The sequence below is a fragment of the Chelonia mydas genome, chromosome 4 (assembly GCF_015237465.2).
Source record: "Chelonia mydas isolate rCheMyd1 chromosome 4, rCheMyd1.pri.v2, whole genome shotgun sequence".
NCBI lineage: Eukaryota > Metazoa > Chordata > Testudines > Cheloniidae > Chelonia > Chelonia mydas.
In genome coordinates, this window is record NC_057852.1 from 69,267,487 (window position 1) to 69,411,665 (window position 144,179).

A 144,179-nucleotide genomic window follows, 5' to 3' on the forward strand; every position below is an offset into this window, starting at 1 on the left:
CGGGTGTCTTGATACACTAAGGGATATTCTAATGTTGGTCTCTCTTGCTGAAGCTTTTCAACTGTATATAAATGATTTATATGCATTGGGCCAGACAGAGAATGACTCTCACTGTATATGTGAGAGACAAATATTTAAATCCCTTTGCCGCATCAGGCAGAGGGGGGAAATTGAACTGGGGTCATCCCCTGAGTTCCCTAATAAGTGGGCTAAAAGTAGGCCTCCTCTTCCTTGTCCCATTCATTTTGTGTGGAGTTAGGTATCCTCTGAGAATGCCTACTGGATTTGGCCCCCCAGGTGAGATAGGCAGGGGGGAACATCTAGTTTTACCACGTTTGAGCATCCTGCTGGGGCTTAGGCATGAGTCAGTCTCTCTGGTGCCTTGACTGAGGCACTGTGTGCATGCCTAAGGCAGGAATTTAAGTGCCATGGGGATTTTAATAGCAAAAATGTAGATACAAAGTGAGTTTAGGCACCTCCAGTTTAGGCAGCAGATTAGCAGGAGGGTTGAGGATATCAATGGTGCCTAAATTTTGGCTTTAGGTGCCTAAATCCATTTGTGGATCTGAGTCCTGGAGCACAAAATGTGGAGATATATTAATTTGGGGGTTCTTTTCATTTGCCTTCTGGTGTTGGAATGTTTAGGGTACATGTTTTCAAGCTTTTCTGCACAGTTACAAGGACAGGAAATTTACTTGTTTTTAAAACAAAAGCTCAGATTGGCAATAACCTTATTCCAGCTGCTGCTGATGGAAATAAAACACCAAATATTGCAAGACTCGCATAAATATAATGAGAGTTGGCAAAAAATGAAAATGTTTCTCTCTGTTTATGAGTGGGTGGTGACTACTGCCATCAGCCAATATATTCCAAAAACAGTGCCTAAAGTTAGGCTATTAAGTCTATTTGCACCAGAAACTCTACATCCGCTCCTGAGGTACACAGAATTTTTCATGACAATCTACCTAAGTCTATGCATTTAAGAGAACTTAGAAAAATTGCTCTTAAACAAAAAGCTCTGTATAACCATGACTATGAAGTCATTATCTCTCCTGCACCATTTTAGGCACCTAAATAAATGGCTTTTTTTTTCCAACAGTGCTAAGCACCCAGTAGTTCCCACTGAACTAAATGAATGTATATTGGTGTGAAACTGGTACAACAGAATAGACCCATAGTATTCAAAGTGTTTGGGAGAATCTAGAATGAGAAGCATAGTCTCATTTACAGGAGCAGTCAAATAAATGAAACAATAGCATTCAACCTTCATTTTGCTCCATAATGAAAGCTACATCATAGCACCATATCAAACATTTATTAAACTCAACATCTTGTGAAAACAAACCTCACAGTAGTTGATTCACTATATCAATAATAATTTAGTCACAGCCGTTAGAACTCTGCTTTAAAGAACCCATTAATTGTTTTTCTAAATCTTTTTTAGTGGAAGAAGGTCCAATAGATTTAAGCAAGTCATTACAAGAGAGAGGTTCTTCAGAAGAAAAGGTTGTTTGAAGCTGTAAAATAACTTTGTTTTCCAGTTGTATAGTAATTTTCTCATAAACAAGACAACAGCAAACCTCCGTGGTTCCTGTGAGGTACTGAATGCAGTCCATTCTCACCGAAGTCAATGGATTTGAGAGGTGCTCAATCTTCTTGTAAGATCAAGGTCCATATCTTGCACTTTGATAGCTTGGCATTACAAGAAATCTTACGCAAATTCATGCAGAAAATATGAGCAGTGTAAGTCATTGACCTACAACCACTGATCCATTTTGAGTGTTCTTTTGGTATAATTTACAGGACAACCTTAGAATATATTTAAACCCAGGTCTGAAGGTAAAAAGTTACCTTTGCCATCTTCTGAATACTCTTAAATGGTTGTAATCAATTTTTCTTCACTTAAGTACATTCATGTCTTGATATCTCAGACAAAGTACTGTGATGTTCATGGCAGGTTAGTGACCTTCTCATGATATAAATAATAAAATGACAATCTTTAACTTCTTACACTCCCTAAAGGCTATTAATTGAATCCTTTTAAGAGCTTGCAGTAAATTTTATACACATAATTATCTGATTTACTTTTAGTGTTATCATATAAATTATGTCCATAAAATTTCCACTTGCCAATAAAACATAGTAATAATATTGTATTAATCAGAAATGAGTCCATCCATAATTATTAAATTCTGTAAATATAATTAGACACATTAAATTGCTTCACTATTTTTGGACTGGTGCATTGTCCTAACAAGAGGTGTATGATACGTAAATTGTCACCTACACAGTAGTTGGAAGTTTAGAAATTTGGTGACTGTTTCTATTTAATTCTCCTGAAATAATGTATGAACTGTAATAGTAGTTTTCAAAACACAACTGCAATTTTAAAAGACACCATCTCCCTCCAGTCTCCACCCTTTCTTAAAGGAATTCCTTTTTACCTGAAATTTTGCATTTGTATTCTCTAGCAAAAGGAGGGTTTTTTAAACATAAAGCTAAGCAAACAAGGCATTTTTGAAACCTGAGTTTGCAAACTAAGAGGTTTTTCACCTTTTTTCACATTTTTCTGGAATGTCATAACTTCAGACAACTTGGGTCTGAAGTTATCATGGACCTGATTCACCATTATTTTTTTCCTGTTTCACACTGATATAGCTCTGTTGATTTAAACACCATTACACTGGTGTAAAACTGGAGTAATGGTGTGAACAATCAGGTTCCACATTTGTTTTATCTATTTGTTAACTATGAGAACTAGTATCTTTGAATGTATTTTGAAAGCCATGTGGTTCATTTGTGAGTTATATTCATAATGAATAGTTGAATATTGCAAGCCAGACCTTCAGCAGGTATAAATTTTCCACCTAACCCTCCATGATCAGTCCAGAGGAAAACTCTATATCTGAATCTCCACTTATCAACACTGTAAATCAGAAGTAATGTCACTGAAATTATTTGAGTTATACTGTTGTAAGTTAAAGGAGAATCAGCACCAAAGGAGGATACAACATCACATTTGTAGCACCTTAAATATCAATTTCCTGACTTTGAATTTCCATGGCTTCAGAAGATTTGGTTTTCTTTAATAACTACAAGAATCAATTTAACTGATATAGATTTGTAACTTAACTGATTTTTGTCTGGGATATTGAAAAAGAATTATAATACTACTTGTGTGTATCATTTTAAAGAGGGTTCCCCTTTTATATTTATATATAAAAATAATCATATTTTCAAAAGAAGACTCTCTCAGATACCTTATACTTAGTTTTATTATGGGGGTTGGGAGAAAGGCAAGAAATAGACTATAAATATATTCTATTCCATTTATGCTTAAGACAAACGCCTGGCCCAGCATGTAAATATCCAGAAAACAGGTGTAAGATACCACAACAGCAAGGGATATTTTTATATCTGGATAACAGCCATTCTTTAGATTACCTCTGATCAGAGGAGGAATTACCTGCTAAAGAGTGAATGGATAAGGATTATTGCTGGAAAAGTGATTTTAGAAGCAAAACCACACGGATCAGGACCTACCTAACACAACCCTCCACAGTTCCTGTTGTGGGCCTCACAGTAACAGCCGTGTTAGTCTGTATTCGCAAAAAGAAAAGGTACTCCTTTTCTTGTTGTGGGCCTGTGGAGCATCTGTGGAGCAGATGTTCCATGAGTTTAGTGATGAACTAGGATTGGTGCAGAAATTTTCTACTATATACTCCTCCTGCTGGTTGTAGTTTTTCTGGCATGTGCCTGTGCAAAACACCATACAGAATTTGCCCAACGGTGTATAGGACAATCTTTCATTAATTCAAGTAAATGGTCCTTGAGGACTCTTTCCATACATCATAGGTTCTTAACTGGGTGGAAGGTGCACATCAAACTTTCCAGAAAGGGGTGCAGTAAGCCAGGCCAAATTTGAGTGAGTGGCGTTGTGACCCTGTGCACAAGATTGTTACATCACTTTCTACACTTTGAGTTTCTAGGAGGGTTTTGCACCAGGGCAGGTCAGTATCCTCCTCACTATTGTAAGGGGAAAGGAATTCTAAGAAATAGATGCTAAAGCAGGGGCATGATTCAAAAAAGGTTGAGGACCCCTGTGGTACATCATTCTTTCTGCTAACTGGTTACTCTGTGAGCTGACAAATACATCATAGATCTGGTATACTGCATTTATAAAGTCACAGTTTCCTCAGGTATAAACTAACCTTTTTCTCCTACCAAGCACCATTATTTTCTCTTTTCCACAAGCTATCTATATAACAACCTAGCATCCATAAAGCAAACATGTCAAAGGAAACAAATAGTTCACACAGTGTTTGAGGTACAGCCCAGCTTTTCCAGGTCAGTATGGCTCCATTTTAGTTGCTGCAAAACATTTTCTTAATAAATATATTTCAAGCCTCCCCTCTCTTGTAAAGTGCAAATTACTTTAGCCTTCTGAAAAAAATCAAGGAGCAAGGACTAGGAAAAAGTTGCTAGAGAATGACTCCTCGGGCAGAACTGAAGGAAACCATTTTCATACGCTCTCAGGAAGAAAGAGGTATGTGAGATACCACTTTTAATGTGTGCCCTTAGAACAGCTTTTCGGGCCTCACAGCATAGCACTCCACTCATATTTCTTACTGGAGTCTTTTCATCTATTCTGTCAACATAAAGTTCATTTCAATTTCCATGACAATAGCATTTTTTATATTTAACATGCACTGTGTGTGGATACACAAGTGGGACATTATGTACAGCCCAGAGAGTTTCAATATCACACAGATGATAACATATACATGTTTACCTCTTGCCCCCACATACACACACACACACACACACACAAAATGGAAAAGATTTGCAGCACCAGAGACAAATCAACAGTCAGCCAGGTAAAAAGACAGGCAGCTGCGAAGCTCTAAGGAGATCAAATCTTAAATAAGGGTCCTGCAGTCCTTCCCCGCACATTTGGAATACTAGATGCAGTTTTTTGTACTTTATGTGATTTTAAAACAAGCAGATGAAATTAAAAAACCCACCCTTTGCCCCTCTGAAGTGCTTGCAGCACCCCAGTACCTGCTATTTTATGTACAGGAATACCTTGGACAGCCATTTAAAACTCATCATGAACTATGAGAGGGGACCGTTAAGTGGACTATTTTATTTTAGTGCTAATGGAAAATGTTATTGAAACAGACAATGGCTCCAAGGAGATCTCTGAGGAAAACTTGGACCTAGAAAAGTTCCTCCCCCAACCCCAGGAAGGTAAAAGGAGCAACTGAATCCTATCAACAGCTGAATCACTTAAAACAACTGCATCTTATTTATAATCAGGAGTCTGGTAAAGAAAAGGCAATCTTCCTCTGCAGGAAGGAGCATTAGGTGAAGTCTGAGGGAGTAATGCAGGCTGCTAAGGAACCACAACTTGAACTCACTAGGAACTTGGGATGCACACCCAGGAAAGGCATCCAGAAAGTTAAATTTTGTAAACTGTACTTGGGTCAGTTTGTTTTGATTAGCCATCTTAAAATCTCTGCACAGCTTCAGCATTCAGGACTTTCTAAGTTTTTCTTTTTGTGAACTTTTACAAAATAAGGCCATGATCCTGCAAACACATTTGTCAGTAACTTTATGCACATGAGTAATTCTGCGGTGTTCATGTGGTCTATTCATGTACATAAAGTTTCTTACATATGTATTTGTAGAATCAGGACCTTAATGTGAAAACACCAATTAGGAGGCGTGTTCTCCTTTTTCTTTGGAGAAGATTGGTGTGATTTGAAGGGGGACCGGAATCAAGCTCCAGCCACACATTCCACTCTAGTTGGTGTTTATCTTGTACTAGAATAATTTCAAAATCCCAGTATTAGTATAATAAAAATTTAGTCATGAACTTTGACAGGTTATCCTTTCCCCATCATGTAGAAATATTAAGGTCTCATAGCCACCTCCAGTTCACAGCCAGCTCTCCCAAAATTCCTACATCCTAAAGAATCATGCTCCCTGTTTTATGAAATCAAGGCTGTGTAAACTTTAACATTTTGGCATCAAACTGTAACCTTTTGGTATTTCTTGTTTTTCACTTTACTTTTTTTCCATCTTTCTCTCTTCCCTTACTCTTTCAGTGTCAGTTTTATCACTGATTAACTTTTCTTTCCCAGCTCTTTCCCCTCTCTAAATCTTTTCCTTCATCTGCTCCCTTCCTTCTTTCCTTTCTTCCTTCATTCTCCCCTTCCTTGCCCAGTGCTTTCCCCTGATTCTTTCCCGCCTGCTTCTCTTTCCTTCATGGTTCTTTTAGTCTCCTCCCTTCTAAGTAACAGCTACCTCTCTCCCGTATTGACTCACCTTAGGCTGAGGCCCCCTCTTACTGGTGTTCCCTGGCCTTCCTGGTTACACCTATTTAGTCCCCTTTTTGTCTCCCCTTACATGCCAGGACTAGTCCACATGGGTATGTCTACTCAGCCCACAGAAGTGAGCCTCCCAAACTAAACTGACAGACTAGGGCTAGCGGGGCTCACCCTAGAACTCTAAAAATGTCAGTGTAGACAGTGCTTTGAGGTTGTAGCTCAGGCTGGAGCTTAGGCTCTGAAACTCACACCCCTCTCTAGACTTCAGAGCCTGAGCTGCAACTTCAAAGTCCTGTCTACAGCCACTAACCCTAGTCTGTCAACCTGGAATAGGAGGCTTGCTTCCACAGGCTGTGTACACATAGCCAAAATATCCAGTGTTCCTGTATGGCTAAGGCACCTAGTTATTTCAATATATATCTGCCCTCTCAACAGCTGAGCAGGGCTATACTCTGCCAAAGGATAGTGCAGCCTATGTAAGCCACTCCCCCCACCTCTTCCCCACCATTGTAGTCAACAGCAAAACTTCCATTGATTTTAGTGGATCCAGGATTTCACAATGCATCTAGAAGCTCCTGCAAAAATGGTGCATCTCTGCATTTTCCTGTACTATGGGCTATGCGTCAAGAGCACAACTGAGTCTATAAGCATCTTAAAATATGGCAAAAGATTAAAACTTAATTGTGAATATTTTCTTTTTCTGATCAACTAGTTATAACAGGATGGTGAGTATATATCACTATTAATACAAATTATATTTAAGAGTTTGAAATCAAATTAAAAGTGGTGGCCAGGAATTACTCATGGTATATCTTTAAAGAAGCAAAAATATTCATTTGTAAACATCTGATTATTGAACTATTTCAGTCATATAACTGAAGAACATGAAAATATATGTTTCTTTGAGATGCCGAATTCTTGTTCCAAATGTTCCTATCAATAAAGACAAGCTGTTATGTCACAAGGGTGGCTCCCCTGCCCTTTAACCACCTCTGCTGATAGCCATCCAAATGCCATCATGCAATTTAAGTCGCATATGATAACCTCTGAGAGGAATCAATATTTATCATCCAGAAAAATAGAACAGGATATCATTGTGAGAATCTCCCAGCTATCACGGATTTGAACTGAAATCCATTGACAGTAGTTGAAGTATAGGTCCCGTATTTTTCAGTGACAGAAGGATATACTTGAAGATTTGAGCACAGAATAATCTTACATCTTGAACAAAGAATTTTCATCATTATCTGTATGATTAAATGATTTATGCTGAAAAAAAAGCCACAAACATTTTGCTAGAAAGCTATTATGCATGCTATTTTCACTGAAATGCTTGCAATGAGTGCTATGGTGGTCTAGGTCAATTTGTAAGCTTAATAAGCTAACACACCACAGTTTATTTAGCTCTTCAGGAGCACAGCATGTAGTCTCTTTTATCTTCCTTGCATCATATTTGATCGCTGATTAGAAACAGAGAAGCGATAACAACATTCAAGCCGTAGGGTTAAAAAAAAAAAAAAAAAAAACTCAAATGTTAGACTAGCAACCACAGCTGCAAAATGAATGGCTAGCACCAGCTCAAGAAAATATCAGGGTCTTAAATGAATAACAATTCAGACAAAAGGTTAATATTTTAAATTCTGCAAGCAGAATGAGCAATAGAGAATGAAGGGAATTGAAAAAAGACTTATGACTGCATTTAAATGTAATAAAGGATTTGAAGCTTAATTGCTTATGTTACAACTAATTTCATGGCTAGATGGTGTCTTGAGCAGCCAGTCGTAAATAATCATTGTTCTGGAATCTGTCCATCCATATTTCATTGTCTATTTCCTTTATTTTAACACTTTAATTATGAACTGTATCTACTCAAAGTTATCATTAAAAGACAGATACTAATTAGCTCAAGTGCCACAGAGAAATGCTACCAGTCAGTACAAGTGGTTTCAGCAAAGCCTAAAGGAGAAAAAAAAATCTCTTCCTTGAGTTGCTGAAATCAATTTAATTGTGCCTACTGTATCTATTCAGTATGTTCCGCTATTAACACCCCCCACTGTGTCTATTCAGTATATTCTGCTACTAACACCCCCACTGTGTATTAACATTTTAAAGGTAACTATAAATTTTTTTCCCCTGAAGTTAGGGCTAATACATCAGATACACTGAATAAAGATAATAAAATATTTAAACTGTGCAATTAGTTATTTGCTGAAGCAACAACTTTCCTGCATTTTTATTTGAATGGTAAAGAACTTCCTGACAAAACAAAACAAAAAACACTCAATTTCTGGTTCAGTAATAGACAAGTAGAAATGATGTAAGTATTTCTCAAGGTTTTCCTCCTAACAACTCTCTTTGTAGTTGTTGAGGGTGGTTTTATGTCTGAGGCTTTTATACCTCACAGACAAGCAGTGAGTAGAAAAAATTAGAGAAGAAATGTTATCAGGATTAAATCAAACCACCTAGATTACAAGAAGTAATCTATTTCTTAACAATTATCTAAGGATAGTGCACAAAACTGCTGATCTTTTCCTCCTATATGCCAGAAATTTGTTCTTTGTAAACAAAAAAAAACATGGTCAAATTATCTTGGGGTTATTTCCCTTATAGACAGATTATAGCTTCACAAATATTTCATCTTTTCTATCAAAGGAATTAATTAAAATGTTGTCTTTCAGTGACTGTAGTCAGCTTCAGTAGGAAACAGAAACCATGATGCAATTAGAACAGAAAAATAGCACAGTACATCTAAGGACTTATTTTATTCCTGGAACTTCTAACCAAAAACAAGGATAATTCTGTAACCAGCAGAGTCACATGACAAGTCACATGTAAACATGCACTGCATGTTCAAACAAATGCATATATGAGTCTGTGTCTAGATCTGAGTTAGACATTCTAATACTTCCAGGGGAGGATGAGTACAGTCTATATTAATCATCCCCCAGCTCTGCACAGAAGGACAGAAAAGGAAAAATACATGATTCTTCCAGATGATCATCTAGCCATCAAAAGCAGCGGCCCTGAAAAAACACTCCTGGCATCATCCTTTTATGTTTTGAGAACAAAACACAGCAGAAAAAGGGGAAAACATAACAAAAAAGTACAAAGGTCTAGATCCATAGAGGTACTTGGGCATTTTAATGCTCAGAATCAGATGCTAAAAGGCTTCCATAGTGTGTTTAAACTCAGGGAGAAAAATAGGACAAAATAGTAACATACCATAGTTCTCGAAGGTGTTTCCACCTTCCTTATTTGTGAACTTGGAGTTTCTTATATTATATGATTTAAACTGGCTCACATATAGTACAATCTATTTATTGAACAGGAAATAAAGCCATTTTGTATGTTACCTATGGATATTCATCTAGGGTGAAATTCACCCATGGGCCTAATGCACCCCTTTAATAAGGTTGCCAACTTTCTAACCACACAAAACTGAACACCCTAGCCCTGCCCCTTCCCTGGGGCCACGCCCCCTTCTCCAAGGCCCCATCCCACTCACTACATTCCCCCTCCCTTGGTGGCTCGCTCTCCCCCACCATCACTCAACTTTAACTGGGCTGAGACAGGGGGCTGGGGTGTGGGAGGGGGTGAGGAGTTTGGGGTGCAGGAGGGGACTCCAGGCTGGTAGGGCAGGGCTGAGGGATTCAGAGTGTGGGAGGGGGTTGTGGGTTGAGGCAGGCGTTAGGGGTGCAGGAGGGGGTGAGGGCTCTGGCTGGGGGTGAAGGTTCTGGGGTAGGGCTGGGGATGAAGGGTTTGGGGCACAGGAGGGGACTCCAGGTTTGGGGGGGCTCAGGGCTGGGGCCGGGGGTTAGGGCTCAGGGTTGGGGCGCACTTTCCTTGGGCAGCTCCTGGTCAGCGGTGCAGTGAGGCTAAGGCAGGCTCCCTGTCTGTCCTGGCTCCACGCTGCACCCTGGAAGCAGCCAGCAGGTCTGTCTCCTAGGTGGAAGAAGGGGCCAGGAGGCTCCGTGCACTGCTCTCACCCACCGGTACCACCTTCACAGCTCCCATTAGCCACAGTTCCCAGCCAATAGGAGTGCTGAGCCAGTGCTCGGGGTGGTGGCAGCGTGTGGAGCCCCATGGCTCTCCTGCCTAGGAGCCAGACCTGCTGGCTACTTCCGGGGCGCAGCACAGAGCCAAGACAGTTAGGGACTAGCCTGCCTTAGCCCCGCAGCACCACCGACCGGACCTTTCACGACCCAGTCGGCAGTGCTGACCGGAGCCACCAGGGCCCCTTTTCGACCAGGCATTTGAAAACAAGACACCTGGCAACCCTACCCTTTAAGTCTCACTTAAACCCTGTTTTCAGGATTTAAGTTGCAAGTAGGCTGTTTGCTGGCCTTCTGCACAGGTGTGAATTGCACCACTAGCCCTTTAAATGAGATTAGGTGATGAGAACTGAAGTTCACACCTAAAAGAATTTAAGAGTAACTGGTAAATATGGCTCATCTACTCCTCTTCAGCTTTTTTTCAACTGATGCCTGTGATGGCTGGCTGCATAGAGGATTCTCTCCTTCCCCTCTTCCCCCGCCATTGAAGCAGCATGCAGGCTCTATCCATGACTCTTATGACCACAAGTTGGAAAAGCGGGCAGGGAAGCAACAGTATTGCTGTTCCTATTGCTGGAATCCTTGCCCTGTTTACTGGATGCAGTGCTGTAAAGAAGCTTTACCACTTGAAAATGTAGCAGTTTAACAAAATGCACAATAATTGAATTTGTTTATTATATTCCAAAAGCCACTTCCAAATACATTAGAAATTAGAGGCAAACTCAGAACAAACTATATGAAAGCAGAAAACAAGGAGAAAGAGGATGCTCATGGTCATTCTTTCATACAGTCACCTTTCCTTGTTGTCAACCAAGAAAGAATACTACAAGCAGACCTGGGGATTGGTACCTTTGTTTTTTCCTTTTGTTAGAAATTCACCCAGGAAAATGGATGGTTTTCCTACAAAAGCTGGGAGATCTAGAGCCCGAATTCTAATCCCAGCTCTGGCACAGATCTCCTGTGTGACCTTGTATAAACCACTTAATTTCTACTCCCTTCATTTGGAAGATGAAGAAAATACCTCCTCTAGACTGTTATTGCAAGGATAAATTCACTTGTGCTTCTTAAAAAGCGTTGAGATCTGCAGATGAAAGAGGCCATGAGCACAAATCATCGTCATCCTGGTGTAGTATATTGCCAGGAAAGGTGGATTCACACTGTTCTGGAGCTCTCAGAACATGAATTTGGCCTTGTAGTACTTACTCAGGCCAGGGGCGGCTCTACCAATTTTTCCACCCCAAGCAGTCGCTGCCGAATTGCCGCCGCACCCAGAAGAGCAGCGGAGCTGTAGCCCAAAAGCCACTGCGGCGGGAACAGCGGCAGAGCTGCCACTGAATTGCCACCGTGGGACACGGACTGCCGTACCATTCTGAATGCCGCCCCAAGCACCTCCTTGGAAAGCTGGTGCCTGGAGCTGGCCCTGACTCAGGCAAAATTCCCTGTAAGTTTGATAGTCAAAACAGACCAAATACAGTGGTAAATGTTTCTTGAACGAAGACTGAAGGATTGAGTTTTATCAAGACAAATCACTATCCAATGGTACATCTTGTACAACATTAGGCACATAAACTGAAAATAACAGTTTTCTAAGATGATTTTGCCTTTAATTTGTTCATTTTAATTTCTTCCCATTCTACTCTCCTAATCATTTGTACAGTTTTCTTGTAATCTTTAGAAATATACAGTTCAGAAATAAACAGCTGATGCAAAATTAGACAAGCAATCAAATACAAAATAAATAAATTAATAATAATAATAACGAAATGATAAGTTAGACAAAGCAGAATGTTTTTATCATGTTCTCAATCTTTGAGGAAATTTAAGTGCTATGCATTTGTTTGACAAATGTGTATTGTACTTGAAGTAATAAAACCAATTACAGTGACATTTGCAGCCATCTGGATTACATATCTTGCTGTGCTAGCCATGGTTAAACATTTTAAATTGTAACTTCTGTAAACAAAGCATGTTCCATGGGGAAAAAAATGAGTTCAGTTTACAAATGAAATAATTCTTAATACCAATTATCTGTTGTCATGGCAAAAACTGAGCTTCAAGAGGCATGTGTTTTGCTTGTTTGGCATCCAGAAGCTGTTTCCCAGATGGGGGCACAGCAGAAAAAGTTAAATGTCTATAAAAGACAACTAAGGTCAGATATCCATCCCACTGGCATTTACACATTGCCATTAAAGTTACGTTTTAACACCATTAATTATGCTTGACTGCCTCCTTTTCCCTTTTTTAAGCAAATAATTGGAAAGTATTTTTGCAGTGAAAAATTCCCTCCAAGCTAGTTAGAGGGATGTTCTTTGTACTAATGTGATTTTCCTTGCAGTGTTAGGTTAGTCATGGTAAATTGTAAAGTATTTTATTGTATCCATAGTAATTTTACATTTAAAGTGTGAAAAATTAAAAGCAGCATCCACAACAATTCAAATATGCCATTCCAGTATTACTGAAGGTTCTCTTGAAACATTTTAATGTGGTTTTTAATAGGTTTGTCATGAAAAGATTTTCTTGGCTGCAAATTCAAGGATTTTTTTTACTCATTTAGTTACAAACCTTTGATTAAATAATTGCTGAGTCCTTCATTATCATTGGCATTACAAATATCATATGTGGGCAATACACATTGATTCCAAAGTTCTTTCCATGAAGCAGGAAAATATTTCTAGGAATTTTAGAAACAAGTGTAACTCTTCTGCCAGTTACTGGAGCAGCAATAAGGGCCACTTTCCAATAGGTAAGGATCACTCTTAAAAACTAATACCACCTCCCTCCACTCAGAATTTTTTGGGGGGATCACGAAATACCTTCCCCAGGCACCCATAATAGGCAATACTTCCCCGTTCACAAGCACGGAGTCTGTGTATGAAGCAGGGAAAGGGAATACATCCGCAGCTTGGGAAAACACAGCAACAATATATCTATATGAACAATAAATAAAACATTCCCCCCCCACAACTTTGGCAGTAGTCCCTTAACTCAGTTCCCACCCACCAGCATGAATGTTCAATAAGTAAACATCCCTTTACCACATCATTTCACCCTTCCCCATCCACTAAACCTCAGTCATGGTTTGGTGTCTGTGGGTAGCTGGGAGCATAGTCACAGAATTCTGAGATGTACTCAGACAAGCCTGTCTCCAGTCCCTTGGGAAATGCTGCCTAGTCCTATCCTGAGGCTCTGCCACATAAGCCAGTTGTAGTGATTTCAGCTTTATTTACTGATTGGGTCAGAGGACCTTCACTAGAATTTTTTCAGCTCTGCTGTTGTCCTCTGTGGCTTCAATAAAGAGTCTTCTCTGCGATTTGCCCCATAAAAGAATTGCCTCTGCATCATCTCCTATCACAAAGACCTCTGCAACAGCACAGTCCCATGACCAGAGAGAAACTAGTAGCATATAGAACTCTTGAGCACAGTCTTTGCCACAAACTAAGAACCCCTTTTTCCTATCTCAGTTCAGTTCCACAACCCAACCACCAATTCTAATTTGAACACAGTTATGGTAGGCCCCAAAGTATTGCTGGAAGTATTCCGGGTAGAATGCTCATGAAATGAAGCTCTTTCTGTAGCTCTATTTCCCCCAGGTCACCAATAGATGGTGGCAGAAAGTTCCTTCCCCATTGGAATGTCTGTCCCTCTGGAGTTCTGGGTAAATAGCTTACGCAGATGAAGCAGCTCTGTGACCATTCTTTCCCATTCATCAACAGATGGGAGCAGAGAGCTCCTTACCCAGTAGAGCAGCGTTTCTCAAATGCAGCCACCAGGGACTTTTCTTGCGACCACAGCCTCCTGGGTGATTATGGGGGTGAAGGGAAGCAGTGGCCACTCCCCGCAGGGTCTGGTTCCTACCCCCTTCTGGAGTCCCAAACACTGTAAGAGCAGGCAACCAGTAGGAGTGGAGGCCAGTGGAGACCTTCCCGGGGCGGTGGGGCTCGGGCTTCAGCCCTGGGGTGGTGGGCAGCAGGCTCTAGCCGTGCAGTGGTGGGCTCCATCCCCCATCCTCCGGGCTTCGGGCTCTGGCCCTGGGCTCACCCTCCTATGTTGCCCCTGATCCAACTGCCTCCTCCAGTCCACAGCCGTGCAGTGGTATCCCAGGCTCCAGTCCTGGGCTCACCCCCTCCACCCAATCCCCCATCACCTTCCTATCCATCTCCCCGTCCAGGGCTTAATTTTTCCTCCAGCTTGCTGGGGCTGAGTAAGTCTGCTGTGAAAAGCGATATTAACAAGTATACAACTATCAGTTTTCACAGTAGCAGGCTTACTAGCTAGCAAGTCTGAAAAAAATCAACTAAAAAAGCAAAACATGCAAAGCACATTATTTGTGTTTCTGTTCTAAGTCCAGTAAAGAATAGAGACAACTGTACATTATTTTTATTATTGAATCTGCAAAACCTTACATAAATAAATTAAAATGATTTGGACCTTATATGTGCATATTTATTTGTTTTTCCTCAAGTTAATTAAGTATTTTAGGAAAAATTGTCAGAGTGGCCACCAGCAAGAGTTGGTGGCTGCAATCTGAGGCCACCAAAATTTTTGTTGTGAGAACCCCTGCTCTAGAGCATCAGGCCACAGAGCTTATATAAATTTGACACATAGTTCAATAAAAGAACTGCATATTGGAAAACTTACTGGTAGTGCATCAGTAGGATTCCTCTGAGGATAGTTATGATGGGAATTTAATTATGCTGGGAATTCTTCTCTTTCCTCATATGATGAGGGTGTATCATTTTCCCCAACTGTCAAAGTACTTTTGATCAGTACCAATGAAAGTCAAATCTCCGTTGTATGTGTCTCCTTCCAAGGAGAGCATCCAAAGCACTCTGGGTGAAATGCATAGTAAATATTTAGTATGAAAATTTGAAGATTAAAGCTCCATACAACCAAAAGTTAAATAATAAAGTGAAGCACTGAATGGGAGCATTCCACTACCATGTTTATCAGAATAACATATCATCAAGGCTAATTCGATCATCCACTGACTCCAGCATGGAGGTCAGACTGTACCAGAATGACAGATACAACCCAAAGAAGGATGAAGCAGGTCACAATGCCAGTAAAGCTACAGAAAATGCAGAAATTTTCATTCACAATTTTAAGATAGCAAAAAGGAAGGATTTATCATTTAAAAAAAAAACCACAAAAGCGAAGTCATACTCAACTCATAAAAATTCAGCAGTCAGAAAAAAATTAAAATACACAATGCCCATCACACACACGAACACGCTTTCTCAAACCCAGAAGAAAATTAAATGAGGCTTGCAGATGTAATAGGTGCAGACACAGAAATATTTGAGGGAGCAATGGCTTGTTTTGCAAGGCTGTTGAGCTAGTGGGGTGTCCTGTATTATCCTTCAGAGCTGCAATTCAATGCACAAGAACCGCCAGCCACCAACGCTGTTGCCCTCATTCTCAAAAAAAGTTTATTTTAAAAAACAGTAAGAACAACAGATCGTGGCGTTTCTTAATATTGAATGCAATAAGCCATTCCAAGCTTTGACTCCAAGATGTATTTATCTTTACATTGCCTTTGACAGTCATAAATGACTTTTTGAAGAAATAGTGTGTGCAGTGTTGTTGTAGCCATCTTGGCCCCAGGATATTAGAGGGACAAGGTGGGTGAGGTAATATCTTCTATTGGCCCTACTTCTATTGGTGAGAGAGATAAGCTTTTGAGCTACACAGAGCTCTTCCTCAGGTCCGGGAAAGGTACTCCGAGTGTCACAGCTAAATACAAGACTGAGTAGTTAGTTTAGCATAAGTAGTCAGCACATATTCAAAGGGACCATTCAAGGTGAAGTGGCCTGTTAACACTTCTGTAGTCATAGGACAAAAAGCGGATTAGTGGGGGTTACAGATTGTTATACTAAGCCATAAATCCAGTGTCTTTATTAAAACCATGATTTTCAGTGACTTGCAGAGTTATGAATTTAAGCTTCCAAACTCATCTTTCAAAAGTGTTGTGCAGGTTTGCTTTGAGGATGAGGACTGAGAGGTCAGATATAGAGTGATCGCTTTGTGAAGAGTGTTCACCCACAGGTGATGTGATGTTTTTGTCTTTTATCATTTTTCTGTGTGAGTTCATTGGAGAGCATGGCGATTGTCTAGTTTCACCCACATAGTTGTGGGTAAAACACTGGATTGATGACTTATTACAATAATCTGTAACCTATTAACCCCTCTCCCCTTTTTGTTCTATGACTATAGGGGTATTAATAGGCCACTTCACCTTGAATGGTCCCTTCAAATATGTGCTAACTACTTATGCTAAACTATCTACCCAATCTTGTATTTAGCTGTGACACTCTGAATACCTTTCCCAGACCTGAGGAAGAGCTCTGTGTAGCTTGAAAACTTGTCTCTCTCACCAGCAAAAGTTGGTCCAATAAAAGATATTACCTCACACACATTGTCTTTTTTGAAGAATGTGATGTGAAATCTCTTTACTGATAATTTTAGTTCTGCTCTTAAATCTGCGACATGTGCTTTTGATATGGTAGAACAGTTTTCTTATCCTTGCAGAGCAACTGTGTTTGTCCCATGAGAAACCACCTGCATCCCCTTTTGTTTTACAGGTCATGAAGCTTTGAAGTCCCTTGTGAGATCATTAATTCTTTCTGTTTTACATGGGTAGTCTTATGATAAATACCTGGAATAATTGCAAAAGATTTGTCAAAGATGAAAATGGCTATTTAAAAAAAAAATCATGAAACCTTCTGAAATCTAACCTATAGCTGGATCATAGACTCTAGATCATTAAGGGCCTGATTGTGCAGCCCTTATTTACTTCAGGGGGAAATTCACCCCAGTGTGGAAGGCCTGCAAAAGGCTCCTCACACTACTTATGTGTCAAGTAGGAGCTGTGTCATGGGGTAGTGGGTGCTGCAGACAGGCATATATAGGCTGACATTGTGGGGGAGGGTTTGGAAAGGGCTAAGGGATCTGTATTCATGTGGCCCCAATAACCCACCTAACTGTGGAGGAGAAGCTGCAGCCACCTGGGCGGGCTAGATTTCACCTCTCAGATATCCACTTCTGTGCATCTAGCTTTCACCTATTGGTGAGGACTGTATAAGGATTTGTATAAGGAGTCCCACTGATGTCAACACTACAACTCATGTGAGCAAGTGCTCAGCTCACCAACATGAATAAGGGGCCCAAAAATCTGAGTTTTCAAAGCAAGTGGCTTGACTTTCATTGTGTTCTGCAACTCCATCTTCATTCAGTAACCCAAATGCCAAATGTTTGTGCAAACCTTCCGAGTGAAACTATCAAGTCTCGGCCAGATTCAGAAGTATGCTCTAGCAGCTTTGCAGCTTTCCAGTAATGCAAGGCAACTATAAATCCAGCTTAACTTGCTGGCTATGCTGAGTTTATGACTGCTTTGCAGTGCCAGCGTAGCACAAAGCAGCCAGAGTGTACTGAAAATTTGGCCATTTACTTGGTAGAAATGGCATCAGCATGTTATATTGCACATAGTCTTATCAAAAATTAGAATCTGTTTCATTATTTGATGTAACACATTCTAACCCGTTCGATTTCCAAATGGCCACAGATATCAATTTGTTGTGTTATTTAGCACAAGAAATAAAACCTCATATTGATTAGGATTGGATGCAGAAAACATGGGTTTTTTTGGTCTAACCTTTGAAATAGTAAATGAGTAGCTGCTCAGATGAAATAATGGAAATAATTCTACATCTGCAAGGTGCACTAGCTATCTAGAAGAATAAGAATGTTCAGAATTGCCAAGCACTCCCAACTTCCACTGAAGCCAGTGCCTTTGAAAATAAGCAAAAAGAAAAGGAGGACTTGTGGCACCTTAGAGACTAACCAATTTATTTGAGCATAAGCTTTCGTGAGCTACAGCTCACTTCATCGGATGCAACATAGCTCACGAAAGCTTATGCTCAAATAAATTGGTTAGTCTCTAAGGTGCCACAAGTCTTCCTTTTCTTTTTGCGGATACAGACTAACACGGCTGCTATTCTGAAACCTTTGAAAATAAGGTCATTTTTATTTAGATGCTGAAATACAGATTTAGGAGCCTACCTTTAGGCACTGAGAATTGGAAATTTTGGCAAATTTGCTTTATACTTGTTGCAAAGAGACTCTCCTACATTAGCTATTAGCCAATTACTACTTAAGGGTGAGAGCATTACAACACATAGCATTAGGCTTTGAGACGTCCAGGTCATTTCTAAAAACCACTTGATTGTTAGCTCAAATCTGGTCCAATTCAATGGTGCCCAGAGTCATTGCTAGCTATTGCTAGACTGGAAAGAGGCTTAAATTGAACCTGCATAAGGTTCACACACCTCTAGAAATGGCACTTCAGAAGGGTGCAAGGCAGAGGCATACAGGTAGGGTGAAGTGGAGAAGTTTCACTGCATAAGTTAACACTCGCTAAAGAATTCTTTTCTCTTCATGACTAAAAATGATGCCCAATATGTTACAGAATTTCAGGAGCTTTGAAAGAAATGGCTGAGGGTGACTTGATTTGACACACAGCAAAAATGATAAATCTAAACATTGGTCCAAATGTCTGTGCTCGGAGGTAATTTAATACATTAGCATCAGGGGCCTCATTTTAAAGGATATATATTTGACTCTAAAAATAAATTTGTAGGCTCAATAAAAAAAAAGATTATACTAGGTAGGGTAATAAACCTGGATATTTTAAGTGAGTCTGTTAGCAGCAGGGGATATTGTATAATGAACTACAAGACAAGAATTAATGATAATTTTGAGTAGGTTTTTGCAAACACATAGGTCTTTCTTTCTCTTTATAAACTTAATATCTTGTAGTGTAACTAGCCTCAGAGATCAGTTAAGAACAATCTCTCTTTGCTGACAGGTAGCTTTTCTGTACTGCATGCTTGGACTAACCAGTAGAGCTCAAGCCAAACTAAACTACGGGTGCTGACCAAATTAAGCTTCACGAGTTTCTGCCGGTGAAGGAATAATTGCCTGGTTTTTTCCTCTATTTTAGCCAGAGTTTATCAGGAGAGAAGTTCAAAGTGCAGTATATTATTTTAAAGGTTATGCAGCAAAGCTCCTTTATTAACACAGCTATAGAATAATGTAACAGTGTTTTCATGCCATTGTTGTGTTTCTGTACATACGGATTTCTTATGCAGCTCCCTATGCCCAGAATACCTTTCATGATCGAGTGTGCCATGCAACTTCATTGTCCTCCTTCAAATCCCTCCTCCAGACTCATTTCCTCTGGTTAACCTTCCAACACCGACCTTTATTCTACCACTCTCTTAAGAGACTTTAATCCTCATACTGTTCATATATTACATTAGCATATTTTAAAAGGTTCTTAAAATGGTACTAAACAAGAAGTGCACATAACAGACTTGACTTAGACACATAACAGACATAATATCCTCTGATTTGTTTTAATGGAGTAACCCTCAGCCATCCTATACCATTACTCAGCACCCTTTGTTTGTTCTTTTGTGCTGTTCTGCCTTTAACTTAGTTGGAAAGCCCTTTAAACCAAGTACCTATATTTTTATTTTGACTGTAAGGTGCCAGGCCCACCACTCCATTTACACACAAACGGGGCTAGATTCAGGGTTCCTGGGTATGCCCTCCCCACCATGGGGGAATCTGCTAACCAGAGATCAACAGAGCATCCTGGCCACACCCCTTCCTCTTCACCTTGTACACAGTGTTTTCCTGTAGATAAAACACAGACCTGGGAGTTATGAAACCTGGCTTTGATTCCTGGTTTCTCTACTGATTCACAGTTCCTTATCTATGTGTACGTCACTTTCCCAAGCTATGAAAGGAGGATATTACTCACCCTCTCTTGTAAAGCTGATAGAGATCTATGGATGAAAAGCACAGTACTTATTAATCTTGTACACATGTCTATGTGCTCATTTGATGAGTGTAATGCATTCTGAATGCATACAATGTACATTATTAAGTTCTTCAAATGTCACAGGTGGTGGAAGTAGAGTTAAGCTCTTCTCTGACCATCTTTTATTTTCCCCATGTCACATTCTCACACTCTCCCTACTCCTGTGATAGTTGTAATAGTACAGTTTCACCAGTGCAGGCTGTGTATTAGATTTGATCCCCCCCCCCCCCAAACTATGAGTGTATGTTTAGAGACACAAAGAGAAAAAGTCCCATGCCTGCAACACATTACTGTTTGTCATTAGTATTTGCTGTAGACCGGACAAAGTTAGTAGTACACGTGTGTTCCTCAGCCACCACATTTCAGTTCTCCATGGAATCCCTAAAGCAATACCTTAAGCTTATTACTCCTACAATGTGCACTTGGTTTTTAATTATTCATTGATATTCATTTCCCTGAAAGTTAGATTCTACCATAGGATTATTTTTTACTTCTCATTTTAATAAAATCATTCTTTTATAAGTTTATGACTATCTAATTAGAAATTAATTACACTGGGCTAATTTTAGTCAGTGTTCCCATTAGCACCAACAAGACAAGGTCAATCTGAATTCCTAACCCTAAACACCTCAATGATCAACCACACCAGAAAGCGGCACAGAGGAGGAGCCTAAGTGGAAGAGCCTTCGGCATAGCTGAGTAGCTCCAAAGGGGGCAGAGGAAGAGGGTATCTAGCCTCCTTCACTGTCACAGAAAAGGCAAAAGGAAGCAGCAGTCTAACAGGAGAGAGGAGGCAACCTGGGGCTGGGGGAAGAAAACCTAGATTCCTCAATCAGCTGCAACATGTATGGATCTTTGGAAGGAAGAGGAAGGGGGAACTCCAGAGTGGAAGAAAGAGAGGAGGCACCACAGAAGCCAAAATAGTTACCAGATCTCCCAAATGGGAGGAAATGAAAAGAGAACTCAGATCCTCTGGTGCAGGGGTGGGGATTGCAGGTGTAAGAGAGAGAGAGAAAAAAAAACAGAAAGAGCATGGAACATGGGGCAGAGCAAAGGCCTCATGACAAGGGAGAATTCAGGGTGCAAAGTGGATATAGAGAACAGGAAGAGAGGATGGGGATATGGGGATATGGCAGAGAAAGAATGAGAGGGAAAAGTATGTTGCTTTTTATGAAGAGAAAAGGAGAGAGAAAAAAAAACAAAAAAAGAAAATAAGAAAATGATCTGGAGAGGGACAGAAAGTTTCTGGGTTAGATGGACAGAAAAATAAGGAGAAAACCAATATAACATTTTGGTTGTTAGTTAATTGTATTTAAAATATTTATGTTCCTTCATGTAACTCTGTTTTGCTTGCACTCAGCCCACGTTTGGGCAAAAGGGATCATTTTAACTGCAGAACTCAAAATAATCAAATGATGCCATGGCTACATTGGATTCTATAATAATTAAAGAAAATAACTGAGCAGAATATGCAAACTCCCCTCCAGCTGAGGAGAGTGGACCTGTCCCTACACCTCCTTCTGTTTTGCATAACTGTTACTTGGGAATGCCAACTATGCCAAACCCCAGCACTAGTAGCAGGGCTTCACTTCTTTTGCATGAGAAATGCATGAGGCTGGCATGTTGGAATTTCTCTCCCGATCATGTAATTTGGAGAGAAAAGATGCTTAAACAATAATTACACTGGCCCGCCCAAAACTCCTGGGACTAGTTTCCATCTCTGAAACACCTCCTGCTCTAAATCCATCTCCATTTGGGGTTTGTGAAAGTGTAGTGACTTATGTTAAAGTGGACAGAGCTGGAGACCGTAAATGAACATGGGAAACTAGGTTTGATTGTGTTCAGTTCTATAAAAAAACAAACCAAAAAAAACCAACCAAACAAACATTGGGCCAGATTCACTAAACATCACATAGAGGTGTAAGTCACATCTCCTTGTGCCAGCCTGGCCTTGCCTCACAGAATGAGGAATGCAGAAGGCAGACAAAGAAAGGACAGATACAACCCCTTCTCTTGGTGTACTTTCCATCACTCAGTGAATCTTCCAGGGTCCCCGCCCAGAGGAGTCAGTATAAACCCTGGGCAGATACAGTCCATTGATTTACTGATGCCCTTTTCATATGGGTCTGGCCTCCACATTATGTGCCATGCATTCCACAGGCCCTAGAGTTTGGTTACTTCTTTAAGCCCTGAGGTCCCTGACCATGGCAGGTTTTGACAGTGGTGAATTAAAATATTGTAAACAGTCCATTTTGTATTGTACTGAAAATTAATCATTAATCACACTGCATTTTAATTACTCGTAACAGGAAAAGAAGAAAAAAAAAGAGCCTGCAAAGAGAAGCTAATATTTTGTTTCAAAATGTGGGCAGCAAGGAAACCTCGCTTCTGTTCTGGGTTCTACCTCATTGTGTGACACTGGGCAAGTCACTGAACTTCTCTGTGGTTCAGTTTTCTTATCCATAAAATGGGGATTAGAACGTGTAAGTAATTTTTATAAAGCACTGAGGTACAAGGATGTAAAGTGCTATAACTGATCAGTTTTATTATAAGTACAAAGGAAACATTCGTGAATTAACAGGCATCAGGTTTAAAACAAACAAAAGGAAGTACTTTGTCACACAATGCACAGTCCATCTCTGGAATTCATTGCCAGGGGATCTTGTGAAGGCCAAAACTATAACTTGGTTCAAAAAGGAACTAGATAAGTTCATGGAGGATAGGTCCATCAGTGGCTATTAGCCAAGATGGTCAAGAATGAAACCCCATGCCCCGGGTGTCCCTAAACATCTGACCACCAGAAGCTGGGAGTGGACAACAAGGGATGGATCATTCAATGATTGCCTGTTCTGTTCATTTCCTCTGAAGCACTTGGCATTGGCCACGGTCGGAAGACAGGATGCTGGCTAAATGGACCATGTAGCAAGGCCAAGACTCACCGGTACGGCACCTCCCGCTGGTCATCGTGGGGAATTAGCTCTCCAGCCTCTGGAGCATCCTTTGCAGGCTGGTGTCCCGCTTGCCTCAGGCCCCTGTATCCCTCCCAGACCCCAGTGCCCCTTTATCTTGGGTGCTGCCCCCTGGCAGTACACCCTCTCTCTGGATCTCCCCACCCAGGGGAACCTCCAACCCTCTATCCCCACCTCGCCTCAGTCTATGGCTACTGCCAGTCACCATCTAGCCCCCGCTCACTGGGGCCAACTGCAGTGTACAAGCCACTCATCATTGGCAAAAGGGGGGAGGGGTTTGGACCTGCTGCCTTTGCCTACTCTCTGGGCTGCAGCCTCTGCAACCCCAATACCTGGTTTGGCCTTGCACAAGGCCTGCAGCCTGGGGAGTTGCGAGGCAGGAGGTCCTCTCACCTTTCCCCTGCTCTGCTGCCTAGCTCCTGGCTCATAGCCTTTTTATCAGGGCCAGCTGTAGCCTGATTGGGGCATGGCCCAGATGTAGCTGTTTCCCCAATCAGCCTAGGCTTGCTGCTTTCCCCAGCAGCAGACCTCTCCCAGGGCTGGTTTAACCCTTTCAGGGCTGGAGCAGGGTGACTACCCTGCTACAGACCAGTATGGCTGTTCTTATGAATCTATCCTGCCCTTCTATACTATAGGTCAAGACTATAACAGGGTGCAAGAAAGAACTATATAAGTTCTTGGAGGATAGGTCCATCAATGGCTATTAGCCAGGATGGACAGGAATGGTGTCCCTAGCCTCTGTTTGCCAGAAGCTAGGAATGGGTGATGGGGGATGGATCACTTGTTGATTACCTGTTCTGTTCATTCCCTCTGGGGCACCTGGCATTGGCCACTGTTGGAAGACAGGATACTGGGCTAGTTGGACCTTTGGTCTGACCCAGTATGTCCGTTCTTATTTTCTTATGTACTGAAAGATAACATGCCGTCCCAAACCCATTAAGCCTTGCATATGTCACAGGCATGCAAAAAACCCATAGATATTAGGAAGGTTTTTGTTAGGACTGACATTCACAGCCACTCACATCCTACACACCATTGGATGAGCCTTCCCAAGCCAGAGAAGTTCCCTAGTAATACACTGGGGACTTGAATACCTGGACCCGCCTCGAGAATTAAAAATAAAAGAATAGTTCCCAAGTCAGTTTATAGGTAACAATAATGACACCAGCTCAGTAGATCCCAAAGTTCTTTACAAAAGGAGGTCAGTATCATTATCCTCATTTTACATACAGGGATATTAAGGTACAGAAAGGTGAAGTGCCCAAGCTCACTCAGATCAGTAGAAGAGCCAGGAATAGCATTCGGTCTTCTGAATCCCAATCCAGTGCTCTATCCACTAGGTCATAACGTGCCTCCTAAATAAATTAGTAAACCAGCTCTTCCAAAAGTGGATTATAAATAATATGATTCATATATATATATATTTTAAAAACAGCACAACTAAGACTCTTGGTTAATTTCTCAGCTCAAAGTAATATGCAACTCTTTGAGTCTCTTGGCAGGTATTTAGCTAGAATGGTGGTAACCCAGAGTATCTTTTCGAGTAATACCATGGGATGTACACTCTGTTTTCTCACCTGTATTTTGAACTCTTAAGTAGGCATGAGAGAAACTGTTTCAGGAAATGTCACATTTCCTGATACTACAAATAACTTTATTATAATAATATTTACTAGCAAACAGAATAAATAAAAAGGTGGTGGCTGCTGAAAAATGTCATTTTTAAGCATATAAGTACATACTCAGTCAGACAATGATCCATCTAGTCCAGTACCTTGTCTTCCCACAGTGACCAATTTCAGGTGCTTCAGCGGAATTAACAGAACAGGGTAATTATTAAGTGATCCATCCCACATTGCCCACTCCCAGCTTCTGGCCGTTGGAGGCTTAGGTACACCCACATCATGGGGTTGTATCCCTGACCATCTTGACTATCCAAGATCATTCATGATTTTATAGACCTTTCTCATATCCCCTCTTAGTTCTCTCTTTTCCAAGCTTAGAAGTCCCAGTCTTTTTTAATCTCTTCTCGCATGGAAGCTGTTCCATACCTTTAATCATTTTTGTTGCCCTTCTCTGTACCTTTTCCAATTCTAATATATCTTTTTTACTTAGATGGGGCAACCAGAACTGTGCACTGTATTCAAGATGTGGGCATACCATGGATTTATATCATGGCATTATATTTCTGTCTTATTATCTACCCCTTTCCTACCGGTTCCTAACATTGTTAGCTTTTCTGACTGCCACTACACATTGTGCAGATGTTGTCAGAGAACTATCCACAACGACTCCAAGATCTCTTTCTTGAGTGGCAATAGCTAATTTAGATCCCATCATTTCTATGTATAGTTGGGATTATGGTTTTCCTATGTGTATTATTTTGCATTAATCAACACTGAATTTCATCGACCATTTTGTTGCCCAGTCACCCAGTTTTGAGAGATCTCTTTGTAACTCTTTGCACTGTGTTTTGGACTTAACTATCTTCAGTAACTTTGTAACATCTGCATATTTTGCCACCTCACTGTTTACCCCTTTTTCCAGATCATTTCTCATTTTTGGTGACAATCTCAAGGGCTCTGCAACTTCTGCAATTTTTTCTGCATGTTGCAGCATCTCACAAACTGATCACTTGTATATATCGGCAAAGGGCAATTGGCTATGCCAATTTAAACCATATGAGGATCTGGCCCAGTGACTGCACAGACACCATGTAGAGTCAGTACAGCATCCATAATGTCACAGCAGTTGCAAATAGTCAATATAATATGTACTGAGCTAAGTGACTCAGCCATAGGAAAAAATGAACTAGAGCCAGTTTAATGCTGGAAGTCAATCATTAACACAGGTATATTCTGTAGATTAATACTTCATTCCATGATTGGCTACATTCTGTTTCTTAAATCAACACATTAGAGCAATAAGGTATTGTGCTAATGGTTCTATTTGTTTTACATAATAATCCTGCTTAGTCACATATGAATAATGGCTAAGTATACACAGTGAATCTGTAAAATCTGGGGACATGCAGTGCCAAGAGCTGCTCCTACTTCATTGTTCCTTGGGAGTCAAAGGAGATTGGTAGAAGAGTATATCAGTTTGATTGGATGGTTCCAGTCAGTCCTCTTCAACACAATAAGAGTTAGTTAGAGCAATTTTAAGTTTTTATTCTGAATCCTACTTTGACCTCGACTGAACTTGAAGGCTTACATCAGAATGTATTGTGGAGATTATGTAAGTACAATGATCAGTTCTGCCAAATCTTTCAAAATTTTCTGTTTGAGTTGCCAACCTTAACAGAATGTTAGAAGCCCAGATCCTCAGCTGGTGTAAATAAGCGCACCTCCATTGTAGTCAATCTACTGCCAATTTATGCCAGCTACAGATCTGGCCCAAGGTTTATATGTGGTATCTAAAATGTGGACAACATGGAGAATGTTGTTTGTGCGCTTTATATGCAGTGGCAGGATTAAAAGTTTATATCTAAGACAAAATGTGTATTTTACCATTTACTTCTGAGATCGAGGTCAATGTCTAATTTTGTACCATCACTAAACAATAATGATTTATATTGAACTATAGCATTTTGATTAACCCATTTTTTTAAAAAAGCAGATTTAAGTAACCTTACAAAATAAGTACAACCTGCAAGAAACTTGGTTAGGACTAATTTGTTAGACAAAAAACTTGTCAAGACCCTAACAAGAAATGGAAGTTTTATTTGCAGAATCAAATAGCTGACTGGTACATTGGTTTAGCAAAAGTTTTGCTTTTCTGAAGTATGTTTCTTTCCTTTGAACGAGTCAACATGAATACATAGAAATTTGGCATGATTTGGCCTGAGAACAATTTAAGACGGAATATAAGATTTTACATTGTATAGGCTTTTAACTATTGTAAAGTGCTATTGCTATTGTACTCATACATTGTCACGCAGTTCATTAAAAATAAACAAAACTTTTGAATCTTCTGATGGAATTGACAAATATTGCCTTTTGTTTTGTTTCATACATATATATATTTACATTTCAGATCTTTTTCTTTAGAAGATGAATGTATATTTTGTGTTACAATGTAATGTACATATGTTTTTTGTCATTTATAAGCATTTACTTTTGTCGGGGATGTATTAAGTCATATTCAATTTGTTTATATTTTGAAAATGAAAAATATTCAAAAATGAAAAACTGACTCTCCATTAAGTGACAAATCATGGGAAGTGGTGTTGATTAAATGTGCCAGATTAATATATTGAAACCAAGGTGCATGCACTCAATACTTTTTGAGAGCAAAATATGAAATGGCTTCATATACCTGGCATATGGGTAATTGTGCCATTTAAGGAATTTCATAACCTTTTAATAATTAATGCTAGTGTAATAGTGTATTTTTTCCAAAATGCTTTGCGTGTGCATCCCCAATTGCTTTACAAATCAATACAGAAAACATTTGCAATTTTTTCTTTAATTATGTATCTGAAGGCAAATTATTCCAGTCTCACTGACAAAGCATTTCTTTCTAGAAAACTATATTGCTCTTATTTGTTTCTCTAGACAAATAATTATTGAATAGGGTTCCATAATGTGTTTGTCTTTGATCTGCGATTTGGGATCTCGAGTCCATTATTAGACCTAAGGTCCCACTTAAGAGCTGAAGGTTCGTTCTTTCTTTCTACTGCTTTATTAATGTATTTCATTTTACTAGAGTGAAGGAGGAAGAATTAGGCAGTCTGACACAACTAGAGGATTAATTTAATCTGGAGGAGTCACTAACTTCAGTTTCTTTTCTTCTTCTGATTAAACAAGTCCAATTATATTTGAGTAATTAATATCATGTACTGATAGTATTACTGGGCATTAATATTAGTATATTACATTACTGCATAAGGGAATAGTTTATAGTTTATATCATTAAAGATTGTTAAATATAATATTAGTAAGAGTTAATGATATTGCAGCTATTTGATCTTATTATAATTTGAAAACACAGTCCAGTATTATCAAATAGATAGTCTAAAATTCCTGTATATTTTGTCTGTTTGTTCACTGTGATTAACTGTAACTTGCCCTTATTATGTCAAGCAGGGGAATAGAGGGAATGCTCAAGAGTGAGGTACTACTCAGAGTGAAAGAGAGTGTCAAAATCTGACCATATACTTTCCCTGAACAAAATACTGTCAAATTCTCTCGTGGTATAAATTGGCATGTCTGCATTGAAGTGTACACACTTACTCCCTGGGGTGGGGTGGGAAGAGAGGGAAATAAGTGGATCCTTGATTAGTAGATGTCAGTAGAACATTACTCTCCTTCGCCTCAGAACAAAAAGCAGGGTTGGTATTCGTAAAAAGAACAGGAGTACTAATGGCACCTTAGAGACTAACACATTTATTTGAGCATAAGCTTTCGTAGGCTACAGCCCACTTCATCGTATGCATAGAATGGAACATATAGTAAGAAAATATATTTACACACATACAGAGAACATGAAAAGGTGGAGTAAGAGGCTAATTAATTAAGATAAGCTATTATCAGCAGGAGAAAAAAACTTTTTTAGTGATAATCAAGATGGCCCATTTAGAAAATAGATTCAATATGTGTAATGACCCAGCCACTCCCAGTCTCTATTCAAACCCAAGTGAATGGTATCTAGTTTGCATATTAATTCAAGCTCAGCAGTTTCTCCTTGGAGTCTGTTTTTGAAGCTTTTCTGTTGCAAAATTGCCACCTTTAAGTCTGTTACTGAGTGGCCAGAGAGGTTGAAGTGTTCTCCTACCGGTTTTTGAATGTTATGATTTCTGATGTCAGATTTGTGTCCATTTATTCTTTTGCGGAGAGACTATCCAGTTTGACCAATGTACATGGCAGAGGGGCATTGCTGGCACATGATGGCATATATCACATTGGTAGATGTGCAGGTGAACAAGCCCCTGATGGCGTGGCTAATGTGATTAGGTCCTATGGTGGTGTCACTTGAATAAATATGTGGACAGAGTTGGCATCAGGCTTTGTTGCAAGGATAGATTCCTGGGTTAGTGTTTTTGTTGTGTGGTTGCTGGTGAGTATTTGCTTCAGGTTGGGGGGGCTGTCTGTAAGCGAGGACTGGTCTGTCTCCCAAGATCTGTGAGAGTGAGGGATCATTTTTCAAGATACGTTGTAGATCTTTGACAATGTGCTGGAGAGGTTTTAGTTGGGGGCTGAAGGTGACAGCTAGTGGCGTTCTGTTATTTTCTTTGTTGGGCCTGTCCTTTAGTAGGTGACTTCTGGGTACTCTTCTGGCTCTGTCAATCTGTTTTTTCACTTCAGCAGGTGGGTATTGTAGTTTTAAGAATGCTTGATAGAGATCTTGTAGGTGTTTGTCTCTGTCTGAGGGATTGGAGCAAATGTGGTTGTATCTTAGAGCTTGGCTGAAGACAGCGGATCATGTGGTGCATTCTGGATGGAAGCTGGAGGCATGTAGATAAGTATAGCAGTCAGTAGGTTTCCGGTATAGGGTGGTGCTTATGTGAGCATTGCTTATTAGCACAGTAATGTCCAGGAAATGGACCACTTGTATGGATTGGTCTAGGCTGAAGGTTGATAGTGGGATGGAAATTGTTGAAATCATGGTGGAATTCCTCAAGGGCTTCTTTTCCATGGGTCCAGATGATGAAGATGTCATCCATGTAGCGCAAGTAGAGTAGTGGCATTAGGGGACGAGAGCTAAGGAAGCGTTGTTCTAAGTCAGCCATAAAAATGTTGGCATACTGTGGGGCCATGCGGATACCCATAAGAGTGCCGCTGACTTGAAGGTATATATTGTCCCCAAATGTGAAATAGTTATGGGTGAGGACAAAGTCACAAAGGTCAGCCACCAGGTTTGCCAAGACATTATTGGGGATACTGTTCCTGATAGCTTGTAGTCCATCTTTGTGTGGAATGTTGGTGTAGAGGGCTTATACATCCATAGTGGCCAGGATGGTGTTTTCTGGAAGATCACCGATGGATTGTAGTTTCCTCAGGAAGTCAGTGGTGTCTCGAAGATAGCTGGGAGCGCTGGTAGTGTAGGGCCTGAAGAGAGAGTCCACATAGCCAGACAATCCTGCTGTCAGGGTGCCAATGCCTAAGATGATGGGGCCTCCAGGATTTCCAGGTTTATGGATCTTGGGTAGGAAATAGAATACCCCTGGTCGGGATTCTAGGCATGTGTCTGCACAGAGGTGGTATTGCGACTCAGAGGTATGTCTGAGTCACAGTGCCTCCCAGGGCTAGTTCCGGCATGGTGCAGTTTACACACAACCTTTTACTGAGGGCTAACAGCACAATCTAGCCCTAACTATTTCCTAGAGGAATCCCACTGCAATATTAATTTAGGAACACAACAAAAAGCAAAATCATAATTAGCATTACTTTTAGAATTATTAATTAATGTTTTAAAACAATCATCATTATTTTTTGTATATGCCTGGGTGGAAGGTTACATTGATTGGAATACATCAAGGCTTAAGAATGCAAACCAGAAAGTGCTCACAACAGCAATCCTGCCAGGCAAAGAAACATTATCTGACTTCATTATTGTGATTGCATACTGGAAATGGCTTCCCATAGAACACAAACAGAAAAACTACCAGAAATTAGATAAGAAGGCAGCCACTGTCTTTTATAAAATACATTTATCAGAAAAAGACAGGAGGATTTTGAGGATGACTGAATTAGCTATGTTGAAAAGTTTCCATTCCATTATTGCATCATATAATTTTCAAATGATGTGAAATACATTTAATAAATTCACATAAATCAATACTACACTTAGCAATTTTTATCTAATAATAAAACTGTACTACAGAGGATCTCTTTGAGGAAGCATAGCTAGTTCATAAAGGACTAGAGCACATAGCTTGCTTTTAAAGCATGTATTTTCTTTTAGAAGGTATTCACATTCTTCAACATTCAGTCCAAGGAAATCTGACTTAGATTGTTTGTTATCAGTGGTATGACTTAGTGAACAAATATTATCAGAAGGTTGTTCACACTTCAGATTACTTTTTTCGTCATAAGACTGCATTGTCTGAACTTTACACACCATAATTTGATAAAAACTGTGAAAGCAGATAGCTACAGCCTCAGCCTTTACTGAGGCTTGTGTTGAACTGCTCAAAGCTTTGATTGATGGAAGAAAATGTAACTTTCTTACTCTTACTTAGACCTGGGAGAACAGTGCAAACAAGTTTTGCTTACTTTTCGCGAATTCTGAATCACTTTTCAGGCTCCATCCCTTATTTCTTCATTCCCCTCCTACTTCATCCAAGCAAACTAGTTTTATGTTTTCACAACTGTTTGGGAAGGATCTTTTATTCAAATAGTTACAGGCATTTACATGCAAGCGAGCACGTTCACATATAAAATGATCAGCCAGGCCACAATTATGATAACTGGCCGTGAGTTTTTTCACAGGCAGGTATTTGGAGGCAACAAGAAACTATAAGAGAGTTTTAAAATCATTGGGTCTCTCAGGTAAAACAAACAAATACAACATCAGCATGAGGGGCAGTGAGAAGCAGCACGGAGGGGAGGACAGAAGGGTAGGTACGATGAGGATGCTCAAACAGCAGAAAGTTCCTTTGCTTGTGGGCACTTTGCATATGTTCCAGCCTCAGAAAATGGAGGGATGTTTCTGGAGTGGGTCTAGCCACTAACGTGGGGGATAAGAGCACAGAGAGAGAACTCCCCCATAGAATCACCTAGATGTGGAATTATATAGAGCAAGGGTCAGATCTGCAGATAGCCATCTACTGACTAGTTACACAAATTCAATGGTAAATTATTCCCTTACCCAGCCCTAAAACACTCCACAGGATGACCCTCATGTTCCTCCTTGACTCAGGAGTAACTGATTCTCTGCTAATTTGGCCCCTGTTACATCTTCTCTCTGACTTGAAAAACCATGATAAATGCTACCTTTGCAAACAGTGTTACAGCAAAACCAATACATAAGTAGACCAAAATGTTGTGACCAATATGTCAAAGTGAAAACAATATCTTTAAAATTAGCATACAATGTACTCTTTATTAAGCCCTTGCAGATGTGTTTTGTGTTTTTCCTTCACTGAACCTTATCTAGTATTTTTAGTCTGTTGGCATAACCACATTTCCAAAATTGGCACCTAAAGTTATACCCTCAAAAATGCACTTAGATGCAGCTGCAGGTACAAAAGCCACATTTGAGTAATTGCATATGCAATGTTCTGGTTTATGCATGTAAATGTGAAGTATATGCATGCATGAGTATTTCTGAGGGCAGAGGATTTGAAAATATGGCCCATAGTCATGTATATAGTAGTATAAATGTACTCAGTGCTGTACAGTAGTAAGACAGAACATGCATAAATCAGGGAGTGTCCACTACATCTTGAATGTGAGATTTTAGAATTTTCATGAAGACAATCATAGAATCATAGAATCATAGAATATCAGGGTTGGAAGGGACCCCAGAAGGTCATCTAGTCCAACCCCCTGCTCAAAGCAGGACCAAGTCCCAGTTAAATCATCCCAGCCAGGGCTTTGTCAAGCCTGACCTTAAAAACCTGTAAGGAAGGAGATTCTACCACCTCCCTAGGTAACGCATTCCAGTGTTTCACCACCCTCTTAGTGAAAAAGTTTTTCCTAATATCCAATCTAAACCTCCCCCATTGCAACAATGGCGGGAGCTTGAAGTATATTTAGTAGAGAAGATAGTGGCAGCATGTAGGGATGTGTGGAAGAGGAGTCAGGAGCTGGTAAACAAGCTGAGACAAGAGGGCAGATCATCAGTTGAGGTAAATCATTGTAGCTCCATTGACACCAGCTGAGGTTCTGGCCCATCTTTTCTGAATACACTCTATAGAACACTATTTCCGTAAGGCCAAATTTTGATGTGATTTTATTTGAATGGATATAGTTATCATGAAATAAATCAGGTTCCAGATGATAATAAAAAGGTTCACAGTCATGAATTCAGTTTCTTTATATACTAGAGTCCCCTTGGGAAATTGAAAGTACATTTAGATATTGGAGAAATCATCTAAAACCGCTTATTTATCTTGAGGTCCTTCCCAGAATAGTATCAATACAAGCTATTTAGGGGAGGAATCTACTTACCAGGACTGATTTATAAACAGTCAAGATAAATCGCCCTTTCATAGCTCTCATGTGTAAACTATAGTTAGAAGCCCATTTAATGTCCATATATAAGAAGTGTCTGATACCTATCCAAGAATCACAATCATGACTACGAGTCTAAATTCAGTGTGCATGGGTTTTATACCTTTGTTAATCTACCAAAATGAAAAGGCATAAATGAATTACTCAGCACAATATTCATAGTATCATAACTCTGGACAACATATAAAGTGAATTACTTCAGTGCAACAGCGCTAATAATCAAAATGCATATATAGGTGTCATAAATATAAAGGGAAGGGTAAACCCCTTTAAAATCCCTCCTGGCCAGAGGAAAAATCCTCTCACCTGTAAAGGGTTAAGAAGCTAAAGGTAACCTCGCTGGCACCTGACCAAAATGACCAATGAGGAGACAAGATACTTTCAAAAGCTGGGAGGAGGGAAAGAAACAAAGGGTCTGTGTCTGTCGGTATGCTGTTTTTGTCGGGGATAGAACAGGAATGGAGTCTTAGAACTTTTAGTAAGTAATCTAGCTAGGTATGTGTTAGATTATGATTTCTTTAAATGGCTGAGAAAAGAATTGTGCTGAATAGAATGACTATTTCTGTCTGTGTGTCTTTTTTGTAACTTAAGGTTTTGCCTAGAGGGATTCTCTATGTTTTGAATCTAATTACCCTGTAAGGTATCTACCATCCTGATTTTACAGAGGTAATTCCTTTACTTCTATTTACTTCTATTTCTATTAAAAGTCTTCTTGTAAGAAAACTGAATGCTTTTTCATTGTTCTCAGATCCAAGCGTTTGGGTCTGTGGTCACCTATGCAAATTGGTGAGGATTTTTACCAAACCTTTCCCAGGAAGTGGGGTGCAACAGTTGGGAGGATTTTGGGGGGAAAGACATGTCCAAACTACGTTTCCCAGTAAACCCAGTTAGAGTTTGGTGGTGGCAGTGGATATTCCAAGGACAAAGGATAAAATTCATTTGTACCTTGGGGAGGTTTTAACCTAAGCTGGTAAAAGTAAGCTTAGGAGGTTTTCATGCAGGTCCCCACATCTGTACCCTAGAGTTCAGAGTGGGGGAGGAACCTTGACAATAGGGCATTAGCAACTCAGGCCAGAGCAGCACAAATGTCAAGTTTGGGCCTGGTCCTACAAGGTGTCTAGCACTCTCAGCTACCCATCTCACAGAATTTGCGCAGAACCTTGCAGAACTGGACTCCTAATACATACTATACTTCCCTTTCAACTCAGTCCTACCACTGAAGTCAACAGGAGCTTGGCTTGCTTATTTGTTTCTCTACATTGAATTTATTACTGGAGTCATCTCTGTCACTTATTTTGTCTGAAGAAGAATTTATACCAACTTCTCCTTTCCTTCCTCAGTAGAGCTTCAAACGATCAATTTTGAAATCACTGGCTTACATTTTTGCTCCCTTAAGGCCTCATCCAAAGCTCAATGAAATCAACAGAAAGGCATTCATTGACTTTAATCATAGGCTTTGGGTCAGACCCTAATGCCAGAAAAGTTAAATGATTCAAAAGTGTTTCTGTTCTTTTTAACATTCAGCCAGGAATCCTGTCATTTGAAAAACATTTTGTTTTGCTCATGGGCTGGGTTGGATAATGGTCTATTTAGAGAAATTAAATAAAGTGACAACACCCCTAAAATTTACACTGGCGTCACCTTTCTTGCAGAAACCTGCAAGACCATTTTTACTGCAGTAGAGTTAATATCATCATGAAATGTAATTTTTGCACACAGCAAATGGCAACATGTGTCTTGTAAGTGTGAAATTCAGCCCCACAAGGTTGCCATGAACATGAACATCACTTAGATCTTTGTAGATTAGTCTCCTGTTCTGCCATTTCTCTGATTTTAGCAGTTTCATATTTCTGCACCACTGTCAATTATTTCCCATGTATACTGCTGCCTAATTATTTTTATATGTGGAAATCCGCAAAAGCATAGTCAATTTAGTGAGGTCAGATAATGTTGCATTTAACACTGGGGATAAAATACTGTGGATGTACTATTGGCCTGATCTCAATAATTAAAGTCTGAAGGAAAATTTCAATTATGTGAGACTAAAAGTAGTCTATAGGGTCATGAAGAGTCACTAAGGGTCTGATCTAACTTCTACTGAGGGGAATGGGAATGTGCCTGTTGACTTCAATGAAAATTGGATTGGGCCCTAAAATAGGCAGACCTTAATGCAGCAATGGCCTACAAGATTATTCAAGTATTTTAGTAGACACCTTCCTATTCTGAATGCCACAAATATCAACACAAAGCCAATTTCAGCAATCTAAAACTGAACTCATATTACTGTAATTACAGGGAAAGTTTGGGTGTAAGTAAACCTATTCTTCCATAGATCAAAGAAATTTAGTCAGTCCGGAGATCAAAGGTTTAGGTTTAACTTTTTAAGGTTTAAGTATAAGAGTACTGAATTACAATAAAGGAACAACAACTTTAATTGTCAAACTTTCACAAGCTTATTTTGAACTTCATTTCTTTCTCTGAAGTAAGGGCAAGATGTTATTAGTGCAACTCTGGCCTAGTTTTTGTTCTTAATCCAGTGTTTTGACTATTGCTACTCTCTTTCCTGGCTCTTTTAAAGATTCCTTTTCTGTAGCAGCAAAAACAACGAGGAGTCCTTGTGGCACCTTAGAGACTAACAAATGTATTTGGGCATAAGCTTTCATGGGCTAGAATCCACTTCATCAGATGCATGGAGTAAAAAAATACAGTAGTCAGGTATAAATATACAGCACATGAAAAGATGGGAGTTGCCTTACCAAGCGGGGAGTCAGTGCTATCGAGGCCAATTCAATCAGGGTGGATGTCGCCCATTCCTAACAGTTGACAAGAAGATGTGAATATCAGCTAAGGGAAAATTACTTTTTGTAGTGACCCAGCCACTCCCAGTCTTTATTCAGATGTAATTTGATGGTGTCAAGTTTCCAGTTGGTGTCAATATTGTTTAAGGTAAATTGTCCTATGCCATTGTTTCTTTAGGACTAGTAGTTCTCCTAGTAGTCATATAATAATTCTTTACCTTTCTTCTATTTAGGGTGGCTTTAATTAGGAACAGTGTTTTCTCTTATTTTTCTTAGCTGATCATCCACAGCTGATGACCTGTCTCAAGGCATTGGCCACCACCTGTTTCCTATTTTGAGAAGGAAGCTGTAGTAACTCTATAGGTTCTTATTCACTGTTATTTATGATGTGCTCTGTGGTCCTGAAAAATATTTTACACTAATCTTCAGAAAAAGTTATTGTAATGTGATTGCTGTCTTAGAGCTGTTGGAATTTGATGTACCAGTGTTATACCTTATCTAATAATTCATTCTGATTGATGGGGAGTTGTTACTTGAATTATTCAGAACCCTGTTGGATATTTCACTCACTGGAGTGTGTTTAAAGGCTTATTTCACCTATAGCTTGGGAGATATTTCTTTCAGATAAATGTCACTGCTATGGCCAGGATTTTCTGATGATGGGTTAGACAAAGTGTATTTTGAAAATTAAAGTAAAGTAGGAAAATGACAAAGGGGAAAGAATAAGCACTCCTGCCCGGGCCATTCTAAAGCCCAAGCAGATGGAGGAGCAGTCATAAGGTGTGCAGTATGTTGTTGTTTTCCTTCTGCTTCTCCTCAACAAAATAGATCAAAAGACCCATATGATGTACTAACAAAACACAGGTAGCCACAAACTCAAAACTGAGTATGCTAGTTGCAGACATAGCAGAACTCAGTCAGACTGAACAAAGGAAAACAGTAATATTTATAACTGCTTTTTGGTGTTCAAATAGCTCTCAAAACCTACCTCAAAATAAAGCTGATTGTTCTGCTCCATTTGCCTTGGTTAGAGAATTACAAACTGGCCCAGCCCTGCTCTCTGGGCTGACACCAGTCTATTGTAATTGGATTTTATTATTCAGTACCAGGGCTTCTCAGCCCTGTGTGTCTGGGTAATAACTGACCACTGTTTCTTTCTCTGGGTCTTGCAGATGCATCCCTGCAATCTGACACTCTCATTGGTTAGTGGAACTCTGCAGTCCAACTATCAAGACCCCAGAACCAATGCTCAGCCCTCCCCAGCCCCCAGTTTCCCACCTCCCCATTTTCCTTGTTACATTCCTCATGGACAAAATGGCTGTAAAGCAAGGAACAAAGGCTTAGCAAAAGAATTTAAGGCACAATTATTTCCTCTTTAAAGAAAAAAAACAAACGAGTTACAGATCTATGGAAAATAACAAATAGCCCTGAACAAGACTTCCCCAGATGGATCTCATGCTACCTATAAATCCTGAGTTCTGGGTAGTATTCTTAAACTAGGCAGAGTATCTTCTGCTTTCACTCTTCCTAGAAAGGTCTGCTTACAGATAGCGACAGAATAGCTTCTTACTTAGAGAAGCAGCCTTCTTAAATAATGACTCTCATATTTAGTCAGGTGGCAGCTTTCCCAACCATGTGCTTAGTGTCAGGAACTATGGACAGAAGCTTCTTCAGCTGAGCTTGGGGCTAACTAGCACATCCCTCAGGCTGGTTAATGAGCCCAGCTGGGCTGCAGCAGATTCACCTGATTGGCCAACCCTCCCACTTGGCTGTAAGGTGTCAACATGTCTGCATTTAATCTCAGCAACGGCAACAGTTTACTAACTATTCAATATTTGTGGCCTGCAACTTCATTCTCTTCTATGCCTTGTTCCTAGCCTTACTCTACACCTACTCCTACCTTGTGCTTGTCCTATTCCTATCTACCTCAGCCCTTGTTCCTTGCCTGGTTCTTGACTCTGACTCCCAGTTCCTGTTCCCAGCTCTGACCACTAGGTAAGACCACCCATATCATGACACTTAGACCAGGAAACTCCAGCCCTCTTTTCCCAGAAAGGTTTCTGTGTAGAGAGTCCAGTCAAAGGCCCTGTTAGTAGAAAACCCCTTAGTCTAGTAGGGAATAATCATTCAACATTGATGGCTCTCTCATCGATAGTCGTCTCCAAGGTGTCCCACTGCCTAATGTGAGCACACACTGTCTAGAATAGATTGCCCTTCTCAAGATTAGTCTGGTTTTCCTAAGATGCTTACAATGCAAACTGTGGGTTACAATCACACATTTGCATTCTTATAACAAAATGGAGTTAACTTAACTCAGCCATACCCCCAATCTGTCTCTCAAATGACCATGCAACAGATTGTGGCTGGCCTCTGCCTCAGTGCGTAAGGAAAATGAAGTGCACAAAGGATAGGGGTGTGTCCTCTACTTCTCTTCTGGGTGGCTTGCTCCCCTGGCATTAATTGGGAGTAGTCTCTGCACTTTCCCAAGAACAAGTGCTGCAATTGTGCCACAAGCAGAAGTGAAAGCTCCTTCCACAATCTTCCTTCTTTCCCCACCAAATGCACTGGCACAAGGGCCAGGCATGACCTAGCACTAACATACAGTGACTCATGGAGATCTGAATTCCTTTCCAAATACCTTTTTCCCCAGTTTCTCTCCATGCACCATCATGTCTCCACAAGATGGTGCAGTATGAAGCTGCCACATGCCACAGAATACAGAGAGTCAGATCCTCAGCTGGTATAAATCAGCATAGCTCCATTGACTTCCGAGGCAGGATTTAGTTCAGAGTTATTCATTTACACCAGTTGGGGGTCAGGTCCTTTGAAATCACCAGTGTCCAGCACAATGTGGCTGTCATCCCTCTCCTTTGCCTAACTTTCAGTGAATATTGTAAAGCTCTTTGGAATCCTTTGGTCCTGTCTAAAAGGTTTGTAAATGTAACATACAGAAGACAATGAGGAATTACTATATAGTTACTACATTGGAGTCAGGCCTCAACTTGTCCAAAGTTCAGATACAGCGTTTGGCTCAGACCTATATCTGAATTTTATGAAGATTTGGGAAAAAAACAGATGCAATGAAGTTTAGTACATGCTGGATCCCCAAAGATTTCAAACTAGATGTATCAAATGATCCAACTTACAAAAAGTGCTTCAGGATGGCTTTCAGAAAATAAAGTAATGAAAGTGTTCCTGCCAGAAAATTGATATTCAAAGCTTCAAATTATAAGGACGGGGATACACATCTTACAAATAAGAAGGGCACTTTCTTAAAGAAGCACAGTTCTTTGGGGTTTTTTAAATTTATTTTCATAATACTAGCTCTGAGATAAAAGCCAGCCACTGAGTTGTTAGTATTTTAGGGTTTTTAATGGAGACCTTAATATTATATGTAGCAACACAAAGTTCAGGTCAGTGACTTACTGTATTTTGGTGGAATTCTGGGTCTGCTGAGAAACCGGTCAAAGTTAAATGAGAGCTACAATGACCAGCTAATCAGCAAGTGGACTCTGACACAAACCTTTGTGGACAAGGAATGTGGACAAATTGGAGATAGTCCAGTGGAGGGCAACAAAAATTAATAGGGGGCTGGGGCATATGACTTACGAGGAGAGTCTGAGGGAACTGGGGTTTTTTAGTCTGCAAAAGAGAAGAGTGAGGCGGGATTTGATAGCAGCCTTCAACTACCTGAAAGAGGGTTCCAAAGAGGATGGAGCTTGGCTGTTCTCAGTGATGGCAGATGACAGAACAAGAAGCAATGGTCTCTAGTTGCAGTGGGGAGGTCTAGGTTGGATATTTGGAAACACTATTTCACTAGGAGGGTGTTGAAGCACTGGAATGGGTTACCTAAGGAGGTGGTAGAATCTCCATCCTTAGAGGTTTTTAAGGCCAGGCTTGACAAAGCCCTGGCTGGGATGATTTAGTTGGTGTTGGTCCTGCTTTGAGCAGGGGATTGGACTACATGACCTCCTGAGGTCTCTTCCAACCCTAATATTCTATGATTCTATGATTTGTGTGAGATAGAAGCCAAGGTCAAAGGTAAGTACTGTGTGAGGTAATTTAATATTTTGGAAAGAGCTGTTTGCTCAAATTTTGTTCTAGGATTTTTATTTAAAATGTTTTTCTTGTGCTGTGTTTTCTAGAAGGAGTTACCTTGAAGTTACATATGTAATTCTATTCTATTTAAAATTATCGTTCCTTTGATTTTTATGGTAATGTAGTTTGGGTGTTTATTGGCTTGGATTTTCCTTACTAACATTGGGCCTGGTATACTTAGCTGAGCAGTGCCTCTTAAGAGGCCAATTGAGGACATTCAGCATATGCAAGGATCAGGCCTGTTGTCAAAGATCAATAATTAATATTGTCTGGTGCTTTTCTGGACAAGAGTGCATATGCTTTATGCACTCTCCATCTCTGTGCTCATGATCACCCCTAAGCCATATGCTAGTAATTGTTTCTTTTCTACAGAAGGGACTTAAATCCATTTTGCTTTGGGAGTTTCATGAACATGTACTTGTGAGCACAAATCATTGATGCTCACTACATCTCGGTTCTGATTGGCAGGTTATATCTTTTGGAAAAAGTTATTTGTAAAAAAATTAATAGTCTCCCAAATGGTGGAAACCCATTGCTAGAGACATTTAAAAGTAGACTGGACACAGTGAGAAAATAGATTGTGAAGAGAAGGATGGTTCTAAGTGTCCAGTAGGTCTTATCCATCTCTAATCACTATGACCCATAGCTTCATGTCTGCCACAGCTTTTGGTTGGCTCACTTGAAGCTCTGTGGCAGACATGAGGACATGGATCATAGCAAATAGAGATGGAGAAGACCTTCTGGACATCATCCTTCTGTCCACTAAGAAATTGTTCTCTACAATCTACTCTCTCACTGTGTTCAGTCTACTTTTAAATGTCTCTGCTAAAGGGTTTCCACCATTTGGGAGACTATTGATTAACCTAAAAAGATGTTTGTCAGGAATCTTTCCTTTTTCTTAATTTAATTCCATTACTACTAGCTATCATATTTTGCATCATGCCAAACAATTCCTCCCTATTTAATCACACCTTTCACATTTTTGCTGACAATTGTTTCACTTTGTATAGCTTGGCTAAACAGTGACTATGTTTAAGCCCCAATCCTGCAGCTGGATTCACATGAACTATTGTGTCCATATGAAGCCCTACGAAGGTCAATGCTGTTCCATACAGGTACAGGAATTAGTCATAAAAAGCCAGTGAGAGCATCAGGACCTTAGTTATTTTAATCTTTCCTCATAAATCATTCCCTCTAACCCTTCCATGTTTGTTACTATTCTTCCAATTCCTCCACTTTTGACTTCACATCCGAGATGATAATGCTTAGAAAGGACCACACCTGTGATACTTCATTGATATTAGTCATATGACCTCTGTATGGCATATGAAATGGTTGTTTCTATTTACCCTGGAAGAGTTAAGATTCAGAGGTGGGCGTGTGTAGTGAAAGAACATTAATACCATAATCTTTCACCTCTGAATTACAACCTTTCTTTGAGGGTAAATAGAAACAACCATTTTATATGCCAGGACAAGTATATTCACTCTAACTGAATCTCTGCAGGATAACCTCTTTTCCCTTAGAGGCTGGAGAATTAGGCTGAGAAAAATAACTTCAGAATAAAGTAGGAGTAGCAGTTTCATGCGATTTTGTAATTATTTTCTATCGCATCTGCCTATAATATAAATGATGTCTATATAACAATACATCAAAGAATCTCTGCAAAGTTTTCTCTGTACTGGACACTATGGAAATACCTGGACAAATTAGATTTAGATTGTTTCCATTGATCTTTCACATCCATCTCGAGATATCCATAAGCCACATCAGTCTTATGAAAACATCCTTTCCACCCAATCTTAAAAACAAATTCCATGTGCATGCCTTAGGTTACCGATCTATTGTGAGTGCTAGATTCAACAGCTCTGTTAAATTTAACAGACTGGAATTAATTAAAATTTCCACTTCTGAAATGATTTTTTCTGGTATGTCCATATTTTGGTGGCTTTTTTAAGCAATAAAACATCTGCTTGATCTTAAGAAAATTAAACTAAAATGGCTTTCTAGTGCTAAGTATGACTGTAAGATGCTGTTTAGTTGCCAACTATTTCTGAAACAGTGGACCATGTATCTCAAATCTGCTCCAGATGTTTTACCATTTTAAAGCTGGACAGAGAGCATTTTAACTGAATGCCAGTCGTGTTTTTACTTTCTCCTACTGCCAAAGACAATTTCAAAACCCTAGAACTCTGTGTTAAACAGAGGAAGATCTTTGTTTGAATTCTGTGTGGGGCATCCTATTCCTTTATAATCCTCACAACTATATTTGAATGGCGCTGTTTTGTTTCATTTTTCCTCAACTTGAATTTTTTGAAAGTGGCTAACTTAAAGCATTGCTTTCAGTTGGAGCATCCTTCAGACAATATTCTATTTTTTTTTAATTGCTAAAGGTGTTTCCCCTCATGTTTTTCAGGTGGGCCTGAGACCAACATCAAACATGTCTGAACATCCTTTGTCCCCTTTTTCTCTTTGTACACCTGCGTGTTGTGCACTTAAAGTAAACAAATATCTTTTCTCTAATCTCAGGTGTTATAGTAACTGTAAGAGCTATTTGCAATAATAGGTCATTTTCAACCCAATTTTCAGTGGAAATGTGATCATCAAGTTGACTGTGTCCCTTTAATCAGGTTGGAATGCAAGGATTAATATATTATTTACTGGTCACTTGTGGAATATTGCTTAGTAACCTCATAGAAACTAAAGTATGTGTTTTGAGTGTCAATGGGTTCCAAAAAACAGGTTTGATGCCTGATCTTGCAACCTTTACTCATTACAAACATAGGTTGCAGAGGGTTTCAGTGCTTTACTCATTAAAGGAAGGACTATTCATAAGAACAAGGGTTCCAAAATCTTGTGGTTCATTCATAATTCTGCTGATGACACCTTGTATATAATTAATGATCAGTTACAAATAACACTAACTATCTCTTTTCCCCCTTAGCAGATACAAGGAACAATCTTCCCAGCTCCAAATTTCAATCCAGTTATAGATGCCCAGATGCTTGGGGGAGCCCTACAGGGAATAGGTGTGTATCCTGACTGACAATTCCAAGCCATCTCTTCTTTCAGCCCATCCTTGGAAACACCTTTAGAACAAGAACAATTGTAGAAACAGGCATCAAGAATGGAAAGAGATAAGCAATGATTTTTTAAACTGTTTTTTAACTAAAAATCATATATCACTGACATTAAAAGAAACTGTGCAATTGCATTGGAAGGAATTAGAAGATGTTCAGGGTAGACGCAAGCCTATGACAATTTATTCAAAGCTTTTGGGGTTTTTGTACTAACCTGCCTTTTCCTAAAGGTTATCTTTTATTTCACCAGCACTCTTGAGACAAAAGAAAAGTCTCTTAATTATGACATCTAAAATTAGCTATTCTCAAAGGATATTGGCTTTTAAAATATCAATCATTGCTGAAAAAAACCAGACAAGATTACCTTATTGATTCCTCTTGAGGAATTGCTAATCTATGAACTGAAAGCAAAAACCAGGCAAAAATGCAGTTCACCAAAGCATTTTTTTCTCTTCAGGTTTTTGTTTTGGGTTTTGTTGATATTTCTGGGGATCAGAATACTGAATCTTTGACTCAGACATTTTCCTAGTCAGGATAGCTGTCTGCATGGGAAACTTTCAAATTCACTCTGCTAGGCTTTTTACAAGTATTAAAACTATGGCTGTCAAACAATTAAAAAAACTAATCACGATTAATTGAGAGATTTAAAAAAACACAATTAATTGCAGTTTTAATTGTACTGTTAATAATAGACTATCATTTATTTAAATATTTTGGATGTTTTCTAATATATTGATTTCAGCTACAACACAGAATACAAAGTGTACAGTGCTCACTTTATATTATTTTTATTACTAATATTTGCACTGTAAAATAGATAAAAGAAATTGTATTTTTCAATTCGTTCCATACAAGCACTGTAGTACAATTTCTTTATTGCTGTGACGGGGTCCGGACTCACCACCACAGCGCCTCCTGCTGTTCGTTCTGAGAATTAGCTCAGTTCATGTGGAGCGCCCTCTGCCGGTGCTGTCCCGTCTGTCTCTTGCCCTAGATTGGCATCTCGACCCGCGTTGCTCTCAGCTTGCGGCATCCTCTTCAGGACACTGCTCTCCGGCAGTGCCCACTGCTCTGGTCTCACCCCCTTCCTGGGGTTTGGTGTTATCAGCAGTCCTTCTCTTCGCCCCAGCCACAATGGCCAACAACACCCCCAAAGGCTAACCCCTTTTGGCAGGGGTCTGGTGCAGTCCATGATGGCCACTCCTAACGGCCAGGTAGAAGTGCAAGGGGGAAGGGAGGGACCCAGGCCCACCCTCTACTCTGGTTTCCGACCCAGGACCTTTTGGCGGCAGCCTTCCTGCCTGCCCTCCTTCTCTCCCTTTGTCCGTCTCTCTCCCTGGGCCGTTTCCCCTTCAGCCCCTTTACACTGGCTAGGCCCTTTTTAATTTGTTTTGCGTTAATCGCTTGAGTTAACTGTGATTAAATGACAGCCCTACTTAAAACACCAAATCTGGCATTCTGTCCAGCCATTCTCTTCAGTGGCGCGTATGTGCCTCCATTTACCTATGTATACTTTGTCCCAGGAAATACCAAAAAGGAGTATTATTAAGTACAATCAGCCTCTTCTTTTTGATTGATTACGCTGTTACATGTTAAGGTTTCTCGTATTTTACTATTTTTAAAGCAAGAACTTTTAATGAGTCATATTTTCACTGGGATTAAAATAGACAATATTCTGTCCATCACCTATTAAATACAAATTGCAATAACACATTTTAATATACTTTAAACTTAATCATGTAAAAACATGGGAACAAACTTCTGTTTTCATGCATGACTACTTATCTACAAAATTAAAGCAATTTGACTTCAATGAAGCTATGTCCATTTACTCCCCACAGCCTTTGCCCTGAGAGCTGGCAGTCTGTTGCCCCAGTCTAGCTAACAATTATGCATGTAAGTAAAATTACTCACATTTGTAGTCCCACTGAGCACAATGGGAGTATTCACATGAGTAATGTTATTTATGGAGATAAACAATTGCTGTGTTGAGCACTAACTTCAAGGATGGACAAACCATTTTTCATTATAAACAAACCTCCTGAAGTAACTATTCTCTGAAAAGAAAAAATAATGTACTGGATTTGAATCTGCACACTTCTTGAATCTGAGGCTACATCATTGAACGGAATGGGACCTTTGCTATTGACTTCAGTGTGCATGTGATCGGACTCCAGATGAGAAATAAAATGGCATCCATGTCATTCATGAGAGCCAACAGCCTGCCATGTGGTGAGGAAATGGTGCTCTGCCAATTAAACAAGACTTAATTTACTGTATTACAGACTGATGACATTCTATTCAGAATTTGTAGTTATACTGTAGAATGTTTTATTACCCTGATCAGCACTTGGCAACATAGGCCATAGTTCTTGCTGCTAATATCAAATTTGTCACAATAGAACCTATGAGTTAAAATTCATACAATAAAATCTGCATAATCCCAAAAAATCAAGAATTCATTCAGAATAATGCTAAAGAACCTTAAAGACTATCCTCCTCTAACACCATGCTACCCATCACTAAAGTTTCCATTCCAAAACTTCTGTGGGTTACCTGTAACTTTCACTTAAACACTTTGTTATTTGACATTTGAGAAGCTAGTTATTAATCAACCATTTTTCCAAGTCAGATGCAACATGACGATTAAAACAATTTCATTAATGGACTTGCTGATATAGAAAATCGTCATGTCAGTTACATAAAGTAGTATTTATGGAAGGGTTATATAAAGCTGGTAATTGATTAATGAAAACACTGAATGATAATGTTACTAATATGGATTTAATGTTACTAATGTGAAACTACATTTGGCAAACTAATCTCATTTGCCCATTTTTAATGCTCTGAAATTTTATTGAAGAAACAACCACTAGTTCATGTAAGTGCACAGAAGATGATCAGCAGTCCGATCATGTGTAACAAAAGTAAGGTACATTGTAGCGGACACTCATATTTCATCCCTCGCAGATTCAGTGAAAGTGTTAAAAATAGATTTCAGCGTAACAGCCGTGTTAGTCTGTATTCGCAAAAAGAAAACGAGTACTTGTGGCACCTTAGAGACTAACCAATTTATTTGAGCATAAGCTTTCGTGAGCTACAGCTCACTTCATCGGATGCATACTGTGGAAAGTACAGAAGATCTTTTTATACACATAAACCATGGAAAAAATGGGTGTTTACCACTACAAAAGGTTTTCTCTCCCCCCCACCCCACTCTCCTGCTGGTAATAGCTTATCTAAAGTGATCACTCTCCTTACAATGTGTATGATAATCAAGGTGGGCCATCTCCAGCACAAATCCAGGGTTTAACAAGAACGTCTGGGGGGTGGGGGGGTAGGAAAAAACAAGGGGAAATAGGTTACCTTGCATAATGACTTAGCCACTTCCAGTCTCTATTCAAGCCTAAGTTAATTGTATCCAATTTGCAAATGAATTCCAATTCAACAGTCTCTCGCTGGAGTCTGGTTTTGAAGTTTTTCTGTTGTAATATCGCAACTTTCATGTCTATAATCGCGTGACCAGAGAGATTGAAGTGTTCTCTGACTGGTTTATGAATGTTATAATTCTTGACATCTGATTTGTGTCCATTCATTCTTTTACATAGAGACTGTCCAGTTTGACCAATGTACATGGCAGAGCGGCATTGCTGGCACATGATGGCATATATCACATTGGTGGATGTGCAGGTGAACGAGCCTCTGATAGTGTGGCTGATGTTATTAGGCGCTGTGATGGTGTCCCCTGAATACATATGTGGACACAGTCGGCAACGGGCTTTGTTGCAAGGATAGGTTCCTAGGTTAGTGGTTCTGTTGTGTGGTATGTGGTTGCTGGTGAATATTTGCTTCAGGTTGGGGGGCTGTCTGTAGGCAAGGACTGGCCTGTCTCCCAAGATTTGTGAGAGTGATGGGTCGTCCTTCAGAATAGGTTGTAGATCCTTAATAATGCGTTGGAGGGGTTTTAGTTGGGGGCTGAAGGTGACGGCTAGTGGCGTTCTGTTACTTTCTTTGTTAGGCCTGTCCTGTAGTAGGTGACTTCTGGGAACTCTTCTGGCTTTATCAATCTGTTTCTTCACTTCCGCAGATGGGTATTGTAGTTGTAAGAATGCTTGATAGAGATCTTGTAGGTGTTTGCCAATTAATTTAGGCTTGAATAGAGACTGGGAGTGGCTAAGTCATTATGCAAGGTAACCTATTTCCCCTTGTTTTTTCCTACCCCCCTCCCCAGATGTTCTTGTTAAACCCTGGATTTGTGCTGGAAATGGCCCACCTTGATTATCACACACATTGTAAGGAGAGTGATCACTTTAGATAAGCTATTACCAGCAGGAGAGTGGGGTGGGGGGAGAGAAAACCTTTTGTAGTGGTAAACACCCATTTTTTCATGGTTTGTGTGTATAAAAAGATCTTCTGTACTTTCCACAGTATGCATCCGATGAAGTGAGCTGTAGCTCATGAAAGCTTATGCTCAAATAAATTGGTTAGTCTCTAAGATGTCACAAGTATTCCTTTTCTTTTTAAAAATAGATGGAAATAAAAACTTACCAGACATCTAGCCACCTTTATCCATTTGTGTTTCTAAATGAATGGTACGATCTCCCTAAAATAGTCTGCAAATAGCATTGGTAGATATTGAGTTTTCAATTACATTTTTCATCAGATTCCATTTTCAACTAAAGATATCCTGAAATATTTTAAGTTTTCATTTAAGTTGGTCATAGTTTTTGATGAGCTACAGGCTGGATGGATTTTTTTCATGAATTTCAAGAAATGAAAAATGTAGGATTTTTTTTTTAAGTAAAATCTTTTGGTGAAAAAATCATGTAACTTTTAAATCAGCTCTTTGTAAAGCTATCACTGTTCCTTCCAGTCCCCCATTGACTTGTTTCTAGTGTCATGCCCACAGAACCTGTCAACTGACCATACCTTAGTCAAGGACCACTGGGAGACTCACAGTTATTGAAAATAACCTTGTGATTGGGAACTATTACTTTAATACAGCCTATTATACACATTTTCATATCGCTGTTACCCAAGTTTTCTCTTCTACTTCCATCTCATTTGTTACATTCACTTTTATCTTAAATTAGATTGTAAAGTCTTCAGGGCAGGGACCATGTTTTATGTGTATGTACAGCATATAGAATACTAGGACACAATCCTGATTGGGCCTTCTGGTTGCTACCACAGTGCAAATATTAAATAAAAATAATTGAAAAGCAGTCTGATCTGCTGCATCCCTAACATTTAGCAGGTACAGTACATGTCACAGTTCAGGGTAACTGCACCTATATTCCCCCATCATCCAGCAAGGACATCCACTCTTGGTTCCTCTGCTGTCATCACTCTTGGATGGATACATGCACCTCTCCCTTCTGACTGGGGTATTTCTGGCTGAAAAGTTCCCTGCCTCTACTGTACTATCCCCCAGGAAGCCAGGCTACCTAAATGGCCAGCCTCTTCACTTTATTTGCTCTTCAAAGACTAATAACACTGTAATTGCTAGTAGTTAGAAGTTACCTCACTTTTTCTAAGCAAACCCTTTTATTCTTAAGGTGAAAGCATTACGGAGAAAACATTAAAGCTAAGAGCTTATATGAATACTAATAAGCCTATCAGAGATCACCCCCCTCTAATTAGTTCTTCAAACCCTCCAGACAGGGTTTTCCTCTGGTGAGCAGCTTTCACTTAGAACTAGCTCCCCATTAGTTAGATTCCCTCCTTTAGATAATTTGGACCTTTGAAGAGACCATGAATAGGTAATCTGCCAGACAATAGGCTTATCTTTAAGGCACAGTTTAAAAAAAAAAATAGCTCCTAAGGTGAATAATTTGCATTCCGCTCTTCCCAAGTATTTCCTAGGAACCCCACTCAACCAAAAGTTCAGTCTTGTCTGGTCAATTGTTTTAAGAGTCCTTTGAAGCACATAACACTTCATAGTATTTATGTTAGTCCTGCCTCCCCTTTAAAAAGTTACATGCCATCCTACAATAATACATAAACATTTGCATGTTTAATACAATGGCCTAAGAGACTTTAACTTTAAGGTTTGTCCTAGATATCGTCATGTCTGTTAAACAAAAATCTGACAAAGATCACAGAATCACATTCTGTGAGTACCATTTGTAACCTATTGGTCATGCAAAGGGTTTATTAAGCAGTTGTCTGTTCTCCTGCAACAGCCTTGAGTCAATGTAATTTAAAAGTGCAGTTTAGCTTGTAAAGACCTTTACATAACTTGTATTTTGATTGGCTGGTTCTTTTAATTATTCTTTTCAGGGTGTTGCTGCTTTTTGATATAAAGATAAGGATGGCTGGCCCATCAATATAAGAGTATTAAAACCTCAGCTTTGTGCAAGTCACTGCCACCTTCCTTGGAATTCTACCCCTTTTGTATCTCTGAAGCACCACTCTTTTATAACCTGTTGAATCATCCACTTTTCCAGTAAGAGACGACATGATTTTGTCCTTGGAATGTCATTAAAAAGCCAAGTCATATCAAATCAAGAGTTCTCTTTTGAGAGATAAAAGCAAAATAAGTGAATTAACTGTGAATTATTTTTACCTTCTTTTGAGTTTTAGCAGTCATACTGACTGCATATTAATGAAAATATTGCTCAAAGTGAATGAAGAGTAACCGAGAAACAATGGGCAAGAGCTACATATGTCCCCAGTTCTCCCATTTTTCTCTTATATAATTCCATTGGCTGCCCTGGAATTATTCCTGAAACATCCTGGCCCCATAAATTGGATTTTCCACATGTGGGGAGTCCTCAGCTGGTAAGGAATTTGTGTATGATATTCCTTTCCCAGCCTGGCCAGGAGGATGCCTGGCTGGATGGTTACTGTAATCCACCAATCCCCAGCTGGCACAGCACTCCTGTGCAGGGAAGCCTTTACTAGCCAGTGGAATTTAAGACATCAGTTCAGCAAAGTATTGAAACATGTGCTTACCATTAGGCACATGAGTAGTCCTAGTGAAGTTAACAGGACACAATGTCTGAAAATTAAACATCTAATAGGTGTTTTTCTTAATAGGGCCTTAGAATCATAGAATCATAGAATATCAGGGTTGGAAGGGACCCCAGAAGGTCATCTAGTCCAACCCCCTGCTCGAAGCAGGACCAAGTCCCAGTTAAATCATCCCAGCCAGGGCTTTGTCAAGCCTGACCTTAAAAACCTTTAAGGAAGGAGATTCTACCACCTCCCTAGGTAACGCATTCCAGTGTTTCACCACCCTCTTAGTGAAAAAGTTTTTCCTAATATCCAATCTAAACCTCCCCCATTGCAACTTGAGACCATTACTCCTCGTTCTGTCATCTGCTACCATTGAGAACAGTCTAGAGCCATCCTCTTTGGAACCCCCTTTCAGGTAGTTGAAAGCAGCTATCAAATCCCCCCTCATTCTTCTCTTCTGCAGACTAAACAATCCCAGCTCCCTCAGCCTCTCCTCATAAGTCATGTGCTCTAGACCCCTAATCATTTTTGTTGCCCTTCACTGGACTCTCTCCAATTTATCCACATCCTTCTTGTAGTGTGGGGCCCAAAACTGGACACAGTACTCCAGATGAGGCCTCACCAGTGTCGAATAGAGGGGAACGATCACGTCCCTCGATCTGCTCGCTATGCCCCTACTTATACATCCCAAAATGCCATTGGCCTTCTTGGCAACAAGGGCACACTGCTGACTCATATCCAGCTTCTCGTCCACTGTCACTCCTAGGTCCTTTTCCGCAGAACTGCTGCCTAGCCATTCGGTCCCTAGTCTGTAGCGGTGCATTGGATTCTTCCATCCTAAGTGCAGGACCCTGCACTTATCCTTATTGAACCTCATCAGATTTCTTTTGGCCCAAACCTCCAATTTGTCTAGGTCTAATCTAGATTAGATTGGTCTAATCTAGATTAGATTCTAATCTAATCGCCTTAAGTTGGCTCAGAAGAATTCTGGGACTGGGATCAGTGTAGCACCAGCCTCACGATCAGGGAGTTGCAAATGACTCTTTTCTGTTATGCCTAGCAGATTCTGGGTGCAGCAGAGAAGTCGGTCGATACACAAAAGTGCGCCACTATTGTATTCATAAGCTTTTCAAATGGATTTTCTATTCATTTTCCAAGGCTTCTCTTTCATTGCTGTGTCAGACTCATTTCAGTGCTCAGTTAAAAGTTGTGAGGCTTGACCAAGCATCATCAGCATTGAAAACATCACATTCCATAAATTGATGCAATTAAAATTCTAAGACTAAGTCTACAATGCAAATCAGGAGAAACATTTTGCTCCACAGCAGATAATCCGTGATTTTTGTTGCAATGGTTCTGAAATGTAGCCTCTCTGAAATGACCTTCAGTAATTCCCAAACTATTTATGCTCCCACTCAGTGTCTGACCCCACACCACAGACAAGATTATTAATAGTAAAGGTTTGGTTTAATAACTGCTGCTTAAAACAATAATTTTTCCCATGTAAAAAGAAGAAACAAGAACATAGTATTGTGTTTCTTTTTACACAGGAAAAAACATTATTTCATGTTTTCAGCAGCAACAGTTCCTGCAGGTCACATATAAATATAAGAAACAACAGATGAATTTGGCCTATCTCCACTAAAATCAATTGAGCTCCACCAGGAAAGAATTTGTCTGGGAATGTCATTAAAAAAACAAGTCATATCAAATCATCAGGAGTTCTCTTTTGGCAGGTAAAAGCAAAATAAGTGAATTAATTGTGAATTATTTTCTATCTTCTTTTGAGTTTTAGCAGTCATACACTGATTGCATAAATTTAGCAGGGAGCTCTAATCACCAGTTACAAACTAATAATCATAGATAACCTTCTTCCACAAAGTAACCCTTGGTCCTAATGCATCATTCAGAAACCAGTATTAATAAATAATCCTTCAACATTTTATTTTACACCATCTAACTGAGCACCTTATTCAGCAATTTTACAACCAATGGTCCCTCTGTGAATGGCCATTCCATTACTGGAAATCAATAACTCAAAAATGACAATTTAATGAGCATTGTCACATCCAAACTCAACTTTCCAGTCCTAGCTATAAATTCTACCTGAATGCCTAGTTCTTATTTGATGAAAGCTTTAATCCAATTTTACTGATGTTTTCAAGCCCATTCCCCTTGAGCGTATGGTAATGCATCTGATGATAATACAGATTTCTTGACTATTTGTCAGTAGTACACCAGCAAGTGAAAGGTACATAAGCATGATAAATATTATTGATGTTTGTAAATACCAATCTGATATTAATCTGTTGAGTTTTTTCTGCAAGAAATGTGGTTAATGCATTTGAACAAAACATGGTATCTTACTTACACTCACCAAACAATGATAAATATAAGTAAAAGTTTAATTTAAGCATTTGGTCTTGTTTCCTTTCCAGGTTGTGAAAAGGACATGGTGATTGATATTCTAACACAGCGTTGCAATGCACAAAGACTTATGATTGCAGAGGCTTACAGGGAAATGTATGGCAGGGTATGATATCGTTTTGCATATGTCCACATTTATAACTCTCCTGTACTTACTGCTGTTGGCCTTTTCATCAGGTCATTTTCTGGAACCCAATCTCTGGCATGAAGCTGTATCGCCACCTGATTGACAGACAACTACTTTATATGACTATCAATACCTCTGCAGGTTTTAGACTGTCATTTATCATTTATGTGACAGTGGAAGTTAAACATCTGTTTAGACATAAAGAACTAAGAAGGAAACGAGGTAGTGAGTGAACTGTGGGAGAAGAAACTTTCCATGTTCCTCTACTGATCTTACATACATTCTTTAGAAATACCTCTATCTTCCCCTCACCCCAGTTTCTCAAATATAGTTTGTTCTCCTGATTACAATGTGTGACTTTGGGCATTTTACTTAAATTCTCTGTGCCACTGAGTACCCACTGGTACATAGGAAATAAGTTATCTGATAGAGATATGGTGATATGTAAATAATATTTGTAAGGTGCTTCAAAACTTGTATGAGATCAGATCTGCTCACATCCAGAAGTGATGTGGTACAATTTTTGTGATAATACACCATCACCAATTTTATATTGAAATACACACACACACAAACACACACATGCTTTTAAAATATGAGAGGACAGAAGCTTGGGTAGCTTTTGTCTTCTGATCAGATTCTATTTTTTAAATATTCTATTTAAATTTATTAAAAGCACCTACCATGAACATTAGCATCTCTTATACATGTCAGAGGAGGCAATATTGCCTAGTGGCTAGAGCGATGACCTGGATTCTATGCCCAGCCCTATAACTGATCTGCTGGGTGCCTTTGGGCAAGCCATGTTGTCAGTCTGTGCCTCAGTTTCCCCATCTGTAAAATTGGGATAATGATACTGACTTTCTTTGTGAAGTGCATTGAACTCTACAGATGCAAAGGGCAATGCAAGAGTCAGATTTTATTATATACAAAAAATACACAACTAATGAAAAATCCTGTGATTAAACTGACCAGATTTTCCTCAGTCATAATAAAAATTAGGCCAATAGCTTGAGTTAAATCCAATTTCCCTGAACTCTGGATCACCCAGTCCCCCTCAATCTACCAGCTCACCACAACTCTGAGAAAAGAGATTCTCCTTGACAAGTGTCTTGATACTTATAGTGGAGCTCCTCAGCTATACGGTGGAGTGTCTTGATACTTATAGTGTCTTGATACTTATAGTGGAGCTTCTCAGCTGGGAGGGTGTTCTCCATAAACAGACCTTAACTATTGAACTTATTCCCTCCCTGATCCAAAATTGCCCAAGTTTGTTGATTTTTATATAGGCTGCAAAGCCCACCTGTTTTCTGAGATAATGAAGGGATGGAGGGTCAAAAGGAGAGCTGGTATTTATGGGTAGAGGGGAGAACTGTTTGAACTTCATGTTCATGTTTAGTTGGTTATTTTCTGGTTTGCAGGGAGTGGGCTGATGATTTTGTCTGGATTATTATGTCTTTAAACAAAGGTAAAGAAAGATTTTTGTGTTATAAATCAAAATGAATAAACTACAACTAAGCCATAGCTCATCTCACCTTCCAACTTCTGTTGTTCTACTTCCATTTAATTGAAATCACTAGAACATCAGTATGTACATAAGTGAATTCTATTACCTAGATATCTTAACTACTTTTATGCCTCCTATCACTATACTGAATACCTCAGTCTTTAATTTGTCCATCTTCACAACACCCCTGTAAAGTAGGTAGTGTTGTTATCCCCCTTTACCAAAAGGGAATAGAGACACAGACACTTACACAAAGTCACAAAGGAAATCTGTGGCAGAACCTAGGTCTCCCCAGTTGTAGGCTGTGTCCCTAACCACTATATCATCCTTCCTCTCTAATGTAACTGTAGTAGTTGCCATTAAAGAGTTAGCTTTTGCCAACACTTACTTCACAGTTACCATAAATTCCTTCATTAAGTGTTGTGAAAACTGTGGTAATCTCAGACAGTGTGTGTGGAAATAGTTGGTAATTGAGGTTTAGTGATTTCTGCCATACCAGTTATTATTTGGGATTGAGTCAACAGTTTTAAAAAATCAAATAGTGTTCATTATAGGCACTGTAACAACTTTTAATTGTATTTTGTTAAGAAACTGAGTTTATCTAATCAAGCTAATCTCATCTCAGGTGTGTGTACAGTCCACAGCAGAAACCCTGTACACAGCACTTCTTTTCATCAAGTCCTCCTCTGATATTTTTCTGGAATATTACCTGCAACTGGAGCTATCATTATAATAAAATAAAAAAAGTAAATGATATTTTATTTTAAATTACTGAACCTATGGGTAACTGGGATATAAATCTATATTATTTCCAGAAAGAATTGCCAGTTCCTTTTTAGGGGATGGAGTTCACATAATGTGGTTTGAGATATTCTGTATTAATGGAGGATAACTCCTGTTATGTCTATTTAATTCAACAGTTTGGATTTCCATTTTAAAATCCTGAAACAAACAATAAATAACAGAACAAAGAATAGGTTCCTCTAGGTCAATTTTACCTTAAATTCATCCTCCTTTTCCCACCTCCCAGGAATAGCCTCTTGGCCCTGTAACGTTGATGGCTGCAGGTCTCATGATAAGGAGGAACTGGAAATGTAAAGGAGAATCTCTGCTTTCATTTTTAAAGAAAGTTTTTAGCCCTTTTTTCAATGTAAACAAGTTGCTAATGTTAAAAGGAACAAGCAGAATGTGTGGGGTAGAGAAGAGTCTAACGATACACAAATTAAGTTAAATTAGTCAATTATTGGGTGCATTTTGCTAACCTTCCCAAAAGTCTTTATGCCAACCCTATGTAAAGTGATGTGGAAATGGGGGTCAGTAATTAGTTACTATTTGGTTGAAGGAGCAGGCAAAAATGCTAAGGGTCTGCCACTTCTCCACATCCTCCCTCTCTCTTCCTCATCCCTATCCCATTTCTCTGGTTTATAGCTCTCTCTCATGGGACATGTTCAGCTTTAATATTTTGTTTTGATTTTTTTTAATTCATCGAACAGTCCACTGTGTAGACACTCATATCAACTTCACATGTTTAGACCTCTCTCTAGATCAATTTTTAATATGGTAGCTATTGTGCTTCCAATAGGATCCTGTTCATATTGACACTAACATGAATTACAAACTGGAAATGGGACAAATTAAAGGCAGAAATGGATAAAAGCAAATGCTGAAGTTAAACCTTCTGAACTGGCTGGGTGATTCAGACATATCCAGAAACTTAGAGATTCCTTCTTACAATTAGCCTTTAAGGATTTCTCAGAGAGACAATTGGCAATTTTTAATAATGACAACTTAGATTTGTCTTTTCTTATTTTTCACTACTTCTCTTCATTCTACCCTAGTTCTGATTGCAGGGGGTAATTTTTAATTGGTCTCCATTTGTATTATTAATCCATATTCCCACAGGCATGCTGTCAGCAGTAAAATGTCTTAATGAATTAATTTCAATTCTGTGTGTGATTTAGTAGTTGTCAAATGTATCTAATGCACATTCAGGGAAGATTACATATTGTTTCTTCATCATAAATTCATTTTTTAATTTGTATGTCTCCTTCCTCATTGCTACTATGTTTACTAAATTAATTATACTCAGAAATCCTGTGGTTATCTTTAATTATTCTCCTTCTGAGAGATAGAGAGGCTTTTATATTAACTATGTTGTTATTTTCAGTTATAGTTTTTCCACCATCCCCATGGATCTCTTGGTAATGAAAAATCTTCACCAATACACAAAAAAGTGTTTAAGACAAGTTGCATTGGAAGAAACACCCTTAATAGTTTTGGTTCAGTCCATCAAAAGCAAAGTCTCTATCTTCGGACTGAAAGAAGATATACATGGGGGAGGCGGGGGGACTGACTGGTTTATGGGATTGGAGTCCATTTGATCACTGATTCAAATACAACTTCAGGTCAGTAGGAATCTGGGCCCAGGTCCTCAAAGGTATTTAGGCTCCTAACTTCCATTGATTTCAAGATTAAGGCACCACTGCAATCCACAAAACCCTCACTCAGTTGGAGCCAAAGCTCACTGCCTACATTTCCACAGTAAAAAACTCACTATATGCCTAATCTTCTGCCACAGGCAGGCACCCTGGCCTATCTCATGCCTCAAGCTAGGCAAAGATAGATGGTCTCCTGCCCATCTCACCTGCAAAGCCTGATCCAGTAGCTGTGCTCTGAATAGGGCTCTCTCCACACCAAAGAGCTGGGTGGAGGAGGAGTTAACATCCTCCCTTATAAACTTTAGCCCAGTGCTTAGGACACTCACCTGGGATGTGGGAGATCACAGGCGCCAACTTTTGTTGGCGCCGGTGGGTGCTCGTGCTCCCCCCCGGCCCCGCCACGACGACGCCCCTCTCTGCCCCTATTGGATCCCTCCCCAAATCCCCACCCAGGCCCAGCCTCTTCCCCAGGTGCGCCGCTTTCCTTCTCCTTCCTCCTCCCTCCCTCCCAGGCTTGCTGTACGAAACAGCTGTTTTGCGGCGCAAGCGCTGGGAGGGAGGGGGGAGACGCAGGATGCGACAGCGCGCTCAGGAGAGGAGGCAGAGCGGAGGCGGAGGTGACCTGGGGCGGGGCGGGGACCTGCCGGTGGGTGCTCTGCACCCACCAATTTTTCCCGTGGGTACTCCAGCCCCGGAGCACCCACAGAGACGGCGTCTATGTGGGAGACCCCAGTTGATTTCCCCCTCTGCCTGAGGGAAAGGAATTTTAACAGGTGTTTTCCACCTCACATGTGAGTGCCCTAATCACTGGATTATAGAGTTATTCTCACTCTCTCTCACCTACTTAATACTTAATTATTTAGTACAAAGTGGAATGGCTTCAACAAGAGAGATTGAGATATACCCTCTCCCCCCCCCCAAGAATAGAATTATAGGACTGGAAGGGACCCCAAGAGTCATCAAGTCTAGTCCCTTTCACTCATGGCAGGACTAAATATTATCTAGACCATTCCTGAAAGGTATTTGTCTAACCTGTTCTTAAAAATCTTCAATGATGGAGATTCCACAACCTCCCTAGGCAATTTATTCCAGTGCTTAAGCACCCTGACAGGAAGTTTTTCCTAATGTCCAACCTAAACTTCCCTTGCTGCAATTTAGGCCCATTGCTTCTTGTCCTATCCTCAGAGGTTAAGAAAAACAATTTTTCTCCCTCCTCCTTGTAACCACCTTTTACATACTTGAAAACTGTTATCGTATTCCCCTCTCAGTCTTCTCTTTTCCAGACTCAACTAATCCAATTTTTTCAGTCTTCCCTCATAGGTCATGTTTTCTAGACCTTTCATCATTTTTGTCACTCTTCTCTGAACTCTCTCCAATTTTTCTGCATCCTTCCTGAAATATGGCTCCCAGAACTGGACACAATACTCCAGTTGAGGCTTAATCAGCACGGAGTAAAGCGGAAGAATTACTTTTCATGTCTTGCTTACAACACTCCTGCTAATACATCCCAGAATGATGTTCACTTTTTTTGCAACAACGTCACACATTTGACTCATATTTAGCTTGTGGTCCACTATGACCCCCAGATCCCTTTCTGCAGTACTTCCTCCTCGGCAGTCATTTCCCATATGCCATAGTCTAGTGGTTCAGGCACTCACCTGAATAGTGGAGAACCCTTCTTCAAATCCCTTTTCCTCTTCAGATGGGGAGAGGGAGAACTGAACTAGGTTCTCCCATATGAGTACCCTAACCCCCGGTTAGTGGTTAAAAGGGAGTCCATCTCCTCTTCATCCCATTTAGTATGGAGCTAGGCAGGCACATAAGCCAATCTCACAAGAAATAGCTCAGGTATCTAAACCAACATGCTCCAGGAGATGGGTTCCCATTTGTGTATCGAATGCAGAGATAGGTCCCTCCCTGCAGCTCAGACATAGACGCCTAATTCTGGGAGAGTGGCAGGACTTAGGCACCCCTCTCCTCAAGCAGCTGCTGTTGGCTAGTTTTGTCAGCTCCCTCCCTAGCATGCTGGCTTTTATGGATCATATTCTCAGGTGCCTATCTCTCTCCATGCATTGTGTAGGGAGTCTAGGCATCTAACCCGGAATTTACAGTGATTTAGAGGTACTTAAAAGTTAGACAGTGTGATGCTAAGAATCTGGGTCCTTTGTGGATCTGGGTCCTGATGCCTGCTTAGTAGTGTATAGGAAATAAGTGAATAGGTATCCACACAATAACACACCACTACTGCAAGTGACAAGCTTTTTGGCAGTCTTAAGAGTTGAAAGCCTCAAACAGGTAAGGAGTGAGTGAGCATGGACATTCTCATCCCCTCAATAAGCACATTATAGATCAGTGCAGAGGCATGCATATGGGGCTGTGGAGAAGCTTCCAGTGCCATCATACTAGTTTTGTTAATCCAGTACCTTTCACAAGTCCTGAATTCAGTTAAAATAAAAAACAAAAAGGGAGAGACATACACTAACTGCTAATAACAAGATTTCTCATTGTCTGGGAGTGAATAACACTGGGGGGAAATGTCCCTAGAAATCTCCTATACCCCAAAGAAAGAGTCTATGAAGAGAATCCTTTAGCAGTGAGGAAGAAGCAGTATGTAGTTTCCAGGGGGAAGATTCTCAGCTGAGGGTCTGCCCCAAGAAGTATAACTATGTGATATGTCACAATATGCAGCAATGTTTTTATTTTCCCATGTATATTACAGCTCCATGTTCTTTGTTAAAACCAAGTAGGGGGACATTCGCTACTTAGCACTTACCCATAAGTCTCATTAACCTTAACAGGAATCAAGTACTGGTATCCAAGAGACAAAAGCCCAGCAAATGTGATAAATGCAAATGGACACATTCACTAAATAAGTCTAGTATTCACAAAGTATAGCAGAGGAAGGGTGCTGGAAAATAGGGAAAGATAAGCAAAGATAAAACCTTCCCTCATGTTGCCCCTCTCATCAGGGACAGCTTCTTTGCCATTTTAGATTCCTGACTAAACTCCAACTCTTCTCCCTGACATATGACTAGAGGAATTTTGGGCTGAAAGGTTTATTTCAATCCAAAAATGCTGATTTGTCAAAACAGAAATGTTTTGTAGGAAGGGATTAGGTTCAACAAATTTTTGTCAAGAAAAGTTCCTCAGGTCCAGGATGGAATGTCAGGGAGGAACAGGACTAAGAGAGATTATAGTCCTGTGGTTACAGCATGCCTCTGGCCTATGTAACAGAGTCCTTGCTCCAAATCACTGTGTCTCTTGCTCCGTTTTGCTTGCTGAAGCTGTTACATTTTGTATAAATAATTAACTATTGCTTGAGAGAGTGACTGACTATAACTTAGTGGCTAGGCCACTAACCAGAGATGGAGGTTCAAGTCCCTGCTCAAATGAAGAGTTAATTTTGTATGCACTCCAGAAGCACTCCAGCAAAAGAGATTGAAAGAGGGGGTAAGCAGACTAGCCAATAGTCTGGTGGTTAGGGTACCTAGGGTTACAAAAACTCATATTCAAGTCTCCCTCTGCCTGATTCAGATCATTCCAGGCAAGTGCCATAATCACCAGCCTAGAGTCGCCTATTTTTTTTTTTTTCATTGAATAACTTCAAAAAGGTCTTGGTTTCATCCAGACGTGGAATGAGTCCATTCTCAAAATCTTGACACGTTTTACCAGCCGGGAAAACTGTTTTCTGTCCAGCTCTACATTACAAACCTACTTACAAATATAGTTGAGTACAACCCATAAAATATAGCTGTGGTGACTTCCCGCAAAGGCTGTTTCCATAGACACAGATCTAAGGGTCTGGGTTCATAAAGATTTGCATACACAAGTTGAGGGAGAATGTGTCAAAGCAGACTGAAGACCCTTTTAAAAATTTGGCCCCAAATGTCTTTCCTTACCAGTGTCAGTCTTTTCCATTTCTAAACATTAGGGGTTTTTTCACCTATGTTCTAATTAACCAACATTGCTGTGTTCTTTTTCTTTCTTGATGTACAGTAGTCTTGCCCATATTATCAACAAGGATATGCACAGCTTTGAGAAGAGTTTTTGTTACTTAACTGTAGCCACAATCCAACCTGCAGGGCTCATCTTTTTATTATATCACAAAAATAATTGCTAGTTTTTATTTTTAATGCTTTCAGTGATTAATATTCCACTGCACAGCAAGAGTACCGCAATAATCCTGATTATCTTTTTTCCAAGGATTTGATTATGGACCTGAAAGAGAATCTCTCTCATCACTTCAAAGACATTATGGTTGGCCTGATGTATCCACCTGCATCCTATGATGCCCATGAGCTCTGGCATGCTATGAAGGTGCTTGTCTAACTCAAAAATACTTAGACAATTATTTATAGGCACTGATTACAACAATTCACATCTGTTTCATAGATTCTTTGACATATAACTGAATGATAAACTGTTAAAAAGGCATTTCTCAGTTTAGTGGGAGAGAAGAAATATTCGGTACTATACAATTTACATGTATTTATATATTAAAGGCAATATAAATAATCTAGCCTTAAAAATACAGCAATCATTTAACAGATAAATATAAACAGATAACTGAAGAAAATAACATATTTCTATAGTATGGTTTCTTAACTGAAAAGTAAGGCCCTGATCCGGCAAATGCTTACACATGTTCTTAGATATGCTCATATGAGTAGTCCCATTGAATCTTTCTCATGAGACTACTCACGTGCATAAGGCTAAGTGTTTGCATGATCTGCACCCTAATACCTACCTTACTCTTTTATAAATCAGTGACTATCCCTTAACATTTTAATTTCATTCCCATTTTCAAGGCTAGGAACTATTTTATTGTATTAAGCAGTCATTGCCAGCAAATAAAATGAGCACCAACTTTGTCATTTTTTTAACAGTTGATATCAAGGCACATTTAGAGCTACTGGTATATTTTTAAAATGATGGTTAGCAGTGAGATTATTATAGCCCATTAGTAGCTTCAGAAGTACTATTTTTATCACTATTGACCAGGATTGGCAAATCTAGAATTTTTCTGCATTTGAATCAAGTTTGTGCTTTTTTATACTCTTGTACCTTAATTGTGGAGTCAATGAGATTACTCGGATGCTTAAAATAATGCATATACATAACTCTGCAGAACTGGGGTCTTGCTGGCATACTCTTCTCCTGTTCTAAATGCAGAATTCTCATTGTCATTAACAAGAGCTGTATGCACCTATCAAAAGTAGTATATGTAGCATCCACTCACCTGAATTCAAACTCACAAACTGAAGTCAACAACCTTGTGGGGAAATGTAATGATTTGCAATCCTACATGGTATGACAGTAATGAAGAAATATTTCATGTAAAAATCAAGTACTGTTGTAAACATTCCAAAACATACTTTTAAGTAATTCCAAAAAAGAGAAACTGGAAGCACAGCATGTTATTGATGTTCAAATACATTTCAAATTGTCTAAACCCCTAGCACAATTAGGGACAGCATGCTTGATATATGCATTTAATTCTTTACAAAGCCCCACATATTTAAAAGGGCTTTATTGCTCCCTAGGAATGAAATTCATCCCAGTGCATTTTCCCCTTCGGTAGGGCATTGTCTCACTCTCCATGTTGCCTTAGCAATAGGACACTTCACATGCTTAACTTTAAGTGTTAGTGTTGGAGGTTCAGTTCTAATACTAATTACACTAAAGCTAATCAGTAACCCTGAAAAGACTGAAATCAGTACTCTTATTAACACGGAAATAACCCATAAAAATAAACCATGAACTCCTCAAACAGAGGCTATCATTCTTTCACAGTCCTTGACAAATATTACAATTGTATTGGAAGCCATTATCTCTACTAGCAATGACCTTGCTTGTTTGCTATTTTTTCCTTTCAGGGAGCAGACATGGAAGAGAACTGTCTTATTGATATACTAGCCTCAAGATCAAATGGGGAGATCTTCCAAATGAAAGAAGCCTACTTAATGCGTATTGTTTATTTTATTTAAGTATACAGTAGCATATCCTGCAAGGGTCCAATTCGGACTAAGTGTGTTCTGGATATAGCTGCATGAATGAAAGAGCTAGACTTCCAAAGATGAATTCTTAAAGCCAATTGTTTTCCCTCTTTCCTTGTTTCAGGATAATTGTACATCAAAGGCTGAAGCAAAATGTTTAAATTTTTATTGTATTATCATAAAAATATCTCAGTATTTTTAGACATTCAGGATTCTGTGATCTTTGAAACATCTCTCAGTCCACAGACTGATATTTTTGGATTATAACTTTTGGAGGAAGATTAAACTCTTTAAATCTTTAAAGAGAAGGAGGGGTTTTGTTTGTTTGTTCTCTATCTTATAAGTATCTCACTAATTCTACAGTAATTGTCATTTTAGGCTTGAATCCACAGTCACTGTTTAGGTAAAAAGTCACTGAGGTTCTTGCTAGCTGCAGAGACTACAGACCGGATCGTCTTAGGTGTTTAGGCACCTAAAAATGCAGATAGGCACCTCATGGGATTTTCAAAAGTGCATAAGCAGGTTAAGTGAATTAGGTGCCTAACCTGCTTAAACTCTTGTGAAAATCCTTTTGAAGATCTATCCCCATATGAGTAAGCCAATTTATTGCTCATTGCAGAATGAAAAGTGTTAAAAGACTTGCAAATGTCAATATACTGAGTATATTTTTTATTCTAGTTACTCATTGCTGTTTGCAAATCTTCACTAACATTATTCAGAGAATATTTGTGTGTTCTACAAATTACACGTTTAACACAAGTTTTTTGTGGTTTTCACCCCAGAATACAACAATGATCTTCAACAAGACATTTATTCTGAGACTTCAGGCCACTTCAGAGACACACTTTTGAACCTCGCTCAGGTACTGTACAAACGCAAAATATGTTCTACATTTTTTTAAAATGCAGAACCATCTTCTAATATTGTTGAAGGAGCCTCAGATTTTAAATTGGCTACAGTTAAAACTAATCCATGCTCAATATGGTTGAAAAGCTACATTTTTGAAGGGGCAGCAAAAAGGGGAAAGATTAGAATTTAAATTCTTTCATCTGCTTTCACTTTGGTTTTTGAATGCAAGTCAATTGAGTATTTTATTGAACAAGAATCTGAAAATTCCAGTGTCTGACCCTATGCTCGGAAAAGAAAGTATCTTCATATCCAAATGAGATTTTCTTTCACAAGCTCTATTTTTTTCATTAATGGAGTGTGCTGTCCATATTACGGTTTGTATGTCACATAGAAAAATGGAGAAATAGCTGACCTGACTATGCAAGAAATTATTAAACAGATCTTTATATTCCTTCTGTTTTCAAAAAAACATGTTCTTTGTGCTGAGGAAATCTGCCACACAACATGCTGTTTACACTGTGGTGGTACCTCATGCAGGAAGATTGTCAATATTATTTACAGACTACCTGATCCTGTAAAGTGCTTGAGGGCTTTTTTGTTGAGATATGGTCAATTCTCACTGAATTACGAGACTGTCAACAGCTCAAAATTGGTGATCAACTCTTTACAGAATCAAACCCTAAAGTGTTGTGCCATAAGGCAAGGGACAGAAGATACTGGGGACAGTAAATGGGGACAGTAAATACTGTTATCAAAAAGATGCCTTCATGCTAGTGCCCTAATTAATTTTGTTTGTATTTCAGGAATTATTACATCTTAAGCATCTAAATATGTTTAGCGTGAAAACTGAATTAGGAACTTTCACAATATGGGTCAAAAGCAACAGGTGCACTGTCAGAAATCTACATGTACCTTTGTACCTGCATTTGTTTTTACAAATAGGTACACAAATGACTGTTTGCCATGGAAAATGGAGAGCTGCAGTCAGAATGGGCGACTGCACATTTTTATGGTTGCACCTGGACCAGAAAATTTGACTCTATATTAGTATTACATGAAAAAACAAAAAACAGACAAAAAACAAAACAAAAAAACTTCTACATTAAAAGAACACTCGGGTTGACAAGTCAACCAGCCAAAACTTAGGAAATACCAGGATTAAGGTTTCCTAAGAAACTTTATTTTGGCTCCCTTGTACATATGCATTATGATATAGTCTTATTGTGTTTTTTTTCCACATGACCCCTTCCTCATTCAGTGCACAGAATGCACAGTGCTCATTTAATAAACACTCAGTATTTCCCTTTATCCTGATTATTCAGAATGTAGCTGCATGCATTATTTAGCGAGTACCATCAAGCCCTGGACATCTTTGAAAATTTTGGTTTATGTGACTTTCCCAGTACCACATAGGAACTATGTGGAGAGGCAGGGGAATATCTAATTTTTCTGGGTGGCATTCAGTTGCTTTAATCATAAAACCATCTGCGACAGTGCGCAGGGAGTGAGTACTTATTGAAGATCTGGCGGAGGGTAGGCACAAGTTCTGCCCTCATCTAAAGACTCCTCCCCCAGCCTAAGAGGAGGAACTACTGAACCCAGGTCTCAATTGAAGTCAGGGGGCAACTGATGAATAACAGGAATGGGAGTGATGGTAGGACTGCCAACTCTGACTGAAGCTATTCCAGGAGATTTTTTTTCCAACATGACATAACGTCATTTTCTTAAAATATCCTATTAAAATCTCCAGGATTGCTTTCAACTCACCAGGAGATTAACGCCGATTCCTGGAGACTCTAGGCCAATCCTGGAGGTTGGCAACCCTAAGGGAAGGTCACAGGGTCAAAAGCAAGGAAGGTGTCAAGGTTCCTTCCCCACTCTGAACTCTAGGGTACAGATGTGGGGACCTGCATGAAAACCTCCTAAGCTTACTTTTACCAGCTTAGGTTAAAACTTCCCCAAGGTACAAATTAATTTTACCCTTTGCCCTTGGATTTCCACTGCCACCACCAAACTTTATCTGGGTTTACTAGGAAACATAGTTTGGACACCTCTTTCCCCCCAAAATCCTCCCAACCCTTGCACCCCACTTCCTGGGGAAGGTTTGGTAAAAATCCTCACCAATTTGCATAGGTGACCACAGACCCAAACCCTTGGATCTGAGAACAATGAAAAAGCATTCAGTTTTCTTACAAGAAGACTTTTAATAGAAGTAAAGGAATCACCTCTGTAAAATCAGGATGGTAGATACCTTACAGGGTAATTAGGTTCAAAACATAGAGAATCCCTCTAGGCAAAACCTTAAGTTACAAAAAAGACACACAGACAGGAATAGTCATTCTATTCAGCACAGCTCTTTTCTCAGCCATTTAAAGAAATCATAATCTAACACATACCTAGCTAGATTGCTTACTAAAAGTTCTAAGACTCCATTCCTGTTCTGTTCCCGGCAAAAGCAGCATACAGACAGACACGGACCCTTTGTTTTTCTCCCTCCTCCCAGCTTTTGAAAGTATCTTGTCTCCTCATTGGTCATTTTGGTCAGGTGCCAGCGAGGTTACCTTTAGCTTCTTAACCCTTTACAAGTGAGAGGATTTTTCCTCTGGTCAGGAGGGATTTTAAAGGGGTTTACCCTTCCCTTTATATTTATGACAGAAGGAGACACTGATCAGAGAACCCCAGACAGCATCCTCTGCTCCTCAGTGGTGTGCAGGGAACCAGTGGATGCATCCCAGAGAAACACTGCTTGGATATGTGATCTGAGGGAGGAGTGAAAATAGGCCTCACAGTCACAGAGCATCTCCCCATCCAGCATCCTTCTCTTGGTATGGTGGATGGCCACTTTGGCCAGTGGCAGGAGGAGGTTGATGAGGAGGTCTCATGACTTTGTGGGGCCACAGCTGGGGTGTGCGTAAATCAGGAGGTGCAGTGAACAGTGCAGCCATAACCTAAGGAGAAGCTGGAAAAGGGGCTGCAGCCTGGCACACTCAAGATAGATGTGCACCAGGGTCTCCCTCATACCACACAAGGGGCAAGATAGATGAACTGCACCAACTACATGCCCATGCTCATGGCTCCGTGAACAAGCTGCCAACTAATATCCCCCGCGGGCCACAAGACCAATGTGGAATACAGACTGGCCCACCAGAGTTCCTCACCCTCCACTGGTGGCAGGAGATCCCGCCACTCGACGGCAGGGTTGGACACCAGGGTGAGGAAATGAAAGGTGTGGAGCACACGCGTGTACAGCTATGCATTTTCTTTTCTTTCTTTTTTTTAAATCAGGGTAGTACACAAAGACCCCAATCAGGATTGTACAAAAATATGAAGGCCTGGCCCCTGTTCCAAAGAACTTTCACTCATAGTAAGTCTTAATGATTAAGGCACTGATTCAGCATGATTCTTAAGCATTTTACCCAATTTTAGGCACATAAATAGTCCCAATGAAGCCAAGGTGACTTCTCACATTCTTAAGGATAGGAAAGTGCTTACACACTTTACCAAATTAGGGCCTAATTCAATACCATGTGATTTTAGGTCCTTATCCTGCCAACATTCATGCATGTGAGTAATTTTACATACAAGAGTAAAGGGCACTACTTATGTCTGTATTTGCAGAATGGGGGCCTTGTTTGTACAGAATCTTTCATACAAACTTTGAGGAATATTCTCAATGGGTGTAAATCAGCATAGTTTCATTAACTCCAATTAAACTATGCCAATTTATACCAGCTGATGAATATGGCCAATTCATACCAGCTGATGAACTGGATCATTATCTCAAAATGCTCTGCAGAGTTAAACAATAAATAACAGCACATATTCTAGCAGGGAGGAATGGCAAAGATACAAAACATAAGTTCAAGGTTGAAAAGGATGGTTTCTGATGAGGTTCAAAATGAGATGAGGAGTGGATGACAAGGAGAGAAAAAATATGTATGTTCCAGATGTAGGCTCTGCAAAAGAGAGACTTTTTCCTTCTAATGTTCAACAGATTTTCTCCCTGGTGATGAACTCCTTGCCACCCCGAAAAGATTGCACAATATCTTAGTTCTTACCCTCATTAAAGCCAGGGCAATTTTTTCTTACAATCAGGACAAATACGAAACATCCTGCCCTATAATCTGCAGTCCTCATTGTCAAAACACATTGCCACAAATATCCTCAAAGAGGCTGACTGTGGATCACCAAATAGTCAGGATCCCACCAGCTACTCATCTCAGATTCTGGAGCCTAAAAAGAGCTCTGGAGAACTCCAACTGCACTGTTTCATACTGCGCTTCTTTGTAAGTTTTTATCTGCGTGTGAATATTACCTTATATATGTTAATAAAAACAATTGTAGAAAAGTCAGATGGCACTTAATTTAAAATGTTATCCTTTTTATTTTTTCTCTTTTGGATAGTCTTGTAGAATAAACTGGACAATGTTATAGATTAAAATAGAAAATTAGATTCTTTCTACCTATTTCTATGTAACCTATAGAAAGGATGTCATTCTGTATCAACGGTTTCTTTTTTTTAAATATTTTCTAAAAAATCGTATTGGTTTACTCTCTATTAAATTCTGGGGCCTTGATCCTGCAACTGATAGCACACAGGCATTTACAATGTGGGCCAATGGGGCTCTGTGCAGGAGCAGCAATCTACCTGATTGCCATAATTACAATACTGAGGCCTATAATACTTTTCCATAAGGGAAAAGCATATGTATCCCCCCGCCCTCCACCACCACCAATTAATGGGTAGTGGCAAAATCCTTCAGAGAGGCAAGCTTCTGGAAGGCTTATTACATCCTAATTAATGTAATGTACTTGGATCGAATTATAATTATTCAGACTTTTAATATGACGTGAAGAGTTGATTTATTTTGCCCCAGGTTTTGGCATGGATATGAATTAAAATAACATCATTTTCTGGAATTTAAAAATAAGAATATTGATGCAGTTTTTAGGATTCTCCTGATGAAATAAGGCAAGAATAATCCTTTAAAAATGTAACTGTAGGGTTTTTTTGTTTATGTAGAGCACTGCTGCTCAGTTTTTATTGTCCACTTGTCATATTTTTCCAGTTTCATATATTCAATCACAGGAAGTCACTCCAGCATAATTTCCTTTAAGCAATTTATCTTGTCATTAAGAACTTCATTCTTTGTTCTGTGCAAATTCTTTACAATTTAATTAAAATGTGAATTAACATATTTCCCAGGCAACAGTTGAAAACTGGTCATTCTAGTAGTTGGCAGACAATATATAATTTTAATCCTTACTTTCACTTTTGTAGCAGAATGATTGTCAACGCCAAACTAAAGTAAATTGCTTCAAAAACATATCATTAAGGCAGTGATTAAGTGCTGTCTGAGAATTATGACTCCTGCAACCTGGGCTTACTTGTATTCTTACACTGTAACTATGATTAAAAGGAGTTATTCTAAAAGACTTTTCTTTTGTTACAACTAAATAAATCTGATCCTAGTGTATTAACTAAATCATATCTGCTTGGTTTACAGAACTGCAAAGCCAAAAGAGCTACGGGAGAATAAACTGTATTCTCTTTTGACTCATACATCATCAACTTTGTCAGGCAACTTCTCAATCTTGAATATTAATTATAGGTGATGATGGTAACATGCAGTGTAAAGCAGATCGATCACTATTTGATATGGCTGATCTTGCAGTTTGGACAGTGAGAAAAAAGTGTGTGTTTTTTTTCCTTGTAAAAAATAGCAAAGTTATATGGACATATCAATGAAAAATAAACTGGAGACACAAAGATGCCATTTGTACAGTTATTTTCCACATCATAACCACATGTTATAATAACTTTATAAACAGGTAATGTCATCTAGTTATTCACTAATTTTTCTTTTATGTAAGTAAAGGATTAGTTAAAAATGTGGTCCCACAGGGAACCCATCTGTATCCACCTTTACGACTACTTCCTGTCATCAGTCCCATCATGATTCTAGAATTCCTCCACCCTAAGGGAATGGCCCTTGGAGAGATGCCATAGCAATTCCAGATGTAACCTCTAGAATATTTTAGGGCTCTATAGACCAGCTCTACCACACACCGTTCTTGTGTAAAATCCTGGAATGGATATCTTAGTGAATGAGAAGTAGTATTATATAAAGACCATCTCATTCTCTTGCAGTCATTTTAGAAGAACTAACAGAGGAAAATGTTTTAACATTTTACAGGGAATCCGGGAGGAAGGGTATGCAGATCCTGCTATGGCTGTTCAGGATGCAATGGTAACTACAATCAGCTCTCAGTTTCTCAAAAATAACAGAAAACAAAAATGTAGCTGTTTGAAAGTCTTGTTTAAAGGGGTTTGGGACTGATGATCTTTTGCACCTTGTTATTATTTTAATGCCTTAGGTCCTATGGGAAGCATGTCAGCAGAAAACAGGGGAACACAAAAACATGATGCAAATGATCTTGTGCAACAAGAGTTACCAGCAGTTGTGGATGGGTAATTATCATCACTTATGAATCCAACTTCTCAGTATTTTAATGTATAATGGAAAGGGAAAATATAGCTTACAGAGAAAACAGGGATAATTTTAACTAGGCACACAGACGCTGAATTCACAAACCAATATTCAGATTCCAGTGCAGTCTGAAACAGGAGCCTGAGCCTACATTCTTTGTGCTCCCAAAACTCCAACTGAAGTTAATGGGAGTTTTGGATGTACAAGGACTACAAAGCTGAACCCCGTGTAGAACAGATAGTGAAAAAAATGCATCACAGAAATGACAGTTAAGGTGACGGGCTAAGTCTTCAGCTGCACTGACCTCACCAGTGGTGCTGGAACTAGGGGTGCTGGGAGTGCTCCCGCGCCCCCTGGCTTGAAGTAGTAATAACAAACACCAAATGCATGGTTTCCATGGTCAGCACCCCCACTATAAAAATTGTTCCAGCACCCATGGAGCTCACACTCAATTCATCTGGTGGGGGGGGAGTCAAAAGTGCACTGAAGCCACCGTTCCACTTTTCCCAGTCTTGGGGGGCAGAGAGGGCCAAATACCGCCCCTCCCCCTCCCCGCCAAAAAACCACCCAACCAAACAAGTGACAGCTGCTGGTTGGAAACATTTTAATGAAACATATTTTTGTCAAAACATGGTGTTCCATTGAAGCTGATACATTTTACAGAAACATGTCCATTTTGACATTTTCTATGGGAAGGCTTCTGAGGACAGTGCGGACTCCCCAGTTGCTCATGTGTAGCGAGAGAGTGAGATGAATCGAAAACCTGACCTTTTCAGTCCAAGAATGGACATTTAGACACAATTCCATTTTGAGAAAATGTTCCAAAAGTTTTCGTTTTGTTCTAGTGTGGAATGAAAACAAATCTCAAAATGGAATTGTCATTGTCCAGACAGCTCTATAGCATAAAGGGTGGACTAATTTACTTCAGCTTGTAATGCTCTCCTGGGGGATATTACATCAACAAGCATAAGAAGGAACATACTCCTAACCCCAATCCACCTCATGGGGGATGGGGGCAGGTGTTAGCATAGAGCTGGCTATGCTATTCTCTACCCCACGCTCCCATGCTAAGAAATTGCCAGATGCCCTTTTAGGACAGCTTTCCAGCTGCTTTGCTCCAAGTACTGGGTTGAGAATCTGTCCCAATCTCTCATTTTAGATTAAGTTTCATCTTGGGGTAATAGACATGTCAGAAGTAAACAGCAACAAAACGGCTGGAGCTAGTTTCTACTCTTAATACAGAATATAAATAAACATATATTCATTTCTTTCAAGTTTTTCAGGAGTTCCAAAACATCTCTGGGCAAGATATAGTAGATGCTATTAATGAATGTTACGATGGATTCTTTCAAGAACTGCTGGTAGCAATAGGTAAAATACAATGATTATTTTACACTAGTGATAACTTCTTAATAAATATACAGTATAGTATATCTGGTCCATTAAAAGGTGCAAATATAAGCTTTTTGTGCTATTTTCCCCACTAGTTAATTTTCATATATGGTGTAGAAACTTTGAACATTTGGAAGAAAATCAACCAACAAGTCTAAGGCTATATAGAAGAAAGGGCATTTAAATTGTATCATAGGTTGAGGCTAAAAATTAAAATGTGGTCACTGGATTAGGGCTGAGGAGAACTGGATTCTGCTTCTGGTTTTGCTACAAACTTCCTGTGTGACCATGGGCAAGTCCATTAGGCACTGATTCTGCTCACACTGAAACAAATGGCAAAACTGCATGTCTTCAGTGGTGTAGGATCAAGCTCCTAAATTCTCCGTGCCTCAGTTTCCCCATCTGTAAAATGACGGTAATCATGGGCAATGCATCACGGAGGCTGGGGGATGCTAACCTTCCCCAAACCTCTGTTAATGCTCCCCACCACAGCCCTGGGGCCAGGCCATGGCAGGGCTCAGAGGTCCCCCAGGCGGCCAGGGCTTGGGGCAGTTCCGGCGCCTGGGCCGGTGGGCTGGAGATGGCTTGGGCATGAAGGCTGCGGCTTGGAGCAGCTCAGGTGGGCCAGCCGGGATCCATCTAGTTGCAGTGGGGGGTTAGGGGCTCCTCTGGCTCTGGCTGAGGGATGGAGAGCTGGGGGGGGATGGAGTGGGGGCAGGGCCTCCAGCGGAATAGGAGGGGTAGGGGGCTAGGCTTCCCAAAGGGGGGTTCATGAGTCGCCCATGATGGTAATAATACTTCCCTACCTCACAAAGATGTCATGTGGCTAAATTCATTAAAGTTTCTGAGGCACTTAGATAGTATGGTGATGAACACCATAAAAAATCTATAAATAAATAGCAAATTATTATGACTGAAAAATAAAACCATGTTCTTAAACTACCAGCATCCTTAAGATGAACCACCAGTAAAGCTGCCCTGCCTGCTGGGGGGAAGGCCCACAGCCAGTACAGAAACAGAGAGGCTCCTTCCAGGTGGCCTGAGATTAGAATTTTATAATCTGCAGCTTCAACGGGCAATTCCATAGGATTGAAAATTCTGCCACCTCCAAATGAATGAGTATTGTTAGGAAAACATTTTGAGGAGCACCCCAGGTTTTTTCTAAGATAGAAGGGGCAACTTGACCCACAGCCATGAACTGTGCAATGTGAGAAAGTTTCTATCAACCGGCATCAACTTGTTTCACTTCAACCCAATAAGCACCCTCAAGATCACATAAACACACCATTGATGCAGTTTTCTGAAAGTCTCTAATATTTCTCCTTTTCTCCATAACATATCTCTCCTAGTTCTCTGTGTTCGAGATAAACCTTCCTATTTTGCATATAGGCTTTACAATGCAATCCATGTAAGTAGCACTATTCTTTCACATATTTTAAACAACAGTTTTACTGTCTCTATTTTGAATGACAGGTTTCAGAGTAACAGCCGTGTTAGTCTGTATTCGCAAAAAGAAAAGGAGTACTTGTGGCACCTTAGAGACTAACCAATTTATTTGAGCATAAGCTCAATAACTGACTTGCCACAGTATGCATCCGATGAAGTGAGCTGTAGCTCACGAAAGCTTATGCTCAAATAAATTGGTTAATCTCTAAGGTGCCACAAGTACTCCTTTTCTATTTTGAATGAGTTAGCTCATTTGCTTTAAAAGGGTTAGGGTTTTGATAGCTTCCACTGTTAAAGTGTTGCTTGCTTGTTTTAAAAATTTTGGTAATGTTATTAATTTCAAAGTCATAGTGCTTGATCAACAGATGAGTTTTCTTTCAACACTACTTGTCCGTTAACTGCATTGACTTTTTGAAAACAGAAAACCATCATTTTGTATGGACTGCATCTCCCCCTGGTGTGCAAAACTCAAAGTGCACTTTTTATTCAACATGATCTATTCTTATTATATGACTTTCCGCTGTACAGCTTTAATAAATATCACTGTGAATGGCATAATACAAATGCTATAGTGTGAAAATACTAATCACCATGTTTTCAATTGGACTCCATTTCATGTGCAAATCCTAATATTTTTATGCACATTAGCTTAAAAAAATTAATATTGGGTGCAAATGTGGGTATCTGCATATGTAATCAGAAGTATCCACAAATACTGCATAGGGGTAAAAATACCACACATGTGTTTTTCTTCATATTGTGTGCTGCTGTTGTAAATTTATGTAAAGTATTCATGACAAAATTTAAAATGTTCAGAATCTGAGCATTTTCATATTTTTTCAAATTCAAATTTGATTCTATTTTCACAAAACTGTTGTGCTAAACAGGCTCATTTTTGAGTGAAATGTGCCATTGTGCAATTATTTCTTATTTTCACAGTCAGATTAGATTTTTGAGAAAATATATTAAATAAAATTGCAGAAAAAATAAAATAAATTTAAAGTAAATTTCTCAGTTTCCTCCTAGTGCCTAGTGATTGATGTCAATGAAATGCTTAGTGATATGGTATGCTGCTGATAGTAGACGTTTTAAATCATATTCCATTCCACAGTGCATTAGTCAATCAGATTGTGTCAAACTTTTGTCAGATTTCTATTTAGAATATTGCATGATTAGCATCAGTCTGTTAAGAAAGCTTCTAATATTTAGAACTATGGTTTCCGTAAAATCCATAATGGGTTGTCAGAAAGATTTTAGTGCACCCACCAAATAAGAATCAGATCCTGTAAACGCAGCTTTCTGAGTATCCCTTACTATTTTATTCTGTTAGTGTGAATAGCTAATTGATAAATTCAACCTGCCACCTTTAAATAAACCAACATTTGTAATAAGTAAATATTTCCCCTGCAACCTTCAAAATTGTTTGAATTAACGTTACTGTCCACTAGATGTCACCATTCCTCCAGAAGTGTCCTGAAAAAGAGCACTGTCTAAACCTGAAAGCTTGTCTCTCTCACCAACAGAAATTGGTCCAATAAAAGATATTATTGTGACAGGTTTGGTTACAGAGACCCCCTTGGGACTGTCACCTGATATACTCAAACTACCTCTGAGCTCGTTTTCCCTGCCAGCTTGGGACTCCAGAACCCTGCCTTGTTGAGCCAGACAATGCTAGTCTGCTGCAACACAGACCCAGGTCCAAACCACATCCCGAAAGCTACAGGCTTTAACTGAAAGCCACTCAGCAGGTACTCCAGCACCCAGACACCCAGCTCCCAGTGGGATCCAAACCCCAAATAAATCTGTTTTACTCTGTTTAAAGCCTGTACAGGGTAAACTCATAAATTGTCTGCCCTCTATAACACTGATAGAGAGAGATATACATCGGTTTTCTCCCCCAGGTATTAATCACTTACTCTGGGTTCAATAATAAACAAAAGTGATTTTATTAAGAATAAAAAGTAGGATTTAAGTGGTTCCAAGTAATAACAAACAGAACAAAGTAAGTCACTAAGTAAAATAAAGCAAAAACACGCAAGTCTAAGCCTAATAGATTAAGAAACTGAATACAGGTAAATCTCACCCTCAGAAATGTTCCAATAAGCTTCTTTCACAGATTAGACACCTTCTTAGTCTGGGCCCAATCCTTTCCCCGGTACAGTTCTTGTTAGTTCCCACTCAGGTCGTAACTAGGGGATTTCTCATGACTGCAGTCCCCTTTGTTCTGTTCCATCCCTTTCATATCTTTGGCATAAGGCAGGAATCCCTTGTCTGGGAATCCTCTGGGTTCCCACCCATCCTTCTAAACGGAAAATCACCAGGTTTAAAATGGATTCCAGTATCATGTGACGTTCACATATCCTGTGAGACTTCATTACTCATGGGCTGGCACCCACATATACAGGATGGCTTACAAGTAAACAGAGCCATATACAACCAATTGTCCTAGTTGATGGGAGCCATCAAGATTCCAAGCTACCATTAATGACCCACACTTTGCATAGTTACAATAGGACTTCAGAGTTATACTTCATATTTCCAGTTTCAGATACGAGAATGATACATTCATACAAATGGGATGAACACACTCATTAGATCATAAGCTTTGCAATGATACCTTACAAGAGACCTTTTGCATGAAGCATATTTCAGTTACATTATATTCACACTTATAAACATATTTCCATAAAACATATGGAGTGCAACATCACAATTATCTCACCCACCTTCTTTCTCACCATTCCTCCATGCAGAATCCATCTGAGAAATTGAACAGCTCAGGTGATTCATGGTTGGATACAAAGCATTAGAGTTCTAAACCACTGATTAGAATCTGATGGTTGTTCGGCAACCTATGTGAAAAAGGATGGTGGTCTCAGTCTAGTCTTAAGTGGACAAATTACACATAACAAAAGCCACCATCCCACCTGGCATTCTTGTTGGCAGTCTCAATAAAAACGATTAATGACTGAGGCCCTGATTCAGCAAAGCACTTAAGCACATGCTTTAAAAAAAGAAGTAGTAAATACAACTGTCCATTAATAAGATAACATGGAAAAATTTGAAGTGGCGTTTGGAGTACAGATTTTATCTCAGTTACACAGTAATATGAAATGCACTATTCATACACAAGAAAGCTTAGTATAGTAAAACCTCTGTACACTTCAAACTTCTGTCAAATCCAGAATATATATCAAGATGATAATTTGCTCATTTGCACATAATATTAATATATTCAGATAGATAGACTCAGCCAAGTTTCCTCATATCTTTCTCCTCTTTCAGGAGTATGGTTTCCATAATAAAACTGTTATCAGGATTCTGATTGCCAGAAGTGAAATAGATCTGATGAATATAAGACGACGATACAAAGAGAGATATGGGAAATCTCTGTTTCATGATATCAAAGTAAGTCACTCTATACTTTTCCATGTATACAGTACCTAGTTCAATAGCAGAGTTTCATATATCCGTATGAGAGCTTTAACAATAGTAAATGTTGAGTTAATTCTGAATCCTAATCTAATCATTTGATACAAAGGCAGAAGTAACAATATGCTGCCTGAACTCATGTTACATCAGTTCAGTGCCTCTGACTACTTTCAGTAAATGAACAATAAAGATGAGATAATACTTCCCACTAAATTCTAATCACACTTTCATATAATAGGCCTGATCTTGTTTCATCCCACCCCCACCTGGGGACAGAACTGCCTGCTGGGGAAATACTTTGCAAAAAGTTGTTCCCCTACTGGTATAGAACTTGTGGAGCAGCTCTGTGGTCTTCCTCCATAACCCCCTGATGTGAGGTTGTGCCCAGATTCAGTTTGGAGAGGGAGGTGATATGGCCAAAGCACCCTTTTCTCTGGGTATTCTGAGCTGTAGAGCAACCCATAGGTGGTCATACAAGGTTACTGAAGTGATGTAAAATGACCTTTGCAGTTCCCTTACCTGTGCTATGCCTCTTTTGTTAATCACGTGGCAAAACTAATCTTGGCTGAAAATGTTCAGGTGTCCTTGCCACATCCAGCATGAAGCACAGTACCAGCACCATGCACTACCTGGGAGCATTTTAAATGTACTTGTATTATTTAGCCTCGTCACATCCACCCTAAAACAGTGCTTCACCACCCCTAAGGCCCCTCTTTCATTAATCTAATTAAAGCTGATCCGGCAATCAGTTTGTCCTTGATCAGCATGGACCTGTTTCCATCTTTAACCTTATAAACTTATTGTTATGAAGCTAGATTTTCACTTCCTAGCACATCTGTTTCCTCTATAAACAAACAAAATCCTGCATTACTGGTACTCATACTACTGGGAAAAATTCTAATAAACATTCAAAATTAATCTAATGGCAGTCCCACTGAAGTTTTGCAATTAACCTCAATAAGAGCAGAGCAGGTTCTGTGTCTGCAAGATCTGGTCCTTTATTTTATTTTGAGTTATTTTCTTGAAAACATGATCGGCCAGATTTTTATTTAATTTACAGTGATGATTAAGAGAAATCAAAATCATTCCTACTGTGTGTGTTGGGTTTTTTTACATAGCAACCACCAGAAAGAGCTATTTTTCTTGTACTGTCAGTCCCATATCTTCAGACAATCATGAACTGTATTGCTGAATTCTTGTAATATGATTCAGTGCAGTAAAAACCTTTCCAATGTTTTTATGATTTTTTTATTATTATTTTTATAGAAAATATCTACGGCTAAGATTTTCAAAACTGATCAATGAATTTCCAGTGCTCAATTTGAGATACATTAAAAGGACCCGATTTTCAGAAAGAGCTGAGCAGCCACCTTCTGAAAATCAGACCTTGTAGGTGCCTCAGGTTGCCCCTTCCCCCACCCTCCCCCAAAAAAGGAGAGATCCAAAATTACTAATCACTTTTGAAAATCTTGGTCTAGAATCTTTACGAAGCATTGAAAGTCTTGTGCAAAACCCACAACTTCTCAAATGTCCTCCAGTCCCTAATACACAAAAATGGTTTTCTTGGCTGGGGCGAGGGGGGGAGAAAGAGGAAAAATTATCATCACAAAAAGATTCTTTCCCTTGCAGCATTTTGCTTCAGGACATTATGAGACAGCTTTACTTGCCATCTGTGCTGGTGATACTGAAGATTATTAAAGGAAGAAGATAATGAATTTTGAAAGCTGTATGGATCCATTTTTAATAAAAATCCAAGCCAGGCACATTTCCTATAACTATTGGTTATTCCTGCACTATATAAAAAAGTGGACGAATCAATAATAGATATTTTCTAACTTTTAATCTTTTTGAAAACAAGACAAGTGTACAAACTTGTTTTGTCAGGAATATGATTTTTCCCAACTTGTGAAGAAATGCTGTTACTGTGAACTGCATTATCTAATGTAAAATTAATACAATTCTATTTAACTAAAATGTATGTGTATTATTTTGCCTTATGATGGGGTTTACAGACACCACGCCAAGGGAATGATGGAGCAAGAAGGCCCTGCTCCTCCACAGCTGCAAAGCATGCTTCAAATGGAAGACCTGTTTAAAAGGGGACATTGATGCTCAGGGGGAGGGAGAGAGTAGAGAGGCTGTCTGCAGGAAGGAAACAAACAAGCTAGTAGCACTAGCTTCTGGGACAGAGGATCCATAGGGGAAGGCTGGACTATGGGTAAGACTAGTGTGGGTAAGACCATAGGCGGCGAATCATATGGGCCCATGGTGCCTGGGCACCAGGAGTATTCCTGGCCCAGTGCCCGGCTCCAGCAATGTTTGAGGTCAGGTCTCTTCCTTGGCCCCACCTTCTGTTCCCGGGCGCTCCCCCGGGCCATTTAAAATGGCCCGGGGCCCCCACCCACCACCAGCAGTGGAGCTGAGCGGCTTCCTGCCTGCTTGCTACACATAGGTGCCGGTCCCTCCCTGCAGCCCCTGGGCGGGGTGGGTCTGTGTCTATGTGCGCTGCTCCTGCCCCAAGCGCCCCTGCAGCCAATAGGAAGCTGCAGGGGCAGTGCCTGTGGGTAGCAGTGTGCGGAGACCCTAGCCCACCCTGCCTAGGAGCCCCAGGTGAGCGCTGCACCCCCTCCTTTCCCACACACCCCCTCCTGCCCCCAAACTCCCTCCCAGAGCCTGCACCTCTGCACCCACTCCTGTCCCCAAACTCCTTCCCAGAGCCTGCACCCAGACTCCATCCCAGAGCCTGCACCCCAGCCCTCCACACACCTCCCACCCCCAAACTCCCTCCCATAGCCTGCACCCCCAACCCCTGACCCAGCCCAGAACCTACACCCAAACTCCGTCCCAGAGCCTGCATCCCCACCCCCTTCCCACACACACCCTCCTGTCCTCAAACTCCCTCCCAGAGCCTGCACCCCAGCCCCAGCTATCCGCACACCTCCCACCCCCAAACTCCCTTCCAGAGCCTGCACCCCCACCTCTAGCCCACAGCCTGCATCCCTCACCCCCTCCTGCACCCCCACCTCCTACCCCAGCCTGGAGTCTGCACCCAGCACCCAAACTCCATCCCAGAGCCTGCACCCCAGACCCCCTCCACCACCCAAACTCCCTCCCAGAAATCAACATCTCACCCCTTCTGCACTCAAACTCCCTCCCAGAGCCTGCACCCCAATCCCCTGCCCCAGCCCAGGACCTGCACCCCAGACTTCCTTCCCCCCACACAAACTCCCTCCCAGAGCCTTAGGCAGGTCTGGGTCGGAGTTTGTGGGGGCGGGTTCTAGGCATTCTGGGCACCACCAAAATTTCTACAAACCTGCCGCCCTAGGTAAGACCTGAAGAGAGAACAGGGGAGGCTGGTCTGGTGTACCTGCAAGAAAGAACTGAGACACACTTCACCCTTTCGACTTTGAGCCCTGAGCCAGGACCTGGTGGAGGGGAGAGCTTGAGTCCCCCTACTCTTCCCTTCCCTTTTGTCAAACCGGGAGAAACTGGGGAACACTGGGAGATGACTGACTGTAAGTTGGCCACCAGCCCCTCAGCTTGCCTGGCAAGGCCATCCCAGGACTTTGGGACTTTCGAGCCATTGCCTGCCAGCCCCCAAGCACAGTTGCCAACTTTCACACAGTAAATAAGCACCCTGACTTTTGCAATAAGCCAAAAATCAAGCTAATCCCATTTCAAAACAAGCCAATCCCTAAGAACCCCAACACTTTATGTACTATATACCTCCGGCGTGCAGTCTGGGACTGTGGTGGGCCCGCTGTGCACCCCTGACTCTTTCCCGCTGCTTGCCCCCGCCCTTGCCCCTGCTTGCCAGGAGCCGATCAAAAAAAAGAAGCAACAAACTACAAGCCAAACAAGCTACAAGCCAAAAACTAGCCAACAAGCAATTCACAAGCCAATTAAGCAAAAAAACAAGCCCAATTTCTGCATTTTTTTCCATGGGTTTGGCATGTCTGGGGCGCAGGTATCTGGGAAAGGGGGGGCCCCCAAAGCTGGGCTCTGGGAGGGAGGGGGCAGAGAAGCAAAAACTAGGTTGTTGTAGGGGTTTCTTTAACTCTCTAGTCCTAGGGAAATTTTTGTGTGTGTCTGAATTGTTACAGACATACTTGCTGACAGGTATTTTGAAATAAATTACCAAAATAATTGAAACTGGTGTGATTATGTACGGTTATTTGGACAAATAAAATTTGCAAATTTTGCAGAATTTTAAAATATTGTGTGCAGAATTTTTAATTTGGGGGCACAGAATTCCCCCAGGAGTATTCTTGACTGGTAAGGTACTATTTAACAAGAATATAGGTGGAATAATCTGAGCCTAAATCACTTTGGCCCCAATTCAGGAAAGCATTTAAGCACATGAGGCGGAGTCCCTTAAGCACACATGCTTAAGTGCTTTGCTGAATCAGGACCAATGTATTGAACACTTAAATAGTAAATTGCTCTTTTGGCTTTCCACTTCTTATTCTTTTATATGACCTCTCTGGGCTTCATCATGCCAGCATTTGCATTTCTATGACGTAATGCTTTAAGCAAAACCAGGTGTGTTTGAAGGAAGACAGTTAAACAAAGAAAAAAATTCATATTGATTTTAAATAAATATTTTGTAAGCCTGCATACTGTATTCTAAGTATGAATTATTCTAAGCATTTTGGAGCTGGAGCAGGGGTTTTTTTGTTTTTGTTTTTTGGGGTTTTTTTTGCTTTGCAAAGCACCTATCACAATAGGTGCTGGTCCACAACTAAGGGCCCTAGGTTCTCTGGTAATACAAATAATAAATAATAGTCCCTGTATCTGTACACATTTACAGACAAAAGGGAAACTGACTATGTGGTAAGATTATCCTATGCTCTTTAATGTATGCTCAAAATGTCAATTTAGTACAAACACTTGAAGATTTTTAATCTGTAATTTTCTATAAGCATAATTCTAAAATGTAACAGTATAGGTTGATTGGTTTGCTCTGGCATGTCACCTCAGGGCTATGCAAAACTGATGTGTAGTTTCAGTCTACCTTGGGTGGGGCAAACCTTGTTTTCGGTTTGTTTCAAAACCTTTGTGTTTGATTTACAATAATCTGAAAACTCAAAGGAAAACAAACCTGAAATTGATCAGTATCAAAAGATTTTGGATTTAACTCATACATCCTTAACCAGAACTGTTAAAGAAAAAGTTTGGGAGAGTAAACTTGACCATCATTAGCGGAAATGTTAATACCTGGTGATTGTGGACCAAAATTTGCCTTATTAACAAAACTTGAAGCAATGTGAAATTATGTAGATTTGGGATTTTGTTATGCAAGGCTTTAATATTGCAATGCAACTGTGGTGAATGTTCAAAAAGTACTTTCAGCTCATAGCTATTTTATACCAGCATGGAGCTAATTCATATCAGAATAAGATTAGTAAAATATGTAGATATATATCTATAACAAAGTTCCTTTCTTTGGGTCAGATTGTGACTTCTCACTCTTACTCATGCAAGCACTGCCTACGAATAGTCCTATTGAAGTCTATGGGGCTACTTATGTGACCAAAAGTTCATCAATGGAAAGAGAATCAACAATCTGGCCTTTTGTATTTTGTAGTCCAAAGATGGAAAAAAGAAGAAACTTTTATTGTATTCATGAAAAAATACATTTTAAAATAATGTAAGATAAGAGAATGGGATGGCTTAGGTGACTGGTAACTGACAAAGGAGCCTTTTGCTCTCTGTCACTTGTTTGACTCCATCCTGATCAGCAGTGCTCCAATGTCATTACCATGTGACAGATTTAGGAGTAGGACTTTGATGGTCCCCGTCCAGTTCCCATTGGCTAGGTATGGACAACCCCAGACTAACCTCTGCCACCCCGGAAATCAAGGACTGAAGGTCTTGGGGTGGGGGAGGCAAATCGGGTGAGAAGTGGTGGTCCTTACAGACACTAGGGTGTGAGGCTCATAGGGAACCCTACACCAATTAGTTGTTTATACTGCACTGGGGCCATTGCCTTAGGCTCTTTACACACGTACGTTCCCTGCCCTTCAGAGATCACAAGACCTGGAGCTGCTCCAAGCTACGGCTCCCGCACGCGCTGCCGCCCCGTGGGAAACAGCAGCTGCCCCAGCACCTACATCTCAGGTCAAACCTCCTACTGGGTAGGGCTGCTTTAGTCCCGCCCCTCTCATTGTGATACGATTGGTGTTTTCCCGAGCCGCATGTTTCGACGAGTAGTAGCTAGCGTTGTCAATCTCTCACATTCCTCCAATCACAGCCGCTCCCCGGCCCGCAGTTCCGCAGCCGCTCTTTCCCAATCTCGCCCAGCTCGGAGCGCGAGGCGGGCGGTTGAAGTTCAGGGGGCTGCTGTGCCCGGCCGGGGGCGAGCTCCGTGGGAGCTGGCCGCAGGGCGGCGGCTCCAGCCCCCGGGGGAGCGGGTCTCTGCGGAGGGCGGCCCGCCGCGCCGCGCCGCCGGCTTGGCCCCGATGGAAGCCAGCCTGACCTGCGCTGTCTGCCTCGGCCTCTTTGAGGATCCGGTCACGCTGCCGCTCTGCTCGCACAACTTCTGCAAGGGCTGCGTGCTGGAGTGCCTGGCCTCCGGGGAGCCCGGCCCGCTCCCCTCGCCCCGCGCGGGCCAGGGCCTGCGCTTCTCCTGCCCGCTCTGCCGGAAACTCTGCCCGCTGCCGCGCGGCGGCTACGCGGCGCTGCCCGTCAACACCACGCTGGCGGAGGTGGTGAAGCTGTACAGGGCCGGCGGGGGCAGGGCGGGGCCGGGGCGCGGCGAGGCGGGGGCGCTGAGCCCCCCGCCGGCGGTCGGAGCAACCTGCGAGAAGCACCCGGCCCGGCTGGTGCAGCTGTACTGCCGGATGTGCCGCCAGGCGGGCTGCGGACAGTGCGTGTCTGAGGGGCACCAGGGCATCTTCCACGCCGTCAACCTCCTGGACACCGTGTACCAGGAGGAGAAAGTAAGCCCCGCGCCCCTGGCCAGCCGGCTGTGCCCATTGCGGGGTGAAATAGGAACCTGCCTACTCAGCCACTGCCTCCCTTGAGGCTTAGCCCAGGCCACCCAGCAGTGCAGGCCTGGTTGGCGAACACAATAAGCCGGGCTGCCTCCTGCGAACCTGTTAGAGCCAAATGGGCCGAGTGTTGTAATAAGTCAGAGCATTCCTGTGAAAGCTTTCAGGGCCAGGACGCTGCATTAACAAGTCCTGGTCTTTCCTGTTTATCCTGCATACCTAAGGCCAAGCCATGTAGTAACATGGCAGTGTCCTGACCTAATTATCACAGTGCCCTAACAAGCTGTTTCTCCCTCCACCTCCTCGTAGATAGTTTTATGATTTTAACTGAATAGACTGTAGACGGGTTCAAGATGTTGAAGCTGATAATCTTGCTCTAAACCTAAAACTGTGGTGGTTCTAGCTCTGTTGCTCATGGTTGTAAAAAATTCACACACCCCGCCCCCAAAAATGTAGTTAAGCCAACCTAAACCCCAGGATAGACACTGTTAGATCAACTCAGGAATTATTCTGTCAAGCTACCTACAGCTCCTTGAGGGAGTAGATTAGCTATAGCAGGAGGAGGAGGAAAAACACTTTGTCATTATAGCAAGTGTCACCTGTAGACAGGCCCTTAATGTCGTGTATGTTAACCGTGTTTCCCTAAAACCAAGAATATGCTAGTCCAGCCATCCGATGTAGAGCCGCTTCTTGGCAGTCACGTTACCTATCTGCTTTTTGGCCTAACACTTTTGGATTTGGGTAGTGGATTAAGGAAAAGCAATTAAGGTGAAATAGACGGCTCCTGGGATATTTTAGCATGAAGAAGGCATGTGCCTTTTTTAATACTTTATCTGCAATGGATTTTTGCCAGAGAGTGGACATTCAACCACTTTTCCAGGCTCCATCTGAAGTACAAGCTAGGTAGTACATTATTAAGCAGTCCCTTTATGCTGCAGTTTAATTGCATTTGCAGAATGTCCCTGGTACATTGGATGGGTATGAGGCATAGTAGAGCACATGGCACTGTGGCTGTTCTATACTGATGTTGCAGCTTGACCAGTGGGAATGCAGGCTGGAAGTGCGGAGGGGCAAAGGCAGCTTGTCCCCTCAGCGCAGGAAAAGAGGAACACACAATCTGGTCTGGAGTTTAACTATACTGGTATAGTTAAAGCAGCAAAACTTTCTAGAATAGACAAGCCTAAAGGAGAGAGAGGAAAAATACCAAATGCAAGTTTCTTCATTGTCCTAAAGCATGAAGAGTCTTTTTATATAAGTAATGCCTTAATAGTCTAGTTAAACTCTGTGCAGTCTGTAGATATAGTATGATTAAAGAGCATAATGTAGATTTTTTTAATTAAAAAAAAAAAGTAGATTAAGTGGTTATAAATTTATGTCCTGCAGTTAACCTTCTTTAGCAGCCTGAAGAAACTGAGAGCAATAAATGAGAACTTGGTGAAGGAACTATCAAGTCATCCAAAAGATACTGAGGTGAGTTAGACATAATGACATCTGTAGAGAATAGTGGAGCCCTGTGTTTTTTGCAAATGTGAGAGAACACAAAATAAAATAAAAACAAACCCTGCAGCATCTGCTCCTGCTGGCCCAGCTGTGTGTGGCGGAAGCCACTGCTGCAAGGTGAGTACTGGGCAGGCTTATTCTGCAATGCTGCTCCCGGGGAAGGATCCAACCGCATCCCCACCCCTGCAATGGGAGAAGGACCTGATCCCTTCCCTCCTCCCCACCTGGGCGATGGGGGGAGAGAGAGAGAGAGAGAGAGACACACACACACCCCACCCCACCCCACCCTCACCCCCTGGGGACCTGGAACTAATACCTCAAGACCTCCTCACCCAGACCAGCATCATAAGTAAGGCCATACTGGGTCAGACCATGGTCCATCTCTAGCCCATCTTCTGACAGTGTCCAATGTCGGGTGCCTCAGAAGGAATGAACAAATAGGCGATCATCGAGGTATCCACCCCCTATCATCCTCTCCCTGCTTGTGGCAGTCAGATGGTACGGACACCCACGGCATGAGGTTGTATCCCTGACTATCGAACATAAGAATGGCCATATTGGGTCAGACCAAAGGTCCATCTTGCCCAGTATCCTGTCTTCCAACCGTGGCAAATGCCAGGTGCCCCAGGGGGAATGAACAGACAGGTAATCATCTACTGATCCATCCCCTGTCGCCTATTCCCAGCTTCTGGCAAACAGAGGCTAGGGATGCCATCCCAGCCCATCCTGACTAATAGCCATTGATGGACCTATCCTCCATGAATTTATCTAGTTCCTTTTTGAACCCTGTTATAGTTTTGGCCTTCACAACATCCCTTGGCAATGAGTTCCACAGATTGGCTCAGCGCTGTGTGAAGAAATCCTTCCTTTTGTTTGTTTTAAACCTGCTGCCTATTAATTTAATTTGGTGATCTCTGGTTCTTGTGTTATCTGAAGGTGTAAATAACAGTTTGGTATTCACTTTCTCTAAACCATTCATGATTTTATAGACTTACTTTGTATCCCACGTAGTCATCTCTTTCCCAAGTTGAAAAATGTCCAGGTTTTTAATCTCTCTTTGAACGGAAACTGTTCCATACCCTTAATTATTTTTGTTGCCTTTCTCCTTACCTTTTCCTATTCAAATACATCTTTTTTGAGATGGGGTAACCAGAACTGCACATTGTATTCAAGCTGTGGGCAATTTATATAGTGGCATTATGATATTTAGTGCCGTCATATCTATCCCTTGCTTAAAGGTTCATAATATTGTTAGGGCCCCCCCCCCCTTTTTTTTTGACTGCCACTGCATATTGAGTAGATGTTTTCAGACAACTACTCCTGATGACTTCAAGATCGCTTTCTTGAGTGGTAACATCTAATTCAGACCCCATCATTTTATATGTATCATTGGGATTATGTTTTCCAATGTGCATTACTTTGCATTTATCAACATTGAATTTCATCTGCTATTTTGTTGCCCAGTCTCCGAGTTTTGAGAGGTCCTTTTGTAGTTCTTCGCAGACTGCCTGGGACTTAACTATCTTGAGTAGTTTTGTATCATCTGCAAATTTTGCCACCTTACTGTTTACCCCTTTTTCCAGATCATTTATGCATATGTTGAAAACTGACCATTTATTCCTACCCTTTGTTTCCTATCTTTTAGCCAGTTACCAGTCCATGAGAGGACCTTCCCTCTTATCCCATGACAGCTTACTTTGCTTAAGAGCCTTTGGTGAGGGACCTTGTCAAAGGCTTTCTGAAAATCTTAAGTATACTGTATCCCCTTTGTCCACATGCTTGTTGACCCCCTCAAAGAATTCTAGTAGGTTGGTGAGGCATGATTTCTATTTAACAAACACTATGTTGACACTTCCCCAACAAATTATTTTAATCTATGTGGCTGACAATTTTGTTCTTTACTATAGTTTTAACCAGTTTGCCCGGTACTGAAGTCAGGCTTATGGGCCTGTAATTGCTGGGATCACCTCTGGAGTCCTCTCTTAAAAATTGGAGTCACATTTAGCTATCCTCCAGTCATTTGGTACAGAAGCTGAGTTAAAAGATAGGTTATAGACTACAGTTAGTAGTTCTGCAATTTTACATTTAAGTTCCTTCAGAACTCTTGGGTGAATACCATCTGGTCCTGGTCACTTATTACTGTTTAGTTTATCAATTTGTTCCAAAACCACCTCTCATGACACCTCAATCTGGGACAGTTCCTCAGATTTGTCACCTAAAAAGAATGGCTCAGGTTTGGGAATCTCTCTTATATCCTCAGTCATGAAGACCGATGCAAAGAATTCATTTTGTTTCTCCGCAATGGCCTTATCGTCCTTGAGTGATCCTTTAGCATCTTGATTGTCCAGTGGCCCCACTGGTTGTTTAGCAGGCTTCCTGTTTCTGATGTATTGTTTTAAAAAAAAAAAATTAAAAAAAAAAAAAACGCTATTACTTAGTCTTTGGCTAGCTGGTCTTCAAATATTTTTTTGGACTTTCTAATTATATTTTTACGCTTCATTTGCCAGAGTTTATGTTCCTTTCTATTTTCCTCACTAGGATTTAACTTCCACTGTTTAAAGGATGCCTTTTTGGCTCTCACTGCTTCTTTTAGTTTGTTGTTTAGCCACAGTGGTACTTTTTTGGTTCTCTTATTATGTTTTTTAATTTGGGGGTATACATATAAATTGAGCCTCTGTTGTGGTGTCTTTAAAACGTTTCCATGCAGCTTGCAGGGATGACATAGTGTAAAGACTTACTGTTATCAGATCTTTGTGCAAAATACTTTGTTTCTAGATCTTGAACAAAGAAGCAGAGATAATTATGTTGGAATTTGAAGAAATTTTCAAAACTCTGGAAATGAGAAAAAAGGAATTGCTAGAAGATATTGAAAGTCAGAGAAGTAAGAAAGAGAAGGAATATCAAATTTGGAAGAAAATGAAGGAAACTCACAAGAAAACCATTGAGAGTTTCCTGAAGGACTGTGAAAAGCTTGTTGATGAATGTGATCCTGAGCGTTTCCTGGAGGTGATAATTTTTACATTACAATGATCTGCCATCAAGTAGTATGTACATGTGACACCCCCTGTTTGGGACATCCTTTGAAATACTTAAGGCATGGCCACACTGGAAACTTCAAAGTGCTGTCATGGGAGAGAGCACTGGGAGAGAGCTCTCCCAGCGCTCCTGGTAATCCACCTCCACAAGGGGATTAGCTTCGAGCACTGGAAGCCTATTTACACTAGCGCTTTAAAGCGCTCTGACTTGCTGCGATCAGAGGGGTGATTTTTCACACCCCTGACACAGCAAGTTAGAGCGCTATAAAATGTAAGTGTAGCCAAGCTCTTACACTCAAGGCGAATTCTGTTTAGATGTTGCTGTATAATCTGCTTCTCTGAAGGTGCAATTCTGACAGGAGTCTCACTTCCCTTCAGAGTGTAGAAGAGAACCTTATTTTGATGTGGGGGAGGGTTCCCACCCCTTGTATTGCACAATCTGTTTTAAAGCACTAATTTCTAATTCACTTGAAGTTTTGTGATTGACTTATTTTATTCCTTTCCAACTCAATCAGGAACTGATTGGAAAGTTCCTAGAGACTTGGTTAAAATTCTGTGAGGCATATACTCAGAGTAGTGGGGTGGGGCAAGTGGCTGCATTATAAACACTATGTGACCCTCAGTGACCAAAATTTTTACGATTTTGGGAACTCTTTCTAGACTTGTATACATGATGGGGAAATGCACTCTATGGAGTGTGATTTCCAGTGCCCACTAACTTGTTGAACATTAATTGCTTTGTATAGATGCCATTAGTGTGCTTTAACATAGTTATTTTATAGCTGTCTTCTGTTGAAGTGCCCTAGGGAGCCTTTTATGCATGCCGACAGGGTCTACATGGTCCAGTTAGCATGCTCTAGAAATCACTCCCCTGTAGAGAGTGCACTACCCTACCATGTAGAAAAAGTCCCTTAGGGCTGGTCTACACTAACAAATTAGATCAACCTAGCTATGTCACTCAGGGTATGAAAAATCCACACCCCTGAGCGCTGTAGTTAGGCTGATTTAGATCCGTGTGTAGATAGTGCTGGGTCGACAGAAGAATTCTTCTATCGACCTAGCTACCACCTCTTGGGATAGCATTTCAAGTGTAGACCAACTCTTAGTCTTGCACTAAGGAGCACAAGTCCACAGTATGGAAATCCTGCCAAAATGTTTTCAAGTACATTTTGGTCTCAAAGACAGCCGTGTGGCTTTTGCCTCGTGCACAGTGTCTTGGATTTGACTTTTAGGAAAGATTTCTCCTTTGGCTTCAGAACAAAATATTACAAGGTAAATAATTTTCCCAGACATGACACTCCCTGTGTGTGATTATTGCTCTTCTACTTCTGTGAGCCCTTAAAGTTCTGATTATGTCTTGATGAAATGAAGAGTTGTTTTTTAACAAGTTGAACAGTTAACTTCTCTCAGATATTCTGGTAAAGTACTTTTGTTTTATTTTTAAATAACATCCTTAACTCTAATGCAGTCTTATTTTAATTACAGGTGGCATGTGGCTTGAATAAAAGGTACATACATTTCATGTGTTCTACTTTCTGTAGTTTGCTAGTGTATAGTTGAGTAAGGTAATAAGATACAAAAAAGTTTAGTTTAATATTCATATCATGACTGTGGGGGGTTGGGAGAGGAGTGTCCAGGGCATACAGTGGATTAATTAATATGGAGAGATACACAGAACAGTTTTGAACAGTTGTAGAAGTTCTGTGAATATTTGAGATCATTACTTTCTAACATTTAATTTCAAAATTCTTCTAGAGCTGTTGGAATTAGTATATCACTTTCACAGATTTATTATTGAACAGATAAAAGTGGATCTTGAAATAATCACTTCAGATACTACTTCATGTTTTTCTGTAAACACTGCCCTAAAAAAGCCTTAATACTGTCTTTTTGCTTTGTCCCAGAAAATAATATAAGAACATAAGAATGGCTATACTGGGTCAAACCAGTGGTACATCTAGCCCAGTATTCTGTCTTCTGACAGTGGCTAATGGCAGATGTTTCAGAGGAAATGAACAGAATAGGGCAATTGTCAAGTTATCCATTCCCTGTCTTCCAGTCCCAGTGTCCGTCAGTCAGAGGCTTAGGGACACCTGCTGCATGGGGTTGCATCCCTGATCATCTTGGCTAATAGCCATTGATGGACCTATCCTCCATGAACTTAATCTAATTCTGTTTTGAGTCCAGTTATGGCTTTTGCCTTTACAACATTCCATGGCAACCAGTTCTGCAGATTGACTGCGTTGTGTGAAGAAGTACTTCCTTTTGTTTGTGTTAAACCTGCAACCTATTAATTTCATTGGGCAACCCCAGATTCTTGTGTTTTAAGAAGGGGTGAATAACACTTAGTTATTCGCTTTCTCCACACCATTCATGATTTTATAGACCTCTATCATATCCTCCCTGAGTCATCTCTTTTTCCAAGATGAAAACAGTCTGTCTTTTTAATCTCGCCTCCTCTGGAAGCTATTCCATACCCTTGATTGTTTTTGTAGCCCTTCTCTGTAACTTTTCCATTTCAAGTATCTTTTTTTGAGATGGGGTGACTAGAACTGCACACAGTATTCAAGGTGTGGGCGAATCATGGATTTATGTATTGGCATTATGATATTTATGGTCTTATCTATCCCTTAATGGTTCCTAACATTATTAGCATTTTTCTTTCTTTGACCGCAACTGCACATTGTACAGATGTTGTCAGAGAACGATCCACAGTGACTCCAAGATCTTTCTTGAGTGGTAATAGATAATTTAGACCCCATTATTCTGTATGAGTAGTTGGGATTATGTTTGCCAATGTGCACTACTTCGCATTTATCAACACAGAATTTCATTTGCCATTTTGTTGCCCAGTCACAAAGTTTTGTGACATACCTTTGTAACCCTTGGCAGTCTGCTTTGGACTTAACTGTCTTGAGTAATTTTGTATCCTCTGCAAACTTTCCCCCTCACTGTTCATCTCTTTTTCCAGATCACTTATGAATATGTTGAACAGCGCTGATCCCAGTGCTGATCCCTGGTGAACACAGCTGTTTACCTCTCCATTCTGAAAACTGACCTTTGAATATTTTAATCTCTTTCTGACTTAAGTTTGTGCTTTAGTTTATCAGATGCCATGCTGCTGTGCGACTGAAAAATCTAGTTTTTGTGGGAGTATTAAAGAAGATTTCAGGAATTATGCTTATAGGTCCTGCTAACATAATTAGATAAAATAGCTTCTTTATGTATGAAATGTTACTGAGACACACTATAAATCCGGTGATTTAAATTTTATATTAAATTGAATATAATGAATTTACTGTATGTTGAACTGTATATTAATCTTGTAATTTTCTCTGAGAAACGAAATGCTCCAATTCAGGAGCATCATGTTTTCAAAACTAATTTTTGGATACTTTAATGAATTAGAATCAAGAATGTTTGAGCATATACAGATTTGTTCAGTCAGCTCTAATATGATTAATGGAATTAAATTTCTTATTCAAACTTTCTATGAAAAGCTTGCAAGGTGTTTTTTTGTTGTTGAAGTAATGGAGTACAGTACCTTCTCTTGCTATTTTAAACGTTTGCTGTGGGATGCACAAAATGCCATATTTGGCTTTCTTATGGTTTTGTACTTTCATGTCTATACTTAATAAGGCAAAGCCTTCTTAAAAAAAAAATTACAGTAAGTGAGAACAGAACTTTAAAATTCTCTTTCACAGAATGAGGAATGACCTCTGGGAAAAAAGGTGTAATTTGGGTTCAGACACAGTGGACTAACAGTACCTTATCTCTTATTACTGAAGAATATATTTGGCAACAGTATTTCAGCCACATCTCTTATATTTTCATAGTGTACGTATTAACCTTTTTCTGCTTGACTAGTTAATTATTTCAAAAACAGGTACAGGAGAGGTGCAGAATTCTGGATAAATAAATAAATAAAACTTGTAGTTTCTTCAAATTCTCCTATTGTGTATTTAGAATTTCTCAATGGAATGATTTGCCTCCTTGCTGATTGGTGGTTTGACAAAATTAATTGTTCAGAACAATTACCGTAAGAAGAATGTGCTTTGATGGTTATTGCCGCCTACTTGTTTAAATTTCATTATGCTGGATTATGGGCCTTTAAATGTAGGGCAAACTAAACAAATGCTTAAATAACAATATCAGTTCAATTCCCCTCCCCCCCACACACAGACACCTTTTGCTCCCTCCCACCTCCCCCAAAAAACCTTTCTCACTGAAACTTCTTTTGCTATCTGTACAGCTAGAAGGGGTTAATCCTTTTAGACCATGACATGCAGCTTCTCTGGCAGACAGAAATCCCTTTTGGCTATTTTGATCACAGAATTTTTTCCAACAGATTCTCAAGTGGTCTTTTCTAAGAAAGGAAATTAGAAAATTCTAAATAGAGGAAGATCAATCTCTTCAGATATTTTTCTGCCATCTACTGACTTCCTTTTTTAATGTAATTATTTTTATTAAGTAGGTATAACTTTTTTCTGTTTTGAGCCCAGCGAAACACAAATAATTGTCTAAAAGATTTTTTTCACTTCTTTTCCAGAATGAAGACTCAGCTTGACCTGATGCACATAGCATCTAGCTATGAAAAAGCACCAGAGTCTACCCAAAAGCAAATGGACATCAAATCTGTGGTTAATGAAATCTTGGCCTTGCAGCTGACTTCAGTTGATTCATTCATTGTTAAAGGTAGAAAAAAGATACATATATTTTGAACACAGTGCACAGTTCATTATTTTTAACACATATATCTTGAAAATAAATCTGTTATCCTACCACAATAAACTTTATATTAGAGCAATACTCAGTTTGCAAAATGGAAAGTGTTTTAGCTGCCCTGGTTTCATAACTTGGTAAGTTACATCTGATGAGTCAAGTGTTCTTTGTATTATTGTATTTAAAAAAAAAAAAATACATCAGTCTTATTTTTATTCCTCTTTTCGAACAGAACTTTCTTCTGGAGGAAATGAAGGTTTAACTGGAAAGTGTGTGTATAAAAATAGTGCAAAACAATGGAAAGATCAGAAAAACATACACAGCACATATTATGTAAGTTCTTGTTTACAAGAGTTACTACAGGTTTTTTGTTTGTTTTGTTTTTGTTTTTTTAATGGTTAAGTATGTTCTTTTGGCTTTGTAAAATCCAAAATGGGCAATGTCTGATGCAACTTTTTTCAGCCTGTAGTGGGACATGAGGAAACTTTGACTGACGGTAGTAAGATCTGTACTCGCTTAATGTCAATATCAGAAATGTCAGCATTTCAAAACATGAGTCATGAGGTAAGAATGCATTTTGGTGTAAGTATTGCTCAACTACTAATAGTGTTTGGATAAACAAGTTACTGTTTCATATTGTGACAGTCTTTTACTTCGGGCTCCCCCTCCCGTTTTTTTTTATTCATTATGCTTAGGGCTCTACCAAATTCACAGTCCATTATGGTCAATTTCATTGTCATAAGATTTGAAAATTGGTAAATTTCACACTTTCAGATGTTTAAACCTGAAATTTCATGGTGGTGTAACTGGGGGTCCCGACCCAAAGGGGGACTGTGGGGGGAGGGGCACAAACCTGTTTGTAATGTGGGGGTCATGAGATTGCCACCCTCACTTCTGTGAAAAGTGCAGAGCTTCCTGCAACAGCAGGAGGTTCCCGGGGGCTCCCCACCCCTACTGCGCACATGCACAGAGCAATTGTGCAGGGGATGGACAGGTCCTCTCCCTGCCCAGCCAAAGCTAGGAGCCACCTTTGCTGGGGTGCTCCCAACAGCACAGGGAAGATTGGACCCAACTCTACAAGTCTCCTCCAGCTGCAGGAACCTCTGGGGCTGCTGCCCAGTCCCATAGCGTCCTGCAGCAGAGGGAGGCACCCAGAGGTGGGTCTGATGGTTTTTCTCTCTCTCTCCTCCTCCTCTCCCCCCTCCCCCCATCCCCCAAACAGCAGTGCAGGGGACAGACAAGTCCTGTCCCTGCCCAGCTGGAGCTAGAAGCCCCCTTTTCTGGGATGCTCCTAGAAGCAAGGGGACATTCGATTTCACGAGGAAGGGCTTATTTCACAGTCCATGATGCCCTAATTATACTAAACTGATACTCTTGATGGGTCAGTCACCTACTTTTAGTTCAGGCTACTGCACACTAACTTTTTTCTTAAATGAAATGTAGAACTACAACCTAGTTGCTTTTATAGAAAAATGTCTCACTGTTGTGGATTGTTAAAAGTGCAAGTGGATTATTTTTAAACTTATTTGAGAAGTTCACATTTTTTTGGCTACACTTCAAGTCCAAGTAGTCCATACTTAAAGATAAGGTAAGGCCCAGTTTCAGTGGGAAAGATACTGTGATCAAACCAAAGTATGAATGAGTGCCACATCTTTTCCTGAGAAGTAGTTAGTATGTGTTGATATTGGGCCTATGCTTTTGTGTGCATTTAAAGTGATAACTCATGCTCAAATTTTTAAACACTTAGTAGATTGTATGTCACAATTTCTGCAATGATGGGTTATATGTGTCCCCTAGTATTCCAAATCCCAGTTTCTTTTGACTGCAGTCAGTGAAGGAGTATCTGAGTTGCTTTGTCAAGCTTTATCAGCTGCACTGAATCATGCCTATCTAGCTTCTTCCTCTAGCAGAAAATGTCTTTAAAAGATCTTCCCTCCGTAGTCATTTGATAGCTGTTTTGGCCTTCCATAACCATTGCCTCTCCAGTTCCATATTCTTGAGTGTTAGAGGCATTTGAGTATTGTAGACATAAAATGAATCTTTTGCCTTGTTACCATAGATACACAGCAGTCAAAGTGGTTATCTTAATGTGACTAAGAAATTCAGAGAAATTCATTGGCCCTGGATAAAAGTACTGTATTGGATTTAGGTTTTCATTATTCTCATATGAGAATATTCTCTTGCATCTTAAACAATTTTTGCTAAAATCAGAATTGATCAGTTTTTTAACTTGAAGTTATAAAGATATTACTTCTGTGTAGTCTCATTCTTTGATACTTATGTCACTGAAGTATTTGGATTTTGGTTTTGTTTAAGTCACTTAAATATTTTACTTTTTAAAAGTAATAGATTTCTTCTAATCCGAACAGTTTGTATATTATTTTCTGTTGCCTTTTAAGTGTCCAGCAAAATATTCTAAGTAATTTAAAGTAGTCTTAGAACATATAAGCACAACAAATTAATAGTTTGCCTTCACATAATATTTAAAGAACTTGTAACTCTGATGGCTTACTACTTTTCCTTGTACTAAATAATTTGGTGATTTTTCTATAATTGTAGGAGGTACGTTATAATTATTATATGGATCATCGGAAATCAGATCCGTTGAAGATGCAGACTTCACCTGCAAATACAAAGCATACATTTGTGATAACTGATTCTTTGAAGGATACATTCTCAGCAGTTCCTCTTCTGTCCTCACCTCCCAAAGTGAAAGATGCACAGAGAATAAAAACACAAAAATTACAAAGAGGAAGTTTTAGTAACACTAGTTTTTCCAGTTCCAGTAGTTACAGATTCAGCTTTCCACCTGTGAACTGGAATTTCTCTGAATTGAACAGTGACTTGAACTTATTTAATGGAACAAGATCTCCGGAAGTAAGCAAACTAACCTCCACATCAGAAAATTCCAATGGCTTGGTAATAAAAAACAAAGTAAAAATGGAAGAGTCATCACCGGTTCCCATTTCTGCAAAAACACTAGCAAGTCCTAGCACTTCACCTGGCTTACCAGCATCAGCAATAAAACCTGTTCCTGTTTCAAAACCAAACTTTTTAGGTGCTCCTACTCAGAGCCTTTCTGTTCCACCTTTTATCCCCAATTCGGGTAATGACTCATCATTACCCAATTTAAATAAGGCAGCAGCTACATTTTTCTTCAAAAAAGAGAAGAATAATTCGGTTTTCCCCACTTTTTATGTGGGAAGATGTGATACTCAAGATAAAATGGGCAATCAACATGGAAATTATACGAAGTTTAACTCTTCAGCTTTAACTGAGGCTAAAGCTTCTGCTGCCTCTACAAGTCCTAAACTAGGATCATCAGAAAGTGGAAAGCCAGTTTTTTCATTTACCTTTAGCAATTCGGAAAGAGATTGTTTTACAGTATCCAAACTCAGCAATTCATTGAAGATGTCACCATTTTCAAGCGTATCTGAGAAGCCAGCTGAACAAAGTACAATATTTCAAACCGGAAAAGAGAACGTTTCTGTAAGCAAAGACGTAAAATATAACTGGCTAAAATCTCCTACAGTAGTCCCACAGGAGCAGAGTGCCAGTACCCCTGATTCCACTGCTGCTGTAGCCTGCACTACATCTAGTAGTGACGCTGGGAAGAAAGATGTTTCCAAGAGCCAGCCTGTCCCCTGTAGTAATATATTTTCCTTCTCATCCAATAATTGTATTCTGGAATGTAAATCTTCACCTGTAACCTCATTTGAAGGTTCTGTCAAAAGTACTTCCAACTCACTACCTTCCTCCTCGATGCTGTTTTTATCGAATAGTGAAATTGAAAAAATGAAAATAGAATCAATTGACAAAGCACATCCAGTTGTAGAAAAATCTACACCTTCAATATGTGCAGTAGCCATATCTGAACTTACAAGTCCAAAGTGTACCAATTCCTTTTTTTCTTTTGACCTATCTATGAAGACTGAAACTGAAGACACGCTTGCTCAACAGAATTCTTTGTGTGGTCCAGCTATAGTCAACTCTCTGTTTTCAACAGGCTTTCCTAGTAAAGAAAGCAATGTATTTTCCACTCATCCTAGTGTTGCATCAATTAAACCTCATATAGATGTGAAAGTTGAAGATAATGTAAATATTGCTGAAACCTATAAGTCACACCAAGATTTAGAAGAGATTTCTAGGAAGCAAGATGAACTTGACACTCTGCAGTTACAGAATGCAGCTTGTCTTAGTCCAGTGACATGTGATGGTACATTTTTAGGAGGCTCAGCACATGCAGTAGGTAAAGAACATGAAACACTAAATCATTCAGACTCTGATACAGAAGAGCTAAGTCAAGCATCAATGTCTAGTGACTGTAGCAATGCATCAGAATATTTTTTGGTGGCAGAAGACAAAATAACAGTTAGTGAAAAACCAGGTACATGCACCATAGAGAACGAAATTGAAGAGAATTCCCTTCAAGGTAAATAATATTCAGATATCTGTTTAGATATGCTGGAACTAGGTAAACGTTTGTACTGAAATACATAACCAGTTTAAAAAGAGATAACTCTCTCCTCCCTCCGAGCTCATTTTGTGTCTTGCAATGAATCTTAAATGAGGTTTATCTGTAATAGGAACAACTATCATAATCAAGTAGAATTCATAATAAAGTAGGGTTACTATGTTTGTGGTACAAACTGACAAAACAATATCAACCTCCAAAATGTCTTCCATTGTTAGAATTTAGGGTTAAACATGGTTTCTATGCCCTTATGAAGGGTGAAGCTAGAACTCTAGTTTCTTGCCTCTCCACCCGTTACCCCAAAATTTGGACCTAAATCACTCCAATACTGGCCTGCCTATAACCATAAACCAGTTGTTAATTTGTTCTGTCCAAATGGGTAATAACGAGGTGGCTCGCCCTAGAGGAAATGCCAGGGTTTTACCAGGAGGGTTGTTTCTGGACTGCAGAGGACTCCCCAGAGCCAACTAATTCTGATAACTCATGGGAGGACGTGGATACAGCCTTCCGCTCAAAGGATTGACGTACAAGCAGCAATTCTTCGTAAACAAAGTGTCATTTATTTAAAGGAAAATAAGCAGTTACAATACATTCAGTAAAGCAAGGAAGAATACACTAACCTGTTAAGACATCCTAAACCACTTTTAAATCTTTAATGTATGATTTCTAATTAAGTGGCAAAATAAAATAAGACCGCACAAAACACACAGCATACATAGACCATATAGCAGTTATTATGTAATATTCAAGGTACATAGAGACCCCTTGTACACATGCATAAAGCCCCAATACAGTTAGTAAACAGAATATATGTACAGGGAAGCATTGCAATGTTACACGTTAAAACACATGGAGACCTCCAATTCGTATGTATGAAGCCTACATGTAACATTACAGTATAATCCTGAATTTGATACAACATAGCACACAAGGCTTCTATATATAGGCATAAGAGAACATCACAGTATTACATGCCTTTGCTGTTCTTCAGTCTTCTCTGTTCTTATTCATCTGGCTACACACACACCCACCACCACCACCCCGGCTGTCAGCCTTATATTCAGTTTCTGGTCTTCTCTGACTGGTTGCTTTCTCAAATTCAGAAATTAGCATAGATCCTCCCTGCCTAATTATACCAGTTCAGCCAATCAGCTTCATCTGTCACTCAAGCTGGTTGATCCTCCTCCTGAGACTTCCTTGCTATTATCATAGATCTTCCTCCTAGCCGCATCCTTTAGTTCTCTTTAAATATGCTGACTCGTTCCCATCGAACTCTTATTTAACCCTTATCTCCTCTCAATCAAATCTGCTTCCATTTTGAGGTTTCTGATAGGAAATCACTGTGGCTGCCATTTTGGATTTTTAGCTCTAAACTATTATTACTTACCTAAAGCCTTAATTCTAAAATTAGCTACTGTTTTATGCAAGCTAAAGCGTTATGATACTGTCACCACTGTTGGTAGGTTAATTTGGAGAAGTGATTTTCTAAGATGTTTTAAACCCCACTGTAGCTGCTTTTCTGCATGTCTCTGCTGTAGGCTGCTACACAGGATCAGAGCAGCTTAATGAAAACCTTTTTATATTAGCAGTAGAGATATGGAATGATCTTTTGCTGCATCTTGACTGTGTTATCCATGCCATTTTATTCCAATAATAGAGAGAATATTTTAGATTTCTTCCATGCTTTTTAAATAAAACATCTGAATTAATATTCAGAATCAGTTCTTACTATTGGTATATATTGGTGGAGAATATAGCTTACACTTTATGAAATACAATCCTAAATCAATAGTAACACAGTCATTTTGAGTGAGTTGGTGATAGTGAATCTTTGCATGATGGGCAGAGACTTCCATCTAAAGAGGAAATCAAGTGTTGTGGAAAACAGATTCTAAAACAGAAAAACCTACATAAATTAAAGGTCGATATGACAGCAAAAATTTTAACAATGACTATGCTGCATTAAATCGCCCACTGAAGAAGGACTAATCAGGTGAATTTTCAGCTTGTGAAATATGACACATACTAGAGATCAAAAAATCAGTCCAGTTACATTTGATGATTATCGTTCGATATACTGCCACCTCTAAAGGAATATTACTACTCTCTTATAACTATGGCAAAATAGTATGAGGCTTAACAGCCCTTCCAAAATCATATTAACTATGATAATTATGGATATTCTTGATATCCCTATACATGGCCAAATACCTTTTTTTTTAATCTTGTCAAATTCTTGGCCTCAACCATTTCTTGTGGCAAAGTCCATCACCAAATTATTGTGTGAAAAAGTATTTCCTTTTATCAGGTTTTAATTGGCCACCTTTTCAGTTTCATTTAATCTCTCCTTGTGTTTTGAGATGGGGAGTATAGAATTTCCTGATTGATCTATCTTTTCTATACCATTTATTATTTTACATATTTATCACATGCCGTCTATTAATCTTTATAAAATAAAATCCCAGTCTTTTCTGTCTCATGAGTTTTTCCTACACCCTGGATTATTCTTGTCATCCTTCTCCGAACCCACTCTAATTCTGCAATATCCTTTTTTGAGATGGGGTGACCATTATTACACCCCATCTGTTGGCCTTGTTTGTGGAAAGCTACAGACTGAAGTTGCCATAGGATAAGGGCTGATCTTAGAGCTAAAGAACTGAGAGCATGGATGGACTGGTTCATGTATATATGGAAGGTGCTGGCTGAGGCCCCTATTTTGTACAGGGCTCTTCTAATCATAGAAATGGCCATGTCACTAAAACTTCATATAACTGTACCCTATATGATTTATAGACCTAAATGTTTACTGTGTAGATCAACATATTTTATAGCAGAAACATTCTGAAGAGTTAATACCGACATTCAAAAAATTAAATATGTATTGTATGTTTCTTTTCACAGGACAGGAAATTAAGTCTACGTCCATACAGAACAGTTGGTCAGAAATGTAAACGAATTTTCTAGAAATATTGGTCTTGGGCAAATCTCTTTCAGTTTACAGTAACGTATTTATCATAGTCTGTTGAATCTATCCTGTATGTATATGCATCTCCAGATATTTAGATTAGTGAAATGTGCCTTTTACTCTCTGAAAAGGTACATTCTAAAACCAGCAACCAGCTAAAATAGGGCTAGAATAAAGTATGCCTTTTAATAAAAACAAACATATAGATTTGAAAGGCTGTTCTTTCTAACCTTGTGCGATATATTGAATATAATCAAGTGCTGCAAGTTATTTTCTATAATAATTCTTAGGTGACAAGAAGGTGGTGTCTTTGCATGAAATGTTTATACTTATAAAATTTTAGACACTGAACAGGATATCTAAACAAATCTGTCATATCAGAATACATAGTTAATGGCTGAAGTGATGATATTTCTTCTTGAGTTCTAATCTTCTGATCAATTTCTCCAGGTTCAGTTATTGATCTTTACTGACCTCTATAGAGGAAGCAAGTATTGAATGCATTATTAAAGGCAAAATTTTAGTTACAGTAGTTGTCACTAATTAAGTAACAACTTTTGACATTCTGCGCTATATAAAATGGTACCAAAACTCTTCCCAATAGGTATATTTAGTATCTTCTGTACCACTACTGTTTTCATCCAAGTTTTATGCTGAATTAGATCCAACAAAGAAGTGACTTTTGTAATAATGTCTTCAGTACCACTTGACGTGGTTTTTCTGTGGCATAGAGTTCTTGGCTCATCCATCATCCAGGCTATACATGATACTAATATAATGTTGTTCTCATTGACTTCATCAATAATTAGAATGATAACACTCGCAGCTGATGCTGTTAAGAGGTTGGGATTCAGAATTGTTCTTAATTACTAATGTTATGCTTAACTTGTACACAGTGTATAGGAAAGAACACTGGAAATCATTTTCTAGCTAATCTTTATAGCATGGATTTATTTGCTTATCTGTTAGCACCAGTGTCAAGTGCTTAGTATATCACCACCTAATATATTAAAATATTTAAAACCAACGGTAGTAACTTGTTCCAGTCTGTTTTTGTCTTGTAATTTAATTACACTCAAGTGATTTGATTATTTGAGTTTGTAACTTTTTAACAGTAGCATGCTATTTCTCATGTAGTTTATAGTTTACATGTAGGCCAATGTGTATGGGTCCCCATTAATGAAACCAGAGACTTTTTGTATGTGAAGATAATTCTGGAAATTAGAATTTTATTTTTTGCCATTGCAGTAGTGCTAGTGGAAGCTAAAGTAGACATTTAGTAGACAGCACGTGCACTTCTAAACTGAAATAATCCTGAGTTGCAAAGCATCTTTTAACAAACTGCATCTGAGACCCAGAAGGGAGCCCTGATCCTTGTGAATGGCTCCTGAAAGTATATGGTTAGGTAGAGGCTGAAGCAGTCCTAAATGTGCTTGGAACAGTGTTCGAGCCATGACCATAGGTTTTTCCCTTGTAAGTCTTCTGAGTGTGAGATACAGGTAGACAATGAAGCTGAATTATTGGGGGAAGCATCCATACTGTGCTAGAAAGAAAAACTCGGAATTGTTCTGTGTCTTACGGGCTAATTGGGTGCCACTGATCTCAAGTCAATAACAGCTCTTTTTGACTTCAGCGGTATAGGCTCACACTCAGAATAAATTGCAGGATTGGACTCTAAGCAAGTCGATCCTGTGACTTCAAACTACTCCACAAGGTCTTAATCGTCCTTTCATTCTCTTAAATGAATAACCCATTACTTGGAAGCAAATTTACCTCTCTGCCTGTATGCTACTGTTGATATGAAAGTAATCTTTTTTTTTTTAATTAGAACATAGCAAAAACCTAAATATGCTGAAGCAGAAATTTCATAGAATCCCCTGAACATTCATTCTATAGAATGATTTTATTGGTGACAACATAGTGCATTCCTCTTCCATGCTTTTATTGTGTAATACTAACAACTTTTCTGCAGATCTAATAGACTTGTGTAGTGGTGTTGGAGAAGTTTTTTTCCTTTGATCTCAGTAAAGAGCTACCTTAGTGATTTCTCCCTTAAACCAAAAGAGCATGCTTATAAGATAGCCATCCATTGGAATGTTCATATGGAATGCTATAGTAAAAGGACCAGTTGGCTGTCCACTCTGTGTATTCTAATACACTAGTAAAATACTATTTCTCTTCAGAAAAGTCCCTCTTATGGGACTGAAGTAGCAGCATTCGGACTTCTGTTAGGGCTGGTGTATGTTGAGAACATATATTGGCATAGCTACCTCTCTTGGGCCTGAAAAAAATCCACACCCCGAAAGACCTAGCTATACTCACCTTAACTCTGGTTACTTGCAGAGAGGTGGATTACCTGGGCTGATAGGAGAACCCCTCCCATTGGCATAGGTAGTATCTACATTGAAGCACTGCAGCAGTTGTGCTGCTGTAACATTTCAAGTGTAGACGAGCTCTTAGAGCTTATTTCTATTTCAGGAAAGTATGATTTCAGACATTCTGTCAGACTTAAATGGGGTACTAAGTACTTTATCTGGTATGGATGAGCTAGATAAATTGAACTTCACACAAGTCAGCCGGTGCCAAGCAGCCATTTTCATAGTTGGACACCAGTTGGCTTTTACTACAGTGCATGTTAGCAGTACTTGGTCATGTGCTAGCTGTATCTGGCTTCATTTTTTTTTTTTTTTTCAGTTCACATCTTTAGCGTGGATTGTTCAGATCACTCAAGATTGAACTAACTGCTATCATTGCAGCCAATGGGGTTGTCATTTATTCCAGTGGTTACAGGAACAGGCCATTACTGAGCTCTTTTGAAAATCTCACACTAAAGCACCATTAATTATTAATGAAAACTAGGCATCCAGATCCCTAGGTGTCTTTAAAAATCTCAACCTAAAGCTTTAATAACATCTCCAATTCCTCATATTCTAGGCTACAAACCATTTTCTCTAGTAATTGAAAGAATGCAAGACTACTAGAGTGATTGCTGAAGCTTTGTTTCACTATCCTTCCCTGAAGTTTGATACAAGCTAGGTTCCACTTGTCTGATTATGAATAATTAAAGCAAATAACTTATTTAGGATCCACTGCCAAGGTTGATAGGCTCCAACTTTATGTATTTTTAAAAAATAATTGGATTAAGACAATATGGGACATCTGAAAATCATCCTAATAGCTAAAAAAAAATGTACTCTTGTGAGGGACCTCCCACGGTCGAGCCTTCTCTTTAGACAAACAGTTTAGTTAACTGGTGTAAATCTCTACTTGGATATTCTGAATAAGTATTTCCATGAAGGGCAATGTACCACTTAAGTGGCTGAAACTATTTGCATATGTGGGTGTAGATATGGGCAAAGTCTACCTGCTGACACGTAGCACAAGCCTGTGTGAACAATTTGCTGCTAGCTTTAGTGCTGCCTACTTAAGATAACTTTGCAGATGTCATGCAGGATCTTTTTGGAGAATAGAGATGCTCCAGCATTTTCAAAGGGTTGTCTCTACAAGGTCATAGGTCAGGTAAGGAGGATAAATCAGATAAGTGTGAAGTCAGTATGCATAAATTAAAGGCCAGGCTAATTGACGCTTGTGTGAGAGCATCCTCACAGCAGTTTAACGTGGTTTATTAGTGTACAGTGACTTGCATGTCCCCTGTAGACATCGGTTAATGACAGAGTGAGCTACAAGTAGCTGTCCCTAGAAACTTCCAAGTGTATATAGACACTTCAAAAAACGCTGGTTAAAACAAATTTTAATTTGAAAAATGATACAATTGTCTAGTGTCATCCTTTGTTACAGAACCACTAATGGTTCAATCTTAAGACATCTGTTTTAAATTAATCCTCACAAGTATAGTACAAGTTTTAAAAATCATTTATATTTATAATTAAAAGAAAATGAACCTATGCCTTACTGACTAAAACCCAATACATCTATTGTAATTTTATTCCAAGTGTGTTTGAGAATGAAGAGTGATCATCCTCTACTCACTTAGCTTAAATTAGCTGCTAAAACTATTTTTTGTCCAGGTCTTCCATCCAGAAGATTATGTTACTGTCATTTCTTCATGCTTTACAGAGTATGTGATGCTCAGACTACAGTTTTTCACAGTAGCTTTCACTCAGTTGTTGAAATGCAAGTACAACATTGTCATTTGGATCATCACAAAGTTCACCTAAGGATGTTCTATTTCAAAAAAACAAAAAAAGTGTTAAAATTGCTTAATAGATATATATTAAAATTCTGTTTTGTCAGTACATATGTATATCATACCTGATTGCTTTAATAAGAAGTGAAAAATCTTTGAGTAGATTGTAAGCATCTCCTTCATTTAACCTAGGAAAGGGGAAAAAATCTCAAATTATTTTAAATGGTTATTAAAAGGAAACTTGTTACTACTCTATAACTCCTCTCTCATTGCTCTCAGCCGGTAGGCAAAGTCCAGAGTAAACAGACAGCCCTTACACGAGGCCACAAAGATCAATAAGTCTAACTTTAGCAGATTAATAGGAAATTAATTTCAAAATTGAGCTCATAATTCAGGCAAAACAAAGTTGCTGTACAGAGAGTAAGATTATACATATTTACATAATCATGCATAACCTATTAAAGTATTCAAAACATTAGAAAAGAGTAAAAACACATCTGGGGAAATAGTTATTTAATGCATTTGTTAGCTGTTTTCTATCCAATAAAGTTATCTAAACTGTAATAGAAAGTGGAACAGTCAGCATGGATTCACCAAGGGCAAGTCATGCCTGACTAATCTAATTGCCTTCTATGACGAGATAACTGGCTCTGTGGATGAGGGGAAAGCAGTGGACGTGTTGTTCCTTGACTTTAGCAAAGGTTTTGACACGGTCTCCCATAGTATTCTTGCCAGAAAGTTAAAGAAGTACGGGCTGGATGAGTGGACTATAAGGTGGACAGAAAGCTGGCTAAATTGTCGGGCTCAACAGGTAGTGATCAATGGCTCCATGTCTAGTTGGCAGTGGGTATCAAGTGGAGTGCCCCAAGGGTCAGTCCTCAGGCCGGTTTTGTTCAATATCTTCATGATATCTTCAATGATCTGGAGGATGGTGTAGATTGCACCCTCAGCAAGTTTGCAGATGACACTAAACTGGGAGGAGAGGTAGAGGATACGCTGGAGGATAGGGATAGGATACAGAGGGCCCTAGACAAATTAGAGGATTGGGCCAAAAGAAATCTGATGAGGTTCAACAAGGACAAGTGCAGAGTCCTGCACTTACGACGGAAGAATCCCATGTACCGCTACAGACTAGGGACCGAATGGCTCGGCAGCAGTTCTGCAGAAAAGGACCTAGGGGTTACAGTGGACAAGAAGCTGGATATGAGTCAACAGTGTGCCCTTGTTGCCAAGAAGGCCAATGGCATTTTGGGATGTATATGTAGGGGCATTGCCAGGAGATCGAGGGATGTGATCGTTCCCCTCTATTCGACATTGGTGAGGCCTCATCTGGAGTACTGTGTCCAGTTTTGGGCCCCACACTACAAAAAGGATGTGGAAAAACTGGAAAGAGTCCAGCGGAGGGCAACAAAAATTATTAGGGGACTGGAACACATGAGTTATGAGGAGAGGCTGAGGGAACTGGGATTGTTTAGTCTGCAGAAGAGAAGAATAAGGGGGGATTTGATAGCTGCTTTCAACTACCTGAGAGGGGGTTCCAAAGAGGATGGATCTAGACTGTTCTCAGTGGTAGCTGATGACAGAACAAGGAGTAATGCTCTCAAGTTGCAGTGGGGGAGGTTTAGGCTGGATATTAGGAAAAACTTTTTCACTAGGAGGGTGGTGAAACACTGGAATGCGTTACCTAGGGAGGTGGTGGAATCTCCTTCCTTAGATATTTTTAAGGTCAGACTTGAAAAAGCCCTGGCTGGGATGATTTAGTTGGGGATTGGTCCTGCTTTGAGCAGGAGGTTGGACTAGATGACCGCCTGAGGTCCCTTCCAAACCTGATAGTCTATGATTCAGACCAATATATTGTCTACATTAGGAATAAGAAGAGATCAAAGACTAGCTGTTTTGTCTATAGGCAAATAAACTGAATTCTGCAGAAAGGCCCTCAGGTTATTAGTGCAATATTCCATGCAGTGGCTGGAAATTTTGCATCAGCTTCAGGTAAATTAACATTTGTGATGTTTCAGTACACTCTTTCTGTTGATATAAACTCAACTATTTGTATTGCCCCATATTTCTGTTTTCACTGTGTTTCAGAATTTTGTATAGAAAACATTGTGAGCACTACTATAAACAATGTACTAAGCATCTGTCAAACATTTGAAGATGAATGATCTCTAAGGAGCTAGCAATCAAAAGACAGACAAGTATACACAGGTTGGGGGAAAACAGGAAATTTTTGTACAAGTTAACTAGATTCACAATAGGGCAGCAGGGGAGAAATAAGCCTATCAGAGCAATTTAGGACTTGTTGACATGGTAAATTAGTGTGTGTGGCAAGTCAGGGTGTGAATCTACAGCATGCTAGCTTGCTGCGCAGTCAAGTCCCATGTTGACCATGGTACAGTGCTCTAAAAGTTCCATAGTGTGCTGTAGCAGGGCCCACATGGGTGGTTACTGCATGGCAAGCTCGTGTGCTGTAGATTCACACCTTGGCTTAACAACACATTAACTCTGTGTAGACCTTAAATATGGAGAAGGGAGATGAGCTTAGAATAGTACTATATCTAAGGGGCTGCATGACATAGTATGGAAGTGACTGAACAAGAAGCTGAGAACAAGGCAGAGAATGGATCGGGCAGGAGGCTTTGCAAAGCTTGACCAAAGAGGATAAGTTGAGAGAGGTAAACCAAACTTTGAAGGCAATGACAAGAAACTTAAATGTGATAAAAGAGCAGAGGGAGCCAGCAGAGGGATTCAAAAATATTCATAGGCAAGTAATCCGATCAAATTCACAGGCAAGGAAGATGAGTTTAGCAAATGTGTGTTGAATGCACTGATGTGGGCTCGTAGGCTGTGTGTGTTTGGTAGGCCAGAAAGAAGAGTGTAGCAGTAAAAGAAGAAAAGAGAGGGCCTAAAAGAGATTTGGCTCTGGGCAGCGGAGTTGAAAACAAGGACCAGAGAGATCACAATGTGCATTGCGTGACACAGGGCCAGCTCCAGCGTTTTTGCCACCCCAAACGGCAAAAAAAAAAAAAAAAAAAAAAAGCCTTGCCACCTGCTGAACACGGAGGCGGAATAATGGTGCAGCAGCCAAAGTGCTGCCAGCAACTGAAGAAGAGTCGTGTTCCCGTCGCCGAATTGCCGCTGAGAGCGAAACGCGCTGTGACGGAGTGGCCGCTGAATTCCCACCACCACCGAAGGCGGATTGCCGCCCCAGAGCCCGACGTCCTGCCGCCCCTTTACATTTGCCACCCCAGGCACCTGCTTGGTTCTCTGGTGCCTGGAGACCAGTTAAATTGACGTAAGCAATGCAGTGTCTACGCTGATTAAGTTGACGTAGCAGGCAAGTTACATCAGTGGGAGGAACGCTCTAGTATAGAAACTGACATTAAGTCCCCGTAAGCTGCCTTACATCAACATAACTCTGTAGTGTATGCCAGGCCTAGTTGTCAGGGGAAGCTGGAAATCTTAGCAGTCTGAGAGGAGATGGAGATAGTAGAAGTGTTTGATGCTTGGGACACAGTGGGAGGTGGTGTGCATTTGTAGGCTAAGTACATTAGCCACAATGATTGGAATTGAAGTTGTGATCATGAGTTGACATTTAAATTGCCATTTTTAGGTTTTACTACTACTTGCTACTTAAATGAAGAGGCCTGTTCACGCTTCTGACGTATGTAGCCTCAGCAAGTCACACTGTTCACACTTGGAAGTTTGTAACTATAAATACCAGAAACTTAATATTTTAATAAGGAAAAATTCTATGCTAGTGGATAATCATGACAAGGGAGGGATCCTGTCCTATATTTTGTGGCTATGCAATTGCAGGTAGTTAACTTATATCCCATGTTCAAAAGATATTCAGCCATTACAACTTTGCAGCAAAGTATTCAAATTAAACAAGAAGTCCATACCAGTTATCTCTTGTCACTGCAATCAAGGAGCCATGTTTAAAGAAGTCAAGGGCATAAGCATTCAGTGGCATTCTTCTTCCTTGATTATCATATTTCTCCAACCAACACAGAGGAGCATTTCTGACATTAACACCAATTGTACGCAAGACAGCCTGAGAAAATACAATTGTTTTTCAAATGTTTGTGTTTATGATACTTTTGGTGTGTTACTAATTATTGTATGCACTCTAGGATTTTAGACCTATTGCTAAAAGGAGTTGCATGTCTATAATCTGTGCCACTCTGAAAATTTAGGATCATGTTGTCTGTGGGTTGATATAGCAGACCCTTTGCACTTGCAGAGGGTCAATTTTCATTTTCTATGTTGAAGTACCTGGAGTTTTGGCCTGTAATTGATAGGTGTTCTGAGCTCTATAGATTGCAACAAAGGCCCCGTGGTGTTGCAGTAGCTTACAGGGCAGCATGACTCTGGGCTGCCCTAGACTGCTCTCTCAACATTCAGCACTACCTTATCCATGAGATGTTTCTGAATTTGGGGTGGCTTTTGACCCACATACAGAGAATGTGTTCAGATCTGTCTGAAATGGGCTGAATATGAACTCCAAACTCAAACACCTTAAAACATGGAACTGTTTGGTGGTGGACTTGTATTTCCTGCTCCCAATTTCAGGAGTGTTAGGAGGTGGGGATTTACTTTAGTCTATTATAGAAATAGGGGTTCTGCTGTAGCCTGGGGATGGTCCTTGCACTGGGCTGCACCCTAAAGGGAGACAGCTTGCACTTCCTGTATGTTGGGGTTGGGTAGGGTTGCTGTGACAGTAGACCTAACTTACACGATGACTGCTATAGCCTATACACTTCATAGCTTATGTAAGAACACCCCCAGCTAATGCCTTTTTCCCCACCCCCAACTTACTCTGTAACGCCCTCTTTACTAGAGGTCTTCACTAAGAGTCTTAATGGCTGCTTCATAATTGGTGCAAAGGGGCCATAGAGAAGTTAAGAATTACCCTCTCCCCCAGAATGAAATTCAGATGCAGAACATAACGGCCATACTGCATCAGACCAAAGGTCCATCTAGCCCAGTATCCTGTCTTCTGACAGTGGCCAATGTCAGGTGCTTCAGAGGGAATGAACAGAACAGGTAATCATCAAGTGATCCATCTCCTTCTGATTTTGAGGCCCTCTCTACAAAAAATAACTTACTTCATTAACATTCTCAGCATCAAATAAATCCTGGTCAACGGTTCCAGACAGGCATGTGAAAGGTGACACAGAAGCTATGCTTTTGGTGCTATTCATCAAATGAGATGTCAGTTCAGAGTTATCACATTCTTTATGTGTAAAATCTAATAAGAACAAGTTTTAAAATGTGAATGTAATAAAATTTTCACAAGCTCAAGTGCCCTTTAATAATCAGTGCATTTGAAAAGCAGTTAATTTTTTTCAGTTTTAATAGGTAATTTTAACTATCAAAATCTCAATTAGTTTGGAACTGTGTGTAAAGTATAAGTCTCCCTAATGCTTCAAAAATTAAACCTAAGATATCCTGGGTCTTGCTAAAACTGATTAAGACTTACCATATGATTGATTTTTTTTTTAAACTAAAATTAACCACCTCAAATATCTTTTTTTTCCTGCTACCTTTAAAAAAAATTTTAAACTAGGGTCAAAATAATAGTGCACACTAAACACACTGAAATAGTGAGAAAATGGGCTCATTGAAATATCTTTAAAGAGATATGATTACAGTTCCTATAGGGAAAAGGGAGCACAAAGGAACAGCTGTTCCTGAGATGATTAAAGAGAAGCAACAATGAGGGGACTGGAGGAATGGAACCTGCAGAGGGTGGCACTGAGGAACTAATCCATGAGTGTGATCCTGTATTCCCTGCACATAAAAAATAATCCCTAATGTAAATGCCCAGGGTATTATGAAAGAGGCTGTCTGATGAAGCCACAATTTTCTCTTGAGCATTTAGTTGCACACACAAACCAGTCGAAGCGTCAATTTCCTGGTTTGTGACACCACCCCCACTAATTTACAATTACTTGTACCACAAATAAATAAATATTCACCAATTAATAAATCAGTATTTGGGTTTCTCCAACAGTGCAAAGCATTTCCTTAATTATTAAAATAAATAATTTCAATATTAACATGACAAAACACTGGTATTTCACATCATTCTTGCAGATAACCACCAATGCAGCACTTCATAACTGACAGGGCATGAACCACTTTGGAAGGCTCAGTGGGTCGCACCCAGCTGCCTGAGAGCTGCAAAATTCTATGGTTGTTAGGAATCAACAGGAGCCTAGATGGAAAGGAAGGAGCAGCCCATCTGGAATTGTATGGTGGTTCCTGCTGCTGCCGCCATCTTCTCCCTGCTCTGCCTCTTACTGCCTGTGACCTGATTACACTGGAAGTCTGTTGTGATCCTGCTATCCATCCAGAGGAGCATAGACCTGATGGTGGTGGTGAAACCAGGCAGCTTTCCTCCAGCTCTAGTGGCTGCTTGTCATCCCTCTGCAGGAAGCTGTCTGCAGAACCAGGCAGTCATCACTGGATCAATGACATTTGGGTCACATTTTCAGCCTTATCTTTCCCATTATTAGGGCTAGACCCTTTCTTTAAATGAAAGCTGAGATTCTGATGTCAACACACGACTGACAGCTGGGGCCCAAGGGATGTGTGCGTTATCTATTTGCCTTAAACTTGCCCTGCCCAGAGCTGTGTTGGAATCCTGCGAAGGAGGCAAAGCTGAGGTGACAGTAGGAGCCTATCAGAGCATGTGATCCCATTTTGAACATTAGCACAGTGTATTGTGAGTGGCATCTCATTTGAACATCTCAGATAGGAAGAGTGGTTTGTAGGTGGAACCTGGGTGAGTGAGTTTTATTTTTTTGTCCCCAATTTGAGCGCTGCCCAGCAGTACCAGCTCCCTCCCCTTACAGTCTCTCACACCAAGACCACCAGTCCCCCTCACCTAGATGACTCTCCCAACTCAGAAACACCAGCCTCTTCTCCTCTCCCCATCCTTAAAAGCATCAGCACACTCTCCTAGAAGGCCCTCCCCCAAACCTTTTTTGATCTGCAATCCACAAAGCGGCAGAAAAAAAAAACCTACACGGTGACCAAAATTATTCAATCCTTTTGTGACACTAACAGACTGGTCAACTTGGATATGACCCATAACAATTAAACAAGAGTCACTGAAATGTAACCAAGACAAGCTACTTGTATATCTACAGTTCAAAGATATGTCCCAGACCAGCAATCATGAACCCATTTATTTGTAGTAATAGAAATCAAGGGTAGATGCTATGTGTATTTGTTTATGTTTACCTATATCTTAGAAGTTTAACAAATGTAATAAGATTAGCTTGTAGATGCTAATTTCCTTTCATGTCTTAACGGCCCTATATTATGTATGTGGATGATTCAGTTAACCTCAAAATTAAAGATATAAGATACTACAGGAACTAATAATATTATTTACATTATTTTCAGCTTAATTATCATGCTATAATGAACTGTCTTGATCGTTTGAATGGCTAATTGCCCCATGTTAATAAATGCAACTAGTCTACCTGTGTATACACAGGAAATAGAAGATTAGCTTCACAGCAACAATCTGCACTGCCTATTCTTCATCGGGGGAAGGTCCTGCTGCGACAATTGCTGTCAAGAGGCCTATCAGCTTGTAGAGAACTATAAAGCAAGCTTCGGGACTGATCCTTTTTATCTCAGGTCTGCTTAAACTTTAATAGGGAAGGTCTAAGCCACAACACTGAGGTCTCTAGGTTTATTCTGGATTTACCCTGGAATGCTCATGGAAGAATTTGAACAAACTCTACACCTGGACTGCCTATTGCACTATAACATTTTTAATTGATTCCAAAAAGACTTTTACAAATCAGCAGCCTCAGCATCTCTGCTATGAAACTAATATGAGGACTTTTCACATCTCTGCACATATACTGATCTCTTAACCACGGCAACATTTTTCCTTCTTCTTCTTTTTATTATTAAAACCTTTAGTTTTAATTACTGGCATCTGAGTGATTATTGGATAAGATCTGAGACTCATATTAACCTGAGGATCAGCGTCCAGTCCTTTGGGTTTGATGAACCACACATATGGTGAATCAGATTTTCTATAACCTCTCACTAAATTAGACTTGGCTGTCTAGATGGGGGGGGGGGGGGCGGAATGGGGCATCAAGGGCTGGATTGCTTAAAGGGGACTGTACTTGGCTTCTTGGTAACCAGTGTGGTATTACAGAAGCTGTTTTGTTATTGGCTTGTTGAATCTAACTATAGAATAAACCCCAGTTTGGGGATTGTCTACCCTATTCTTTGCAGTCTGCCTGGAGTATAGCATCCTCAATGTGGCCCATGTAGAAACCCGGTCACACCTTTGTACCCAAAATAGATCACGGGATATGATGGGCTGTAGGATGATTTTGTTGACCATTTTGTTTGTTATAGATCAAAAGAGGCTGAGAACCATTACACTAATGTGAAAAGGGATTAGACCTATGGAATGAATACAGTTTAATCTACAATTCATGTTGTGCCCCATCTGAAAAAAAAGATCTCCGCTTGTAGCCAATAGGGCTAGCTTAGCCTTTATTATATTCAGCTTTAATGCAAGGAACCTACAGGCCTGTATCCTGTAAGACATTAGCTTCAGCAAGTTAGCATAAGTATAATCGGCCTGTGACATTTGGCAGAGATAAATGGTCTGACAGTTACTCTTAGATATTGGGGAACTAAGGATAGCTTACGTAATGGTCGGAGTTGGAACTTAATGGTAAACGGCAACTGCAGAAACACCGCAAGAATTGGAAGTAATAACTGTACACCAGCTTAAGCAAGAAGTGACGGATTTGATAATGAGCTAAATGACACTAATATGTATTAATATGTTAACTTCTAGAATAAGTACACCTCAATATTATGTGGGTGAGAAAGTTAGATTTGGGGATGGAAGGTTGAGTACTATCATGAATATTCATAATGGTGCTCAGGCCCCATAAGGGGGCAAACTACCATGTACAGTTAGCTTGGCTTCTCCGTCACTGTTAGCTTTTTCCATCATTTGACCCTTCAGCCCTACCATCAATCTCAGCCATTGAGGAACCTGGACCATCTGACTCATTTGGCATGCCAGAGACAGGGCTGTACTTTGTCTCTTACCACCAGCTCCTCAAGGAACAGTGTAAGTATGCAGAACTAAGAGATTATGCAAAGAATGATACCACTGATATCCCCAATACTGTATTACTCCTATCTTTCTATGTGGCGTGGAGATTTTCTGGCTTTATTCCTTAGTTTAATAAAGATCTCTAATGCTTTGCTTTGTTCTCAATGTGAAGGTCCTTGCCATACACCCTGAGGGTCCCTGCAAGATACTGAACTTATTTGTTTTAGTTCTGTGTAGCCTGATTCTTGGACCAGAACCTTCTGATTAATTGACAATTAATACAAATATTATTAACCTTTAAAAAGGGTCAGGCAACACCCTAAAATACTAAATATTTAGGGGGGGGCGTTATAAGGTATAATATCCATCCTTGTCAAACAAAGCAACATTTAATTAGTCCACCTAGCATCTTTCTTTCCAGGAAGCCATATGATAATATGCAGCCAGTCAATCAATTTGACTAGGTGAAAATCTAGGGCTCTGTAATCTTATGATGATGTCTTTTCATATTGCTTTCTGACTGCCGAAGATTGCTTATTGGCTTATGAGGAATTCAGTTGTTTTACTCCTGGTACAATGCTCATCTATAATGGGTTACCTATCTATTTCATTAGGATGATGTGAGGATTAATGTTTGTAGTACACCCTGAAAACCATTATTGTATCATAACATACCTCAGAAGTTCTGACTGGATTTTTGAGCTGATAGATAATTGCCTGTTTAGCTTTTTTCTGCACAAGACAAGGCAATTTAGGGGTTCTGGCACTTTTTTCCCTTTCATAAAGGAATATCTTTGATTTTATTCTTATTCCCTGAATCCTGAAAGAATAGCAGCTAACCCATATGCCACATTCCTACACCCCATAACACCTCCAATATCTCAATATAATCTACAACTACAGTACCTACTGTAGAATGAAAGAAGCAATGGAACTTACATCTCTGTATTAGGTTGGCTGAATTCACCAGCCTTTAGTTGCATAACATTTCATTCACCTAAGTTCCCATTATCAAAACTATCAGTCATTCACAATATAGCTTGTATCCACATTAATATGCATATGTGTTCCCAGTGCCTACCTATCTTTGATAAAGGAAGTTGGTATTCTTGTTTCATGTCAGCCAGCTTGGCAACTGTTAGAAGAAAACAACCAAAATTCTTCTCTATTTTGCAGTTGTATTCATGAACAGCAGCAGCAAACTCTTCTGGAAGATCTTCTAGAAACACCTGAAATAACATACAGTTTATTACCTTATTTAGGTAAACTATTTCTGTGTATCTAAGGTGCATTAGTCCTACCTTGATGCATACACACAACATTTGTGAAGATCACATGCACACACTGGAAAGACTATAGTGCCAAATACCTTAGCCCAAATCTTTAAAATGCCCAACTTTAGACACCTGGAGTTGGTCTACAATGAACAAAACTTAAAGCTGAATATGGCTTTCACATAACAATGTATGGAATTTCCAGAGCTTCTACTCACAGAGAGCTCAGCATATAATTCCCCTTGACATGAGGGATTCATGCTGGTGCAAATGGAGGGCGGGAGGGGAGTGGGGCAGTGACTGCACATAGCTCAAGAACCCACAAGGAATCCCTATGCCAGCCCTGCACATCTCAGTGCCTGACCTTCCACAGGCACCCTAGCAACATGAATGCTTCTGCTGCTTTGCTGCCACTGGTCACAGCTCTCCAATAACATCTCCTAAGAGGTTAGAAGCTATACACTGAAAATTAAAAATGTTCTTTTCCTGCTTAGATATTAAAAAGATGGCTAGAGGAGTAGCTCCACATACACTGGCTGTTCTCTGGCTCTGTCCTTTTAGCCCATCCCCAGCTGGTTTCATCCAAAATCACTTGAAGTCCCAAATATGTATTGTTTGGGTGGAAGAGCTACCAGTGACTACATTTAATGGAGGCTCCCCTCTTCTGCCCTCCCCCTGCCCTTCCCCTGTGCATAATCAATGTTACTGCCCATTTTATTACATTATCACACTTCTAAAAGGTTTGATCCTAAGTTTGGATCTAGGTGTACCAGGGGTGAAAGTAACTTAAAGGACTTACCGGTACTCCAGAGTCCTGAGCAGGGGGGCGTGGCCTCAACCAGAAGAGGTGTGGCCTTTAAAGGCCCCAGGGCTCCGGCTGCGGCTGGGAGCCCCCGGGCCTTTAAATCACCCTTGGAGCCCCAGGCCCTATAAAGCCTGGCCAGAGCCCTGCCACAGCTACCCCAGGGGCTCTGGCAGCGGGGCTCAGGCGGCACTTTAAAGGGCCCAGAGCTCGGGCCGCTGCAGGGAGCCCGGGGCCCTTTAAAGCGCCAGCCTGGGGAAGCTGGTCCGGTCCAGCAAGGCATACTGGCTCTTGCCGGTACGCCGTACTGCACCATACCAGCTTACTTTCACCTCTGAGGTGTACCAAAGAAAAGGTTAAAATCTCTAGAGCCAACGCTCTTCTAGTCAATTTGTAAATTTCACAGATGCTAGCACTTTAGACTGGAGGTCAAAATTAAAATGTGGGGAAAGAAAGGAGGAATTACTTTGATTTGGGGAAAGAGATACATGAACAGTCTTTGGAATTTTTAGTAAAGAACGATTTAATCAACACACTTAAAAGATAAAATACCAGCATGACAAGAACTGTGTAAGCAGCTGTGTCATCTCTGAAAGAATGCTTGGATAGTTTGATATTATTCACATAAGCCAGGACCCACTGGTCCTTTCTTGGTTAATTACTACTGCTTTATAGTCCTTAGTAATTAGATCTTTCAAAAAGGAATTGTCTTTTCACTATATGTATGTACTGTCTGTAGAATAATGGATTACAATCCCTAATTGGAGCTTCTAAGCATTATCACAATTCAAGTAATAAGTTAATTAAATAATTGAAATAATAATAAATGTTTTTTCTTTACCTTTGACTGGCAAGATGTTCTTCTAAATTTTGTAGCACAGGCTGGTAGATATCTCCTTCCAAATAAATTTGCTAGCACTAGCACTAATTGTTCCATCACATCTTCAGAAAAAACAGTCGAGCCTATTTCAGACAGAAAGTACAATAAATATGCAAAATAAGAAAATTCTCTTTAACTTTTAAACAAACACTTCCAACTTGAATCTAGTCATTTTAAAAATTAATTCAATGTACAGTAGTTTCAGGGTCTATACATGTCTATGAGTTTCTCTACCAATTGTAGTAATTTTTACAGTCACTTTTTCTGTTTTTTTAAAAAAAATTTCTCTTCATGTTGCTGTGTGAAAGACCCACATAAATAACAAGGGAAACTGACCAACTCATTTACTATTACATACAAAAAGCAACATTAAGCAGAACATTAAGGTTGCAAAGTACTCAGAAAATAGAAAAGGCTAGATTTAAAGTTGTCTGTGCACCCTTAATTCAGCCCTTATATACTCATAGACTTTAAGGCCAGAAGGGACTATTATGATCATCTAATCTGACCTCCTGCACATTGAAGGCCACAGAACCTCACCCACCCCCTCCTGTAATAGACACATAACCTCAGGCTGAGTTACTGAAGTCCTCACATCATGATTTAAAGTCTTCAAATTACAGAGAATCCACCATTTACTCCAGCAAGTGACCCATGTCTTGTGCTGCAGAGGAAGGCAAACATTCACAAACATTCATTTATTTTCACAGACACCCGTGAGATGCTGGGGTGGAATTATTCCTTTCTATGTACAGGGAGCTGAGGCAAAGAGAATATGGTCAAAAGTATTCACTAATGTGGGGTGCCCAGTTTGAGAAGACTAGGGCCAGTTTTCTCAGATTATTTAGCATTATATAGTATTTCATATATTCAAGCACAGCTTTCGTTGACTTCATTTGCAGCTATGAGTGCTCAGCACATCTGCAACTCACACACCAGGATCTCATCTCAGGCATCCAGAAAATAAAGAACACACAAGTAGTGACTATCTGTGAAAAGTTTGGTTTAAGTGACTTGTCCACCATCATACAGGAACTCTATGCCAGAGTTAGGGATAGAATCCAACTCTCAATGGCAGTATTCAACTGCCTTAAGCATGAGACCATCCTTTTTCATGCTGCAGTTGTCTGCCTCATGCATTACACACCTTCAAACTTCTGCAATAAATGAAACAGGGGACCTATAGATGACAATTTTTCACTAAACAACCCTGACACCTCCCCAGAGGACAGTCTATCCTGTGCATCAAATGAGGTATGCTTCCTGTGGAATTTTTTTTTAATGTGGTCACGTAATAAAAAAGTCTGTATCATGATGTAGGGGGGCCCAATTAAAGTTTCATGGGAAATTCTGGCATTTCTTAACTTCTGAGTGCTCGACTTTGCAACTTTAATAATGTTTTAAACATAGTTTATGTGCATATAATTTCCCAAGATTTTAAAAAGGCAAAGTGAAAAAACAGAATTTCTACATGTGGCTTAATACTGGCACCCCTCATGATTCACCAACACAGTAGGAGCCTTTAGATCCAACACACAGATCTCTGTCACTTGAGCTACCTGAATAACTGAGAGCAATACTAGATTGCTATCCTCTCTGTGGACCAACACTGGAGGGGTATGACACACACACTTTGTCTGTGGGTTTCACAGAATTTGCTGACAGCAGAGGAATGGTGAGACTCAGGAATCTGGGGATCCATTGCAGGCTCTGGAAGGGAATGTGCTATAGTGGACACAGGCTCTTCTACACTTTAACTCCCTTCTATTCTGTCCCCTCCAATCTGTCCCAGTCCTTTCTCTTTCCCAGTCCTGGCTCCTCATCCCAGTCCTATTCACCTCACGTAACCAGTTCAGCCTCCCCTCCTCAGGCTTCTCATCCCAGTCCTGATCTCTCCCAAGTCAGTTTTAGATCTCCCCTGCTTCATTCCCTGTCCCAGACACTCTCCCAGTCCCAGTCTTCTCCCCTTCTCCTAGCCCCCTTACCTAGCCAATACCATTTCTCTCCCTCCCCTTGTTCCTCATACAATGTGTGTCTCCCCACACTGACCTTGAATCACCCTGCTACCCACACTGGTTCCTTGTCCCAGTCTCCTCATCCAATCTTATCCCCCACCTCCTCTCTGGTTCCTTGTCCCACTCTTAGCCCTCCCCAGCTCCTGTCACAGTCTCTTTTCCCAGCCAATGCCAGTTCTCGCTCTGCACCCCGGCTCCTCATCTGTCTCAACTCCCCTCACCACCACACTAGTGCCCAGTTCCAGTCTCTTTGCACAACCACTCCCAGTGTCTCCCATCTGGCTTCCAGTTACAGTTTCCTTGTTCAGCCAGTCCTAGTCTTCCTGGCACTGCAACTTCCAGTCCTCCTTTTCCCTCAGCCTCCAGCACCAGCCTCTGCCCGGGCTCCTTATCCCATTCTACTCCCTCCCCCTCCAACCTCTAGTCTGGCTCTTATCTCTGCATTGAAATCAAGAAGCTTCTTCCTCCACACTGTCTGCACCAAGCACAAAAGAGACAATCTCCTTCCTCTCAGTTCAGGTGCCCAGACCTGGCACAGACTGCAGGAGCCCAGAGTTTCCATTGCAGGAAAAGTTCTGCTCAGCCCCCTGCAACCCTGGACTGGAGCATGCTCAGTGCAAACAGATTCTTCTGAGATTTTAGCTGTTAAGGTCTAGCATATTTCTACTGAGCACATGCAAACCACAATTTTTTAAAGCTTTTACCATAGCCAAATTTGGAAACATTTTCATGAGACCACCAAAAGGCACATCCATGACATAAAGGCCACCCTCTGCCAAATTTCAAGTCCCTGCTCCAAAGCATGGGAGTGATAGAGCATTTCAGATAAAAAGGTTGCCAGACTGTTTTAACATGAGCAGCCTCATTCTTGGAAACACCTGACCACTTTGGCTGAAATTTTCCAAACCTGTTCAGGCAGAGGCAGGCCTCATCGTGAAAAATGTCAGCCCAAATGGTTAATGTTTGACAAAAGCGTGAGTGTGATGTGTCTGGCAAACTTCATAATAGGTGGTGCTACCAACCTCACCTGTAATACAGGAGAATTAGTGATACCGAGTATACAAAAAGTGCTGTCAAATGCAATAACACATTGAAAGCAAAAAGTTTTTTTCCTCTGTAAACTCTTTCAACTTTGATAATCTTTGGCATTACTTGTAACAATAGACAAACATTCAGACACATGGGTGATTTTTAAGATGAAGGCATCATTTAAACTAAACAAATCTACAATTTGAAAATTTTAAACATCTACCTACTTCCCATATTAATTACATACCAGAACCATATTGTAATATGGACTGAAAATCAATGAAAACTAGAAGTTTGGTAAAAATTCTTAGGCCCCCATCTATGTTTACAGGATGAGGGCCTTTGTTTTTTCTTCACTCACCTTTGTTTTTGTCTGTATGTTTCAGCACAGATGAAACACATGACAGCTCCAGTACTTTTGTACAGAACAACAGGGTGAATCAAAGACAAACTGGGTTTAAAAAAATCTTAATACATTTTCATTTTTGACTGGGGTGATGGAAGGGACTTCAGGAATAGAGGTCTATTGAATGGGGATTCAAAAGGGACCTTATAATGCAACCCAGTTGCAGCCTTAACTATGGAGTGACTGCTGTAACTCCACAATTACAATGAAGTTTTATAAAAAAAAGTAGTAATTTAAAGCATACAATATCTGCACCCTGGGAAATCTGCTTCTATTTCAATAATGCTAAAGCCAAGTAGCAGCACAGTTGGAAATAATTCAACAGCATGAGAAAGCATGATCTACATTTGATGCAAAGTACATACATTAAGTTTTAACATTATCTCATTAGTGCTTCCAAACATGCCATTATGTAGTTAATTTCCCTAAATATAATCACATTTAATTTTAAAGAAACTTTCACTGTTAATTAGTAAATACAGAGGCTGTGATATGGAGGTACTGTATTGATACAATGTGGCAGAAATGGGCTTTGGAATCACTACACCCATAACCATACAGTATCATAAAAATCAAAAGGCAGATCTAGTATCTGTTTACTTATTATTTTTGTGTGCAGAGATCTACGAAAATTTTCTGATTCAGTGCCCTAATCTTGAAGATGGTAACATTTAGTCCTGAACCAGTCAATTTATTATTTTTAGAGTTTTTAGATATTTTGTTTCTAATTTAGGAACTCTCCTGTCAATATATTAAAAATTAATGCTGGGAAACCAAGTGCAATATATTTTACCATAGTCAATGAAAATAAATTTATATCTGAATTATATGGGTGAGAGTCAAGCTGTGATTTAATGAAATGTAATGAGAAATTATGAAATTATTCCTTATAAAGGAATTGTCCATAAAAATGATTATAAGTTACCAACCCGGATATATCCCATCCTGAAAAGCATCTCCACGACTTGTCTTTCTTTGTATGCCATTGAAGCATGATGATATCCAATACCCTTCTGTGCCAACATTCTCAGCTGGAAACGCTTCCTTTGAAACCTAATTCGATGAACGATCTCCATCAAAGTCTACATGTAAAGAAATGTTAAGTATTAATCACAATCATTTAAGTGTTGTAAAACAAAATAAGAAAATTCTTACCTGATTAATTTTTTCTGTGAGCAGCTTCTCTCCCCACTCCTCACTAACAGGTAATACAGGCCACCTGTGGAATTCAGAGGTGCTCCAATGTTGTTGCTGGAGTCCTCCAAGACTAAGCCCACCCACCAGCTCAGGCTACCAGAATTGTTCTTCCAAAACTGTAGCAATACTCCACCAACGAATTATTAGCATTAAGAAAATCTAATATAATATATTAATAACTTTCAGGTAAGTCTATATCTAAATCTCCCTTTAGAGAAAATTTTGAATTTGTTACAAATTGTATTCCAGACATTTACCAGACTACCAGGGTGTGCTGAATGAGGAGAGAAGCTGCTAACAGAAAGAAAATGATCATGTAAGACATTTCTCATTCTGCAGCACAGCTTCTCTTCTTGTTAATTAGAAATATAAATTGACCAGATGATGACATTTTCTGGCTGAGGTATGTCTAGATATCTAAAAGTATGAGGAAGCTAATGGAGAAACCCTCCTGAACTACACTTCTCTTCCGGTGTCTAGGCTAACTTGATCTGGATGAAGACGTCCCTGCTTCAAGACATCTGGTGTTTTCTACAGGTGCAATGTAGGTTCCCTGGCTGCCTAATAAGTCTGAAGTGCCTTCTGGGCCAACTGGGGACTATAAAGAGGTCTTCATAGAGATCAGGAGGTCTTTAGCTCTCACTTTTCTGAACCCCTTATGTAAGAACTGTCCTGAAAAAACAGCAGATTCTTCTTCTCTGCCCAGAACATTATTTCCATTGCCAAAGTCTAGAAGCTTTTACCCTGGTTTTGGAAGGGATATGAACACTCATGCTTCAATCATAAGAAAGCTGCTAATAAGAGGTATGAGAAAACTTCTCTGAGAGCACTATAGCTGTCTTCTTGTTGCGCCTTCTTCTGAAGTAACTGGTACTGGTCATAGACATGATACATAAACTTGATGGACCATTGGTACGAACCTGTATGGTCATGTCTATGTTTCTGTTCAGACATGTTACTGATAGGGCTGTTAAAGTGAATACTTTGATTGTGGGAATAGCCTGCTAGATGGCCCCAGGAGCCTGAAGGGATGCCTGCCTGCTTCCATAGGATGTCTAGCGCCCAGGTAAGTACTGTAGAAGAGACCTAGTACCTCTTAGTGCACTACTCAGTTATTAGGTTTGGAAGGATTAGGTTTTTATTGGTAAATATCAATTTCACCGTACACACACAGGCAAAAAATATTTTCATTGATAATAATTGATATTTACAGATAGGCAAAGCAAGAAAAGTTCTGCTTGAGAACTTATTAGAGTTTGATTTAAAGACAATTGCTGTGTATATTTTGACATGTGATGTTGACAACTTGTGTTTTAACAGCTATAAAGCTTTAGCTTTTTGAACCTCATTGTCTACTATCATTAAATAATTATCATCTAAGCCCCCATAATTTTCCACAACTGTGAACATTTAAAATAAATAAAAATAGAAAACAATGTTTTAAAATAGACAATTGATATTAGCTGTCAAAATTATTTTTAAAAATTCAGATTTTGCCAAGCCTTTCAGTAGATCTGAAGTCATTTGAACATGGGGAGGGATTTTTACATATCTCCTTGTAATCCATGATGATGCAGCTGTCTGAGGAATGGAGTCCTCTGTTCTAATCACAGTCTGCCTGAAATGTTTGTTATGCTTCAGTGTGGAGCCAACCCGTGGAAAGAAAGACCCTTTCCCACCTATCATACTCTTAGCCCCCTTCTCCTGGCAGACCAACAGGCTTTGGGCTGAAAACCAGGCAGGCACAATTCCCATTACACTGCAGCCTGAGACAGAGCTTCACAAGAGTAATAGGCCTCTCTGCATGCCGGCCAGACTGGAGGGTGATAGAAGAGTGATATGCCTTATACAGCATGTGAAAGAGCCCCTGTGAGGAGAAAAGTGTTAGCAAACACTTCCCTCAAGGTGGGAAGGCAAAAACCAAAGGGTGTAAACCCCAATTTTTACCTCACTTGCTCGTTAAAAATACACATTGTTATGAAGATATAATGACTTTTACAGTTTTGCAATCTGAAGCCTCTGTAGTTTGCAAGACTTACCCTGAAGCAGACTGTGAGGGGATCTCCTCTCTATGGGAATCCTCATGCTACTGACCAACCCTCCCATGGTGGAGTCGCGGCTTTAGGCAGGAGTCAATCTTTACACACCAGTCTGGCTGAAAGCCCATGCCCTGGCAGTGCAAGGGTCAGCAGCTTGTAGCTGAAGGGTATAGCTTGCCCTCTCAAGCCCCATGCCCGGCAGAGCAAAGGTCGATACTTGTGCAGCAGAATATAGTTTTCCCTGAGACTCCTGAAAAGCTACCTATAGCCTCTCTTGAACTTGGCTAGATGCTTGCAAGGCTTTTCTGCTCTGACAGTAGGAGGCAGAGGGAGCCCATTCAAGAGGTGCTGTACTGGAGAAGTCAGAGGGTTAGAGCTTCAATACTGTGGTAATGCCTCACCATAAAAGAGGAGATATAAATTGAAATGAGGCTGCCACTGCACAAAAACAAAATCAAAATTATAGTTATAGAACAAAATGCTCAGAAGAAACTGAACCACCAATTTTTTCTGCCACCAGAGGCAGAAAATCTGGTGGCCTAAATTGAAGGGTGGGGCTTAGTCCTGTAGCTTCCAGCATCAACACCAGACCAATCCTGAATCCCACAGTGGGAGGCTTTACCCATTAGTAATGAATGAGGAAAGACACTGCACAGAAGAAACATGCACACCAGTTAATATTTCCTTATCATGAAGGTAAAGTTAAAGGCTTATATTTTCAAAAACAGCTTTCACTGTTTCACGTGCAATATTGATTAGCTTACTAGTACCTATCAAAGGCTGGGGTCTGGATAAGAGCTAGCTGGCTAAGTCTGAACCTGTATAAGACTGAAGTGGTACTGAAGGTTTTAAGAAAGTGTCATGGTTACAGGGCTAGCTGCTCCTCTGGCAGAATTAAAAAAGGATCTTCATCTCTTGACAGGGAGGATATAATTGCTGTCTATCTATACATTCAGAATGTGGGGGGCAAACACCAGGGAGGAAGAAGAGCTATTTAAGTTAAGGATAATGTTGGCACAAAAACAAATGATTATAAACTGGCCATGAATAAATTTAGGCTGGAAATTAGAAGAAACTTTCTAACTTCAGAGGAGTGAGATTCTGGAAGAGCCTTCCAGCTGGCGTTGTAGGGGCAACAACCTAAACAGTTTTAAAACGGAGCTTGATAAATGTATGAATGGGATTATACGACAGGGTTGCTTGCAGTGACCCAGGATGTCACTTCCAAGCCTATGCCCTTGCCAGAGTTCCTTTGTCCTTCTGCCCTGGTCCTGTCTGGTCCTTTTCCTGTCCTATTCCAAACCAGTTTTATAGTTTGGCTGGAGAGGAGGTAAAATAATAACTAGTAGTTCTGGAATTGTCCCTTAACAACTCTTAACTGTTTTCTGAGAGGTGGCTATCTTGAGCCATTCTCTTCCTTCTTGCCTGTTTTCCCCAGACAGCCTTCTCTTGAATTAACCTAATATAGTCATAGAGAAAACATCCTTACAATCTACAATTCTGGAATATGCCTTTCCTAGCCACTGTCCCTATTGTGTGGTTTGACAAAGTCCACCTTTGTTGACTTTCATGGCATGCTGCAAGGCCTCTGTATTTTCTCAGGTTTTTCCTCAGGTAGCGGGTTTACAGGGGTACAAGTGTATTGAGAGGAAAACATTTATTTCTTTGTTGTAAACTGGGACTTTTTTGTACTTTGATCCAATGTAACTGTAATGGATGTATTTATTCCAAAAATAATGTTTACATACCTAGAGGCTGATGTACATGATTTGAAGAAATTTAAATAAACACACACACACACACACACGCGAACACACACACACAGAGGAAATATGCATTAAGACTCTGATTCCAGAAAGTATTTAAATATGTGTTTAAGCATGTGCTTAAATGGTTTCCTGAATTGGGTCCTATGATCAGAAAATCTAACTGGTAGCATCCATCATCTGTTTACCTAAATAATTGGCTAATTTATTGAAATTTAACATATACAATATTTGTGGTTTTATCCTGATGAACTCCATTTTGCAAAACAAATATTTATTCATCAGAATGTCTTATTCTCTAGTCCGATAGTTTGAAGACAGAATCTATCTTTTCAAAAAGCCAAATCCAGAATTATTGGTATAAGGCACTTGAACCCATGCTTAAATTCTTTCCTGTTCAAGAAAGCACTTAAGCATGTGTTTTGTCATGTATCAATGGAACTTCATCAATATTAAATTTAACATGGCAGTCAATGTTACATAAAGTTGAGTATGTGCTAAACGCTTTCCTACATAGATACCCTTGCCTGAAATGACACTATATGGCTATTTTGTGATGTGTACAAGACTGGGAAAGTCATGCTAGCTCCAAAGTGAGTTAATCAACTAATCAAAAAATATGAGTCCCAGATCAAAAACTGATGGAGCTGTGCATTGAGGAGAGTTCACAGGAATGGATTCCTTGCCTTCTACACTCCATAATTCCCAACGGATGGGCAAATCATCCTCTCCCCTCAGGGCATAGTGTCTGCAGGACTTACAAGAAGCTCTAATGCTGGAGTAACTCCCCTGCCTGGATCTCAGTGGGAGAATGAATGAGTCTGGATCCATCTTAAAAATAAAAGTCAAATGAAGGTGAAGGCACTCAGCATCTCACTAGAGGTGCTCTGTATCTTGCAGGACCGTGCTTTCAATTTAGACAAGTTTCATGACAGATTAAGCACACAATTATAAAGTACAGCGATATCAGACATATAATCCTACATTTAAACATTTAAAAACAAAAACAAAAGTTATGTTTATCAATAATAAATTACTCACTTCTTTATCCACAGCTTTAGAATTAGCATAAGTACTGTCTGGAGGGACCTTAGTAAGCTTTTCAAGTCTTTTCCTTAAATGTTGTTTTTCATTCAAATTAAGGATCATTCTCTCAAGGTTAGTGGAAGACTGCTTTTTTAGGGTACTGTATAAAATATACAATTTTAAAGAAGTAATTTTTTGTAATTAAAATTGATTACAAAGTACTCTTTTGACTTTTCAACTTTTAAATATGCATTTCCTTTTTAAGTGACTCATACATTAAGATCTCAAAATGAATGTAAATTCACAAATCATTAAATATATATCAATTGAATTTTATATCATCGCCTTCATACAAAGCAACAAAAACATTTTTAAGGATACGGCAGAATATAAAGTGACTTACATGGGCAAAAAGGATAATGATATACAAAAATGGAGGAAACTGAAAAGAAAGCAGAAATGTAAAAGTGGAAAATATTGCCAAGAAAGTACAATACTCTTGCAAACTAAGGATAGGTACTCTACTATACAGTAAGAGAAGAGTGAAAGAATGCTACAGTAGTGTGGGAAGAGAAAGGTGAAAGGGGTTTAACACCAGTTATATGCTAACATGAATGGAAACATTTGAAGTCATGAATCTGAAAAGGGAAGAGTGACTTTGGGCCACATATGTAAAGGTATTCGGGTGCCTAAAGATAGGAATCTACTAGGATTTTCAAGAGCAACTAGGTGCCTAACTCCCATTGAAATAAGTTAATTTAATTTCATCATGACATCAGACTCCAGCCCCCCAAATGTACACTCCAGGAGGTTACAAAGATGGCACCTAGACACTTTCGAAAATCCCATTAGGCACTTATATGTATCCTTAGGTGCCTAAATACCTTTAAAAATCTGAGTCTTAGTGTTTGACAAAAATAAGCAAGTTCCAGGTAGACAATGGAGCAGAAATGAAAGAGCTGCTCTCAACTGTAGACACTTTCAGTGCAGGCAGGGAAACACACTTAACATTCATTCACTCTGAAGTAACATACTCTTCATGGAACAATCACCACCTCAGTCCACATGAGCCCGTGCTCCAGGGGTCCATCCCTTAAACTCAGGTTGTAAGATAAGGCTGGCTATATTGGAAAGCAGCTATCAAAAGAAAAGCACTTTTTCTGCCAAAATGCCTGGCCTATAGTTTTGGAGTGAGATTCTGTGCTGCACCCTAAAAGATACATCACAGAACTCACAGCACCTCCCAATCCTAGGCTGCTCTGGGAGCTGAAGAGGCCTCCAGCATAACTTTGACAGCCCTGGGGGCCTGGCTAAATTAAGGAAGCCTCCCAAGACTGCCCTAGGGACTGCAGCACTGCTTAGAATCTCCACATTGCTGTTTGTTGCAGCACTGCCTCCTGCACCTTCTGTGTTAGAGTTTACAAACAGGTCCTTGGAAAACAGCCTTATGGCTCTCTTCTGATGTGCCTGCTCTAGAAGAATCCTCATAAAGGAGCTTTTAATGGCCCCTTTATGCTGCTCTGGCCCTTGTACATGGTGCAAAGGGGCCATAGCAGGGCTGAACATCTCACATCTGGCATGTACTTTTCTTAGGTCTGATGTCATGACTATATATTTCATTACATCATGTTATGTCTGCCATGTCTGAATTTGAAAGTTCGATTTTGATTTGGGGGACTCAGACAGGAGTTATTTGGACATCACAAAAATCACTCTGCTCTATTGATTATGTATAGTTAGGCTCAATGATAATACAGGAGCTGGATATTGTTAGTATTTGAAGGATGTAAATAAGTTTTTTTTATACCATATAGGTAGCCTGCCAAAGGAAATGGTGGAAACCATCATCTCTCCCTTGCCCATTTCATCTGTTTGTCTGTTACATCCACTTGTTATTCCTGGTATTAAAATTATAAACTCATTGAAGCAGAAATTGTCTCATGCTATGTGTTTTTACAGCATCAAACTCAATTAGGCCCTGATCCTGATTCAGGCCTCTGAGCACTAACAGAATAAAATGATAAATATATAGTAATACTTACGCAGCCAGATGTCTCCCAAGAGTTTTATTCGTTTTTCTTAATTTATCTGTTAACCTTTTTATTTTTTTCTCAGTATTTGGATCTTGTTCACTCCTTTGTTTTTTCATCAAATTATAAAATGCATCCATGGCTGTTTTTTCTACTGAATGAATGTTAAACCTAAAAACAAAATTTTAGTAAGATTAGTTAACACTGATAGTTAAAGAGATACATATTTTAAACAAGGTACTTATGTCATACTGTTAGAGTAATAGTCACAAGTAGGTCTTGTAATCTGTCAGTTAATTCCATACATTAGAAATATGTCCCTATCTCTATTAAACAAATCACTTAAGCACATGCTTAACTTTAAACATATGAATAGTACAATTGACATCAATGGAATTACTCAAACGCTTAAAAAGTTTAGCATGTGCTTAATGCTTTGCTGAACTGGACCTTACACCTAAGCAAAGTGGGTAAGTGGATGGTAGAATTCTATGCCTACTTTGTACAGGTGTAAGTATTTATGCAAGATACAAGGCAGCTGAGAATCAGGTCCCTTAATATGGTTTGCTGACTCAATTTCTCAGAATTTTCTTTTTTACTTTTGTCATTCTGTATAGACTCTGACTTATCTCTGAGCAGTCAAATCAGTTTCCTATATTGCTGAGGACAATTTCTTGTTTTAGATTATTTTATATCTCTCAGTTATACTTGTAATTGTTTAAAGAATTAAACAAAATGTATGTTTTGAGTTTTTTTAAATCTATTCATTTAGATTTTTGTTTGACATTGTATACACATGTGCAAACACACACATACCACCCAACAACTCCATTGTCCATTTTCTTCAGGAGACAAAGGAGAGAAAAAAGAATAAAGCGTTTTTTATTTAAAAACATTATTGATAACACAAAATGGATTATATACCATAAATATATACACATGTGCATATACCTCTCTATATATTTATAGCTATGAACCTTAACAATTCCAATGTTGCAAGGAGCTGAGCACCTTCCTGATATGCCTTTAATTATGTAGTGTGTGTGTGTGTGTACATGTACATACGCACACGCAGTTTAAAAGCTTCCAATTGTGGTTCAGCTAGACTTTTTAACATCTCATGGAAGCAAACAGGATGAGAGTGCTTCTGATCTACAATATGAGCATTTACTTCAAATGTTTTTAAACAAATGGATATTCATACCTACTACAGTCTAACAAACAAAACTTAATCTCAGGCGACGCTTGTAAATAAATAGCACATTACAAAACATACCTTGCTGAGCCATGTCAATATTAGCTCCAATACACAGCATTTTAACTCTTGTAAAAAGATATACATTAAAACAAATGAATTTGTATATTTACATAAAAAATATGGCAGGCAATTTATCCATGTCTTGTAGTTTTTCAACAAAATGTGCAAATCTGATCCGCTTTTCATTTTCTGAACAATCAACAGGATGAGGCTTAAGGGACTCCAGTAGCTGATGCACCTAGACAAAGTAGTGTTAGTAATCTGATTTATATTGCAAACTGTATGTTATGGAGCAGGCTATAAACTTTGTTATCTGAGGCAACTATCCTTCCTAAAGTCTTTGTTCAACGAAGTCAGAAATTCCAGACACTGAATCATGTGCTCGCTCCATTAGAGTACACTGCTCCCTTACCACTGAATCCTAAATTCTAATTGCGGGTCAGTCACTGATTAGTCAGCTCACTTCACCTCTCTCATGATTTCCCCATTTTAAAATGGGGATAATGCTTACAGGGCTGTTGTGATTATTATTCAGGGCCAAATTCTGGAACACTTGCTCAGTGTAATCCCACTGGCAACAATGGAGTCACAAGGATGTAGTTTAGGACACAACCTGGCCCAGTATATTCACAATACATATACAAGTTCTGGTAATCACAAACGATTTCAGCAATTATTGAGTTTATTTGTACTTAAATTTAGGAATTTAACTAGCCCAAAAGATGGTACAAAGCAATGATTCCTAGTGGGTCAATCTTAAAGCAAAACACAAAATTTGGTGAGACCTGAAAAAAATCAAAGGGTGCACAATAATAACGTAAATGTTGAATGTAAATAAAGGTAATTTAAAACTCCAGCTTTCTGTTTAAACTTTCTATCTATTTAGCTTTTTATAAGGTCACCCATAATAGTGGCAGCAGTATACAGCCTATGGATGAATCCTTTGAGGACTCTGTGAAACTCAGATTAATTTCAGTAAGAATTCCACATGTAGATTGAGGCCTTAAACTGCTGTATGAATGCTACATTATTGTGAATGTAAGAATCATTGCACCATTAGACTTTTTGTTGAAAATACCACATTTTAAAGAGATTTTGCTTTTTCACGTTATTCATTATTGTTTCCCTTGTCCTCCATCCACTGCCCCATCTTACTGCTTCTTATGATATATCCACTGATGTATCTTGCCTTAATTAGAGGCTGGATTCTCTTCTCACTTATACAGGTTTTACACTGGTGTGACTCCACTGATTTCAACAGAGATGTTCTTGATTTATACCTGTGTAACTGAGAGTGGAGTGAGGCCCTAGATTGTGAGCTGCTAGGATAAGAGATCTTCTATTCTGTGTTTGTAAAGTGTTTAGGACAACCCTATAAGTGTGAATGTAATCCAAATAATAATAATAATTAATATAATTAATCAGAAAAAAAAGTTTCTTCAATTGGAAACATGCCCACTACTTATAGTTTGTGCAAAGGGATTCAAGAATGCACCAAGATAAGAAGTGGACTAAAGTAAAGCAGGGCCAGTGAGAAGGCATTAAACACAAAATGTGGGATTTTTAAAACTATCTAAGGAAGTCAGGACTCCAACTCCCCACCATGGCAGTTATATGACCCATTCACTTGAATGCTTTTGAAAATCTCACCCAAACACATTAGAAACACCATTGATATTAGGAGTCATTGGAACTTTAGCTATAGAAAATGCTTTCAACTATTAACAAAAGAAACAGCAAAAAGTTAGTTTTAATAACTTAGGGGGTACTTGTACTGTATTAATATTGTATTTATGCTTCAGAAGGGGACACGCTTCTGACATTTTTAGTTACCTTCTCTCTTTGGCCAAGTATAATCCAGTTGATTAGTTCTTTCTTCAGCTCCTGTTCATAATTTTTTGCATCTGCCTTTGTGATTACTATTTTATTCTTGAAAGAGGTAAATTCCTCAGGATCTAACTCCTTGAAAACACCAGCAATAAAAATAATAGCAAACTGCTCTCTCAGTATCTTCAAAAAATATAGTCCGTGTACAATTGTGTATACACACCTGTAATCGTGGCCACTCTTCCCAGACTTTTGCCATCATGTCATATAGCTGGATACTCTCTCGTGGAGAGAAGGTAGTGTCTGAAGGAATACCATAGTTCTCAATCTATATGTACATTAAACAAAAGAATCAGCAGAATGATTTTTTGGTTAATGTTGCTAATATAAGAACTGATAAAACCATTTTGTCTCTGCTATTATACTTACATGACTGACTGTTAATGCAGCACATGGGTGATAGTGATCAATGACGAAATCATTATCCTTGAGAGAACACACATACTTTTCCAGATCATTGTATCTGTCTCCATGCAGTACTGTATATACAAGCATACATTTATTTATGAAATTGCATCAATGCTTGTTTCTTTTAAAAATTAAGGCCCCATTCTGTAAAGATTTTTACTTTGATGGAACTATTCACAGTTCATAAACTTTAGCACGTGTAAGTCTTTGCAGGATTGGGGCACAAATTGTATTTTTTATATTTAAAAATATTCTGATACAGACCTAGTCTAACTCTATATGATTTTTTTGTTTTTTGTAGTTTTTGCTTCCTTGTACATTTCCTGGCAGTTGTAGAAGAACCAGGGCTTTCCTCTATTGTACTTTCAGCAAGTTGCCAGTATCTTTTTACTGATTGTAGCCATCTAGAGTGCAAGAACAAAATAAAGGTAAAGCTTCTGTAAAAGAACTGAAATAAAATAGTTAGGTGTATTTAGAACACGTTAAAAGGAAAGATATGTAAATATGTGGCTATGTTTTTAAAATCCGAGCCTCAGCTACATTCCTTGATTTTGTAGAAATTTTGTGAAAGCAACCTTTACTACTCCCTTAACCAAACTTTCCTGCTACTTCACCAAAAAAAAAAATAAAAAAAATCCTTGAATTTGAATTTTGTTCTTGGAATGGGGGAAGAAAGTCCAGCAAGAAAAAGGAGTTCTTACTTCTGCCAAACTGAATCACCCATGACTAGATGTAGACAAGAAAACAACAAATATGGCCATCAATGTAATAACAAATTACTGTTTTGTGAATGCATCTGATGAAGTGAGCTGTAGCTCACGAAAGCTTATGCTCAAATAAATTGGTTAGTCTCTAAGGTGCCACTAGTACTCCTTTTCTTTTTGTTTTGTGTATGTATGTCTATACGTCTTTCCGGAGCAGATATAGATAATTATGAAAATCAATTTCTGGCACTTCTCCAGGCAGAAGCAAGTAGTGGGGTATAGCCAGAGCTCATTCCACTATCTCCTCCCTGCTCATGGCAGCGGGTATAAGGGAGGAACCTCTGCTCTCTCCACCACAGCTGGAGTCACAATGTGAGCTGGGCCAGGCAGAGGTACTGGGTCTTACCAAGTAAGAGCTGTAGCAATCCAGCTCTGAACCAGATATTCTTTTAAATAAACTGAATATTTTCACCTACGTTTCATGCTGTACTCTCTGAGGTAATTTTGTCCCATCCAATTTATATAATTCACATGCTCTTATAAGTAAAAAAAAAGTTCATGCTTACTCAGTAAGATGTTCAGGGTTACTGATAGTTGCAGAGAGAGCCAGAAATGGACATCGAATCATAACCAGGAGGTGCTCCCAAACTTCTGCTCCAATTTCCCCACCAAGACAATGGACCTATATATATGTGAAAAAAATCAGCCTAAAATATGGAATGACATTTTAATGAGAAAAATAACTTACTTCACAAAATGAGTGCCAAAAATTCAGAAATTGCTGCATGTGTCATTAAGGACACACTCCCTATGCCCACTGAGTCCTTCTAATGACTTCAGTGGTATTGGATCAGATCTGAAGGACTCAATACTATATTCATTTTGGACCCAAGCGTCCCACTGACTTCCCTAGCAGTCTTAGATGCATAAGGAATACAGAATCTGCCCCTATAGTGTATGCTAGGTGTCAGATTTGGTGAGATTTAGCATTTCAATTTTTAAAAAAAAGATTTGGTAAATTTCTATGCAGTTAAATATAGCGGTACTATGAGGGACAAGATGGAAGTGGAAGAATTTATGTCTTGAAAATTAAGAAGTTTACAGCTATATTGCCAGAGATGGGCGCTTGCCAGTAATAACAGATATTTTGAAAAATGCAGTCTTTGGTTCCTTCCTTCAAACATTTCATACATTAGCAAATTTGATTTCTGTTAAAAGACACCTACCTCATCAAATATAACATATCTTATTCTTTTGACCCAATCCTGGCGATGAGGAGATAGCAACAAGATTTCTAAACACTGAGGCACCGTCACAAGTATCTGAAAAGAAATGTTTGTGACCTATTACTTCTAAGCCTACTGACAAATGAAATGTAAAAAAAAAAAAATAGCTTTCATCATTGAAAAGGGAGGGTAATTATAAATGTATAGTGTCAGCAATGAGGACTTGCAGCTGCACCTGCCTAGTTCCTGGGTTGCCTATGAGCACAGCTGACCCACAGCAGGGACGCTTGATTGACTACGCCACCTGATTGGCCAAGTCAGCAAGCCGGCTCTTAAGCCCAACAGCAACAAGTGATCTCTGGCTGTCCAATGCTTATGCCCACAGTTGTGATCTCGCTTGTGCCTGTCTTGCTCCATCTGTTCTAGGCCTGCTTCCCTACTGATTCTGACCACAGGCTTTGGTTCCTGACTCTGGCTCTGGCTCCAGCCTTTAGGCCTTACCATCCACATCCCAGGTCATGACATAGTTGCTTGATCCCCAGATATGCCAGATATAAATAAATTTTACGTTCAACCTGATCCACCATGCACTAATGCTATTATGTATATGAGAATCACAACATTTTGCTAGAGTGGCTACTGCACCAAGGTCCCTATGTACTGCATATAGTTTATGACTTGTTTCACTTTTTCCCTGAACAAGGATGCTGCTTTGGGATTGGGCCCAATATGTGTTACAGATAACAAAAAAACTTTGGCCTACTTCTGTTGGAATAATTTAAAAAATGCAGTTCTATTTATTATATTTTATGTGTTTTTAAAAGTAGTGTTCTTTTTGTGGAAGAACATCAGCACAGGAATAAGTCCTCAAATGCAATGCAGTATAAATATCACTGATGAGAAAATAATGAATATTGATGTTGTTTACTTTATGGCAAAGCTAACAGTGTTTCTAAAACTGTAAGGGCCAAGGTAATACTATAGCTTAACTATCATGTTCAATAAATGTGATCCTATCTAGATATCTTAGGGTTTTATAATGCCGCCCATCACCACTGCAGCTGAGTACCTTCCACAGAAAATTAATAGCAACAGCGAAGTCCCTAATGGACTTTACAGAGTCTCCTCCTTTTTCAGGGTGAAAACCCTGTTTGGGGGTTTTGAATCTTTAATTAGCTTGGCTATAATAGTACTACACCTTGACTTTCAGTTTAAGGCATCCACAGAAGCTGTTTTCAACCAAGACAGCAAATCCATCCATCGATTTTTTGCCAGGATCAATCTAAATCCTACAGTTTGCACTCTTGGAGGCCATTCACTGTGTGACTGGATATCAAGAACCCCAGTGTGGTTTTGGTGATGGATGCTGAATAGGAAAACACTGGGTATGAAGACTGGTGGGGATATATGGTTTGGTGAGGCTGCGGGAAGGAAGGCTGGTGCTCATGGGAGCCACTAGCGATGGGAGATATTGAAGGCTCTGGAGGTGAGCAAAAGTGTGCTGGTGCTAAATGGGCTGTATTTCCCCATCCTCTGTCAATTCCACACACAGCCTTCTGTGGGCTCCACACTTTCTTGCAGCACCTCAATCTGGAGCTGAGCACTATAACAGAAGGTTAGGAGTTGAGCATGTGGAAGGGAGGGTTTGAGTTTCCACTGGAGTTGGTTTGTACAGCAGCAGCAAGAGAAAAGAAGGGAGCAGAGAATCTCTTTCATTACCCTATCCTTGAACCTGCTGGGTGCTGATGCCTGAAGGATTTTGATTGGTTTTCTTTCTGTATTTCTCAACTACAGCATACAACCAAGCAAAGGCCCCCTCACGGCCAATACGTAGATTGTGCCCTACAGGTAGAGAGTTCCTAGTAGGCAGGATGGAACCTTGGGCTCAAGTAACTCAGATTTTTTCTGATCTTTACATAGTTATGTCAACATTATTTTTATCAAAAATAAACTTTATGAGGAGTCAATCAAAAGTGCAAAAGTCACTATTTAAATCAATTTAGTATGCAGAAATACATCTAGAATACTGTACCTGACAGTTCAGAGTATCATGGCGATAATCCCTTGTGAAAGTTCCACCTACTACTAATCCATGAGGCAATGTCTTGGTGAACCGATTGTATATAGTTCCCATCACTTGGTTTACAAGAGCCTAGTCATTATTACATAAAACAGATCATTAATAAAGCTACTAGAAAATGTACATCTACATTAGTATGGTGCTCTGAGATGTGCACAGGCTTCAAAATTTTCGACACCAATATTAATTTAGATCAGCAATAGAAGTTGAGAGTACTATAACAACACTTATTTTTTAGTTTTATTCATAACTGATATTGAAGAAACTTGATGTGTGAGCTGGTGTATATAATATTAATTCTGGATTTTAACTCTTTTTGCAAAAGTTTAAAACATAGATTCATAGATTCATAGATACTAAGGTCAGAAGGGACCATTATGATCATCTAGTCCGACCTCCTGCACAATGCAGGCCACAGAATCTCACCCACCCACTCCTGCGAAAAACCTCTCACCTATGTCTGAGCTATTGAAGTCCTCAAATCGTAGTTTAAAGACTTCAAGGAGCAGAGAATCCTCCAGCAAGTGACCCGTGCCCCATGATACAGAGGAAGGCGAAAAACCTCCAGGGCCTCTTCCAATCTGCCCTGGAGGAAAATTCCTTCCCGACCCCAAATATGGCGATCACCTAAACCCTGAGCATATGGGCAAGATTCACCAGCCAGATACTACAGAAAATTCTTTCCTGGGTACTCAGATCCCATCCCATCTAACATCCCATCACAGGCCATTAGGCCTATTTACCATGAATATTTAAAGATCAATTAATTACCAAAATCATGTTATCCCATCATACCATCTCCTCCATAAACTTATCGAGTTTAATCTTAAAGCCAGATAGATCTTTTGCCCCCACTGCTTCCCGTGGAAGGCTATTCCAAAACTTCACTCCTCTGATGGTTAGAAACCTTCGTCTAATTTCAAGTCTAAACTTCCCAATGACCAGTTTATATCCATTTGTTCTTGTTTCCACATTGGTACTGAGCTTAAATAATTCCTCTCCCTCTCCGGTATTTATCCCTCTGATATATTTATAGAGAGCAATCATATCTCCCCTCAACCTTCTTTTGGTTAGGCTAAACAAGCCAAGCTCCTTGAATCTCCTTTCATAAGAAAAGTTTTCCATTCCTCAGATCATCCTAGTAGCCCTTCTCTGTACCTGTTGCAGTTTGAATTCATCCTTCTTAAACATGGGAGACCAGAACTCCACACAGTATTCCAGGATAGGTCTCACCAGTGCCTTGTATAATGGTACTAAAACCTCCTTATCTCTACTGGAAATGCCTCTCCTGATGCATCCCAAGACCACATTATCTTTTTTCACGGCCATATCACATTGGCGGCTCATAGTCATCCTATGATCAACCAATACTCCAAGGTCCTTCTCCTCCTCCGTTACTTCTAATTGATGCGTCCCCAGCTTATAACTAAAATTCTTGTTATTAATCCCTAAATGCATAACCTTACACTTCTCACTATTAAATTTCGTCATATTACTATTACTCCAGTTTACAAGGTCATCCAGATCCTCCTGTACGATATCCCGGTCCTTCTCTAAATTGGCAATACCTCCCAGCTTTGTATCATCCACAAACTTTATTAGCACACTCCACTTTTTGTGCCGAGGTCAGTAATAAAAAGATTAAATAAGATTGGTCCCAATCCTTGAGGAACTCCACTGGTAACCTCCCTCCAGCCTGAGAGTTCACCTTTCAGTAGGACCCATTTTAGTCTCCCCTTTAACCAATTCCTTATCCACCTTTCAATTTTCATATTGATCCCCATCTTTTCCAATTTAACTAATAATTCCCCATGTGGCACGGTATCAAACGCCTTACTGAAATCTAGGTAAATTAGATCCACTGTGTTTCCTTTGTCTAAAAAATCTGTTACTTTCTCAAAGAAGGAGATCAGGTTGCTTTGGCATGATCAACCTTTTGTAAAACCATGTTGTATTTTGTCCCATTTAACATTGACTTCAATGTCCTTAACTACTTTCTCCTTCAAAAATTTTTCCAAGACTTTGCATACTACAGATGTCAAACTAACAGGCCTGTAGTTACCCGGATCACTTTTTTCCCCTTTCTTAAAAATAGGAACTATGTTAGCAATTCTCCAATCATACGGTACAACCCCTGAGTTTACAGATTCATTAACAATTCTTGCTAATGGGCTTGCAATTTTGGGTCCCAATTCCTTTAATATTCTTGGATGAAGATTATCTGGGCCCCCTGATTTAGTCTCATTAAGCTGTCTGAGTTTCGCTTCTACCTCAGATATGGTAATATCTACCTCCATATCCTCATTCCCATTTGACTTGCTACCATTATCCCTAAGATCCTCTTTAGCCTTATTAAAGACTGAGGCAAAGTATTGGTTTAGATATTGGGCCATGCCTAGATTATCCTTGACCTCCACTCCATCCTCAGTGTTTAGTGGTCCCACTTCTTCTTTCTTTGTTTTCTTCTTATTTATATGGCAATCGAACCTTTTACTATTGGTTTTAATTCCCTTTGCAAGGTCCAACTCTACTTGACTTTTAGCCTGTCTCACTTTATCCCTACATGTTCTGACCTCAATAAGGTAGCTTTCCTTGCTGATCCCTCCTATCTTCTACTCCCTGTATGCTTTCTGCTTTTTCTTAATCACCTCCCTGAGATGCTTGCTCATCCAGCTTGGTCTACAACTCCTGCCTATGAATTTTTTCCCATTTCTTGGGATGCAGGCTTCTGATAGCTTCTGCAGCTTTGATTTAAGGTAACCCCAGGCCTCCTCTGCCTTTAGATCCATAAGTTCTTCAGTCCAATCCACTTTCCTAACTAATTTCCTTAATTTTTGAAAGTCAGCCGTTTTGAAATCAAAAACCCTAGTTGCAGATTTATTTTTATTTATCCTTCCGTTCAGTTTGAACTGAATTAGCTCATGATCACTTGAACCAAGATTGTCCCCTACAACCATTTCTTCTATGAGGTCCTCACTACTCACCAAAACCAAATCTAAAATGGCATCCCCTCTAGTCGGTTCAGCAACTACTTGATGATGGAATCCATCAGCTATTGCATCTAGGAAAATCTGAGCCCTATTATTATTACTAGCACTCATTCTCCAGTCTCTACCTGGGAAGTTAAAGTCTCCCATGATCATGCAGTTTCCATTAGTATTTACTTAATTAAAAACATTAAAGAGGGCTCTATCCATATCCAAATTAGATCCTGGTGGTCTATAGCACACCCCAAGCACTATCCTAGTGGAGGCTCTAATAGTTTTCTTCCCCAATGTAATTATTGCCCTGACGGACTCTGTCTTATCCATTTCATTGCTTCTTATTTCTTTACATTCTACCTCATCACTGATATACAATGCTACTCCACCACCTTTACCTTTATTTCTGTCTTTCCTAAACAGCACATACCCTTCAATACCTGTAGTCAGTCATGACTACTATTCCACCATGTTTCTGTTATCCCTATAATATCTGGTTTCACTTCCTGCACCAGTAGCTCTAGTTCCCCCATTTCGTTACCTAGGCTCCTCGCATTGGTGTACAAACATCTTAATTTTTGCTGTTTGGCCTACAGTATGTTCCAGAATTTTCCAAAAGTCAGACTCTGAGAGTGCAGGCAAAATTTGTGTGCACAGATTCTTTATTTGCAAATGCAAATGCCATTTGGATTCCCAACAATCACAAATGTGCACAAAATTTGATTTCACATGCAGTATTGAAAAACTGCACATGTATTAGATGCATCATATATGCACTGAATGTGCATTCCTAGTTTTCTGTGTGTTAATATCCAGACTTATAACAGTTAATGCTAAAAATTAGCTTTGAAAGGATTACAAAACCCCAAGCTTCACAGTTTAAGACAATTTCTAACTATCTGGGATTAGGATAAAACCCTCATTAAAAAGATTATCCCACATTTGCCTATTATGGGGTTTCTTGCTTCTTTCTCTGAAGCATCTGGTACTACCGCTATCAGAGACTGGATATTTGACTAGATTGACCTTAGGTCCGATCCGGCAGGCAATTACTAGGTTCCTATGTTTTTTGATACCCTGATCAAATGCTACTTTCACCATTGACATAATATACACTTATTTAGTGCTTGCCACCTTCAAAGTGCTGTATGAACATTAATACAAACTAAATTCTGTATATCAGATGGGATATTTCTAAACATGTTTAATTAAAGTAGATATGTCTAATTAAAACAGACATATATAATCTAAATCAGTTTAAATAATCACTAAAATTGTTTTAATCGTATCGGGAAATACTATAGTCAACATACAAAATATGCAATTAGATATAGCCATACCTTTGTTGGTGAAACATATACAACTACTCCTTCATTGCTCTCTTTCAGAACTTTCTCCATGCAATAATATGAAGCATAGGTTTTCCCTGATGAAGTAGGAGCAACAATCACTGCAGACTCATTATTGTCTACAACATCAAGAAGCTCTCGCTGGAGATAAAACAAGTCATTTCTTTCAATACATTTCATTTTATATATATATAGATTCTAGATTGATATGCTTAATATCAATATTATAAAGTTCAAAACATTTTTCTCTGTTGCTGCAGTAGTGTTATATTTTTTCCATCACACTTTGATTTTTAATTGTAAACTATCTTTTTCCGTAATTTGGCCTGGAAAATTCACTTGGGCTTGAATTGTTGATGCAAGAAAGTTTTCAGTTCAAAAGGGAACTTTTCCAAAAAAAAAGCAAAATATGAACCAGTCAGTTCAGCAGTATATAATTTAGAAGCAAAAAAGTCACCATTTTCTCTAATGCAGTCATTGTTTTTTACGTCAGAAATGTTATACCAGTACTGCTTAACCACGCAGCCCAGAGCTCTCCCCAACTCCCACTCCCCAGCATTTCATTATTCTTCTCCCCACCCTACCAATGACCTTTAGAACTTGGCCAGGGTGGAGGTCGGAGAGAGGAAGTGGCAGCACTGGCAATCTCTTCCCCACTCCCAGCATATTTGCCAAGTTTTATGTTGTTCCTCAAGCAAGTGACATTTTTGCAGGTGTGAACATGAGAAAAGAGCAAGCTGTTTCTGATTCAGCCTTTCTCCCCCTTGCTACTGATAATATGGAGAGAGCTATGTTTGCTATGTTTGCTGAGGGAACAGGCGTTCCTTCAGAACATGCAGCAGCTTGGATCAACTGTTCTTTTCCTAGAGACAGTTGGATGGAGAAGGGCAGCCAATTCAACAAGGATTTACCCATAGACTAGGAGCTTTCCCCCGACAAAAAATTGTTTCTCTGCAGTGTAAACCCAGAGATTTGACAAGTTTTCTTATCCTTGGGCCATTGGAAGCTTTGGTTGTACAAGGAATGTGGGATTGTTTCCCAGACAGTCCAATGAAATAGTTAAATGTAAAACCCCATTACAGTGTATTTGTTACAGATATTGTGTAAATAAGTAATAACACACTAAATGCACTGAAACTATTACTCTCCACCCTGTGTAAAGAAAAAAAAGTTTGTACTTCACTGGTACATTTCTAATTGTCTTTCAATAAATAACTTAAAATTAAAACTCAGATTATGCATGAAAGTGAATCATATTACAATTATTACCACCCATGCACACAAAGTTCCAGAGGTATTCTTGATACTTAACAGACAGGGAAAAAATGATAGGTTGCTGCCCTGCGGAGTTTAGATTCTAAGGCCCTGATCTCGCATGGGGATCTGTGACTGCAGAGTCTTGTACCATGCAGTTTCACTGCCTTCCGCAGGACATCACTGCGTTGTCTTCTGGGACACCATATGGCCTTGGGAGTCAGTGCTAGAAGATCCCAATGCAGGACTGGGGCTTCAAGTAGCATAAGACAGAAAGTAGCATAAGACAGTAAACAACAGATAAAAAGGGGTAAATGAGAGGATAAATTACAACAGTGAGAGAAATGAAATATGTTTATTATCATGTATGACTCTCATTTATTGCTTTTTTAAATTTTGAAAGAAAACCTTGACAGAATCTCTAACAGCACTATTTAAAAATAGTTTACATGTAACATTACCTGCCATGTGTCTGGTATAAAATGCTGTACTCTGGGATCTGGATCTTTCCTCTCTTCTCTGAACAAGTAGCAGCCCATATATTGCAGCTGAAAACGAGCTGCTCCCATCTCAGTAGTATATTCAGTTATCTTCTCATTGTCACTTTCTATTATCTGCAAGGTCAAATTAAAATTCAAGGCAGATTTAGAATTAGGGATAGAGTAATTGAAAATGGCATCTGGCTTTTGCACTGTAGAACATTATACAAGCTTTGAAAAAATAGTTAGATGTGTGCTGAGGAGGCGAGGTGACTTTCAGACACTTCTATACCGAAGACCATACAATGCTGGCTTCAGCAATGCATGAAATCATAAAAGTTAATGGGAATTCTACATGCAGATGTAGTGAGAATGTGACCATAATTTTTTAATGGATCTGATAGTTATCAGCAAAGTCCATGTACTCTAAGGCAAGCTGAATATACATCTGCATTTGTCTGCTATGGAAAGATTTGATTCCACAAGTATTATTCAATGTTAAATTACAGACTGAAGTAATACATGAAACAAGTATAAATGGCTGCAGTTATGTCTCCCTGAGCCTGCAGAAAGCCTAAAACAACAGCTCGTACCGTATAAATAATTGCATATCAGCTACATTTTATGAAGGACTGAATAATTTGTATAAATTTTTGTTAAGATTCTATTTTATATCATTCTGTGAGGTTTAGAACCATCTTTTCTTGTTCTACAGTGTTACAATGCAACATTTGGATGATAAAAGTGGCAGTGTAAAGTAACACATTGGGAAGTTGGCTTCAATTTGGCCAGGTTCAGGCCCAATGGGTGTAAACTGTCAGGAAATGGGCACAAGTGCCAAAGTAATCTTTGTTGTACCACTTTTAATTTCATTGGTTAATTATATTCTGTAAAAATTAATTGTATTCTATAAGAATTACCTGGCTAGACAAAGAGCATGCCAAATTCTCAAATCCAAGGTATTTCAGACATCTGGACAACTTTTGTACATGTGACTTCTTTAATAGTTCCTGGTGTTTTTCAAGAATTATATGAATTCTCCTCATCACTTGGACAGCTATGCTTAAATCTCTCGTTTTTTTGCCTAAAATAAATAAAGGAACCATTTGATATATAATCAAATCATCAGAAGCTGTTTCAATCTACCCTTCAGGTTTTGGGACCAGACCCCACTCCTCCAACCATGTGTGCGGTGTTTTTTAAATTTTATTTTATTTTATTTTTAAAAGATCCCAGGAGAGGTGGCATGGCTCTTTCCCCATACTTGGACTATGTGATTGGACTATGTGCAGACGAAATGCTCTAGCTGCTCATGTAGGCCAAACCTGCAAGGGGCCAGGGCGTAGGCCGTCTGGCCTAGTGGTCACTGCTGGGTTGGTGTCACCAAGTCAAGGATGGCCACAATGCACTAGTCTGCGAGCAGGTACCAGTGTAATTGCTACAGCTGGGCTCACTAGGCAAATGTCAGGGTCAGAGTCAAGCAAAGGTCAAAGACCAGAGGCCAGCAGTAGTTACCAGGCTGGAATCAGGAGGCAAGAGTCTAGGTCAGAGTCAAAGACCAGAGATCAGTACCAGGCTGAAGTCAGGGTAAGAGACTAGAGATTGGAAACACAAGGCAAGGTCTAGAGCCACAGCAAGTTACATGTCTGCTTGCTTGTTCAGACACCTTCCTAGGGCACCTTCTAGGATGAAATAGTAAGCATGGGCCAATCAGAGGGGTATAGGTTGCTATTGCTCTGGCCCCTTCAGGATGTACTTCCTGTGGCACCTAATCTCCATAATACTCTTTAGCTGCAGCTTTACACAGGCTCCTGATAGTGTTGTGGGGATGTTAACTGCCCCAGGCTCTACAGACCAGTCCAGTCACCTTCCGTTGTACAACTCAGCTCAGTGAACAGCTTATGCATTCTTCTACATTTTGGATAGTGAAATCAAGATTTTATGCTTGTAATGTGTGCCTACTGTTTGGTGATATAAGAAAACAGTTACAATATAGTTTAAGTGGGTAATTTAAATCTGACTCATGGCATCCCTAATTTACCAATAGTGGGCTAAATTTTGGCCAGCAATTGAAAAGAGGCTTAATTCTTCCCATACTTCAAAATTAGCATTACTATGTGCCTTTATTCTAGCTGTGAAAGTCTAATGAAAGCTTTGGAGGTGGTGGGGGTTGGGGGCTGGGACTGGGGATGCAGGATGCAGAATGATTGTGGCCCAAAATGAATTCAGAAAACATACCTTGGCTTCTGCAGTGTTCCTTCCAAACTTCTAAACAGACATTCAGTCCTGCCATTTCTGCTGTGAATTTCACAGAATTACTTTGACATGTCTTAAGGAAATTCTCCAGTCTATTTATTCCACAGGTAAAATTCTCTTTAATTTCACTTTCAGTTGACACAGATAAGGCACTCCATTGTTCCTGTTCTTTCTTCTCTTCTTTAGCTCCTAGTCGCTTCTGGTTTTCCTCTGCAATTATTTCTGCTTTACTTTTCTACAAAAAAATTAATAAAGATATACAGAATTAAACACCAATGTGTGCAAGCAATATGAAAAATGTTGTAAGCCTTGAGCCCAATCCTTGGAAGTAAATGGGAGTTTCGCCTGAATAACGACTGACTGCAAATTATAGGATTTTGCCCCATTTGTGTGTTTTGTTTTGCTTTGAATTTTGTTTAAAATAG

At 39.7% G+C, this 144,179-nt stretch overlaps 3 protein-coding genes and 1 long non-coding RNA gene across 5 annotated transcripts in view; 2 read left to right on the forward strand and 2 right to left on the reverse strand.

Moving 5' to 3' along the window:
- Positions 1–19,706: 19,706 nt before the first annotated feature.
- LOC122465497 lies at positions 19,707–23,630 on the reverse strand. The gene is made up of 3 exons (XR_006290398.1): positions 23,569–23,630; positions 20,208–20,232; positions 19,707–20,080 (listed from the first exon to the last, which is right to left on the reverse strand). It is a non-coding gene; the product is annotated as an uncharacterized LOC122465497 (long non-coding RNA).
- An 18,698-nt stretch (positions 23,631–42,328) lies between these two features.
- Positions 42,329–78,670, forward strand: ANXA10 (annexin A10). Its single transcript, XM_043545331.1, has 12 exons — positions 42,329–42,334; positions 43,258–43,339; positions 52,789–52,883; positions 61,053–61,166; positions 62,726–62,816; positions 63,628–63,707; positions 69,892–69,945; positions 70,073–70,166; positions 71,461–71,556; positions 72,927–72,985; positions 76,309–76,431; positions 78,085–78,670. The coding sequence occupies exons 1-12, from the start codon at positions 42,329–42,331 to the stop codon at positions 78,151–78,153; spliced, it is 963 nt and encodes a 320-aa protein (XP_043401266.1). The 3' UTR covers positions 78,154–78,670.
- A 4,053-nt stretch (positions 78,671–82,723) lies between these two features.
- On the forward strand, positions 82,724–101,175 carry LOC102941430. 2 transcript variants are annotated; one of them, XR_006290708.1, is made up of 10 exons: positions 82,724–83,396; positions 84,831–84,917; positions 87,723–87,953; positions 89,468–89,490; positions 92,532–92,677; positions 92,937–93,037; positions 93,167–93,268; positions 95,264–97,136; positions 100,080–100,400; positions 100,434–101,175. XR_006290708.1 is itself a non-coding variant. In XM_027829279.3 (9 exons), the coding sequence occupies exons 1-9, from the start codon at positions 82,917–82,919 to the stop codon at positions 100,127–100,129; spliced, it is 3,093 nt and encodes a 1,030-aa protein (XP_027685080.2). In that variant the 5' UTR covers positions 82,724–82,916; the 3' UTR covers positions 100,130–101,175. The 2 variants fall into 2 exon arrangements, 1 of the variants encoding a protein (XP_027685080.2); XM_027829279.3 differs by having other exon boundaries at positions 100,080–101,175.
- Positions 101,176–103,778: 2,603 nt separating this feature from the next.
- Positions 103,779–144,179, reverse strand: part of LOC102941655 (probable ATP-dependent RNA helicase DDX60) — a 72,930-nt gene continuing 32,529 nt past the window's right edge. The window contains exons 12-32 of the mRNA XM_043545333.1: positions 143,737–143,989; positions 142,419–142,582; positions 141,481–141,633; positions 139,757–139,906; positions 135,388–135,507; positions 133,356–133,451; positions 132,696–132,811; positions 131,690–131,829; positions 131,387–131,496; positions 131,181–131,285; positions 130,964–131,092; positions 129,241–129,368; positions 127,885–128,043; positions 125,858–126,002; positions 120,740–120,896; positions 116,326–116,492; positions 114,490–114,637; positions 109,402–109,544; positions 108,196–108,347; positions 104,416–104,478; positions 103,779–104,328 (exon numbers count right to left, since the gene is read on the reverse strand). Coding sequence (XP_043401268.1) covers positions 104,238–104,328; positions 104,416–104,478; positions 108,196–108,347; positions 109,402–109,544; positions 114,490–114,637; positions 116,326–116,492; positions 120,740–120,896; positions 125,858–126,002; positions 127,885–128,043; positions 129,241–129,368; positions 130,964–131,092; positions 131,181–131,285; positions 131,387–131,496; positions 131,690–131,829; positions 132,696–132,811; positions 133,356–133,451; positions 135,388–135,507; positions 139,757–139,906; positions 141,481–141,633; positions 142,419–142,582; positions 143,737–143,989 — 2,889 coding nt within the window. The 3' untranslated portion in view covers positions 103,779–104,237. The remainder of the gene's footprint in view (positions 104,329–104,415; positions 104,479–108,195; positions 108,348–109,401; positions 109,545–114,489; positions 114,638–116,325; positions 116,493–120,739; positions 120,897–125,857; positions 126,003–127,884; positions 128,044–129,240; positions 129,369–130,963; positions 131,093–131,180; positions 131,286–131,386; positions 131,497–131,689; positions 131,830–132,695; positions 132,812–133,355; positions 133,452–135,387; positions 135,508–139,756; positions 139,907–141,480; positions 141,634–142,418; positions 142,583–143,736; positions 143,990–144,179) is intronic.

What these genes read in the sequence shown, in the direction of transcription:
- LOC102941430 (XM_027829279.3), top strand. Translation starts at nt 82,917, where the DNA reads ATGGAAGCCAGCCTGACCTGCGCTGTCTGCCTCGGCCTCTTTGAGGAT. An exon ending in ATCCTGAGCGTTTCCTGGAG is followed by an intron (nt 87,954 to 89,467) that starts GTGATAATTTTT and finishes TTTTAATTACAG; the next exon opens with GTGGCATGTGGCTTGAATAA. An exon ending in TTCAAAACATGAGTCATGAG is followed by an intron (nt 93,269 to 95,263) that starts GTAAGAATGCAT and finishes CTATAATTGTAG; the next exon opens with GAGGTACGTTATAATTATTA.
- ANXA10 (XM_043545331.1), top strand. An exon ending in ACAGGGAAATGTATGGCAGG is followed by an intron (nt 52,884 to 61,052) that starts GTATGATATCGT and finishes CTTTTTTCCAAG; the next exon opens with GATTTGATTATGGACCTGAA. An exon ending in GAAAGAAGCCTACTTAATGC is followed by an intron (nt 62,817 to 63,627) that starts GTATTGTTTATT and finishes TTTTCACCCCAG; the next exon opens with AATACAACAATGATCTTCAA.